General features: G+C 41.5%; 2 protein-coding genes and 1 long non-coding RNA gene across 6 annotated transcripts; all 3 read right to left on the bottom strand.

Moving 5' to 3' along the window:
• Positions 1–36506: 36506 nt before the first annotated feature.
• Atf7ip2 (activating transcription factor 7 interacting protein 2) lies at positions 36507–67338 on the bottom strand. Of its 2 annotated transcripts, none has more exons than XM_048433184.3 (11): positions 67219–67338; positions 59888–60042; positions 56592–56713; positions 53930–54064; positions 51707–51805; positions 49922–50082; positions 43163–43236; positions 41805–41866; positions 41035–41101; positions 38877–38962; positions 36507–37969 (listed from the first exon to the last, which is right to left on the bottom strand). In XM_048433184.3, exons 2-11 carry the CDS (start codon positions 60030–60032, stop codon positions 37559–37561), a joined length of 1362 nt encoding a protein of 453 aa, XP_048289141.1. In that variant the 5' UTR covers positions 60033–60042; positions 67219–67338; the 3' UTR covers positions 36507–37558. The 2 variants fall into 2 exon arrangements, with proteins under 2 accessions (XP_048289141.1, XP_048289140.1); XM_048433183.3 differs by lacking the exon at positions 67219–67338 and adding an exon at positions 66996–67055.
• LOC148121053 (uncharacterized) lies at positions 66369–66959 on the bottom strand. Its single transcript, XR_015738692.1, has 2 exons — positions 66708–66959; positions 66369–66615 (listed from the first exon to the last, which is right to left on the bottom strand). It is a non-coding gene; the product is annotated as an uncharacterized LOC148121053 (long non-coding RNA).
• Positions 67339–74791: 7453 nt separating the features above from the next.
• LOC125399819 (large ribosomal subunit protein eL39-like) lies at positions 74792–94008 on the bottom strand. 3 transcript variants are annotated; one of them, XM_085694577.1, is made up of 3 exons: positions 93942–94008; positions 79602–79650; positions 74792–75167 (listed from the first exon to the last, which is right to left on the bottom strand). In XM_085694577.1, exon 3 carries the CDS (start codon positions 75136–75138, stop codon positions 74983–74985), a length of 156 nt encoding a protein of 51 aa, XP_085550703.1. In that variant the 5' UTR covers positions 75139–75167; positions 79602–79650; positions 93942–94008; the 3' UTR covers positions 74792–74982. The 3 variants fall into 3 exon arrangements, with proteins under 3 accessions (XP_085550703.1, XP_048289388.1, XP_087766947.1); XM_048433431.2 differs by lacking the exon at positions 93942–94008 and adding an exon at positions 79915–80033; XM_087910821.1 differs by lacking the exon at positions 93942–94008 and adding an exon at positions 79800–79889.
• Between the last annotated feature and the right edge of the window lie 24023 nt (positions 94009–118031).

The raw sequence follows: 118031 nt of genomic DNA, 5'->3' as shown, positions 1-118031 counted from the left end.
TTGGAGCACTCTCTGGTGGTGGATGATGGAGCACTCTCTGGTGGTGGATGATGGAGCACTCTCTGGTGGTGGATGATGGAGCACTCTCTGGTGGTGGATGATGGAGCACTCTCTGGTGGTGGATGATGGAGCACTCTTTGGATGATGGGGAACTCACTCTCTGGTGGTGGATGATGGAGCACTCTTTGGATGATGGGGAACTCACTCTCTGGTGGTGGATGATGGAGCACTCTTTGGATGATGGGGAACTCACTCTCTGGTGGTGGATGATGGAGCACTCTTTGGATGATGGGGAACTCACTCTCTGGTGGTGGATGATGGAGCACTCTTTGGATGATGGGGAACTCACTCTCTGGTGGTATGGATGATGGAGCACTCTCTGGAAGTGGATATGGATGATGGGGCACTCTCTGAAAATTCTTAAAGATCTCATGAGATCCTTTCTCAAAAACAAAAATTTTAGAGCTCTTGGAGCAAAGAGCCCCATATGTCCTTCCTTTCTTCCAGAAAAGAAATGGGTTCTGGGAATCAAACTTAAATCCTTGTGTTATCAAGGCTAGCAAGTGCTTGGTCTACTGAGATGTAGCAACAGCCCAAGCTGAGGGATATATTTGTTTTTGTTTTGTTTTGTTGAGAAAGGAGAAAGACAATCTGAACACAAAATCTAATACATTTTGGTAGAAGACCCAGCAGTACCCACCACCCTCTCTAGTGGGGCTGGATAGCAACAGCAGCAAAGACCACCCCACCCAAGCCCATCCCACACCCAAACCCCCATCCCACCCCTACCCACCCCTAGACCCCCATCCCCATCCAAAACCCCACCCCTACCCCTACCCACCCCTACACCCTCATCCCCACCCAAAACCCCATCCCCACTCCTATCCACCCCTACACCCTCATCCCCATCCAAAACCCCATCCCCACTCCTATCCACCCCTACACCCTCATCCCCACCCAAAACCCCATCCCACCCCTACCCACCCCTACACCTTCATCCCACACCCAAACCCCCATCCCACCCTACCCACCCCTACACCCCCATCCCCATCCAAAACCCCACTCCTACCCCTACCCACCCCTACACCCCCATCCCCACCCAAACCCCCACTTCCCACCCATATCTGCACCCCTACCCCCACCCAAACCCACACCTGCATCCCCACCCCCACCCAAACCTGCACCCACACCCACCCTACACCTGCACCCCCACTGCCACCCCCACCTGCACCTACACCCACACCCACATCGGGAAAATCTGCTGATGAAGTTGTGGGAGTTACTCCACAGGTAAGTCTGCTACCAACAGAACACAACCTGAACTGATTTCTCTTAATCTCAATGTACTCATTATTAGCCACAGGGTTTGGTTTCTTTTCCTCCCCTTACAGAGTACTGCTGCACTGAGATAGGTTTATAGTTGGCGATTAGATACCAACTTAAAACTACTCTCTGTAGGCTCCACATCCATGTGTCCTGGATTAAGTCACTCTCCAATAAAAAAAAATATTTTGGGGTGTGTGCTTGTGTGCTGTGTGCTGTATGTACTTGTCAGTGTAGGTGGGTATACCTGCAGTACACACACATACACGTGTGTGTGTGTGTGTGTGTGTGTGTGTGTGTGTGTGCGCTATAGGTACTTGTCAGTGTAGGGGGTACACCTGCACACACACGTGTGTGTGATGTATGTACTTGTTAGTGTGGGTGGGCGCGCCTGCACACGTGTGTGTGTGTGTGTGTGTGTGTGTGTGTGTGTGTGTGTGTGCTGTATGTAGGATTGCATCTAACAGGCTTTCTGGAGGCAGCAGTCGTCCACCATCAACAGATGAGTACAACAGGGGAGTTGTGGAGTGGGTGGGTGGACAGATGCTGGCACCAGGGCCCTGCCTCCCGGATAAAAGAGAGGACTGAGTACAGAAGACCTTCCAGCAGGATCTGCAGCTGCCTCCAGACCTGCAGACAGCTTACGCTGGTCTCCACACCTCAGAGAGACCTGGCTGCAGCTGCACCCATGCCTGATTGTAAGTTGATGGTAAGTTGATCCCTCTGCCTCCACATGCCAGTCAGCCTGCCCTCTTGTTTGTGACACTGATATTGGGAGGCAGCGGGCCAGACAGCGCGCAAGGCAGTTGGGCAAGGCAGCGACTCCAGCAGCGCCTTTCCTGGGCAGGTTCCTCCTGCCCCATCTCTGTGCTTAGAACAACTCCAGATTTGTCAGCTGAAAGCAAGTTCTGGGGACACCCTGTCTGGACAGCAGAAGATGCAGATCCTTGGTCCAAATCCCAGGCTTGTTATTATGGGAGCCTTGGGGCTGGTACCCTGGAGTCCGCTGCCTTACCATGACTTCCTAAAGGATGTTGGTAGAGTTAAAGCTCTGCAGATGAGCCAGCTGGCTCAAATTAAGGGAGTAGTTAGGAACCAGGGCACCTGAACTTGCCCCCTTCTCAGTCACATTTCTTCTTTTCCTCTCTGAAGATGACAGATTGTGTCCTGAGGTGATCTGAATAAATATGTGCATGTGTACACATACACACAAACATGTGACATGGAACAGAAGAGGGAGTATGTCAGGGGAGAAGGGGCACAGAGGGGCGGGACAAAAGAGCAATGTGGGGAGGAAGGGGAAATAGAGGGGCGGGACAAGAGAACAATGTGGGGAGGAAGGGGAAATAGAAGGGTGGGACAAAGAGAGTAATGTGGAGAGGAAGGGGACATAGTGGGGTGGGACAAAGAGAACAATGTGGAAAGGAAGGGGAAATAGAGGGTGGGATAAAGAGAGCAATGTGGGGAGGAAGGGGAAATAGAGGGGTGGGACAAAGAGAGGAATGTGGGGAGGAAGGAGAAATAGAGGGGCGGGACAAAGAGAGGAATGTGGGGAGGAAGGGGAAATAGAGGGGTGGGACAAAGAGAGTAATGTGGGGAGGAAGGGGAAATAGCTTTTCTCATTTGCAGAAACCTGACAATGTAAGTGCAGTTCCTGGAACTGCGTGCTGGAAGGAGAGAATTGACTTCTTCAAGTTGTCCTCTGATCTTCTTAGAAACACATGCTATGTGCCCTGGCACGTACACACACACACACACACACACACACATACTTATATGAAGAAGTTCATGGTCAATATTGGTGATGTGTTTAGAAGCCTGGGCTACATTAGACTCTAAGCACACATGCTCATAGAAAAAATAAAGTAAATAAATGTAATATCTTGGTTTAATATCGAAAAGTCAAAAATACTTTTATAAACATTTTTTTCTGTGATATGAGAAACATTCTGTTTGCTTGTTTACTTTTTTTTACATCAAAGGCATTTAGCCCAATGAGGGCTCATATGTCCTGAACCTCTGTTGCAAGGAAGGGTTGCTTGTTCATCCCAACTGCCTGGCTAGCTTAGCCCCAAAATAACCACACAGAAACTGTATTAATTAAAACACTGCTTGGCTCATTAGCTCTAACTTCTTATTGGCTAACTTTTACATCTTAGTTTAACCCATTTCTATTAATCTATGTATCGCCATGTGGCAGTGGCTTACCGGCTAAGTTTCGGCAGCATGTCTTATTCTGGCCGTGTATCCATGGCATCTCTCTGACTCTGCTTTCTTCCTCCCAGAATTCAACTCCATCTTCCCCACCTACCTAAGTTCTGCCCTATCAACAGGCCAGGGCAGTTTCTTTATTCATTAACCAATGAAAGCTGCACATAGACAGAAGGACCTCCCACACCAAACCTCCTTCTCCTTTGTGACAATTAGTCACCAAGTCAGACTGTGATGCTGAGCTCCTACCCATGAATGAGATGACATTACATACACCAGCGGTAAAGACGGAGGCCATTTTTGGCTTGGTGTGCTGCTCCCTAGCCATGTTGGTTGTGGTATGCACCTATTGCTGGATCAAATCACCTTGCCAAATTACTTTCCTTTGTTCATGGGTTCTTTGCACGACACCAAGATTTTCTTTTCCAATGATTTCGAGGCTCTCTGGGATTTCAAATACACTGGGGTTGTTCAGGTCTCCTCTCCTGGAGGAGGCACACCCAGCCCTTGTTGCAGTGATCTTGGGTGAATGACATTCCTTTGGATCAATAAAGATCCCAGGACAGAAGTCACCAAGGCAACCAGGTAACTCTTGTGCAGGAGACCAAGGTAGTGGGCACAAAGAATGGCAAAGTTCTTCTTGGCTGGTCCCTGGAGGCTGAATAAGGAAAGTAAATGAGATGTGTAAACCTACTGAGGAGTCCTGAGCTCTAGCTCTGTTGGTGTGTTGAGTGGTTTCTGATTGAGAAGCACCTAGCACAGACCCCCACCCACCTACCCAATAAGGGAGTGAATAAAGCATTTGGAATCAGAATAAGAGAAACTTGTATGGCAAGAGAGTGACTCTGTTTGGTTATCAGAGTGTGAACAGTTTCCCTTGCGAGAAGTTGAGCCTCTGCCAGCTTAGTTCTCATGAAGCCAGAATGGAAAGAGGCCTCCCCCAAGCTGGGGGAGCAGGCAACTCCTCTGGCCCAGAGGTCCCCCACCCTGCTCAATGTTCATAGATCCATCTGGTCTCAGCCCATTTTATTCTTTGGTGGAACAAAATGACCAAGATCACTTTCTCCTTCCTCTGTTTCTTTGCTTTGCTTTTTGTTGCCCACTTGGCTAGACCAACATCTCACCTGCTGGCTTCTATATCCGTAGGGACTTCTGCCCTGGTGGGGGATGGACTCACTTTACCAATGAGCTGAGCTCACCATAAGGGAAAAGTAACCAGTCGTTTTGTCATCGTGGCAGAGTGACTTCATCAAGGCTTGGTCACTTGGCCACCATTTTGGTTAGTGATATCATCAAGATGGTGATGATCATGTGACTTAACTGCCATCTTGGCTAATGGACCACATGACATTAACCAAAATGGTGGCATCGATAAAACTTCCTGGGACCACTGAGCTCTTACTGGGCTCACCAAACCCTAGAATTTCCTGCACCACAGGCATATGGTTATATGCCCCAGTCCTCTTCTTTTTCCTTTCTGTGTGGTTTTCACTTTGCTGGATGCCTAATGGGATCATGGGATGGCGGGGGCAGGAGACTCCAAGCTGGCCTGCGTGGTATTTTATATCAGACGATAGCGGCTTCCCAGGTAAGTCTTGGTTTCCCCTTTTTCTTTAGTTTTGGCACATTGTTTCACATGATGTACATCCTGGTGTCTAGAAAGAACTGGAGAGCTTTCCCAGCCCCTGCACAGCCAACACCAGTCAGCTCTCAGTAGATTTAGAGAGTGACTGTGAATTCGCAGAGCCTAGAGAGAACTTGGGAAAGTACAATCCCAACTGCAGCCCAAAAGACAGACAAACCCATAGCCGCCACCAGGGAGCACTATACTGGGCCTTCATGCCTGCTCCTTCTGTTCCACATCTTCAGAGTCTTGATTTTCTCTAACTGGGTTACAGTATTCTTCCTCTTCTCCAGACTCCTTTGCTCCATGTTTGTTACTTTTCTTTCTGCTTCACTAAATCCTGGGTACTCTGGCTTTGGTTTTTAAAAATTATTATTAATGAGGTGTGTGTGTGTGTGTGTGTGTGTGTGTGTGTGTGTGTGTGTGTGTTTGAGTTTACTACACAGGACATAAACAGCTGCATGACCTGGGTATTGGGAACCACAGTGACTCTGAACACTGAATGCTCTCTCTAGCCCTCCCTACCTTGCTTTCATTTTTTACTTTTCAGTTACAGCTTCCTGGGCAGAACAGGCTGACTCCACCCCTTTTTAAACTCCAGAGCTCATCATAGTTTCTTTTTCTTTTTCTTTTCTTTTTTTTTTTTTTTTTGAGCTCTACATTTTTCTCTGCTCCTCTCCCTGCCTCTCCCCTCCTCCCTTCAATCCTCCCCCAAGGTCCCCAGTCTCCCAATTTACTCAGGAGATCTTGTCTTTTTCTACTTCTCATGTAGATTAGATCTATGTAAGTATCTTTTAGTATCTTCATTGTTCTCTAAATTCTCTGGGATTGTGGTTTGTAAGCTGGTTTTCTTTGCTTTATGTTTAAAAACCACCTATGAGTGAGTACATGTGATAATTGTCTTTCTGAGTCTGTCTGGGTTACCTCACTCAAAATAATGTTTTCTAGCTCCATCCATTTTCCGGCAAAATTCAAGCTGTCATTATTTTTTTCTGCTGTGTACATTGTGTAAATGTACCACATTTTCCTTATCCATTCTTCGATTGAGGGGCATTTAGGTTGTTTCCAGGTTCTGGCTATGACAAACAATGCTGCTATGAACATAGTTGAGCACATGTCCTTGTGGCACGATTGAGCCTCCTTTGGATAAATACCCAAAAGTGGTATTATTGAGGAAGGTTGTTTCCTAATTTTCTGAGAAATCACCACACTGACATCCAAAGAGGCTGGACCAGCTTGCATTCTCACCAGTAATGCAGAAGTGTTCTCTTTTTCCCACAACCTCTCCAGAATAAGTTGTCATCAGTGTTTCTGATCTTGGCCATTCTTACAGGTATAAGATGGAATCTCAGAGTTGCATTTCTCTGATGACTAAGGATGTTAAACATTTCCTTAGGTGTCTTTCAGCCATTTTAGATTTCTTTGTTGAGAGCTGTTTAGGTCTGTACTCCATATTTATTGTTGTTGTTGTTGGATTATGTGATTTTTTTGGTGTCCAATTTCTTGAGTTCTTTGTATATTTTGGAGATCAGACCTCTGTCTAATGTGGGGTTGGTAAAGATCTTTTCCCATTCCATAGGCTGTCATTTTGTCTTGTTGACCGTGTCCTTTGCTTTACAGAGAGCTCATCATAGTTTTGCAAGGGCTTCTTTTGTCAGGTTCTGTTGGGTGTTGTAAACATCAATTTGTGATGTCCCACTGTTTCTCTTTATCTGCTGCTTGCAGCTCATTCAAAACGGATTAGTCTGGGTTCTTTAGAGGGACAGAACTGATAAGACTAGAAACTTCCTTTGCTCCCCATTTGCCTACAGAATGCTCATGTTGTCCTGTGACTGCCCCGGAAAGCCCTCCTCACTAGCACAGACAGCAGTCGCTTCCATGGCCTCGGCAGGCTTTCAATCTTCGTCCATGTATGTTGGATCTTCAGTGAATTGGTTTGACTCTTGTGTCATTTGGGCAGAGATTTGATGAGAAGTGACCTGAGGTTAAAACCCAGCAGCCCTGAGGACTTGTTTCTGGGTTAGAGGCTCCAGGGACGCTACAGCAAGGTCATTCCAGGCAAGATTCAGAATTCAAAGGACAAAAGCAGAGGAGATCTGCATGGCGGCCTGGGAAAAGAATAATGCTGGATAGAGGCGTCAGCTGAGAGCCCTCTAGCTCCGTTAGCATAATGGAACTGTTTAGCTGCACTCTGGTGGCCAATTAGTAACGCAAGAGTTCGGAGGCAGAAAAGAGAAAGATGCTGCTGCCCCCTGGTGGTCGTTTGCCAGAATTATTTTCTTAGAACAAAATTTTTAAATCTACTCTGTACACAGATAAATATTAAACAAGGGGTGTGGCTCAAGGGTTAGAGCAAGAAGCCATGGGTTCAATCACAGCAGCCCACAAAAATGGTGCAGTGGTGTCTGCATAACAGGAACACGGGGGGTTGGAGACTGGGCTGTGTGCATGAGAGCCGTAGATAAGCCCATCCATACTTCAGGTGAGTTTTGTGCCTCTGATCTTGACCTGGGAGATGCATATTTTCTAATTTCAGTTAAAATCTCAAGTAGAAATGGTAGGGTACGGCACTCCCGCAATCCCAGTACAGAGGAGGTGGAGACATCTGGGCCAGTTTGGTTATCCACCCTTTCATACCCTTAGCCTCCTGGCTGCAGCACTTTGTACCTCTCTCCCCTCTCCATTCTCCTCCCCCAACTCCTCACATGGCCCAGCTCAGTCTGGTCATGTCCACTCTGGACTCTCCCACGAGTCCCTGCCTCTGTCTATGCTCTCCCTTTTGTCTATAACAAACTTTCTCCTCCACCAAACATAGGAACAGTCATGTTTGATCCTCATTGTCCCTTATGGCTACACTGTTCTCTGTCTCTTAGTTGCCTAACCCTCCCTATGGTAGAGTTCATTCCATGACCTTTCCTCCTCTTAGAGATTTTCTTCCATATATATATATATATATATATATATATATATATATATATATATAGAGAGAGAGAGAGAGAGAGAGAGAGAGAGAGAGAGAGAGAGATATCTCCAGCAACATAATTTTGATTATGTTTATTGATTCTTTGGGAATTTCACATCATGCACCCCAATTCCACTCACCTCCCAGTCCCTCCAAAACCACCCCTCACCCCTTCAGCATGCTCCCCCAAATTAACTAAAAACAAAACCAGACAATTGCTGTGGACCATCCTCAGCAGGGAAGTGGGTCTTGAATCTGGGATGTCTGGAAGGCGAAATGAGTACAGGAACATGGGGTTCTGATGCAGGCTGACAGGCTCTCAGCTGCAGGGCAGGTTCTGCTGCTGCTGCTGCTGCTGCTGCTGCTGCTGCTGCTGCTGCTGCTGCTGCTGCTGCTGCTTCTGCCCTGAGCTTCAAACCTCAGTCTTTTATTCTAACATTTACACAAGGAAAATGATTCTGTTTTCTTGCCACAGGTTAATCATTACCTGGGTAAAGCAGTTCACAAGAAGTATAAAGATTCTCTGAAATCAGAATATCATCATTCATTATGACATTTCCCAGTTCCCCAACCCTATGCCAGCCACTACACTCTTAATTCTTAGCTGAGTTAATCATAAAACAACTTCTAAGGCTTTCACCTCAGAGGCTAACTACTTACAGTTACAGAAGCACAGTTCAGTGGGTTTTACTCCATTGATAATACCTTTCCCATTGTTACTCCTCACACTTCCAGTTTTGATTTATAAGGCCATAGGCAGTCAGCCCTAAAAAGACCTAAGTTCCTCAGAAATTTTATTCATCATAGCCAAGTTCTTTTCCATTTCAGTATAATTCTTTTGCCAAGTTTTATAATCAGGTTAAAAAAAACAATTTCTGCGTTTTTTTTCAAATTTCCCCAATTCTTTCATCAGTAAGTTTTTTTCCCCATGATCTGCTTTGCAGCTTCAATGCCTGCCCACTTCGTCAGTTCAGGAAGACTCATAGTATCGTACAGCACATCCATATTTCCAGAAACCACTGGTGTGGAAGGAGGAAAAGAACACAAAGAACAATGCTGTGGTAGAAATGCTATAACCAGAATCATCTGTAACATTGCCAAATGTGAGTGCAGACACCATAGAAGCGGTCCGGGGACACATAGGTGTTTTCTCCTTGGCCCTCAAGTAACTCGCTCACTTAGCTCCCACGGGGCTGCCTGGAGGGAATTGCTTCCTGCATCTCAGGAACCACATGCGGAGGGGGGCTATGCTTTGCCGTCTCTGGCAAACAACAACAACAACAACGAAACCCTTGATCCTCATCTTTCCAATATCTCTTCATCCATCCTGGAGGCATGGGGAGTTGCAGTGTGTCACGCAGTATACCGTTTTGTCCAATCAGCCCCACCCTTAAAATGTCCATTGCAATGAGTCTGACTCAAGGTCTCTGCACAGCATCACCACTGGACCCTTACCTAAACTCTTCTTGGATATCCTGCTGTTGCCCGAGTCAAGGAGATTTTGTGATTGTTGTTCCACAGGATCGGTCCCTTCACCCTCTAGCAGGTCATAGATGGGATAGATGTTAGGGGGACTAACCCAAGGCCCAAGATGTGGGTCTAGGTGGTAGCTGAACTGGTCAGTCTGGGCCACTGGGACCACCCTTCTCAGGTAAGGAGCAGAGTTGGCTCTCCTAGGCCCAGGCCATCTGGGCCAATTCTCCCATGTCTTGGTGAGGGGTGGGGCTATCTCTTTTGGAGTGCAGGGATGAAGCCAGATCTCCCATGGGGGGGGCAGAGACAGCTCTCTTGTTTTAGTGTCCATTGAGGGGTAGGGCCAGCTATCACCGGGGCCAGTGACAGGTGGGGCCAGCTCAGCATGACCCTTGGAATTTCAACACACATGGTTCCTATGAAGCCCCGTGGCAACAAGGGCCATGGACATTATCACAGACTCCATGGCCTTTGGTACCATGAACCACAGACATCAACACAGAGCCAGGCTGTGGTAGGACCACAGGCCCAGACACAGTCCTCTGTAGCAGCCTGGGCTTTGATGTCACCATGGCAACTTGTGTTAGTGCAAGCCACTCAGATCTGTATGAACCCAGCTTCAGCATGACCCTCAGATCCCTTCCTGGCCTCAGGTGACAGCCCAGATCTTGGGTATTTTCAAGACCTTTGATGGTGTCAGGAGCCATGGATATCAACCCAGATCCATGCAGTAGAGCTATGGATTCAGACATGGTCCTTTGCCACAGCTGGGGCTCTGAGGTCACAGGCCATCCAGATGAGCAGGGCCTTGGCAGCAGTGTGCCCTCAGACACCAACATGGACTCAAGTGTCTGACAAGAACCCCAGTCATCCTCATTGCCTTCAGTGATTACTGAAGTCATGGATATCAACAGACCCTGGCTGTTACAGGGCCATGGACCTAGACATAGCCTCTGACGGCAGCTCAGACTGGGATGTCATCATGTCCCCCAGTGGCACCACAGCCCTGAAACACCAAAATGGCCACAGGTGGCAACCCAGACCCTGGGCATCCCCTTGGCCTTGGTGGTAACGTGGGTCATGGAAGTCAATATGGACCTCCACTGCAATAAGACCATGGACCCAGACATGGCCCTAGGTGGCAGCCCAGGCTTGGACATCATCCTGGTCCTGGGTGGCAAGCAAGTTGCCAGCATCAGTCCACCGTCCTCATGTCTTCAGAACTCATTGGTTAAAAAAAGATGACAGGCCAGTAACCAGGCTGGAAGTTAGGTGGGAAAGCCAAACTGAGAGTGATGGAAAGAAGGAGGGCAGAGTCAGAGAGGGTAACCAGCCAGACACAAGAGTCAGACACACAACATTGGGGTAGCACATAAATTACTAAAAATGGACTAAATTGTATGAGTTAGTTAATAACAAGCCTGAGCTATTGGCCAAACATTTATTATTAATTATATTAATATTGTTAATAATTAATTAAGCCTCTGTGTGTTTATTTGGAAGCTGCTGGTGTTTATTTGGAAACTCTGCCAACACTTGGGAGGCAGAAGAAGGAAGATTCTGTGAGTTTGAGGCCAGCCTATTGTATAGAGAGAGGTCCAGGACAGCCAGAGCTACAAAGAGAAATCCTGTCTTGAAAAACCAAAAAAAAAAAAAGAACTTTCTATTATTCCTTTATTTAAGGAAACCTGTTTATAATTACTGCTGTCAGTAATCAACTACCTGTGTCTCATGGTAAATGATTAGAAAAAGTTTAAAGCTTATGTAAGTGTTTTAGCTGTAGTATGAACAATAAAAACCCACAGGCAGATATTGGGGTTCAACCTGAAGATCAGAAAAAGCAAAGCAGCCAAGTCACCTCTACCTCAAACTGAAATGGCAATCCTGTCTCCATGAATCTTCAGAATGAGACTGAGCCTGAGACCTGTTTTCTCCCATCGTATATTCCTCTCTAGTGCTGGGATTAAAGGCATACCCTACTAGCACCTGGCTTCCATAGCTAACTAGTGTAGCTACAGGGATTAAAGGTGTGTGCCAACATTGCCTGGCCTATAAGGCTGACCAGTATGACTGTTTTACTCTCTGATCTTCAGGCAAGCTTTATTTACTAAAATACAAATGAAATATCACTACACTTCCCCTTTTTGTCTAAAAAATAAAAAGGGCTATAACTAATATAAGAAAAACTGTATGCAATTTATATATATAAATATAGTATAGTGACTATATACAATATATAAGGCAATAAATACATCAACGATATCTAGTCCATTTGCATTTGACAAATTCAGAGAAAATACTCCATATCTATCCTATCTTGGTGAGTCCAAAGTCTTGTACATAATTTATTTTCTATTATAACTTGCTTTCTGTATCAGGTAAACAAGAAAAACTATAACTATCTAGTCTTCAACTCCCTCAGAGACCCAAGAAGGAAATAATGTTAACCGACTAAGCAGGAAGTGCAAGCAAGTGCCTTCCAAAAAATGTGAGAAACAGCAGTCTGCCTGAACAGTCACACAAAGTTCCTTTACGAGGTCAGGGCATCCATCTCTGGCCTACAGGCCTAGCATATCTGACAGACTTTTCTGTGAAGCAGGATATTCTGAAGGGCTGTTCCTCCATGTCTTGACAATGTTTGGCAGTCACTCTCTTTTTTAGTCCTGCTTGTCTAATTAGGACGTCATACTGTCAGTAGTTGAGGCAAAGGAATTTTCTTGCCTGGTGGCTTACTTTTGCCACAAAGAAAGTAAACTCTATGTGGAGTTTCTTCAATGCCCATTATCGTCTATGAAGTGCTGCCTGGAGCAGACATGTCTCATTGTCATAAAAAAGAGGAAAAAAAGAACCTATGTTATTAAAGCTACAGAGAAATCTTGTCTTGAAAAACCAAAAAAAAAAAAACCTTAAATGCCATATACTGTAGAGCTCTGAAGTGTTTGAAGATCTACCTAAAGTATAGGTAAAAAATAGATCTTTGTTTGACTTTGTTTGACTTTGAAAACATACCTAATATAACTACAAGTTTAATTGTAATAGGTGACTAATTACTAACCAGCATTTTCTTATTATCCTAAACAGTTGGTAATAGTAACTTTCAAGGGCTAAAAATTTGTTCATTGTTAAATGAACTGTATAGGAACAATACCTTGAACAAGGTTAGAAATGTATGTATAATATGTTTTAACAAAATTAAACTCAAATTTGTATCAATATACAAAATTTGTATACAATATACAAAAGTCCAATCCAATGTAAAACATTTAAAACTAGCAGTTTCTTTTTAAAAGTAGACACAGTTGGTATGAGAGAATTGTCTGTATTCTGTCAATCATGTTTTAAATAAACACTGATTGGCCAGGCAGGAAGTATAGGCAGGAAAACCAGACAGAAAGTAGAAATGATGCAATGAGAACAGGAAAATTCTGGGAAGGAGGAAGTTGATTCCTCCCAGTCCAGCCCAGACCACCGAGGAAGCAGGATGTGACCTGCCAGCTAAGAAAGGTACCAAGCCATATGGCTAAAATAGATAAGAACAATGGGTTAATATAAGCTACAATAACTAATAAGTAGCCTGAGAAAATGGACCAATCAGCATTATAACTTTTAGAGATCTCTGTGTGATTTTCTTTGGGGCTTGCCAGCTGACAGAAACCCTAACAAGCAGGCCCTGTTCATGTTACACACAATAATCTACCTTTTTATTTTATCATATCTACATCCTCCCTTATCTCTTTCCAGAGTAGATTCAATATTCTACCCTTTTATCCTCTCATATTTATATCCCTTTTTTTCTTTTCAAAACAAGAACTCTGAATCTAATTTCCTTTGTTCAACTTTCCTCCTGACTGTAACTAAAAACAACTTGTAACCAATCCCCAGAAACAATGACAATATCTGTAACCTATCAAATGACCCACCCTACCTCTTGGGAATGTGGGTGTTGTATTCTTAAATTTATTTCCTGCTGTCTGGGGGCAACAGTATCTTTAGGGGATATTGAAAAGAAAAACTTGGGTTAATTGTCAAGTTCTGAAAGAGGTAGTTGTATCATTTGTTGTCCAGTCTCTGTGTAATGGGAAAGTGCAGGGCTCATCTCAAGTCCTGTTAGGCTGGATCATCTTAGCTGGCCACCTCAAAATTGTTCTGAGAAGTTTGTAGTCCAAAACTGATCTTTAGGTGGTTTTTCAGTTTAGTAGTGTTATTATGGTCCTGAACATGTATCAATGGTGTGGTGTACATATTTTAGTTTTCCAAATTCTACAAAATGGAATCTATCTGCCAGATTTCATTCCATTGAGTACCCTTTGGTACTCAATATCCTGCAGGTAGTGATATTTGGTTATATACAGAACAAGTAGGATTCCTTATACTTTCCTTGGCTTGCTGTCATGTGACAGAAAAGTCTTTTTTTTTAAACCTTTGCTATTGACATTCTTTTATGAAATTCTAAGTCCTCAAGCACATTGTTAATCAATAATTGATTGATTTCTGCATTACCTTGTGCTAGAAGATCTGACAGACCTTTAAGGGATCAGATACATATTATGTATATGGGATAATGCTTATTCCAGATTATATTTTATAACTGAATAAATAATGAAGTCAATTCTATATCATCTGGTATAAATTCAGCAGTTTCAATATGCAAAACAATTCCCTGCATATTGCACAGTGGTACGTATGTTGAGAGAGTCTTTGAAATTCCTAGTATTATAAGAATAGCATACAATTCTGACATTTAGAATTATAAGGACTTTGATCCACTATACTTAAATTTTCTCATTTGTAACCTGCTTTTTCTGCTTTATTTGCATCAATATAGAATGTAGCAGCTCCAGTTATTGGTGTTTCCCATACAATGTGAAGAATAATTCAGTTAGTTCTCTTTATAAGTTGAATTCTCTTGCTTTTTGGATAGTGCCTTCTGTAATTTCTCTTCAGCTAAAGTCAATTTTCTCTTGGCTTTAGCTGATAATTCTCTGGGGCTATTTAAGTCATTGTCACTATCTAAGATTTGTTCAAATTAATCAGGTCATCAGGACCAATCCCAATAGGGGGCCATATATGGAAATGTCTCCTAGCAATCTTTGGAAGTCATTAAGAATCTTCAAATAATCTCTCCTAATTTGTACCTTTTGGGGTCTAATTATTTGTAAACCTATTTTATGGCCTAAATAATTAATAGAATCTCTTCTTAGTATTTTTTCAGTAGCAATTTGTAATCCTCAACAAGTCAAAATTTTCTTTATGTCTTCATTTTTTCTAAAGTATCTACATTTGAATCAGATAGCAAAATGTCATCCATGTAATGGTAAACTATAGATTCAGGAAATTGCTTATGTAACATTTCCAATGGTTGACTTACAAAATATTGGCACAGGGTAGAGCTATTTAACATTTCCTGTAGGAGAATCTTTCACTGATATCTTTTAGTAGACTGAGTAGACACTGTGAAGGAAAAATTTTCTCTCTTTTTCTTGTAAAGGTATAGTGAAAAAATGGTCTTTTAAATCAATAACTATAAAGACCATTCTTTAGGCAATAGAGAAGGCAAAGAAATACCAGACTGTAGAGAGCCCATTGACTAAATCACCTTATTAACAGCTCTTAGGTCTGTTACCACTCTCCATTTTCCAGATTTTTTTTTAACAACAAATACAGGAGGATTCCAAGGGCTGGTTGATGCTTTAATATGCTGACCATCTAGTTGCTCCTGTACCTGCTGTTCTAAAGCCTGCAGTTTTTCAATTGTTAAAGGCCATTGCTTAACCCATACAGGTTTTTCAGCCAACCATTTTAAATATAGGGCTGTTGGTGCCTTTGAAAGATCAGCAGCTGTTGTGCCCTGTTCTTGTGCAATCTGAATGATCAGTGACTGTACTTTATAATACCTTCTAATAGTTTTCTCAGAAACATATGTTAGTTCATATTTTGTTTCTAAGATTTGGGGGAATGTTAATCTGAGTATTCCATTGCTGTAACAAATCAAATTCCCACAAATTCATTGCTATGTTAGCCACATATGGCTTTAATTTTCCTCTTTATCCTTCTGGCCCTATACATTTGACGCATTTTGCACTCTGCTTTACGTGAGATAAAATTCCAATCCCTAAAAGACGAACATTTACCACCTGGAAAGGCCAATTTGGACTTCAGAATTCTGTTGCAATTATTGTTACATTCACACCTATGTCTACAAGACCTTCAATGACAACATCATTTATTCTTATTTTTAATTTTGGTCTTTGTTCATTTATAGAAGTTTGCCAAAATACTTGCTTTATGGTTTCTCCTAAATTTTTCTGTTTTCTATAGTTGTTCTATTATTCAGAGCAGTGTGGTTTCTTACAATAGGCATTAGGTTCTTTAATTGTTCTGAGAAGGAGTTTCCTCTATAATGGCAGGAAACAACTGAACCAGACTTGGCATAAGAGCCTGAGAGACTCCTCACAGAGTTTCACAATGGTAAAGGATTACCATGAATATTCAACATTGACCTACATTCAATAGTCTGATGCCTGGCTTTGCCACAACTTCCGCATAATCCAGAAAGAAGCAATGTTCTGAATGGATTATTCTTAGAAAAAACATTGTTTCTAAGAATGCCCTGTTTACAATACCTTTTGAGGTGACCTTGTTTGCCACAATTATAACATTTGACATTTTGATTTTTCCTCAAACCTCTGGAAATCACCTCTCCTATCCATTTATCATCATGGTTATGAAATTCAATATTAAATTGTATCTCCGATCCATTCCTGCAAAGGTGCTGACCCTGCCTTTAATGGTCTAATTATCCTTATGAATAGAGAATTGGCATTTTCAAAAGCCAGGAATTGAATTATTGTTTGTCTAGCTTCTAAATTTGGGATCATTGTATTTACTGCTGACGTCAATCATTTTAAGAAATCCATAAAGGCTTCCTTTGGGTCCTGTATAACTTTAGTAAATGACTGAATTTTCTTTCCTATTTCTCCAATTCTGTCCCAAACATTCAAAGATATTACGTGGCATAAATTCAGGATGTGGTCATCCTATACAGCCTGTATTTCTACAGTAGCACATTCTCCTCTAAGAATTTGATCTTAGGAGATTTCCCTACTCCATTGTACAACAATCTTAGCCTCTTCTCTGAATCAAGTACTTCATTGTAATTGTGGACCGGGCCCTAAAACACCTTTGACCAAATCTATCTAGTTGCTAGGGATAATTCTATTACAAACAGACCATGAGTTTAACATTTGCTTCACAAAAGGTGAATACATGCCATATGAGACTATTGCTTCCTTAAATCTCCTTAAATCTAACTGAACAGGAGTCCAGTTAAGTATAACAGAGCCCACACCATTTGGAAATTCTTGTAAGGAAACTAGACATATTAAAGTTGGTTGTCTGAAAACTTTAGGCTGTTCCTCTCTATTCTTATAATGCAATTCTGAAATTGGTTCTTCATTAAATTCTTCTGTCTGGATTTGAATATCTCTGTGATCTGTTTTATTAGGTTTTTCTGAAGCCTGTATTTTTTCTTGAGATAGGGTTTCTCTGTAGCTTTGGAGCCTGTCCTAGAACTAGTTCTTGTAGACCAGGCTGCCCTTGAACTCACAGAGATCCACCTGCCTCTGCCTCCTGAGTGCTAGGATTAAAGGCATGTACAACCACCAACCAGCTCCTAAGGCCTGTATTTTAGTACTCAGATTAACCAACTATTTTAATGATAAGACAAAAATATAATGCTGATGTTTACAATCGACATTACATAAATACCATCTAAATTAGATATCATCTCATTTAATCGTCCCATTTTCAAACTGTCTAGCATATTATTATACACAGACTCAAATCCCTCCACTGTAATGATATTTCTCATTTTTTAATATGTGTGTGTGTGAACCTCTTTTTAAACTAATTCCTCCCTTTAAGAATTCCCAATTGTCTTATCAAATCTACTGACGACGTTGTTGATGAAGATGTGAGGCCTGTTGCTGCTGTATAGAACAGTAAAGCCTGACAGGATTTCAAGGTAGCTATCTAGTTTGGCAGCAACCCAAAAAAAGGAGCTCAGGGAGAGCCTGCAACCCAGAGTAGAAAGAAATAGAGATAGATAGATAGATAGATAGATAGATAGATAGATAGATAGATAGATAGACAGACAGACAGATAGAGGCTGTCTGGGAAAAGCATGTGTGTTCTGGGCTGCCTAAAGGCTACAACAGAAAAACCCCAAACTCACACATAGGCTTGGGAAAAAAAAGAAAACAAAGTCTAGCTGGGAGAGGTCTGAGCACCATGTGTAGCTCTGGCCTATGCTGGTAAGTTTTTCATGAGTTCATACCCCAAATGTTGGGAGCCAAATGCTGCACAAATAATGAAAACCCACAGACAGATGTTGGGGTTCAACTTGAAGATCAGAAAAGCAAAGTAGTCACTGGCTCTTACCTCTACTGCAGACTGAAATGGCGTTATGAGTCCTTGGAATGAGACTTTGTCTGAGAGCTGTCTCCTCTCATCTTATATTCCTCTCTAGTGCTGGGATTAAAAGCGTGCACTGCCCACTTTCTATAGTGAACTAGTGTGGCTACTGGAATTAAAGGTGTGTGCCAACATTGCCTGGTCTGTAAGGCTGACCAGTGGGGCTGTCATACTCAGGCAAGCTTTATTTATTAAAATAAAAATGAAGTATCACTACCCTAAGAAATCTAAATGTAAGTTATAAAGGTCTAAGGATGTGAAAGCTTAAGTTGTAAGGGTTTAAGAACGTGTTTTAAGGTGGATAAATGTAATTTATAAAAAAAAAAAAAGAAAAGATGCTTCAGATTTCTGTCACTATGCTATTGTTATATGAAAACTCCATACGTTCAGGCTTTACCAATCAACAGAGTTCTGATAAGCTATTAATCTATCTCTGGAAAGTACTGACTTCTATTATCATAGCCACAATCTCAAGATTTTAAATTTCCTTTGGTTGTCTTCTAAGCACAGACTGAAAAAGTGCTTCTCGTTGTGCTAAAAAAATCTCTGTCCAGTCTACATCCAGCCCTCTGAAAAGAGTTTTCATGCTTTTAAGCCCAAACCATTTTTGGTTCCCCAAGCTTCTATGATTCCAAGGCATGAGTTTACTGCCTTTTCTACAGTGTGGATTTCAGTACAGATTACAAACAGTGGGAACACTAACACAGCTAAAACTGTCATCTCTTTTTGTAAACTTAAAAATTTCTTGTAAGCTTCAGGGAATTGACTTGAATGCAGGTAACTAGTCAAATAGACTCCCGATAAGTACTGTCCATCAATAGCCTGTTTCCCCAACCTGCCTATTCCTGAGGGTGCACTCTCTCTTCCTCTCCCCTGGTCTTGGGATTCTCCTCCCACAACTGCCAGGACCATAAGCCTGGAAGTTTCAAATGTATATGTAAGAAAAAAAAATGCCACTAAACTTCTTAACTTCATCTTCTATCCCTAATATATACCTGTTTCAGCACATTTCCAATCAACTAAAGACTGAAATTTGCTCCAACTGCTACCTGCACTCCAGAAGATCCTGCAGAGCCTGGACAGTGAGTGAGACAGCCTGGTCTTCCCAGATTAAGCAACCATTCCAACCTTCTTGGGTCTCCAACAACAATACCCCAATGACAGCAGGAAGAAGTCATAGAAGATTACATCATCCCTTATGTATTATCAACAAAATGATTGGGATGTTAAGTTTCAAACCCAGGACTACTACAGCAGAAAGTATTACACAGAAGTCAAGCCACCAGAGGTGCCTATCTCATGGAGATAGATCTTAGAAAGGCGATGAGGAATACTGTCAGCAAAGATGCACATTTGATGGACCTTATTTAGCAGGGTGAAAAGAAATATTGCCTTTTGAATGTGTTAACTGTCCTCATTTCATTTTTGTGTGTGTGTGAAGACCTCGCACATTACCCTCACATTACAGCACTAATTGTTAATTTTTTACTGGGCACAATTTTCCCTAAGCATTGGTGTTGTGATGTGGCGGGCTGGGGCCCAGTTCCCAGCTAGCTTTACCCAAAATAATTACACGGAAAGTGTATTCATTTAAACACTGCTTGGCCCATTAGTTCTAGCCTCTTATTGGCTAACTCTCACATCTTGACTAATCCATTTCTAATAATCTGTATGCCACCACGAGGTCAAGGCTTACCAGCATGTCTAGCCAGTGTCCATCTCGGGAAGGGGAATCATGGCATCTGCCTGCCTCTGCTTTTTTTCTCCCAGCATTCTGTTCAGTCTACTCCAACCATGTTCTGACCTATCAGGCCAAGAAATTTCTTTATTAATTAACCAATGAAAGCAACACATGGAATGAAGACCCACCTACATCATTTCCCCTTTTTCTGTTTAAACAAAAAAGAAAGGCTTTCACTTTAACATAGTAAAATTACATAAAACAGTTATCAACCAAGAATTACAGTTACAGTATTTATATCTACTTTATCTTTTATCATAACTAAGGAAAACAATAACTAACCATTCTTCAACTCCATCAAAGACTCCAGAAGGATATAACATTACCTAAGTAAACAAGAAATAAGCAACTTCCAAACTCTAGAAATGACAGAGACATCTTGCTGCCTGGACAGTCACCCAAAGTTCTTTTGTACTGTTGAGGCACCCATCTTTGGCCTACAGGTCCATAGTATCCAGCAGACATTTCCATGAAGCAGGAAATTTCAAAGGCAGTTCAATCACTATCTGCTGTGTCCTGCAGAATGTCTCACAGACTCTTTCATGAATCAGGAACCCTGAAAGATCATCTCACCTTTAGACAAGTTCAGCAGTTCCCTCTCTGCGGGTTCTTTGTGTCCAGTCTATGCATCAGTCCAGGCAAGAGCAGTTTCTTGCCCAAATGGCTATCAAACTCCATAAGGAGCCTCTTTGATGCCCATCTTCCTCTTGAAGTAGATTGGTGCTGCCAGGAGCAGATGTGTCTCATTGTCATGAAAAATCCTAAGTTATTAAAACATTTAAAATGCCATATTCTGTAGTCTTTGGAAGATATGAAGAATGCCTATCTAACTGAAATATATCTCTATATATCTAGAAAATCTAACTAACATGACTACAAGCTTGACTATTATTGATGATTATCTATTAACCTATATTTTTAATTATACATTACATTTTTAAATGAGCTACACAATCACAATACCTTAAGATCAGAAACATATATACATATAACAAAATTGACCTTAAATTTATATCAATAGAGTAAAATTTATACCAATGTAAATTATTCATATCTATATTATATTCCCCCTTAAATGTAAAAGAACATTTACAAATAATATCTAGGAATATGGACATAGTTATTTCTCTCCAAACTTCTTCCTGCTGTATAGGGATGCTGTTAATCAGGTCTTTTATGGTATATCCTGTGTACCAGGTTCATATCAGTCGGCAGTTAAGTAATTTTTTGAGGGTGTTCACAGCAACCTTTCAGGAGGGTGTGGTCTATCATACCATATTGGGATAGAAGCAATCCACAGGGTCTCATCCTCTGTGAAAAACAAAAGAAGAACCTCCTTTCCAAAGCATCATGTCCTTAGACCTAAATTCTGTAGTCATAATACTTTTATAATAATACACATGGTGGTTTAGCCTAGCAACCCAAACAATGAAATGTCTCTCTGTACTTAGCTCCTTCACAGTCAAAAAATTTAAAGAAAACACAGTAATACACAGAATCCAGGCTTTCTGAATTTTTCAATTTTGTGTGACTTATTTTTATTTCTTTTAATCTATAACTATCTGTACTCTGTCTCTTTAAAGACTTAACCCTTTTTTTTAACATTAACTTTGTTTGTGCCTCTTTATACTCTTTTCTTTCTCTCTCCCAAGCCTATGTTTATCTAACAGTATGACCCATTTAGAGGTCTTTTATGTCTGAATCTGCCCTATTGTGAATCTGTACTTTTTTACCATCCAGGAGTATTTTTGCTTTGCAGTTTTAAATCACTAAACTAAGCACTTAAGAATCTAAGCTGTGACATTCCTAGGTCAAAAACAGGTACTGCGGACTTGCCCCGCCCAGTCCAACATGACAGAGTCGTTTGTGACTGAATCAGTTGTGTCTCTGAGTCGCAGAGTCGCGGCTGTTCTGGATGTTGGCTCCACCTCTCTCCAATTTCAAAATGGAGAATGTACCATTTTCTGCTAGCTTTGGGGCCACCAGGTAGGAGCCACACTCAGCAGTTTAACTCTGAGACTGAGCATGTGGCACAGAAACTCTTTTCATCCAAGTTACAGCCAAATCTGACATGCAGAGCACTGCGCAGCCTGGAAACATCTCTCTGTATGGCAAAAGAAATCTGCCATGCTCTCCCACTTGCCCAAGCCTGATCCCGCCATCTGCCCAGGTGCAGGTGGGGAGCGCCGAGTCATTGGCATGGTCTCAGAGTACTTTCTTCCTGATCCCAAGCATGAACAGAAACATCCGGTCCCACAAAAGCCATTGAAATACTTTATAGCTGGAGTTTGCGCTAGTGGCACAGCCCAGGAAGCTGCATTTTTAAAACTGCGCAGCTTTTTTCCTGTTGAGGCTGCTGAGTCAGGAAAATTTCTCTGCAGCACACCCTAGCAAACAGCAAAAAGCTGTGTTAAACTCTCTCTCTCTCTCTCTCTCTCTCTCTCTCTCTCTCCTTTTTAAGCCCTCTCGGGTTTTTAAGTGGACTTTGCCCCACGTTGGGCGCCACAGACCACCAAGAAGCAAGATGTAACTTGCCCAGCTGTGAAAGGTACTGAGCCATGTGGCTAACATAGATAAAAATAATGGGCTAACATAAGTTATAAGAGCTAATAAGTAGCCTGAGCTAATGGGCCAATCAGTTTTATAACTTATGAAGATCTCTGTGATTTTCTTTGGGGCTTCCCGGCTATGGGGTACCGGGCAGGACAGAAACCCCAACAAGCAGGCCCCTCATGTTACACATTGGTATATTGGATGACTTTTCCCAGCAATGTGTGATTCTAGCGAGAAACTAATCACAGTCAATATCCTTACCCTCTCAACCAGGTCTTTATATAAACTTAGAAGCCTGCCCCCTGCAATTATCCACTTTGGCAGACAGTTGGTCAGTATTAGTTTCCAGGCAAAAAAAAAAAACAACAAAAAACTCTACTGAGACATTCACAGATATCCACAAACAAGAATTATGGCATGTCTGAAGTTGTTGAGCCATAGCTCTTGGAGAGATAGAGAACAAAAGTGTCCTGAAATCAGCGTGCCAAGAAGATAGGGAAGTGTTGTTCCAAGCTAACCTCACATTAACCTTAAAGCAAATTCTTAACTCTGTGTATTTATTTTTACCTTGGTCTATTGAAGCAAGAAATTTACTGCTTGTATTTTACCCTGAGAGATAGCATAGGGTGTGATCCTTAAAACCAAAAGGTTCCTTCCAGTCAGCTAACAGTTGGTGAAAGTGCTAACATGAACCAAATGCCACATGCTTCCCATTTGTTTACATGTTGCCTAGTTATCCAAACACTCTGTCTGATGGAAAAAAGCGGCATGCTGAGAAAAGGATGATTCTTGTCTTGCTCCTGATTTTTACTATTATAACTTTTAGCTTGCTTATCCAGTCGTTTAGAAAAATAGCAAAGCACACAAAGTCCCCTCTTAGATTTCAATAATGATTTAATCTCTCTCTCTCTCTCTCTCTCTCTCTCTCTCTCTCTCTCTCTCTCCCCCCTTTCACTTTAAGTTCTTGATTTTACCACTCCCACTTTGAGCCATAAAGAAAGGCTAACAGCTACCACTTTGTGTGAAACTTTTTTGACCCTGAACAATTTTAGCCTTGCACCTGGCTAGAGCCAGAGAATTGCTGATGCTAAATGCACATAAGATAGAAACCTTTGCAGTGAAGAATAATAAAGAAACTGATGTAGAAAAGTACCTAATGAACAGTTCATTTCCCCCACAGATATTTTTCAGTTAGTTCCCTTGCTGGCATGTCATTTTAGCTGGATCCTGAAGCAGTCTAAGGGACTAGTACCAGGACTCCAACATAGGACAAATAGCCCAGGTACCTATTTAATATATCAAAGTGGACCTAGCCACCAGGTTCTCCCACAATTCCAGTGTTGGAGGGCCTGCTTGTTTGTCCCGGCAGCCCGGCTAGCTTAGCCCCGAAACAACCACACAAAAACTGTATTAATTAAATCACTAAAACTAGAGCCCATTAGCTCTAGTTTCTTATTGGCTAATTCTTACATCTTAATATAACCCATTTCTATTGACCTGTGGCAGTGGCTTACCAGGTAAAATTCCCAGCATCTGTCTCTGATGGATCCATGGCGTCTCTCTGCCTCTGCTTTCTTCCTTCCAGAATTCAGTTGTCTTCTCCTCCTACCTAAGTTCTGCCCTATCAAGCCAAAGCAGTTTCTTTATTCATTAACCAATCCAAGCAACACACAGAGGGGACTCCCACATCACCACAGTTCCTTCCTGTTACAGGGTATGGCTGGGATACCCCATCTTCTACCCTGAACTCTCCAGCCAGGGGTTGATCTGCCCTTACCCCAAAGGCTCTTCCCTACTTAATTCATTTTGATTACCTGCCTCTTTTGTACCTCTGGCTGCTGCACCTGGTTCCCCTCTCTCTTCCCCTCTCCTCACAAGGTGCAGGGACATGACAACTCTGGACTCCCCCAGATGTCCCTGCCTCTACCTATGTTCTCACTTTTATCAACAATAAACTTTTTCCTCCACCATATCTAGGAACAGTTATGTCCTTTCCTTCTTTTTTCCATTCAGGAAGCAATGTAGATAAAAGACTCTAATGACCCCTAGTTTTCTTCTAGGGACTGACACAAGCTTTAGGTTTAAATGGGACTGGGGTATAGGGTAAGAGGTGTGCATAATTCAGTAGTCCAGGTCTTCAGCTTCAGCTCTCAGCCTGCAAGGTAGTCTGAAGAAGCCCTTATTGCTTGAGAGGATAAGGTTGCTGGGAGTAGGGGATGTTATTCCTGCTCCAGTGTGCTGTTTCCTCCTCATCAATAAGTGCCTGGTCTACAGGGCGGACCATTCTGTGATGGTTTGTACTTCCCAGAATCCAAGATGACTAGGCTTAGAACAATGACCTACCTTTATGCTTTCAAGAGAGATGGGTAGACTCGAAATGAAGGAGTGAAGGCAGGCCTTTGTCCTGCATTTACTTACCCTGCATTTAGTTCAACCAAATTGAAGAGTCTATGCTTTTTAGCAAAACACCTTCAAAGTGCCTGTTTCAATTCTCTCCTTGTATTTGAAAACATCTCAATCTTGAGGGAAATTGGGTGTTGGCTCATCTGGTTTTGTAGACTATCTGACCTAATGATAAACTAGTACACAAGAAGGCACAGGCAGTAATGACAGAAGCATGTAAGTAGAAAGTCAGCTGTTTAAGCCTGAAAGCAGAAGTTAACACTCTAGAGCAGAATATAATAAGACAAGGTCAGACAGCATGCAATTAAAGAAATTCCACAGGAGCCATCTTTTCCTTCAGAGAGCACTGAGTTCCAGCAAGAGGAACAGGGTATCAGGTACACATAAGAACCTCTTCTTCTCTTGGCTTTAGTTACTTTTAGAAATTTAACACAAGTGACTTCATGTTCTGTTGCTGCCTTTGAGACAAGGTCTCACAGCATGGCCTAGGCTGTTCTCAAATTCACGATTCTCCAGTTTTGACCTCCCATATATTGAGGTCACAAGTGTGTATCACCACGCCCAGTATGGTTTCACCTTGATTCTGACTACTACTTTCCCTCTGACTGAACACCCCTGATTAACTATCTAGTAGTTAGGTCCAGACTGTCTCTTATCACCAAGAAGGCTATTCTGGCTAGTCTTTTCTGAACTCACTTTGTAGAATATGTGGGGAGGGGAGCAAAGTGGGAGAAGTAGCAGATGCCAAGGAGTCATTCCTGATCATCCTTCTTTGGGAAGGGCAAAACTCAAGTATCTAAATGATATAAAAGGAATGGCCCTTAGGCCTGGCTTCCCTGGGGTCCAATCCCAAGTTTCATTTTGTTTGTTCTGTAGGTGATATTTAGAATCTTTAGAATACTATTCATATGCTGGGCAGTGGTGGCACATGCCTTTAAGATCAGCACTCAGGAGGCAGGCAGATCTCAGTGAGTTCGAGGCCAGCTTGGTCTACAAAGCGAGTTCCAAGATAGTCAGGACTGCTACACAGAAAAACCCTGTCTTGAAAAACCAAAAATTAAATAAATAAACAAAATAAAAAAAATACTGTTCACAGGGTTTGGGAAATGGTTCAGAGCTCAGTGATTTTTCTGCTCTTGCAGAGAACCTGAGTTCAGTTCCCAGCACATACATGGTGGCTAAAAGCCATCTGTGTCTCAAATTCCAGGAGATATGTTACCCTTCTGGTCTCCCCAAATAACACTCATACATGTGCAAAACATTCATACATATAAAATACAAAATTTTAAATTCTATTCAGATTATATCTGTTAGGAGGTACACTGTGAGAACAGATATTTAAAGAGCTAGTTGGAAAAACAGTCTTTAAAGCCAAATTTTCATGAATTTAATTGTAAAAAATAAATCAAAACTACAGATGACAAAGACTTAAGATGCCCATGGAAAGTTAGTCTTTCAGAAATCTTAGCAGTCGAAAAACTGCTATTTCCATTACATTCAGCACTTGAAGAAAATAATTACAGCATTATGTTACAACTACCAAGTTGTTCCCATTTTCTTTCCAGGTATACATTCACATTCTTGTTTCAGGTTAAAGGATGACATAATCTGTCAATAACACTTTAAATCTCCATTTAATTTTGTTTTCTAAGAATAAGCAAAAATGTGATCACTTTGCACATATCCAACTCATTCATAGGCCTTTAACTCAACTTTGTATAATATTTAGGTTTAGACATACAACTGGTCTTTCAAAGGCTTTGACATGGACATACAGAGTTATGCAACCCTGGTCAAGGTATAGTCTGGTTCTGACTCTGCAAGGTAGGCATGAAATCTTTACTGTTGTCATTGCTTGAGGAACTCAGTTTAGTTCTTGAAAGATCTCACTTCCTCCTCTTTTAGGGAATGATCTGTACCTGAAGGTTTTCCTTTTCCTGGAATTCAAAGCAACTACAGGCTTAGAACAATGACTTTTCTCTATACCGTCACTCAATATGTAGGAGACAGATGTATAAAATGAAGGCGGAGATGCCATGCTTTTATCCTGTGTTTAGTCACCCCAAATGGTCCTCAATGAGAAGTCAATACTTCTCAGCAAAAACAGCTTCTAAGTTCTAAATCTACAGACCATACAGTAAGAGAGGATAAACTTCCTCTACTCTTAGGTCTTCTGATTGGAGCCTATTAGCACAAGGTAACCTGTAGCTGAAGTTATAGCCTCAATCACTAAAGTTCTCTCTCTCTCTCTCTCTCTCTCTCTCTCTCTCTCTCTCTCTCTCTCACACACACACACACACACACACACACACACACACACGGAAATAAATGTGGTGGTTTGAATGAGCATACCCTTCATAGGCTCATAAATGTGAATGCTTAGTCGTCAGAAGTGGAACTGTTTGAGAATGGTTAGGAGGTGTGGCTATGTTGGAATAGGTGTAGTCTTGCTGGAGGAAATCACTGGGGGTGGGTGGGCTTTGAGGATTCAAAAGCCCATTCCAGGGCTGGAGAGATGGCTCAGTGGTTAAGAGCACTGGCTGTTCTTCCAGAGGTTGTGAGTTCAATTCTCAGCAACCACATGGTGGCTCAAAACCATCCGTAATGAGATCTGGTGCCCTTTTCTGGCATGTGGGCATACATGGAGGCAGAATGTTGTATATATAATAAATAAATAAATCTTTAAAAACAAAACAAAACAAAAAGCCCATGTCAGACCCAGTTTTTTTTCTCTCTCCCTCGCCCTCCGCCTCCCCACCTCTGCCTTCTGCTTGTGGTCAGGATGTAAGGCTCTTTTACTACTATAGGGCCATGCCTATTTTCTTCCTATCATGATAATCATGGACGAATCCTCTGAAACTCTAAGCAAGACCCCAATTTAATGATATTCTTTAATAAGAATTGTCTTGGTCATGGTGTCTCTTCAGAGCAGTAACTAAGACAGTCATAATTAGCCTTTTCTTATTTTTTAGAACACTATAGGTACAAAACTACTGATAAATCATATATCTGGGGTAGAGAAATTGCAGTTAAGGCACAGTAAGAGTCTTTTCTTGTTTGGAAGTACGACAGAGAGAAAAGTCTTAGACTGTTGGAAATAATATTATGAATAAAATGTCACAATTTTATAAAAAAGTAATTTTGTGGTTGATGGAGGATGAGGAGTCACCTAGGATTTAAAAGAAATAAGGTTGGCATGTGGAAGGAGTAAGGGTTGTGGAAGGAGTAAGGGTTAGAGTAGGCTGGTCTTGAATTTCTGAGCCTCCCACTTCCACCACCAGTGTGCTGGGATTACACACTTATGTAGTGCTGGTGATCAAACCCTGGACCTAGTGCATGCTAGGCAAGCACTGTACCCAGTGAGCTGCAGCCCTAAGCCTGAAATCATTTAAAGGGAGTGATGGATATCATAATATTGAACTTTGGCTGGTCTTGATTATTCAAGCTCAGAAGTTGCAAGAGTGAAAAAGAAAATTTATTTGGGTCTTGGAAATTGCAAACAGACTGACCAAGTGCTCAACAACGAGCTGGGTTGTATGGCACTTTTAAAGAAAAGAAAGAGAAGACAGAGGCGACTCCACAAGTTACAAGAAAAGGAAGGTGATGGGCACAATAAAGTTACCTTGAAACTTGGCTAGACTTGATGAATTGCTAGGATTCTAGGTGCCAAATGTGTTCTCAGCAGTTATAGTTCTAATAAAATGGCTTCACGAACAGTACACCATTTCATAGTGAGATAAAAAGTTGTCTTCAACAGTTGCAGCTACATCCTTCAAACTTGTTAAGTTTGTGGCCTTTGCAAACTCTCTAGGCCTGCCAAACTTCACAGCCTCACAACTTAAAAACTCACATTCCCATACCCTGGCTCAACAATTTATATGATTAGGCTGTGGCTTAAGCTGTGTGTAATTCCTGAACCTTGATGCTTCCTGGTCCTACTCTGAAATGTTCATTAAATGTTGTCTTTCAGCATAACTTTCTTCTGGTGTGGGAAGTCCTATATATGTGATGCTTTTTATCTGTTAATGAAGAAAGCTGCTTTGTCCTACAGCAGGGCAGAATAGGTGAGAATTCCAAGTAGATAGAGGAGGAAAAAAGACAGAGTTAGAGAGACACCATGTAGCTGCTTAAGGAAAAAGATGCGAGCTGCCAGCCAGAAACTTGCAGGTATACCATGAGCCTTGTGGTAAAATATGAAATAATAGAAATGGGTTCATTTAAGATATAAGAGTTAATAAGAAGGCCAAGCTAGTTGACTGAGCAGTGTTGTAATTAATACAGTTTCTGTGTGATTATTTTGGATCTGGGCAGGAATGAACGAGCAACCTCCATCTACAAATTGGTGCCAATATGGGCAACTACATCAGCATAAAACCTGAGAGCTTAGGAAGTAATTCTAGACACAAAAGAACAGAGTTAAGCACAACTTCTTGGCATTTTTTTTTCCAGATGGGCTCTGTTTACTGGTGGCAAACCACAGCCCCTTTAAGAGAGGTCTTCCTGACTCAGCACTGGCAGCAAATTAAGTGTGTGGCTTCTTTAGGGAGGGTTTGCTGGTTTGTGCTGGTTGCAGGAACAGCTCTGACTCTTTTAGGAGACCAAGCACTTAAATGGGGTCTGTGAGCAGTGTGTTACAAATTGTTTAATGGTGACACAGACCCACTGTAACCCTGGAGCTGGGGCCATGTGCATGGCTCTCAGAGGCAGTGAACATGCCAATGCCATATTGGACTGGGTGGAGTCAAAAGGCAAAGCAGCCTTAGCCCTAGCCATGCCGCTTAGCATTTTAAGAAGTGGTCCTAATCAGAAAAGAATTACAGATAAAAAATAAAGACAGATTCAGATGAAAAAGAGCTCTAAATGGGTTACAGTGTTGGATAAATGTATGTAGGCTTGGGAGAGAGAAGAAAAAGAATATAGACAGTTATAAAAGAAGTAAATGTTTTTTAAAAAAGTAAAACAAAGTCTTTAAAGAGACAGAGTACAGATATTCAGAGACTAAAGGAGTAAAGAAAAATAAGCCACTTAAAAGATGGAATATATACAGAGTCTGGATTATGTATACTATTGTGTTTTCTTTGAATTTTCTGCCTGTGAATGAGCTAAGTACACAGAGACAATTCATTGTACAGGCTAATAAGCTAAACCAATATATATATATATGTGCATGTATGTACGTATATGTATGTATATGTACATATATACATATGTATATATACATATATATGTATATATATAAAAGGTATCTTGACTTCAAAATTTGGGTCCAAGGATATGTTGCTTTGGAAAAGAGGTTCTGCTTTTGTTTCCACAGAAGATGAGAACCTGTGGATCCTTCCAGGCTAATGTGGTTTGATGAACCCCCTAAAAGATCTCAACAAACCCCCAAATTACTTTGCCCAACAAAAAGCAGGAAGCAGTTTGGAAAGAACTATGTCCAAATTCCCAAATATTGTTTATAATTTTTTGTTTATATTTAAAAGGGGATATGTTATAGAGATAAATACTTTGTATTGGTATGGATCTTGGTCTATTGATACAATTTTGTTATATATATATAGCTTATATTATATATGTATAATATATATATTATATACATATATATATATATATTTCTGTTCTTGGTTAAGGTATTGTGTTTGTGTAGCTAATTTAAAAATGTAATGTATAATTAAGAAAAACAGGTTAATAAATAGTCATTTATATTAGTCAAGCTTCTAATCATGTTAGTTTTCTAGATATAGAGAGATATATTTCAGATGGATAGGTATTCTTCATACCTTTCAAAGACTTACAGAATATGGCATTTAAAATGTTTATGAACTTAGGACTTTTCATGACAATGAGACACATCTACTACTGGCAGCATCAATTACTTCAAGAGGAAGATGGGCATTGAAGAGGCTCTTTATGGAGTTGGTTAGTCATTTGGGCAAGAAACTGCTCTTTCCTGGACTGCTTGATGTTATGCTATATGAACTAGACATGCAGGACTCATAGAAAAATGACTGCTGAAGTTCCATAAAGAAGGTGAGACAGTTCTTCAGAGTTCCTGCTTCACGAAAGAGTCACCCAAACATTCTGCAGGACTCAGAAAAAAGTTACTGACAAACTGCCAATATAGGCAGAACTGTCTGAAATTTCCTGCTTCATGGAAAGGTCTGCCAGATGCTATGGGCCTGTAGGCTGAAGGATGCCCCAACAGTACATAAGAACTTGGAGCTGACTGTCCAGGCAGTGAGATATCTCTGTCAATACTAGAGTTTTGGAAGCTTCTTACAATGTACTTCCTGTTAACTTATGTAATAGTATATCCTTCTGGGGTCTTTGATGGAGTTGAAGAAAGATAGTTATAATTAAAATGTGAGATTATATATAAAACTTTAGACTCACAAAGATAGGATAGATGATAGAGTATTTCCCTTAATTTGCCAAATGTAAATGGAATAAATATTAACTCTATTCTTGCTTGATAACTGTTTTGTTGCATGTGATTGTGCTATGTTAAAACCAAACCTTCCTTTTCATTTGGACAAAAACAGGGAAATGGTGAGGGAACTCCTTCTGTATATGTGTTTCTTTTATTGGTTAATGAATAAAGATACTTTGGCCCATGGCAGGGCAGAATAGAGTAAGGTGGGAATTCCAAGGAGATAGAGGAGGAAAGGTGGCAGACTCGGGAGAGACGCCATGTAGCTGCCAAAAGAGAAAGATGCAAGTTGTCAGGCAGAACCTTACTGGTAGGCCATAATCCTCATGGTATCATATAAAATAACATAAATGGGTTAATTTAAGATGTAAGAGTTAGTTAATAAGAAGGCTGAGCTAATTGGCCAAGCGGTATTGTAATTAATAGTTTCTATGTGATTATTTCGGGTCTGGGAGGCTAGGAACAAAGGAGCAGCCTCCATATACATATTTCTAGACTCAACTTTACTCCCAGTAATTCAATTCTCCCTCTAAAAAGTGAAAGCCTGGCGACCAGAGCTCAGTCCTGGAGTCCACACAGGAAAGAAACTGACTCATGAGAGTTGGCCTCTGACCTTCAATGCCTAAAGGCCTGGCATGCATGCCCCCACAGTAATAAATAAGAATTTTTTAAAAATAGAAGATGATCCTCAGCTTTGTTCCAGGCTCTTCCTGTTACAGAAAGTCCTTTTTTTGTACTGTCAGACAAGCAGAATTCCAGTTAAAGGAAGAGAAGGAGAAAAATAAGCAATCAAACATATAAAAAAGAATAATGACCAGAGAAAAATATTCAATAATATGTTAAAGTGAAGTTTCTACATGTCAGTAGTCACCTGTAAGTGGAGACTGCTTGTTCGTTTCCCAGCTGCCCAGACCCAAATAATAGCACAGAAACTATATTAATTAAAACACTCTTAGATGCTACAGAGACTTCAGAACACTCAGCTTCTTCTGAGCAGGTGCTCTGGAACTTTGAAAGATCTGAACTGAGAGAATTTGGAGGTCTGATATAGTACTCCCATTATTGTTGAGGAAACACATCTAGAAAGGCAAAGTCATTCATTCTACGGTGTATGTTAAATAAAAGCCAAGGGCCAAAAATACAGATCAGTGTTAGAGTATTTGCCTCAAACATACAAGGCTCTATAGGTTAAATTACCAATACTGCTAAATACAATCAACCAACTGATCAATCAATTCTCCAATTACTAGGAAACCCAAAGTTAAACCTCTTCCAATACCTATGATACCTCTTTTTTTTTTTCAATAGAACAACATTAAGATTAGTCTCAGGATTTGGGTGTACTGACAGATGCCTTTAATCCCAGTACTTTGAAGGCAGAGGTAGGCGGATCTTTGAGTTCAAGGCCAGTCAGTTATACAGTGAGAGCCTATTTGGAGAAAAATTAATTAATCAACCAGTCAACCATTCTATGGAGTAAATACTAAAAGTTTCAATCAAACATGTGGATCTCATGGAAGCAGAGAGAAGAGTGGTCACTAGAGGTGAGGAAAAACAGGGAGAGAAGTATTAGGAGGTTTGAAAATAGACAGGAACAACGTGTTCCAGTGTTTTATAGTACAATAGGGTGACTGTGGCTTGTTACAATTTATTGCATTTTTTTAAATGAATGTTTAAGTGGTGTAGAGGTCCTTCTGTCTATATGTTGCTTGTATTGGTTAATGAATAAAGAAACTGGCTTGGCCTGATAGGGCAGAACTTAGTTAGGCGGGGAAAACTAAACTGAATGCTGGGAGAAAGAAGGCAGAGTCAGGGAGAAGCCATGTAGCCTTGCTAGAGATAGATGCTGGAAGTCTACCTGGTAAGCCACAGCCACATGGCAATACACAAATTAATAGAAATGGATTAAATTAATATGTAAGAGCTAGCTGATAAGAAGTTAGATCTAATAGGCCAAGCAGTGACTTAATTAATAGTTTCTGTGTGGTATTTCAGGAGCCTGGGCAGCTAGGAAACAAATCAGTGGCTTCCTACAACATTTAAGAAAATGGAGATGCCAACTAACTACCCTGACTTTCTGATGAACACTACATAAATATATCAAATTATCACATTGTCCTCCATAAAGATATGTAATTACATGTCAATAAAAATCATGAGGTGATACAAGAGTTCATCAGAATTAAAATCTTGCCTCACCTCAGCAATGAGACCAGCTTTAGGGGCAGCACTGGCCACACTTTGCTGGAGGTGTGGTATTCTATAGGAATAAATGAAATAAACTGCTAATAGCAGTGCCATCACCACAGATTGAGTGTAGAGTGGGGATGTTCAAAGACTACCAGTGCTTTGTCTGCAGTTCATGTATTGATTTTTAAAAAGCATTTCCTAGTCAGATGGCCATATCTTGTGGCCTCCTTGTCCCAGTAAACTAGTAACAGGAAATAAGGCATTTCTCACCCTTAGTCTCTCTATACGCCACCTTTCTGGCTAACCATTACTACTAGTAAGGGTTTACTTACTATCACTCTCCTCTAAGCCACTCTTGAAGTCTCCTGGAAAGGCCCTAGCCTTAAGGGCCCAGGGGAGTCAGCCATAGGACTTTATGGTGTACCTTTCACAGGAAACTTCTTCCTCCTGGTGGCTGGTTTGGTTCCTATCCGCTGCAGTCTGGATTTGGAATGGCCCCCAAAGGCCCCTGTGTTGAAGGCTTGGTCTTCAGCTGATGGCACTATTGGGAGATGGTGAAATCCTGATAAGGTAGGGCCTGCTAGAAAGAAGGGAAACCATTGAGGCATGCTCTTGAAGGGAATACTCGAACTCTGGCCTCCTCTTTCATCACATACTCTTACCATGGTAACAGGTCAAAACAGCAACAGGACAATGGACTACACATTAAAACATCCAAAAAATCAATCTTTTTAAGTTGATCTAAGGTCATAGCAACTGAAAGTATCCAGATGTTCCTTTAACGGGAAGCTTGTTTATGTGGGCAGACACCCTTGTGGCTCTGTACCACAATCAGTTTCTTACCAAGAGAGCCATGATCTAATTAGAAGAGTGAGGTTCAATTGTGGCCCAGAGGAGACAGCACAACAAAGCGCACAAAACAGAAACTTTATTATTCAGAAGTATGAGAGAAGTCAAGACTGATGGGAAGTCCAGAGAGCAGGGTGTTCAGTCAGGGTAGAGAGAACAGGAAGGAACTGAGGAACTAAAGCCCTTACTGGCGTTCAGGTTACCTCAAGGTTTCTGCTAAGTGGATTTCAAGTTCTAAAGGTCACACTCTGAGACTGTGACTGCTGTGAGCACCTACAAGGTACATGCAGGGTATAGGGCCAACTGAGGCCTACCTTGTCATCCCATGTGAAGGGAAGTCACAGAAGGAAGTCATGTAGCACAGACAACTAACTAGATAAACTATACTGAGACACTAGAAGTAGGTAGAAAACAGTAATTGCATCAAGGATGACCAACTACAGTCTGCTTCTGGTATAAGAAATTACAAACTACCTTTAAATGGATGCTAGGACAACATAAGTTAGAACTTACTATAGCAAGGCTTTATCAGTCTAGGTCCCAAGTTCCATTTGGGAAATGGCAAGAAAAGACAAAAGGGAAGAAAGCTGGGCCAAAAAATAGCACCAATGCCTTTGTTTTGCAGAAGTAAAGCAGGCACAGAAAGATGAAACAAGTTGTCCAACCCCCAGTTAAGTGTCTTAACTGGCTTCCAGTGTTATTTAATACATTTCCAGGCTGGGTAACCCACCATCCCAGTCACCTCCCCCACAGTTGTGTCATCTCATTCAGCAGGGCTGAACCAATGCTATAGAACAAGAAAAAAATAGGTTGAAACTCAAGTCTATGTAACCCTGTAACACATAACCCTCCAGTGTCAGTCTCCTAAATGCTAAGATTACAGTAATGAACTATCAGGCACTACAAGAACAAGGTATTTTGTTCAGAGCAAGTGGAGGCTACGCTAGCCTCGCCATGACTGTTGGGTTACCTAGTCTATATAAGCCAATTTAGTAAGTTCAATAAATCCCCTTTGCCACCCAAATACCATCAGTTCTGTTCTAGAGCACTGTTTCTTGACTTTCCAAATGCTCCAACCCTTTAAATACAGTTCATGTTGTGGTGACCTCCAACCATAAACCTTTTTTTGCTATTTGATAACTGTAACTTTTTGCTACTGTTATGAATTACAATGTAAATGTCTGTTTAGGCAACCCCTTGTGAAGAGTCACAACTCACAGACTGAGAACTATTCTAGAGAACCTGGAATATACCAGACTTTAACTCAGCTGTAACGTGGGACTCTACAGCAGCAAAGATGATGTAAAATTTGTTCAATCCATCTATGCAGGACAGTATGGTAAAGACACTGTGAACCCAGGAACCAGGATGTTGGCTTTGAGTGCTGGAATACTTTCCTTATTTATAAAAAGGTATGTGGTACACTATAATTTTTATAAATCATCAGAAGTCTTAAGCTATATAGGATGCTGCATATACATTTCACCCTGCTGCCTACTGTCCAGGCCTGGGGATTCTGAGGCACCAGCACTAGTTGAATGACCCAACATGCTCAGTTTTGGCACGTTGGCAAGTTTGGCTGCTGTTTACTGGCAGCAGAAGCACTTTCCTCTGAACTACAAGTACAACTTTTATAAGGTATTAGTTCTCCATGCTGTATGACAGGAATTTCCTATCCTGAAGGTGGCATTATTCTGGCGCCACTGAGACAATTGGGAATTCCATTCCAGTTCCTTCAAAGGACAAGAAACAGAAATGCTGTTTTAGCTACTGCCTCTAAAAAGTCAGATAAAAATCTTTCACTGAGTGTCATTTGGCATTGTCAGCTTTCCATATATTCTGTTGGTCATGGGCACATTGTTATCTGAAGCCTGGCACAGAGTCTCAGGAGATTCCAGCTTGTGCCATTTGCTACAAAATGTCTAAAGCAGGCAGGTAGGTCATGGCATCTGCAAGTAGTTTCCAAATCTGATTTTTTTTTCCTTAGTTCTTTGAGACAGGGACTTGAAATGTACCATTGGTTTTCCTGGAACTTGCTATGTAGACCAGGGTAGCTCAAACTCATAAAGATCCGACTGGCTCTGCCTCCTGAGTTTTGGAAATGAAGGCTACCATGTTGGACCCAAACCTGATTCTGTCACTCAGTCTTGCTATACAGACCAGGTTGCCCTTGAATTCAATCCTCCTGCATCAGCCTCCCAGATGGGTTTGTGTGTTATAACACACCTGGCTCACTCATGTTTCATGTAGACAAAAACAAAACAAACAAAAAACCTGACAGAATAACAACTTTATTTATGAAGATGTAGAGGCACTCCAAACCCCAGGGAATTGTTTCCTGTTCATACCTCGAACTTCCACTGTGGAGCAGAAAAGAGTGTCACACTCTTAAACCATGCTGCAAGCTTTTTTTTTCTATGACATCCCATTTACTATCTAGTTTGTCTCTCTTGTGTTGTAACTCAGGAATCTCAAATCTCTCTTTACACACCATTTCTTGGGCTATTTATACCCCACTTCAGTGCTTCTTTGGCGAGAGATACGAACAAGACCCTTCTACTAGAGCCTTGGCAAAGGAAGGCGTTTAGAGAAATTAGGAATCAGCAAATTAAAGCCGCCAACCTAAGGGATTAACTCCATGGTTGAAACAGCAAGCTGAATTTCTTTTATACGTACCATGTATTTTCATGTACAATTTAAAAAAAAAAAACAAAAATCAGCCTGATACATAGCTCTGGTGGGACTGAAACTTTCTATGTAGGACCAAGCTGGCTTTAACTAAGAGATCTACCTACCTTTGATTCCCAAGTGCTGGGATTAGAGGCATATCCCAGAATGCCTGATCTAACAAATTGTAGTGCTTAGGCAAAACCACCAAATCTCAAATGATTGCTAGCCAAACAAAGACAAAGGGCACACATCAATAGTCTGTTTAAAACTGAAAACAACAGGAAGGAATTCCTATGTACTAGATCATGACAGGGATACACCCCAGGATTACAGTTAATTGTCAAGAATGGGGAAAGTGGCTGCTTGTACATGAGAGCTTCTGACACAGCAGCAACTCCATAGTCCCCAGAGTAACATACAGTGGCAACATGGGTCCATGATAGGGTATGTGTGAGAAAGCACAGATTACAAAGCACATACAGAATGCAAATTAGAAATACACCAAATTCCAAGATACACTACATGTAAGACTGTTCCCATACAAAGGGTTCACAAGTGGAACTGTACAATGTTACAATGTGCAGTGTTAAGAGAAACACTGTAAACAAAGCATTCATATGAAAAGATGACATGTAAACATATAATTACTGAGGACTTTTAGGTAAGGTTTTCAGAAAACCCAGGAATAGACTTTATATTACAAAATGGTCCATATCGCCCAAAAATGTCTTTTGATTGAAGAGTAAAATAGTATCTGCTGGAAGCTAAAAACTGAGATACAGTGCAGGCCATCGGGAGCGGTAAAGCTTGAATTTCTGCAATTTTCCTCCAAGTCAAATGATTGGAGTTCTCGTAGCACAGGAAGAGGTGGTAGCTCTCCACAGGAGCGCACTTGGGGTTGACCTTGGAGATGTTCCATGCCAGGGCAATGCCTGGGGGCCTCAACACCCGCTTCACTCTCAGCTCAGGCTTTTGGGGAGGAAGAGTGTCTTGGATTTTGTCTGCCATCTCAGAGAGTGGTGGTGACGGCTCTGGAAGAGGTGGCAGGTGTTCAAATGAATCAAAACCCTACAAATACATTTGCAAGAAAGTTCATGGAGATCATTTGGTGAGTACAGACAAAAGCGGTAAAACTCAGGTGTACAAATCTACTTTCCATTCTTCAATCCTTCATCAAAGCAATGAAAGGTTATATCAAAAAAATGAAGCTGGATTAATGTATTGTGTGTATGTGCTGCTACATCTGTCCATGTATACACACATGTGGGGAGGTCAGAGGACAACCTCCTATGCTATATTTCATTAGGCTAGTCAGTCGGGACAGCAAACTTCAGGAATCCACTTGTTTCTGCCTTCCCAGCTCTGGGATTGATTACACATGCCACCTAGTGTGGCTTATTTAATTTTTCAGCATTGGTTATAGGACCAAACTCAGGTCTTGATGTTTGCAGTGTACTTTAATGACTGAGTCATCTCCTGGCCTCTAGATCCAATCTTTTCAAAACAGAAGGTTCTTTTGGAGCTGAGATTTGTTCTAATGATGCTAGGAACAGGACCCAGCATTTTGCACATACCCGGTAAATGCTTTACCTCTGAGCCACATCCCAAGCTGTCAGTAGAATAATTTCTACACTGTAAAATATTACTAATCCATAACAAAGGAGGTATCAGGCCTTCAGGAGAACAAACCATATAATTTTAACATTGTTTCCAAACACCATAGTAATTTCTCCCAACAACCTCATCAACAATGGTCATTATTCCTAAAATAAATGAAAAACTATGTTATCATTTCAATAGCTTTTGAAAATTGCTAACTGAACTCTTATTATTTTGTAGGGGGTTCAAAAGAGCACTCTATGAGAAGCCATCAAGGTGTTCCTAAGCTGAAATGTGGCTCAGATGCTTCCAGAGTAAAACAGATAAACCCACTCTGCTGGATGAACATCCTTTACACAGCATTTCTGATTAGTACCTCATCTCCATTTTCTGCCACTGGGATTATTTCGTTTGATCTTAAAACAGCTTTCGAAGATGACTTCAGGGTGAATGCTGGGCTTTCTGTGAACAAGACAGTATAATTTAGAGCTGGGAGTGTTTCTCAGTGATAAAGCACTTGCCTACCATAAGTAAGAAGGCCCCACACTACAAGAAAATGAAAGTAAGTAAGTAAGTAAAATTTACCTGGAACAAATTCCATGGTGTTTAAGCAGTTTTACACCTTGGGTATTACAAGTACGATATTCATATAAATATACAGTTGAGAGAATACATAGAATTTTCATTAAGGTGACAAAAATTTCCTCTAAAAGTAAATCCTTTATTATGCACTAGAAATTTGGTATTTACACATGGGAGAGGGATTCAGGAGATAAGAGGTAGACTTTCCTGTTAGATCAGGACATCTAAAAACACCAAGCTACTTATAAACACACATGGATATGTAACATATACAAGCTGAGGAATTTCAACAAAAGTCTCACAAGTACTCTCTCCTGAGGTACATATTCACATGGAGGAAATTAGACAAGATTATGGGAAAGAGAAGAGGAGAGGAAGGAAAGACATGGTAAGAGAAGAAAGAGATGGGGAGGATGGAGAAACTATGGTGGGACGGAGGGAAAGGTGTACAAAGTGACTTGACTAGCATGCATGTCCAAGGGATCAATATCTAGCACTGCAGAAGGATCTGCTTTCTCTAGAAGCTCACATCTACTGGATCAGGCAAACATAGGGTTATTTAGTGTCATACACTGGTTGCATATATAGACATTGTTTCTTGATTGTTATGGTATATAGATAAGTCTTCATGCTTTGGATTCAATTTTGTTTGTTGTGGAGTCTCTTGTATGAGTATCTTGAAGATTGCATTTTATTGCCACAACTAAGTGTTCCTGAAATATTACCATATCCATCCTTACTGTACCACAATCTGGTTAACATTTTCTAATATGGAACCACTTTTCTTTCAGTTGTTATCTAATTTCCTTCAATGAACTTCCTATAGGGCTAGGGAGATGATGCTGTGGCTAGCATGTTTGGATCCATAGCACCTACATGAAAACTGGGCACAAGTACCAGTAATCCGAGCACTGGTGATATGGAGATAGGTGAATTTACAGGGTTTGCTGGACAGTCAGTCTAAGTGACACTGCCTAAAAACTACTAACATAAACTTTTGGCCTCCATAATATTCACAGGTGTACATGTATACACACATACACATACAATTTCCTTTATTTCCGAAAGTGATCTGCTGGCAACAAATTTTGCTTATCTAAAAAACTTAATTTTAATTTTGCTTCTGTTTTTGAGACAGGGTTTCACGTGCCCAGACTGGCCTTAACTCCCAATCCTCCCTCCTGTCTCCAACTGTGAAGCGCTGGAATCACTGGTGTTCACCATTACTGTTTAATTTTTGAAAGATGTATTTACTATACTTGTTATCAAGAAAATGATTATGTGTTAATAAAGTATTCTTAGTTTTGATTCTTTTTGAAGATGACTGAATTTCTTGGCTGTGTGGATTACACTTCTCAGTATTAAGAATGAGACTGTATGACTAACTTCCAGTACTAGAAAATTAAATATCTTTTGGTTCAAATGGAAGAAACAGTATTCTTCATTTTCATATCATGTACGAGTAACATTCCTCTATTCCTGATTCTAGGTACTTCCTCTCAGGCACTATTGTTATGGTTAAGAAAAATGTGTGCTACAGGGAGATGAGAGACTCAAAGTAGTCTCAGAAATCCAAATGTCCTTCAAAAATGTGAGTAGATAAAGAGATTAAGATACATCCATACCTGGGATATTATTTGACCACAAAAAGGAATACATTAATGGTACAAAAAACATAAATAACCTGCTAAAGAACCATATTGAAAGAATCCAATTTCAGAAGGATAATTATTGCAAAATCACACTGAAATTACCTAATCAAAGAAAAGAAAGAAAATTAATGGTTGCCAGGGCTTGGGGACTGTGTGCCTTTAAAAAGTGTGTCTTTAAAAGAGTAGTACAAGGCAGCCTTGCAATGACTATTCTGTAATTTACTATTCTGTAAATTCTAGTACAGTCACACAAACCCATATACGATTTCTTAGAAAGGAAGATGTAAATGTAACCTTTACCTATGCTGTTGCTGGACAGGCCATCTCTTGTCAAGTCAATAACAAAATCAGGTTTCTTCTCTTTAGCCTGAAAAGTTTTGTTAAAAAAATTGTTTAATAGCAGAATTTTTTTTAAAAAGTATAAAAATACATTTTTATTTTTCAGTGCTGAGGATTGAACCTTGGCCTGGTACACATTGATGCTCAAAAGTATGTCACCCATGAGCTAGTCCAAATCCCATCTAATAGGTAGAAGCTGGCAACTCAACACTCTCTAAATAACTTAATGGTTTAAATAAGCCCTACTAGATGAGGCATTGATAAGATACTGCAATGTCTGAAAATATGGTTAAAAATCTCAACAAGCCAGGCAGTGGTGGTGTATAACTCTAATTCTAGCACTCGGGAAAAAGAGGCACAAAGATCTCTGTGAGTTCAAGGTCAGCCTGGTCTACAGAGTGAGTTCCAGGACAGTTAGAATGGTTACACAGAAAGACCCTGTCTCAAAAAAACCAAAGAATTTCAATGAATTGATAGGTGTGCGTCATTCTGAAATAAATGTAGCTGCTTTTTTTTTTTTTCAGTGTGCAACTTGGACTAGAACCTGGACATGGAAACTACTCCTGTTTTTGTTTGTCACCCCCCTCCCAATGAAGGGGGGCAGTGAAGGGACACTGGAGACATTGCATGCACCTAGTCAAAGAGAGGATGACAAAACTCCTTCCTCACAACATGCTGTGACACTGGAGTTCTGATAGCACAAATATTCAGAGACAACAATTGTTACCTACCCCAACTTCAATTATGGTATTAGATGAGTTGCTGAATTTCTTTGATCTGTTTTTTCCAAATTCTGGAAGAAATGGGAAAAAAAAAAAAACCAAGAATACATCCAGTTAAATTTATTAAACATTTAAACATGTTCTTTACAATACAAGATACTGAAAGACAAATGATAGGGATACTAATATACTATAAAATAAAAACAAATTTATATATCCCTAAAACTGATAAGCTAGTTAAAATTTTGATTTGGGATTAAAACACACTTTCTTTCAGCAGCATACAGCTATACCAGTAGCTCCTGTTTTTCAAAATCTGAAAGTATTTTAGCATCCACAATTGTGATATTTTGTTATTCACGGTATCTTTAAGAGTGCCTGAGGAGCATCTTCCTGGAATGTAGAGTCTGCACTTCTTTGGAACTCTTTAATTACCAATTGTTGAGATAAATAATTTCATATGCAGGGTGGGAGCGAATGAAAAGCCTTCAGATATTAAAATATAAACATTTCAATACAGCAAAACATGACACAAACAAAGGTAATTCTGAGTAAGAAATTGTGTGCAAGTAATATGCCATTTTTAAGTTAGAAAAAAGTTTTCTATAAAACCAGGTGTGGTGGTACATGCTTGTAATCCCAGCACCTGGAAAGTGAAGGCAGAACGATTAGGAATTCAAGGTCTTCCTTACCTACACAGAGTGTTCATATCCTGTAAATGAGATTTAACAAACAAAAGAACAGATATATTTTTAAGCTGAGCTCTATGAAAACAATCTATCTCATCTAAAAAGATTTTTTTAAATAAAGCATTAGACTTAAATTCTAAAACTGAAAGTAACTTAAAAAATTTTAAAAACAGTTAATCAAGAAGAAACTTCAAATCTAAAATAGGCTATTAACTAACAGATAGAGACAAATTACCACTACCACTAAGGAAAGACCAGGGCAAACAAAATGGATATACATGATTTAAATTGTAAATCATTAGAGCAATACAGAAAAGCAAAAGGCTTAAGCTGATAGATTCAAAGATTAAAAGAAATGTCAATTTTATTAATGAATCATCATTAATTTTAATTAGGTATCAACAGTTTATAACCCTAGTTATAAACTAGAAGATTAAGTAGACAATTTTACATCTTATTTAAAGATAATGGGGCTGGAGAGATGACTCAGGGCTTAAGTACTTGCTGCTCTTCCAGACAAGGTCAGTTCCCAGCACCACATCAGGCGGCTCACAACTGCTTCAACTCCAGCTCCAGGGGGATCAAGTGTCCTCTCTACCTCTCAGAGCATCTACAAATGAGGTATACACTCACACAAACACATATATACAGAAATGAAAATAAAAACCTTTTAGATACCTGTTGAAACTGATGTAATTGGAGTTGTCAAATTGGGTTTTTCCACAGAAATTAACATAACATCATCAGCGTTACTAAAATGTTAAAAAAAAAAAAAGAAAGCAGAAAAACTGCAGTTAACTATCAGAATTCCTCTAACTTATTATTTAAGAATGGCATTCATCAGTGGACAGCTTGTGAGAATCAGTTCTCTCTACCATGGGGATCTGGGGCACAACTGAGGCTGGGAAACAAGCACTTTCATTGCTGAGCTGTCAGGCCAGTCCTCATAACACGCTGTACCTCAACAACTGTGGGAAAAGAGGAGATAAAGCCAAATAGTTAACAAAGCCCAAGTACTAGCAGTTCATTTATATGATTCACAAGCTCAACGAGGGCAGGGTAAACTTGATAGCCTGAATTCAAATTCTTCAACCCAAATGGTGGAAAGAGAGAACTCCTATGTGCTGTATGCTGACCTCCTCAAGTGGCACAGTACACACCAACACCCACAAAATACATTCTTTTTAAAGTACAGGGAGGGGCTGAAGAGATGGTTCAGCATTAAGAGTACTGGCTGTTGTTCCAAAGGACCTGAGCTTGATTCCCAGCACCCACATGGCAGCTGGCACCTGTCTGTAACTTTGGCTTCATGGCTTCTGACATCCTCACAGACACATACATATAGGCAAATACCAATGGATATAAAATAAAAATAAATTATATAAAAAAGTACGGGGAAATCCAGTAATAGATAAGTAAAACTTAGTAAGGAAATAGTCACAATAGTTACAGTGTAATATACAACTATACCAAACACATAGGCATATGAAATATACAAATATCACATACAGTCCTGTTCATAAAATCTTATAAATGGAAAAAAAAATTATTAAGACCCATAAGAACACTGATTCTTAAAAGATACATGACCCTGAGGCTGGGCATGATCCCAGTGAGGCCAGACTGGAAGAAACACAAATTATTAAAAAACATAGCTGTCACTACTTTACCACTAATTCTAAGCCCAAAGGCCATGTTTTGCTGCCATTTCAACCCTCCTCATACTTTAATAACCTAGGCCTTTTAATTAGGATTTTGTTTAAAAAATATACAAACTGTATTAATTCAAATCCAAGATTAGTTTTCCATAATTCAAAACTATATCATCTTATGAAATATCTTACATTTTTAGTATCTGTATTCAGGATTCACTTATTTAAATTTTATTTACCAGGGTCAGGCGTGGTGGCTTATGCCTTCTTTTATCTCAGCACTCAGGAGGCAGAGGCAAGCAGATCTGAGTTTGAGGCCAGCCTGGTCTACAGAGTGAGCTCCAGGACAGCCAGGTCTACACAGAGAAACACTTGTCTCAACCCCCCCCCCCAAAAGGGGCTAAAGTTTACCTTTTGAAAATTATTGTTTTATTATTATTATTACTTAGCAAGGATCTTATGTAGTTCGGACTAGTCTTATGTAGCTAAGTATGACCTTGAAACCCCGAGAGTACAGGCAAACACCATTTTGATCCCTGCAGTTAATCCAACCAACATTTTTTTTAAATAGAAATCTTTTTTTCTCCATAAATTACCCTGGCATTTTTCTTCCAAAAAGAGGATTCTACAGGTACATGTTAGCTTGTACAGTGACCTATATGCCTCTCCTTACAACCACTGCCCTAATCACTGCAGCACTAGCAGGTTCTGAATATAGGAAGTGAGTCTACCAACCTTGTTTCTGTACTGTAATATCATTATTCAGTTTTTTATTTTCACAAGTTTTAATCAGTCTGCTACTTTCCACAAAGTATATGCCATAGTCTTCTTAAGATTACATTAAACCTCTAACAATCAATATATAACAACATCTTAACAATGATCAGCTTTCTAAGTCATGAATGTAATACCATTTATTTAGGTCTCCCATAATTTGGAATTACTTTGTGGTCTAATTAAGGTTTATGAATATTTGGGTTTACCCCTTATGTGCACTGACAGTACTTAAATAGTGTTGTTTCAAATTGTAATGGGTTTTTTTCAGACAGACATTGTGGTACTTACCTTTAATCCTGGCACTCAGAAAGCAGAGGCAGCCTGGTCTACATAACAAGTTCTAGCTCAACCAGGGCTATACAGTGAGACTTGTCTAAAAGTTTTTCTATGTGCATTATATATAAAACCAAAAATATATTTACCCATGCTTGTCTAATACTGGAAGTCTGTATTAAGAGGTGTAGCCTTATTGGAGGAAGTGTGTTACTATGGAGATTGGCTTTGAGGTCTCATATAGCCTCAAACCACGCCCAATTTCTCAGACAACTTCTTGTCAAGATGTAGGACTCTCAGGTAGTTTTCCAGCACTATGTCTGCATACATGCCATCATGTTGCACCATGATGATAATGGACTAAACCTCTGAAAACGTAAGCCCGCCCAATTAAATGTTTTTCCTTTATAAGAGTTGTCACGGTCATGATGTCTTCATCATAGCAATAGAAACCATAACATATACACACCCATACACACACACACAAAGACGTAATAAAATAGTGACATGTAACCTTTATGAAACAGTACTACTGATTGCTACCAATAGCAGAATTTTGTGCATGGGCCATAGCTGAACAGGGTATCCTGATGGGTTTTCATAGTAGTGTGACTGTGTTGAATGTTTTCTATCTATATTTTACCGCAGAGAAAAAAAATGTGTATAAAATTAATAATTTCTCCAGGAAATTATATGGAAGCTAAGAACATCAATTCTAGAGATTAAATGTCTGGATCTCAATCTTAACTTGCCATTTACTAGTATATTTGGTTTACTTGTCTGTAAAATAGGTACAAATTTTAGAGATTAAATAAGAGCTGGAGATGTAGGTAGGTGGTAGAGTCTAACACCAGCAAGATGGAAGGAAGAAAAGGGATGGAATATTGAGTTTAAAGCAGTGTTTTTATGCTTTATAATTTTTTTAAGTTTTTTTTAAGTGTTTGTGTTTTGCCTTGCATGTATGTATATTTCTATATGTGCCTGGTGCCTGTGAATGACAGAAAGGGGTGTTGAGTGCCTATAATTAGAGTTACAGATGCTGGTAAGATGTCATGAGTGTTGTGGAATATTTTTTAACTATGCAAAGATGTATTGCATTTGTTTATGTTGAGAAATACTTGTTTAACTATGTAAAGATTGCTGCACTTGTTTAATTATATAAAGATGTGTTGCTGTTTTACCTTGCCTGCCTAAGGCACCTGATGGGTCTAATAAAAAGCAGTCAATAGTGAGAAAGGAGGTAGAGGCAGAACTTCCAGGCATAGAGTAAGGAGGAGGAGCTCAGGCTCAAGGCAGAGAGAAAAGGAGAGGACAAGGAGACTCTAGGGGTCAGACAGACAGACCTGGAAGAAGCAGGAGAATCAAAGAAAGGTCAAAAGTCCTGAGGCAAAACCTAGATGAATAGAAGCAGGTTCAATCCAGTTAAAAGAGCAGTGGGAGGAGCCTAAGCTAAGGCTGAACATTCATAAAGACACCGGTACAAAGAAAAATCTTAACTACACATGTGCACGTTGAAAACTGAATCCAGGTTTCTCTGAAAAAATAGCAAATGCTATTATCTGTTGAGCCACCTCTCTAGCCCTAAGCTTTATTATTATTATGTGAGTGTATGTGTATGCTTGTGAATACCATGGTGTGCATATAGGTCAGAGGGCCAACTCTGTGGGATGTTTCCTTCCACCTTTATGTGGGCTCCAAAAATCAAACTCAGATCATCAGGCTTTAGGACAAGCATGTTTTTACCATTTTGTTTTGTTTGAGAGATCTTTGTAGCCCTGGCTGGGAGTAAAAGGCAAGTGCTACCACGCCTGGCCCTCCAATCCTGTAAATTTTCACAGAAATGTCTACACATGCATTGCAAGATTTACTTCTTTGAGTAACAATAGGATGAGTAGTGTGGCCTGTTCTGGGTTGTTTTAGATCTTTACGCTTAATTTTCATCCTGGACATTTCTTATAAACCAAATTTCTTGGGTTCTCCCCATTCCCTCTGTTTTTGTTTTTTCACACAGGGTTTTTCTGTGTATCCCTGGTTGTCCTGGAACTCACTCTGTAGACCAAGGTTGGCCTCAAACTCACAGAGATTTGCCTGCCTCTGCTAGGATTAAGGTGTGTGCCACCACCACCCAACCCGAATTTCTTAAAGGCATACACACTTTGACCTATAGATAAGCTTTCTCTGTGAGTGTCTTCAACTCAGTTTATTATTGCATTTCCCAGTTTCTTCACATTCTAAACATAAAATGCTTAAAATAAATCTAACCATAAGAGGCATGAGAAAATAATAACAGAACTAATTTCTCCAATTCTGGGTCATCAGAAACAAAAATAATTAGAAACCCTCAGGCTTCTTCTAGTGGCAGTATAATACTATGGAGCACATATTTATTTCCTTTTGTGTATCTTTAAAAGATCATCTCTAAAATATTTTAAGAAATAAATTGTATTTATACAAAATAAATATAAATTGATATATATAGAATAGCTTACAGTGGGGCCCTCATTCAAATGATTTTTTAAAATGCTATATTTAAAAACAATTCAACTAAGAAAATTAACAAAAATATTTTTGATGATATAAAATGTTGCTAAGCTAATGAAAAAATGACGCACCAAGGCACTGAGAAGAGGATGCAGGGATAAGGCTCTGCTGTCCCCACAAGGCATTTGTCTTTGCCATGTAGAAATGCTAAGAAACAAGCAGAAGGTGCTTAGAAATCACAATGGACTGACAAGGAGACCAAAATCACAATAAAACATTTTAAAGGGGGCTATAGGATACACTTGAGAGCTTATGTGAAACTTAGAGGTGTGTCACAAGAATAGGGGAAATAGATGATTAGAGTGTCTTATAAGGATTTAATTCTGCTCAGTTCCTGAAGCTCGAGTGTTATATTCCTCATCTAATTCAACTAAGGTTATATAACAATTTATCGAAGACCACAATGACCTTTAAACAAAACAACACATATCCTTGGTTTCTTTGGTTGCAGAAGTAAAGAGTATTATGGTTGAGGGATCCTGGCTCGGGCTATCTCTTGAGGAATTTTACTAGAGCTGTACTGACTCAAGGATTTGACCAACACTACTAAGACACAATCAACTTTTACAGATTTTCCTATTTGATCTACTAGAATTTTGTTTAGGATAATGGATCAATTTTGTGGGTAATTCTTCATCTATACAGTACTTTAACATTGATTTTAGCATCAAAGTTCATTTCTCATACAATGAATTTAACAAGTGTCTTTCTTTTCATATTCTTTGGCAGAAGTTTATTCAGTGTTTGTTATTATCACTCCCGTAAGTATTTTATAAAACTCACCTTCTAAGGTGAGGTCTAGTGGCACATGCCTTTTTAATTCTAGTACTCCAGAGGCAAGAGGGGTTCTTGAGTTTGAAGCTGTCCCAATTTACACAGCAAGTTTCAGCTAGCCAGCCTATAGAGAGCTGTCTCAAAAAACAAACTTAGGTACCTTCAATCTCAGCACTTGGGAGGTGGGGTGGGAGAGGGGGTGGCAGCCTGGTCTACAGTGAGTTCCAAGACAATTGAAGATACAAAGAAACTGTCTTGAAAAAACAGAATCAAAAAACAAAATCAACAAAACCACAAAGAAACACAAAGTCATCATGACCAAGTTGCATGTTTGTTACACTATCTGTACACTTTGGAAAGGATGCTTAACTGCCAAAAATACCTACATAAACTACAGATTATTTCAGTATACAACATAAAATGAGTGCCTGCACTTGACAGTATCCACTGCTGAGCAGACACAGCTGCCTGTGAAGTGACAGCACAGCAGAGCTTCTGCCTCTTCACGTGCACCAGCAGCACCTGCTTTCCTCTTCTGTCACTTCAGGGGTTTCAGAATGTTGTGCTGTCAATAAGTGGTGGCAGCAGACTCACTGAGTGATGACTCTTGCCTTCAACTAAATGCGTGCTTCACAGATTCTCCACTGAACACTAAAATGCAGGCCTCTACACATGAGTAAAAATAATAAATATGCATCTTAAAAACAGGGGCTGGAGAGATGACTCAGAGGTTCCGAACACTTGGTTACTAACACTCATGTTGGATAGCTCACAACTACTTGAACTCGAGCTCCAAGGAAAGAGATCTGACATTCTCTGCTTAACTGCATTTTTGGGCAAGTAATTCCACACAGACAACACAAACATACACATAAAATTAAAAATAAAAATGAATGAAAATGCAGAGCTAAGTAGTATGGGTTACTGGGGCAACTGCTAAAGAGTCAAAACTGTATGTTAAGTCCCAAATACCCAGTCCAGCCAGGATAACATAGACCCAGTCTCAAAGATATGAAAACAAAAAGATTTTATCAGTATGTCCCACTACACCCCTTGGAACAGCACTGATCTAAGCCAAGCGTGCTTCTTTGCTTCTAAAACCCTCAGGCTACAGACCAGTGCTTTATGAAATTAGACAACTAAGTTCACCCCAGTTGGCTGGTATCAGGATAATACTTTCAGAATGGAGAGCACCAAAAGTGATTGCTAATCAGTCCAACGGAAGTGGGAAGCAGTAAAACAAAACCCATCACCTGACAGTTCAAAACTGAATTGCTCTTCAACAACAGAAGCTCAGGGAACCAAATGAATTCCTTCACACCGTTGATGTGAATATGAATTTTTGAGCTATGTTTATGCTTAATATAACTAGAATCATATTTAGATAAATAAGTTTATGCATTTTTATAGAAATGCCTACCTTTCAGAAACAAACTGGACACAAGCTGAAGACAAATTAACCCTTCTAGTTGCTTTTTCTGAAGAGTTACAAGGATCAGGGTTCATATAAGGTGTTCTTTTAGTTAGGCTTTTAGCTGACCCATGGGTCAAGCTCCAGTTCATGGTCTCTGAATCTGTAATCTGTTAAATGCACAAGGAAAAAGTAGGTGAGTAGAAGGTAAAATTTCACACGGAAGAGTCTTGTAAATGTAAGTTAAAATATTAAGCCAGAGGCACACACCTTTAAGCTTAGCACTTGGGAGGCAGAGGCAGGCAGATCTTTGTGGGTTCAAGCCCAGCCTGGTCTACAGAGAAGTTACAGTACAGTCAAGACTACAGAGAAACCCTGTCTTGAAAAAGCAAAAAAGTTCTATACTTCAGATGGCTGATGACCATAAAGGTGATTTCTCTGCCAAAATGTGTCAAGAAAATTAACAATGACATTATAAATCTAGACTTTGAAAACAGGGCAAACAAATACTGAGATACTTAGACAACTAGTAGTCTAAGTTTAATATTTTAGAGTGATTTTTACTTCCAGTTGTTAATTTATTTAAATCTTGGAGTAAAAGGATTGACTCCACTACTCAGTTGAGAATGAACATGGACTTTTGTTAAGGGGCGGCGTGAAAAATAAGGTAGACCCCTAAGGCAGAACTCTGAAGGTCTATTATACTAAGTAAACTGATTTTATATGTGAACACGTTCATGCACCACTGGGAAGAAAAGCTGAACAGCGTCCTTTCACTTCCAGGACATGGTAACATGGATTAACTTCCTCCCTCTCCTCCACTCTTAACTATATTACATCTGTGTAAATAACTGAATGGTAATCACAAAGCAACTGAAAATTTAATAAAGGGAGAGAGACTGGCTAGAGACCTCATGACCACAGTAAGTATACTGTATACACCATGCTAGATTATAAGGACACCAGACATCTCTACAGCCCTCATTTCAAAAGCGTAGTAGTGATTGGTCATGGTGACTCAATCCCAATACCAGAAAAATCAAAGGTTCCATTTCATAAACCACAGTAGCAGCTGGATGAACAGTGGGGCAGACGAAGTCTAAGTGGCTGCAGCAACAATAGCAAGCAGAGCCTAACTATGGACCAATACCCAGAGCTCCATTCCAAAAATGCAGTCAGTCAAATCTACTTCAAAGGCAAAATTGCCCTCTTCCCACATGTAAGTCAGCAGCAGGACACAGACTAGCAACAGCACTCACTCAGCTCTACACCAGACACAGCAGGCCCAATCCACTCTGCGACCAACAGCAGTCTTCAGTACCAGCAAGGACCAACAGGTAACCATGGGGAGCCCAAAGAACGAAGTCAAGCAAAAGAGCACACAAAAGCCATGAAAGTAAACTGCTATGGAAACTACAGCTCTGAGGCGGCAAGGATGTACATACAAAGCCTAAGCAAAGGGAGTCATGTGACAAACCCCACGACCTTTGGTCCTTCCAAAGACCAGCAAAGGTAGTAGGTGCACGTATCCTTATACCCAGAGCTCTATTTCTGACCACAAACCTAATTTTAGAGTTGTATTCTGGACATGCTGAGAATTTCCCAGATCATCAAATACCGGCTTCTTTTCGTTACAGTCCCTCCTTCAGTATCACTTCTGTATTTTTCACATTTAACTTTAAAAACAAGAAACCAACATTGTTATCTAAGCTTTCTGTCCTCATTTGGAAGTATATGCACATCTTATGATCCAATAAGTCATGCAGATTAAAACCTCTGTGTATTTATACGAACCTTACAGACTGTATTATTGGGTAATGTGTTTGGTTCCAAACAATTTTCTTGAGATGATAATACTTTTTTAATACGTCTTTGAAGTCTTCTGATTTTCACCTAGAAGAAAACTTAGGCATCACACCACAGTTCTAAACAGTACAAAAGAAAAATGGAAACTATTTGACAAGTAGTCTTGTGAAATGTAGGCACCTACTCTAATAAATGAAAGTTCTTCTTTTCCTTCATTTCTTTTTCATCATGATTCCAGGCCCAATGACTCCCAGCAGAGAATGCTTCTATTCTTTCATTCCCTTAGCTTGCACCTTTACTTTATAAATTTACTTATTTATTAATAAATATGGTCTGACATATTTCAGGCTGGCTTTGAACTCCCTATGTAGTTAAGGTTGTCCTTGAATTTCCAGTTTTTCCTGCCTCTATCTCTGGGTAATGGAGTTGTACATTAGCATACCATTTTTATGCATGCTACATAAAGATGGAATGAAACACAGGACTTACTGCTAGCTAGGCCAACACTCCAATTTAGCTCCATCACCAGCCCCAGTAATATAATAAACTCTTACATAGTCAACATTTGCTATCCATGGAGGAATGATTCCAGGTCTTACAGATATGAAAACCTGCACCTGTTAAAAACCATACATATCCTCTTGTTCACTTTAAAATCTTTAGATTACTTATAAGGTCTAATACAATGGGAATGCTATTACATAGTTACTACAAGGTACTTTTCAGGGAATAATGACTAGGCAAAAAGATGGTACGGATTCATTTGAAACACTTTCAACACTTTCTTCCTGAATATTTTCGATCTGTCTGTGATGACACACGCCTTTAATTTCAGCAAGGAGGCAGTGGCAGACAGGCCTCTGGGATTGTGAGGCTATCCTAATCTATACAGTGAATTCCAGGACAGTTGGGTAGTTGAGGCTATGTAAATCAATGATGAAACAACAAAAGAAAAATCAGTCTGCAGTTAGTTAAGTATAGACACAAAACTCAAATGTGGAAAACTGATAAATGAGGGGGTTAGCTATTTAAGATATTTAAGAATGGAAGAGACTTGTTTGGATGGTTCATGGTTCCAATTCCAAAATTAAGAGGACTTTAAAGGAGGAGGGTATAGAATTCAAGGCCAACCTGGACTACATATAACCACATCCGACCTCAAAAAGAAAAAAAAGCATGAAACAGAAAAAAACAGTAAACTTAATTTGTCTGCAATAAAACTGATGCTGAAGAAGGAAGGAAGGAAGGAAGGAAGGAAGGAAGGAAGGGAGGAAGGAAGGAAGGAAAGAAGGAAGGAAGGAAAAGAAAGGAAGGAAGAACAAACAGGAGGAGGAAGAAGAAAATGGTGTGGGAAGTCCTATTTATGTTTTACTTTGGTTAATGAATACAGAAACTGCTTTGGCCTGTGATAGGGTAGAATAGAGTCAGGCAGGGAAAACTAAAATGAATGCTGGGAGAAAGAAGGCAGAGTCAGAGAGTCAGATAGATGCCATGGAGCCACCAGGGGAAGATGCTAGAACATTGCCGGTAGGCCATGAGCCTCATGGTAAAATATAAAATAATAGAAATGGGTTAATTCTAGATGTAAGAGCTAGCCAGAAATACGCTTAAGCTATGGGTCAAACAGTATAGCAAATAATATGGTTTCTGAGTAATTACTTCAATTCTGGGCAGCCAGGAATGGATAGGCAGCCTCCTACCACAGAAGAAAAAAAGACAGTAACCCTAGAAAACTAAAAGAACAAGAACAAAACAAAAAACAAAAAAAGCAGTGAGCTTGAAAAATCTTAAAACAGATTATGTAAACTCTAATAAAGCACATATTAGAAAGGAAAAAAATGTCTACATACCATGGATAACCATAAACAGACACAGATGCCAACTAGGACTAAGACTTATTTCTCAAGTCTGAAGTTAAACTAGTAGGTCTCCTTTTATTGCAGTGGTTCTCAAGCTAGGGGTCATAACTCAGATAGCCTACACATCAGATATTTACATTGCAATTCATAACAGTAGCAAATTACAGTTACAAGGTATGAACAAAAGTAATTTTATGGTTGGAGGTCACCACACCATGAGGAACATTAAAGGGCCGCAGCACTGGGAAGGTTAAGAATCACTGTATTATTACCTCCCTTTCCGAACATAAAGGACACGACATGACCACATACCACACTTAATAAAAGGAAGAAAATAAAATCAGAAACTTACAAAGAGCTCACCAGCTATTGCTTCATGCTTATTCTTGCACTGGGTCTTCCCAATGCGTTCATTAAGTTCATTCAGTTTTTTATCAAATAGGTTACAATTTATCATGTAGATTTCCTGTCGAATCCAATGTTTAACCTAGAATTTAAATGAAGGCATGCTTTAAATTTCAAAACAATTTTACCTCCTATTTTTTTATTCTTATGTGTATTGTTTTGCCTGCATGTATGGATGTGCACCATGCAGAGGCCAGAAGAGGGCATCAGAACTCCTGGAAATAGAGTTACATATAGTTATGAGCTGGCATGTGGGCTCTGGGACTTGAATCAGGGTCCATTAGAAGAACAGGCATTGTTCAACCTCTGAGCCATCTCTCCAGTCCACTCTTAACTTTGAGACAAGATTTTTCACTAGTCGTCTCAGCTAGTCTGTAGCAGACAAGACTATCCTCAACTTCAAAAAGATCTGCATGCTTTGTATCCCAGGTACTGGGATAAAGGTGTAGACCACCACACCCAGCTTATTTTCTACAGCTTAAAAATTACTTTATTTTTTTCTTTTTTCTTTTGTTGTTGTTGTTGTTTTTGAGACAGGGTTTCTGTGTGTTAACTTGGTTTCCTGGAACTCACTCTGTAGACCAGGCTGGCCCCAACTCACAGGGATCCACAGGGATCTGCCTGCCTCTGTTTCCCAGGAGCTGGAATTAAAGGCATTTGCTACCACCACCCAGCCTTCTTGATGTTTTATAATGACAAAACTGCTACAGACTACTACACCAGTAAGTCTTATAAAAACCTGAATATTAATTTTTCCACAGCACATCTAATAATTAAGTACACAAATAGACATGTTAGAAATGAAGTTCATCCTCAAACGTTGATATCAATACATATAGTTCCAACTCACTGCTGTATCCACAATGTACATTAACTACAGTGTATAACAATTGAATAACATAATAACCATGATGAACTGCAATCAGACCCATCAAAACAGAACCTGAACACAGCTACTCCACTAGAACTGAACATTATATTTCTTCCCTTTTTGGTTTGTCTCTTTGAAACAGAGTTTCTATATAGTCCTGCATGGTTGTCCTGGAACTCACTCTAGAAACCAGACTGGCCTTGACCTCAGAGTCACCTACTGCATCTGCCTCCTGAGTGCTGGGATTAAAGGCATGCACCAACATACCTAGCCTGGAAGATTATGTTTCAATTCCTAGTTAATCAGACAGATGGACCACAAAGAAACACATAATTGGGCAAAAATAAAAACACTAAGGATATTTAACAGCATTAAAAAGCAGTATGCCTAGGTTAGTCTGGAAGAGGAGATATGTAACTTGAAAGTATCAAGATTCCAAAATGGGGGCTGGAGAGATGGCTCAGTGGTTAAGAGCATTGCCTGCTCTTCCAAAGGTCCTGAGTTCAATTCCCAGCAACTACATGGTGGCTCACAACCATCTGTAATGAGGTCTGGTGCCCTTTTCTGGCCTGCAGATATACACACAGACAGAATATTGTATACATAGTACATAAATAAATATTAAAAAAAAAATTTAAAAAAAAAGATTCCAAAATGGACCACAAGGTTGCTTGAGTCTATAAAATCGTGAGTAACTGTGATGTGGTCAATAAACAGCTATTGCTGCTGACCAAAAAACCCATGACCAATACAAATGTTGGACTGTCAAGTAAAGCTCAAGGTCATCCCATGTTTGACTTACACATTTGGCAGCCTATTAATTAAAAAGTCTCTCTCTTTCTACAAGACTTTTACAGATATGCAGTTCTGTAGATTACTTGGTCTAGAATCAATCCAGAAAACAGAAATATAGGTAATATAGACAATTTAACTCTTAATGTTTTTGTTTGAATTATGACCTGACTAGTTTATGTCAACTTGACACAAACTAGTTAGAATCATCTGAGGAGGAAACCTCAATTGAGAAAATGTTTCCAAAAGATGGAGCTGTAGATAAGCAAACCTGTTGGGGATTTTCTTAATTGGTGATCCATGGGAGAGAGAGCAGCCCATTATGGGTTGGGCCACTCCTGGGCCAGTGGTGGGTTCTCTAAGAAAGCAGGCTGCTGGTTAGTACGTGTGGTGCACACCTTTAATTCCAACACTGAGGAGGCAAAGGCAAGTGGATTTCTGAGAGTTGGAGGTCAGCCTGGTCAATAGAGTGAGTTCCAGGACAGTCAGGAATATGCAGAGAAACTCTGTCTGGAAAAAAAGAAGGCTAAGCAAGCCATGTGAAGCAAGCAAGTACAGAGCATCACTCCATGGTTTCCATCAGCTCCTGCCTCCAGGTTTCTGCCTTGACTACTTTCCTGGAATTTGAACTATGAATCAAAGGATAAGCAAAATAAACCCTTTCTTTCCAAGGTGCTTTTGGTCATGGTGTTTCATCACAATAATCTTAACTAAGACATATTGTAAAGGGGTGTGTGTGTTGGTTGAGGTTATGTTCGAGGGAGGGAAGAGGTAGTATCAGATCCCTGAACTGGAGTTATAGATTATGAGCCACCAGAAATGGGTACTGGGAATTGAACTCAACTTTGCAAGTGCTCTTAACTTCTGCTGTCTCTCCTGCCCTTGCAACATTTTTTACAATCAGAAGTTTAAGTTTCTAAAGCAAATATTTAAAACCCAACATTACCTGTTCTAGTAGTGCTGTATGCCTTTCCAGAGCTACACAACCATTTTCATTAATTTGCTCTGAAGTTTTCATGAGTTTAACATTTTCTTTGTTTTCTGAAAACATCTTCTTTTGATTATGGCCTTTGGGAGATAGAAACATTACAGGTAAAACTATTCCTTCTTAAGAAGGAAATAAAAACTCTAATTAGAAAAACTAAAATATGACAACAGTCGTACTTAAAAATTTTTTAATTAGTAATATTTTTAGCTAGGTATGGTGGTTAATGCCTTTAATCCTAGAACTCAGGAGGTAAAGACAGATCTCTGTAGGTTCATAGCCAGATTCTATCTTAAAATACATATATTTAAAGTAAATGTAACTACATAAAAACACTTCCCTAAAATATTCTTTGAAAAAGAAATTTTGGATAGTATTCTGGTCTCAGATATAAACCCTTTTCAATCTTGTTTCACAAGGATAACCACTGGGCAAGGAGGCACATATTTCAAATTACAGCATTTGGGAAGTGGTAAGAGAATCAAGAATTCAAAATCCAGATTGGGCTATGTAGTGAGACCCTGTCACACCAAAACAAAAATATTAAAAACAAACAAAACCTTTCAAATACATAAACAAAACACAAAACAAAACCCTAAATAAACTGTATACGCCACTCTATATAGTCACTAAAAGAACCCATTACTTTGATGAAGTTATTCAGCAATTTAAATTATATTTATGATTATTGAGTCTGAACATAAACAAAAGATTCTATGTACTGTGTTCATGTGTACGTGTGTGTGTGTGTGTGTGTGTGTCTGTGAATGCCATGACAGAGTGTGGAAGTCAGAGGACTTGTTTGTGAAGTCATTTCTCTCCTTCCACATTTATGTGGGTCCCAGGCAACCAGGCTTTTAAGAGAGCACCTTTATCTGCTGATCCATCTTGCTGGCCCTAATCAGCATTTCAGTTAACCAACATAAAAATCCTACTTCAAATGGTATGTTATATAATTATTTTATAACTCCAGCACTTCTTTTTAATTAGTTGTTTTCTCTCCAGGTAGCTCTCTATAGTTAGGCATATACATAGACACAAGCATATGAATTAACTACATCAAGCATCTCTTATTTGGCATATGATCTAAAAATCACTTCTATGGAAATAGATTCACCAATAACTTAATGTACCTGTTCTCTAGGGGGACTTTCAAAGCTCCACCTTCCATGGAGCTATTGCAGTTAATGTTTGGAGAAGGAGAGGGAGACGTTTAATTTACTGGTACACCCACTAGCAAGATATACATGTTACTTTAAGAAACACTAATTAAACTCACTGGGTGACAACAAGCAAACACACAGAAGAGGGATTACTTGGTTTCAACCCTTTCCCTCTTGTTGGGCTGGGAATCATCAGAGGATAAGAGATGGTAATGGGGTAGAGGGCAAATATGTTCAAAGTACTTCATGCATGTATAAAAATGTCAAAATGAAATCCATTATGTATAATTAATGTTAATAAAAATCTACAATCTAACAAAAAAATTTAAAATAATGAGATACAGCTAAAATGAGCCATCTTCCATAAATTTGAGATTTTCTGAACTTTCATGGGAAAGTGATTAATCCTCTTTTTTGAGTAACATTTCATTTTCCTTTTGATATTGTAGACATCATTAAATTAAACCAAGTTTGACCTAAGGCTCCCTGCATACTTCCTTTGTAGTTGGGCTTCAACTTTTTTTTTTTTTCAACTTTCTTTCTGTATGTGGTAAACTACAATTTTAACTTGATGTGTAAAACAGACTGCAGTTTACCTTTTTTTGGCATGTATGTTTAAGTATCGTCAGTGTTACGTATGTGCCTGATGCCCTGGGATTGGATCTTCGAGAACTGGAGTTAATGGTTGTGAGCCAGTATGTGGATGCTAGGAATCAAATTGAGGTTCTCCAAAAAAAGCAACCAGTGCTCTTAATCACTAAGCCATTTCTCCAGCCTCTGTAACATACTTTTAGGGAAACAAACTTCCAAAACTCAAAGATGTCTAAATGATCAAATAAAACAGACGCACACTAACTAACCAATCAGGTTGCCTCTTTTCTGTATCTAACTCCTTTTCTTTAGCTATACTTTTAGGCTGCCCACGTGATAGGAAGGTTTGTTGTTTAGATACAGGGTCTCACGCCTAGAGTGGTCTCAAATTTGCTTTGTAGGTGAAGATGACCTTGAACTTCTGATCTTTCTGTCTCTACTTGTTCAGTGCTCTGGATTACAGGCATGCATGAACCACAATGTAGTTTTATGTGCTAGGGACTAAGCCCAGAGCTCCGTGCACACTAGGCAGTCACTCTACCAATTGAGCTACACATACTTCCAGCCTCAGAAAAGAGCTCGTATGAACAATATTTGGTCCTGCCCGTTGACCAGTTCTAGCACTGCAAATAAAACCAAGTGATTAATCATAATTTTTCCCTTTAACAATGTATCTTTCCCTCTCAGAATGAAGAACAACTTACAAACAAAACAGTTTGAAAACATAGGCATCATTTACTTTTTGTCCTATCTATATGTACTCCACTTTGTTGTATGTTTGAGACTTTAAAAGACCCGTTAGAAAAGTGACTATTTGAATTTCTCCAAAAGACAAAGAGGCATACACTTACTGTTACTACCATCAAGGCCAAGTAACGACTGCCACTTGAGTATGCCCCTCACAATTTAAACGGCCAGAGTGACAGGTCCTACTGCATTCTTCGGTTTTCAAGATGGCATCAGCACAATTACTAGAGCAGACCGAATTCACCTAGTTAGGTGCTTAGATACAGGAGTGTGAACTTAAATATCTAATTTTGATCTTTAGCCTATAAAGTAAAATTTGATTCTAAACTGAAAGCTATCTTATTGATTCCCTTGCCATCCAAAGTGTTCTGGGTTACGGCACTTACAGAGAGCCATCAACTTTTTAGTATAAAGTCATTGTAATTCTCTTTATGTTCAGAAAATGATCTTGACACATTAAACTCCTATTTAAAATGAGTTTCAGAAGTGTTCTGCAACTCTGTTGCCTCTTGTGTGAAACATTTGCTGGAGGAATCAATCAGTAGATGTCTTGGCTTTGTGTAAAAACACACAACCTGTTCATCAGTGGTTCTTGATCTTATTTCTGAAACAATTTCTTCTATTGCATTAAATTCTAGAAGAATGCTATACTTTTCTGTGAAAATACTGAATTATCCTGAGGGGCAAATGAAGAATCAGCATTTCCAGAATGTGGACACTTGCTAGCTATAAGTTCAGGACATAGACTCTGATTACCATTTGGAATATTTGTTCCAACTGTTGATTTTGAAGCTTCAACATTCTTTGACATGTTCAGGATCTCCAACTGCTTCCGGCAACTTGCAGGCATTGTTTTTTTGGCCTTTAAAACCTTCTGTTTTTTTCTTTCTGGACTTTCCATATTTTGTACCCTAAAATTTAAGATATATTTAACATGATACTTTGCCTCAAAGAAACAGATTTAAATGCATTTTCCAAGTTAAATAGTTTTCCTATTAAAATAACACTCAGAATATCTCTCCATATTAATTATTTCTATTTGGAAGTTATATTCTAAACAGAAATAATTATAGCCAAGATTTTAAACAGGTCATACTATAATGAAGACAGTGATATCAACAGGCCAGGCTCAAAACCAGAAAGAGTTTCACATACGATCAGCTGACTTGTCTCGAAAGTATTATCAGAACAAAGGAGAATAAGACTGGTATTATTAATATAATAATATTTCAGGTATTTTAGATAGGTACATAGAGAAAAACATACTCTAATCTTTACCTCATACCTTATCTTAAAAACAATTCTAAAATAATAGGTAATAGAAACAATAGCAAAGTAACACTTTATAAACATGAATGGTGAGAGTTTTTGGAAGAAAACTAGACCACATCTCTTTAAAGTGGGCAAGTCTTGTTTCTGTAGAAAACTCTAAGACATAAATGAATATAATAAAAATGTGTCCATATATTCACTAAAAATCAAGTATATGGAGAAAGTTGATACAGAGAAAAGCAGGAAAACAGTGTACATGTCCAATTTAGTTCCCCAGTGGGGAAGAAGCCTCAGGCACAGAACAAGCTGACATGGTGACACCAGACTGGCAGTCATAGCTACAGGAGAAAACTACAGGCTAGACTGGCTGAGAGAGTCAGAATCCTCCTGTCTCTCTTCTCCATTCTGGGATTACAAGCATGCACCACCACTCTCATCATTTTAACAAGGGTCTAGGGGTTGAACTCAGTTCCTGGGAAAAGACAGCAACTGAGCCATTCCTCCTGCCTTGTACTGTTTTCTGATACTATTAAACATGCTCTTTTCTTAAATTTTTTTTTGACTTTTCATTTAAAGTCCTCATGTTCCATGATGAATGGGGTTATATCCTGATAAACCCAAGTTGAAATACACTTAACACCCCAAATAAATTTACTTTTAAAGCTGCCAATTTTTTGTTGTTGTTGTTTCATTTCTTGACTTTTTCAGACAGGGACTGTCTGTCAAACTGGCCTTGAACTCACTATGGAGCTAATTCCTGAACTTCCTGCCTCTATCTCCTCAATTCTGAGACTCCAGATATTTATTAGACATTCAGTTTCAAGAGGTGCCAGGAATCAAACCCAGGGTTTCCAATGTGTTACCATGCTAGATGAAAGTTGAAAGACTTAAGTCCAACAAACCCAGTGTAAATTTAAAAAAAATATTTGAGTTCAATCAAATGAACTACAGATTGAAAGACATTTTCATATGCTAATCTTGTATCTTTTAACTTTGATGATCTTGACTTGATCTTCAATCATTTTTATGGATTTCTTACAATTTTGTATTTACTTATTTGAAAAGACTATTTTTTTCCATTCTTTCTAAGCTCTATACTTTTAGTTTACTTTCACATCTAACTATCCACACAAGACCCATTGGTACAATAATGACTCAGAGGCATCTCATTGTGTTCCTGATGTAGAAAGAAAAACTTTTAGCTCATCATAAAGTATGATGTTATCACAGATGTTTAACAGATTAAATAAGACTCAAGTATTTCTTTTAACTCATGAAGTGGTGTTGCAGGCTGATGATAAAATGCAGCTTGCAGAGTGCTTGCCTATTCTGTACACAGCCTCAACTTTAACCCCCAGCACTGCATAAAATCCAAGCATGGTGACACAGGCCTGTAATTCCAACATTTAGAAACTAAGGAAGGAATAATGATCAGAACTCTGTTATCCTTAGCTACGTAACCAGTTTGAGATCAACAAGGGCTCCATTGCCCCGGTGGGCTGGAGAGATGGCTCAGAAGTCCTGAGTTCAATTCCTAGCAACCACATGGTAGCTCATATCCATCTATACTCGGATCCAATGCCCTCTTCTGGCATGTAGACTTAAATGCAAACAGAGAACTCATTTTAAAAAAATAAGAAAAAAAAAGCAACAAAAACAGCTTTGAGTGGTGTTTTGAACAAGATGGCCCAAATGCTCATCTGTTTGAATACTTGGTCCCCAGTTGGTAGAAATGTTTGGGATATATAACCTTATTGGAGGAGACATGTTACTGGAGATGAGCTTTGAGGTTTCAAAAGTCCAAGATATTCCCAGGTAGCCCTCTCTGCCTCTTCTAGTGCAATACCTGCCTGCAGGCTCCCATGCTTCCCCACCATGATGGTCATAGACTCTAAACCTCTGAAACCGTAAGCCCCAAATAAACACTTTATTTTGTAAAGTGCCTTGGTTATTGTTCCTTACCATAGCAACTGAAAAGTAACTACGAAAAGTTGGAGTGGGGTATTGATGACATAGACCTGATCATGCTGCTCTTTGGAGGACTTTGGACCAAGAATGTAGATGAATGCTGTAAGTGGGGCTTAACAGACTATCCTAGTAGGATCTTGGAAGACAGTAGTGCTGAGACCAATGTGGGCTACTGGAGGTTCAGATGATGAGGTTTCAGAGCATATTCCATGACAGCTTAACAATAACTGTTGAGTGGCTATTAGTAATCAACCTTATACAGGTTTACAATGAAAAAGTACAAAGATATATATGATATATATATATCACATATATATATATATATATATATATATATATATATATATATAAAATGAATTAAAAAAAGAGTATCAGGAAATTCAATTTTGGAGCCAAGGCTTGATTTAAAGATATAAGGTCTGCTGTGAAATGTAATAAAGGGAGTATGCTCTCTACAGTATAAGACCCTATCCATACAATCTTGCAACTTGTAAAAGGAAAAGGCCTTTAGCTTTTTTTCTGCTCAGGGTTTTCCTACAACTGTTTAGTGGAACTCAGAATCATCCTGCCTCCGCCTCCTTATATACTAGGATTATGATCTTACCCCACTACACAGCATTTATGTTCAATTTGTGCAAGATACTACCAATAAAAGCTTTCTGATACATCATCATGTAGTGCTGTATGTTTCCTCCCACACAGAAACACTCCATTCTGCAGGAAAGCTCCATAAGTAGTAAACAACTGTTTAAGAAGTAAACAACTCAAAATAGCTTCAGAAACTCCCAGAAAACTATCTAGATTGCTGGGATCCTCCCTGCCAAGATAATAAAACCAGGGAGTTCCTCTGGAACAAGCTAAACAAAGCTGCAAAGAAGACTCTAAGACCAGACCAGCTTCCTGGAATAAACAAAAACCAGGTGAGCTGCCTAGAAGAGGTGTACACCAACTGTGGCACCTGGAAAAGCCACTCTTAAACATGTTAAGCTGCCTGCAGTGTACATAGTGAGTTCCAGGTTCCCATGCTGGTGTAGACTTTGGTGATGCAGCTGTCATTGAATCATTTCTATTATATGTAACCCATCACCCATATTCCTGTAAGTAACACCATTAAATCTCATTGGTTCACCAAACTGGACTTTGGTGGTATTCATAGTTTGATCTGTCATGAGTTCCCTATCTGGGTTGACTGGACATATATATTGTCTGTGCAGGAAAGGTTTCTGTTGGAACCTCTGGCTCACTTATACATGGTCTGAGAAGCCCCATCTCTCTCTCTTCAAATATCACCCTCTCAGAGAATCTCCAACCAAGGCACCAAAAAGCCCAGTTCCACATTCTTGGAGGCTGCAGTAGCTCCTCCCACGAAGTTGGCAGCCCAAGTCTCCACCCAAAGTGTTCAGGTTTTGACCACACTTGGAAAAACCTATTAATTTTGTTCTTACATTATGTGGTAAATGTACACCCATTAGCCAGGACTCCAAAGAGAGAGCCTGCCTTTTAAAGAAGAAAATTTTTTCTAATGAGGTCGTCAAACATGCCCTAGTGTGTGTGTGGGGGGGGGGCAGTGGTCAAAGGACAACTTGTGGGAGTTGGTCCTTTCCTTCAACCATGTAGATCCAGGGGATACAATTGAGGAGTCAAGGCTGGACAACAAGTACCCATGGTGCTATCTTGCCAGCCTTGTGTTTTTACCTTTGTATGAGTGTATATGTTTGTTCAAATTTTGGAGGTTAACTGAGCATCTTCCTGTGTCACTCTCCACAAATATTAAGGCAAAGTTTCTCAATGAATTAGGAGCTCACCAATTTGGCTAATCTTATTTGCCAGCTTGCTCCCAGAAGCCCATCTGAGCTTCCCAAGTGCTGGGATTATAGGAACATCCCCATTCTGGGACTGACATTTACTGGAGCTCTGACTTCAGTTCTTCATGCTTGTAAGTGCTTTACCCACTGAGCCACCTTTTCATCCTCTAAAGCTGTATGCATAAATGTATGTATGTATTGGTTTCTCAAGGCAGGGTTTTTGTATCTAGTCCTACCTGTTCTGACACTCACTCTGTAGATCAAATAAGCCTGGAACTCCAAGATCTACCTGCCTCTATCTCTGGTGCTAGGATTAAAGTCATGTGTCATTACCACCACCCAGCTATTTTATTTATTTACAACCCTGGTTGGCTAGGAACTCACCCTGTAAATCAGGATGGTTTTGAATTCAGAGGTCTGACTCTCTCTATCTCCCAGGTACTATCTTTTAAGATGAACGTCACTACATCTGGCCAGTAAATCTGTCATTTATTTATTCAGATTTTGAGATAGGGTTTCTCTGTGTATAGCTCTGGCTGTCCTGGAACTCACTCTATAGACCAGGATGGCCCTTCTCTCACAGAGAACCACTTTCCTCTGCCTCGGATTTGCAATTCTAAGCAAATTTCATTCACATTTCTTGAGCTACAATTTCAGCTTTACCTATTTAATTTCTCATACAATTGGCCCTTTGTATACCTGTAGGTTTCCCCTCCACATCTTTCCCAGTAAAGAGTTTGGGGTATGTATAAAACCACTGCTGACTTGCAATTCCCAACACTCAGGAAAGAGGCAGGATAACAGAATACTTCTGAGTATCACAGAGAGGCTCATTAGTTTTGTTTTGTTTTTATATCTTGCATTTTTATGAGATAAGATTTCATGCATGCGAGACTACCACAGAACTTGTGGCAGTTCTGGTACAACCACCTAAGTCCTGGTATTAGAGGCATGAGTCACCACTCATGGGACAATCACATTATTTAGAGGTTTTTTTTGTTTGTTTGTTTTTGAAACAACGTCTTACTATGTATCCCTGATTGGCCTGGAACTTGATAAGTAGAACAGGCCTGCTTGGAACTCATGAGATAAATCTGCCTCTGCCTCCCCCAAGTGCTAGAATGAAAAGTATGCAACACCACACAGGGTCCACAATTAAAACAAATTTTTCTTTCCTACCTCTGGAAATAGAGTACTATAACAGTCCTTAACAATTTACCATGGCTATCTCAAGCTTTTTCACAACAGCACTGAGAACAGCAGTGCCTCAGAGGTACACTAATGGAAATTACACTTAGTAGAAGTGTGAGGGCTCTATCCAGCTGGCGGCTAGATTTAGAGCCCTAAGCCACACTCACACTTGTAACTGCTCACATTCAAAATTTAAAACTGTATCTGATTATCTTCTCTCTTTTTTATATACTGGGCATTGAATCCATTGTCTCATTTATGCTAGCACTAAGCTACATCCTCGGCTCCTTTTCTAGTCTGAGAAAAGGTCTCACTATGATGCCCAAGCTGTCCTTGAACCAACTCTGTAGTTCTCAGGCAGGCCTTTAAATTGTGATCCTACTAGGTCACCCTCAGCACTGCTCTTAATGCTGTAAAACCCATTGTTTTCTCTTTACACAATGTTCAAATGCAGAATGATTTACCTATACTTAAATATAAAAAAGAATTATCCAAGTCTATTGCTATGTATGTTATAGTATGGGTCCGGACTTAATTCTCAGAGAATAACATAGCTCAGTAGGTAAAAAACTTGCCATGAAAGCCAATCCATAGAACCCAGTCTATGGATATACATTCCCACACAAATACAATAATAATTTTATTATTATGAATATATCAGAGAACTATCGTATAAACGCAAACAGATCAAGAGACTGTTATGTTTCATAACAAAATATAAAATATTCAGTAAGGAAATATAGTAGAATTCAATACTGACATTAAGTACAGGGTCACGCAAAGCCAAAAATAATTCAAGAGGTAGCTAAATTGCATTAGCTGCTACATATTTTTTTTAAATGCACTGCTTACGTATTTCTGCTGTGGAAGAAGTTAATCTTAGGATGTAGCTGATCTATATCTATACTGTTATGGAGACTAATTTGATTAAGATTAGATTCAACCTTTCTAAAAAAGTTGAGGGATAAGCAAGATAATTTAAAAGGCAACGTTCACAAGACTTAAATTCAGTTATTTAATGAATCCTTCATTTCGTCCCTTTTCATATTTTATTTATTCATTTATTAAGACGGGGTCTCACTGGCTGGCCTTGAAACTCACGAGAGTCATCCTGCCTCTGGTTCCCAAGTACTAGGATCTAAAACAGGTCCCACACTAGACAGAGGTCAGGTTTCTTAAGAATTTTAAACAGAGAGAGGCCATTGTTGTTTCCTTTGCTGAGGCACATTCTGTAACTTGTTTGCCAAACTGGAAAAAGATGAGGGAGAATAAGCGATTGTTAATTTTTTTCTTTTTCAGGCACCAAAAAAACAAAAACAAAAAAAAAAATCAACCTCTACCTGACTGGAGTTCAGGTGACGCTGAACGTCGCAGCGGAGTCGTGGCGAAAGTGATCTGGGCTAAACTGGTTTCAGGTCTAGAAGACCAACCCTGGATTCCTGAGCGACGCGTCCTTGACCTTAAGGCTAGAAATAGCCCTGCCTGAGGTGAACAAAGACCTCCACGCCGCGACCCACTCGGGGGCGGTGTCCTCCCGCAGGTACCCCACACACCCGAAACAGCTAGCTCCCGGCGTCCGCCCAGCACCAACGCTGCAGACGTTGGCAGCGACTGTACCCACAGCTCACCTGCCGGACGCGAGGCGTGCAGGCTTCCGGCACAGGCCGTCCCGCCTGGCCGCGGCGACCCTTCCCCACCCGCCACCACCGCCGGCTCCTCCGCCGGGGCCGACACGTTCGCTCAGGGTAGGGTCCGGCCCGGGCTGCACGCGCCGCCATGAAGCCGGCCGCTCCTCCAACCGCCGCCTGCCCGCCCACGGCCCGCACAGAGCCACCTCCGCCCGCGACCTACCTAGCGGGGCGCCGCTCGCGGCCGCCCTCACAAAGCAGCTGACCAGCACCTCAGTCGAAATGACCCGCGGACACACTGCAGCCAGACTAAATCTCCCTCCCTCCGCCCCGGGCCGCCCGCCAGCCAATGGGAGCGCGAAGGGCAGAGCGCGCAGCCAATTAGGGCGACGGTGGGCGGGGAACACAGAGGCTCAGGGAAAAGTAAACTGACTGAGGGCGCTCCCGGGGGCTCCCTGAGGAGCCGTGAGGCGGCGGACGAGCTGGCTAGCCAGCCTACTGGCTTGGGCGGGCGTGAGGACTGGCAAGATTTGGATGGTGTTTAGGGAACTATTACTAATAACACTTTGTTCGCAAAAACAAACCCCGGAGAAAAAGGATTATAGATTCCAATTGTGAAAAATCTGCTGGGTTAGAACCCGGAATGGCGTTCGGTCAGTGACCTTTATCGGAGTCCTGTGGAGCCTCTGAAGAGAAGGGACTGAGCAACCATGAAAAATAGTATTTCTCATCTCTATCACCAGATGTGCTCTGGACACGTAAGGTCTCTTGGCCAATAGGGGCTTTTTGCAAAATATCCTTGAGCCGCTAAGATGCGTTGCTGAGGTGGAGAAGGACCATCTCGCCGCCATTCCTCCTCCACAGGCTACCCACAGCCTGGCAGTATGGAAAAGTCTGTTGTTTGCACTCTACAGCTGGTGATCCACTCCCTTAATACCACCAAGCCTGAGGCAGGGGCTGGTCGATTTGTGCGAGGGCGAGGATAAAGGCAAACCTGAATGAATTCTAGGCCCAATCTCCAAATAAATAAATACCGCATTACAGTAGTATGTCTCCTCATTACTGAATTTTCAGATGTAAGCCCCTTAAAGTTTGCCACCTCGAATGGTCCTATGGGCCGAAGAGATAACTCAGAGGTTTAGAGCACGTGCCCTCATGAAAAGAATTCAGATCCAGCACCCCAGAACAGGCTCACAACTGTCTATAATTCTAATTACAAGGGATTCAACAGCCTCTGGCTTCTGAGGTCATTTGCCTGCATGTGATGCACATTCATGGAGCGACACTCACATATTTAAATACATATATTTAAAAAAATATGACCCTGCTATAAAGGACTTAGGGACCATTGTGTGTACTGCAACAAGCCAGGTTTGGCCACTCATCCTCAATGAGCCAAATACTTTAGAAAAACAGAAAAATATGTATTCAATATGGCCACATTGGGAGGAGGGACAGATTCTAAGACTTCCCCAAGCCTGTCTTTAGGGTATAATGAGGATGTGGCTGTTAGCTTAGTTTGATCTGTGAGATAAGCAAGAAATTGACTGTCTTGTAAAAAAAAAAAAAACAAACAAACAATATATAAGAAAGCCAGAGGGGGATTGGAGAGATGACTCAGGAGTTAAGAGCTCTTCCAGAGGTCCTGAGTTCAATTCCCAGCAACCACATGGTGGCTCATAACCATCTGTAATGAGATCTGGTGCCCTCTTCTGGAGTGCAGGCATACATGCAGACAGAACAGTATATGTATAATAAACAACCAAACAAACAAATCTTAAGAAAGAGAAAGGAAGGAAGGAAGGAAGGAAGGAAGGAAGGAAGGAAGGAAGGAAGGAAGGAAGGAAGGCAGGCAGGCAGGCAGGCAGGAAGGAAGAAAAGCCAGAGGATGATCTCCTGTCAGGATGAGAGAGGAAACCCCAAGTTGGGAGTCTGCCCAGGGCATGCTGGGTCCTTGTATTTTTCTTATCACCTCCCCTAGATGTGTGTTGCTGAGCAGGCCTTTTTCTTCTCACTGCCTTTTCCCCTGAGAAAGATCTTAGGAAGCGTGTTCCAGGCCATCTTGGAAATTCACCACCTTTATTACTTAGTCATGGCCCATCACCCGATCTGCCTGCCTATCAGGGAGTCTGCCTAACTCCTAGTCTCTCCATAGAGTTAAATAGAAACATTCTGGCCACGTTGTGGTCCTGCCCATGGTAGTCTCAACTCCAGTGACTGCTGGAAGAGCATTTGGCAACTGTGTTTCCTCAGGAGACAAGCTCCTTTTCTGGATGCCCCAGAGCCTCAGTTGTTTCTATCCCAGCACATTCCTGAGGTTCTGATTTCTTGGGTTCCATAGTTTCATGTGGTGAGAGAGTCAAAGACTGTAGCTTCAGAGTCTCTGCAGACAGGCTGGCCACAGTCCTAGCGCCCTCATCTTTTACTTAGGCTCTCTATATTCTCCCAAATATCTGCCATGCTAGGTGGAGTCACATTTGGTGAAGCCTGGTGCTTGTCCTCTTGGGGAAGGGACATGCCCTTGTGGCCTGTTGCCATGTTGTTGTATAAGAGTTACCTCAGATATTGAAAGATTCTGTCCTGTAGAGAAGCTCCTTAAGCAGGAAGGTAAACAAATCAGAATAGTTCAGGAAGTCCCTGAAACAGATCAGATTTACCAGAATAAGCAATAAAAGCTTCTTAGAGTCCCTTAGAGACTCACTGAACATAACTGCAAAGACTCAAAAGACCAAGCTGCAGCTCAGCTATTACAAATATAAGTATTACCAACACCCTCTTACAGCCATGCCTACTTCCATTATCCCCTACAGAGTACCTGTTTCCGTTATCCCATACATAACTGATGCTCAGTAAAGTTCTATTGCCCTTCTGAAGGACCTTAGTTGCTTACCAACACCCATGTACAGCTCTACAGACTGTAATTAATTCAGCATTAAGTGATACAACAGAAATAATATGTGGTGGTTTAAGAGTGTCCTCATATAGTTGAATGATTTAGTCACCAGGGAGTGGAACATTTTGATAGGTTTAGAAGGAGTAAGAGGTATGGCCTTACTGAAGGAAGTGTGTCACTGGAGGTGGGCTTTGATATTCCAAAAGCCTATGGCAGACCCAGGTCTTGTCTGCCTGTGGATCAGGATATAAAACTCTCAGCTACTGCTCCATGCCTGTCCTCTTCCCACCATGATGATCATGGACTCACACCCTGAAACTGTAAGCAAGTCCCTAATTAAATGCTTCCTTTTGTAAGAGCTGCCTTGGTCATGTTGTCTTTTTTACAGCAACCGAACAATAAATAACACAATGTATGATTATTATTATTATATTAAATTATAATTTTATGTTCCAGCAATAACTTATGTTACCAGCTTACAATGGATTGTATGAATAATACATTAAACGATAGGATAGAAATAAAGTATGCCTTATGGTTAATTTTATGCTAACAAGATTACAGTGTCCAGATACTACTATGGAAGAACTATATAGACTTACAACCTATGGTCATCATCTCTTCTGATGTCAAAAAGGTGTCCATCAATAATGTGGGTGACCCTCAACCAATCAACTCAAGGCCTTCAGGACAGAAACAGTTTTCCCAGAGGAGTGCAATATGGGATTCCCCTTTGTCTTATTACCATTGGTTATAAAAGAAGCTGTTTTGGCCAATACTTAGTAGAGTAAAGCCAGCCAGAAAATCTAAACAGAGATATGGAGAGAGAGTAGGTAGAGTCAAAGAGATGCCATGTAGCTGCTGAAGGAGAAAGACGCCAGCCAGAACCTTACCCGTAGGCCACAGCCTCATGGTGATTCACATATTAATAGAAATGGGTTAATTTAAGGTGTACGAGTTAGCTAGAAATATACATAAGCTATTGGCCAAACAGTATTGTAATTAATATAGTTTCTCTGTGATTATTCGTGGCCAGGTGGCCAGGAAACGAACGAGCAGTCGCCTCTCACAGGAGTGGGACTTCTGCTTCTATATTTTGCTGAGTTTCCAAGTTGCTAGGCTGCTGTACAAAGTTCACAAGACCACAGCATCCATTTTTGGTTTTGTATTTTTAGTCTTTTTTTTTTAAGTCAGGGTCTCATTGTGTAGCTCAAACTGTCTTGGAACTCATTGTGTAGCCCAGGCTAGCCACAAATTCATAGAGATCCATCCATCTCTGCCTCCCAAGTGCTGGGTTAAAGGTGTGTGCCAGCCACTATACCTAGCTCACAGCATCCATTTGTTTGAATCTGTAAATTGCTCTCAACATTTCAAATTTGACAGCCCCCATAACCACATGATTTATTTCTAAATCTCCTCATATATGAATATATAATACATAGTACATTTAATCGTGTATATACATATATATGTCCTGTGGGTTCTGTTTTTGTGGGGAACTTTTATTTTTGTGAGGTAATGGAAAGAGGTGAGTACATGTGTCACATGATACCTGCTCTGGAGTCAGAGAATAGTTTTGTAGAGTGAGTTTTAGGGCTTCAATTCCGGTCTGCAGGCTTTTGAAATACGTGCCTTTCTTTACTCACTGAGCCTTCTCACTAGCACTCTTTGGGGTGTATTGACTGATAGAATTCTAAGCAGCTAAGTAAAGCTAACTGTCTTTTATAAAAGGGATAGACTGATCTGAACACTTGCCCTAGATAAAGCAGGTATATCCAGAAATGCAAGCCATTTATTTAATATCTTGCCATTACAGTGAAATGGTTAATGCTTTTTACTATTCCATATACTGTCCTCAAGGTCTGAAACGACTGTAGTCATGCAGAAAAGCCTGTGTGGTGTGGGGCCAGTTCACAAGGCCAAACTCCTTCTCAAGACACAGTTAACAGTTGACCGGGAAGAGCGACTCATGAGGCCCCTCCCCTTCCTGAAGATATGGCAGTTAATTAACTGTTGGTGGGGGCAGGGAGAGCTTACAAGGCCCCCACTGTAAGGATCTTGACAGTTGACAGTTGCTGGGAAAGGTGGTTTGGTTTTGTTTTCTTTAGTGGTGTAGATGCCCCAAAGTCACATGTGCTTCTGTAAGTAATTCCAACTAAAAGGATATTTGTTTTTGTTGCTGGTGCCCTATGTAGAGTGAGAAGGCTTTGGTTTATATCTCGTTGGGAAAAGTTCATATTATCAGATAATAACTGGGTATCAGGATTGCTTGTTATGAAATTCTTGATAGGCAGTAGTTACAACAAAGGACCGTACTTAGGAAATATTGTAATGAGGGGATATCTCCTTTGTTTGCTGTGAATGTTTTATTACCAATGATTAATAAAGAAGCTGCTTTGGCCTGTGGCAGGACAGAAGATAGCTGGGCAGGAAAACTAAACTGAGTGCAGGGAGAAAGAAAGCAGAGTAAGACAGAAGCCATGAAGCTGCCCAAGAAGCACAAGCCTCGTGGTAAAATATAAAATAGAAATGGGTGAATTTAAGATGTAAGAATTAGTAAGAAGCCCGAGCAAATAATCCAAAGAATATGTAATTTATATTAAGCCTCAGAGTGATTTTATAAGCGACTTTGGAACAGGCAGGTGGAGAAAACTGGGTACAGGGAGACCAGCCAGATGGAGAATATTTGTAGCTATAGTATTGACAGGAAGGTGTAAAAGATTGGTATGGGCTTCCATATTGTAAAATACAGTCCGCAGATGACCATCTATTTTGATAAATAAAACTTGTATTATAACAGAACATGCTTGTTTGTAATTGTGAGGTTGATGGAGGCAACTTGGAAATAGAAGAAAACCATCTCCAGAAGCAGAATCATCCCTTCAATCAGAACAACTTTTGAGTTGCAGTCATTCGATAGAGAGGTAGTACATGCATGGCATAGGGTTCTTGCGGTTATACAGTGTAGGGAAAAAGGGCCAGCCAAAGGAACACACTCTGACCAGAGCTAAAGAAACATTCTTTAGCCCTGTAACAAGAGCCAGTGAAAGAAAAACATCCTGTCCCTGAAACTGGAGCCAAAAGACTAAAAAGGACCAGTAAAAGAATCACACTTCAGCCCTGAAACCAGAGCCAAACCTGCACTTGACCAACTGAGCACAAAACCAATCCCTGAGCAGGAAAACCAACCAATCCCTGAGCAGAAAATCTAGCCAATCCGAGTTTTCCCAAGATCAAGGGATTGAAATCTGACCAATTCCCATTCTGGAAATTTTCACCCTATTAAATTCCACCCCCTAAGAAGCCCTATATAAGCCCTATGCCTGTTCAGTTTGCTGCTGCCTTTATCCACCCCGGCAGAGGCAATCACTGGACTCTCCTGGATTCTTCTCTCCCAATAAATTTCTTGAATGAGGTTTGACTGAGACCTTTTGCTGGGGCAGAGGAGCCTGGGCTGAGCATGACGGGGAGAGTGGAGCAGGAGTCTAACATGTTCACTAGGGAAAGTTTCCAAAGAGTTGTTACACTGGGGGACCTGACTGGGGGAGAGAGGAGCCCTCCCCTGCCAGGACAGAGTTGTTACATTGGGGAAACCTTGCCCAGGAGCAGGACTGTAAGCTGCTACACTTAAGAGAGACTTTGTGGTATTCATTTTCTCCCAGTTGCCAGAATAGTTTTCCATCCAACTTGTAACACTTAGAATAGTGCAGGGGTTAGTCAACTATAGTTATGGTGTCTTGTCAAAACATTTTTTAAAAAACAAAAATTATCTTGTGTAAACTGGTCACTGGTCACATAGACCAGTCATAAATTTCTATACAATGTCTCTGACCTAAAGGTTTTGAGACCAGCCTGATGGCCTAACTGCTATCTTTCTACTTCTGTAAACAATGCTTGCTTGCGGCAGATGTCCACAGTTGTCTATGTCATACAACTGAGGTTTTGCCTTTAAAAGCTCAAATTGGGAGGTCAAGACTCGATATCATTTGACTTATTCAGATCTCTCAGTGGTCTCCTAAAAGGACAAAAAAGGAGAACCTGTGGGGAAGGGTGAGGGCCAAAGGTCAGTTCCCTGCAGTCTAGAAGTGACAATAACCAGGTTTGCTGTGTGGCTCCCACGTCAGAAGCACCCACAGGTGTCAGTCAACCATTGTGTCCAGATTCTCAGTCCAGAGACATTTAGGTCATTAACCCTTAAATACACACACAGTCTGCACCTGTATAACGGAGGCAATGCATAGGCACCAGAAAGCCTTCTAGGAGACAGTAGGCCAAACGCTGCAAATCATGGCGGGCCAGTGCTTCCACTAGCAACCACCTGGGAAAAACTGCAAAAATCACTGAGGCATCGAAGAGCACTAGAGACAGTGGAAAACACTCACAGAGCAGGGAAACTCAGAAATGTGTTAACAGATTTAAGTCCAGTTTCAGAGACAGCCTCATTTTCAATTGTAGCCCTGGCTGGCCCAGAACTGGCTTTGTAGGCCAGGCTAGCCTTGAACTCATTGAGATCGCCTACCTCTGCCTCCTGTGTGCTGGGAATAAAAATGTGACAACAGCCACTTATTATCATTTGTTAAATGAGACATATATTAAGGATCAGAGAGCAATTATTGTTGAAAAACATCTGATTTCAACACTCGTGTGAAATGACTGACAAAATGAGTCTCGATAAAAAGTTTCTTTCTACAGCTTCTGTCACTTAGTCTTGCTGGCGTCCTCCGAGCATTCAGAAGGCTGAGGAAGGAGGATGATGAGTTTGAAGAGTCTGGACAGGTCTCAAAACTCAACTTCCCAAACAAGAGCTAGAGATGTAGTTCAATGATAGAATATTTCTGTTATGCAAAAAATCCTGGTTTGACCCCCAGAACCACCGAACAAAGTTGTAACACACAAGCAAATATTTTCCTTCCAAACAAAAAGTTTCACATATTTATTACTGAACTATTGAATGAACCTTACCAGAGCACAAAAACAAAGAAAAAAACTCACATCTCCAATAAACACACTCAGATATCCAGACAATGGTAAGGTTTTAAACTTGATGCAGTAAGTTAACAGTGACTTTCAAACAGCATCAATACGCATGGTTCCTTATAGACCCAGTTTGGTTCGTCTCCAGTGTCTCCTCTTGGAGTTGTACATGATTTTATTGCCAGTTCTCATCTGAATCCATTGTGGAATGGGACGATTTTGCTTTTGTTTCTTAGCCAGGACTCGCTTGATCCTGAATGTCTTGTGAGAAGCCATGGTGAAGAAAAAAGTCAGACAGGCACACACTGTGTGAGAGAGAAAGGCAAAAACTTGTAGTCAGTAACAAAAATGGATGATGGTACCTGGGCATGGTGGCACATGCCTTTAATCCCAGCACTCGGGAGGCAGAGGCAGGATCTCTGAGTTTGAGGCCAGCCTGGTCTACAAGGCAGGTTCCAGGACAACCAGGGTTATTACACAGAGAAACCCTGTTTTGAAACAAAACAAAAAATGATGAAAGTGGCATTCAAGAAGAAAAGCATGTGAAACAATCACAACAGTTGATCTAGAAACTGGTTAAGAACCAAAAAATTCCACCATGAATTCAACCAATAATTGAACATACAGTTCTCAAAGTCAACCTGAACTAATGTGACCCTGTCTAAAAAAACAAAACCAAAAAAAAAACCCCACCAGAAAAACAAAAACAGAGAGTGTGGTGAAGGGAAAGCAGCTGCTCAATTAGTTGATTCATTCCATCAGAGAATTTAATAATTGGGAAAAGGTTTCACTAAGTAATTTCCTTCCTGGATCAAACAGTTGGCAGAAACATATTGTGTTAAGACTGACCTAAGTAACAATCTCATGCCTCATGGGTTAAAGATTTGTAACCAACCACATTTTTATGACATTTTAAATTCTTCCTCAAACAGCAGTGTCTTGCATATGTGGGTATAAATGTTTGCTGGAAATTTAAATTCTTTTGCTAAAATTATTAACTATCTTTCTTTTCTTAATTTCTTACACCAAAAATAGTTTTAAAAATATTTAGCTAGATCAAAAACAAACAAAAAACAAAATAAAAAAACAAACCCTAATTTTGATAATGCAATCATTTAATTTTATTTGAATACTTCCAGTCTGCTACAAAATGCAAAGATGAGCCAGACATGGTAGTGCATACTGTCAATCCCAGTATTGAGGAGGTAGTCATGGCAACAGTTCAATTTCTACCGAGTTCAAGTCCAGCCTGGTCTACACAGCAAGCTCTCAGTCATCTAGTCAGTGAGGGCTACAAAGTTAGACCCTGTCTTGGAAAAGAGAACGTGAGAAAGAGAACCTTTCTTTTGTTATCAAAAGAAAAAAAGTATTTTAATAATGTAAAGGACAGTTTAAAAATAAAGACAGAGAGCTGGAGATGAGAGTATGTTCTTCCCGAGGACCCCAGTTCAGTTCCTAGCACGTGTGTCAGTTCACAGCAGCTGACACACATCTATAACATCAGTTTCAAGGGATCGATGTCCTCTTCTAACCTATGTGGGGACCAGGCACACACAGTTCACATACATACATACAAGCACTCATATACACAAAAATAAACCTAAAAATAAAAGTTAAAGGAGACAGAACAGCTGAAATTCTCCATCACAAAGGTCTGTTCACAAATAACTTTTGCCATACATTGAACTCATGATCTATTTTATCTTTGAAAACTTGAATGCATTTCCCAGCTTTTACCACTGGGGGGGAAATGACTTATATACTGACCATAGACCCCCCTAATGTGCCCTCTGAAGTGGTTAGACTAAGAATGTTCCCCTCCCCCCACAGGCTCATCTAACTGAATGCTTAGTCACCAGGGAGTGGCACTATTTTGAAAAAGATTAGGAAGTGTGTGACCTTGTTGGAGGAAGTGTATCGCTGGGGGTGGTCTGAGCTTTCCAAAGCCTAGTCTTTCCCCTCCCCCTCTTTTACCCCCATCTCCCACCCAACCACCTGTGGATCAGGTTATAGTGCTCAACTGCTTCTCCAGCACCTGCCTGCAAGCTGCCACGCTCCCTGCCATGATGGTAATGCATTAAGCCTCTAAACTGTGAGCAAACCACCAATTAAATGCTTTCTTTTGTAACAGCTGCCTCTGTCACAGTGTTTCCTGAGAGCAACAGAATAGTGACTGAGACACCATCTAAATATTATTTCCTATGCTGATTTGGTGTCTAAGGTCTGTAATCCCAGCACATGGAAGGTAGAGTCAGGAAGATCGAGAGCTCCAGGTCAGGCTCAACTACATGAGACTTGAGTGGGGGGAAAAAACCAAAAGGGTTAAGTAGAATTAAGAGCTTGGTATACAGGGCCTATATGTAATCACAGCCCTTGGGAGGTAGAAGTATATAAGAGACTCTTACTATACAGCACTGGCTAGCCTGGAACTTGCTAAGTATGCAGACCAGGCTGGCACTGAACTCAGAAAGATCTGCCCGCTCTCTGCCTTCTGACTGATAGGCGGGATTAAAAGCACATGCCACTATGCCTGGCTCAAGGGTATATTTTGAAACAAACATAAATTTAGTCATTGTATCACTCTTATTGTTTAGGATTGCTTGTGAGAGGGTCTCATAAAGCTGGTATGACCTCAAATTCTCTAAGCAGGTAAAGGTAGCCTCTAACTCGGGATCTTCTTGCCTCCCCATGGAAGGCAGTTTATATGCTGTCTGTTATTCCAGTTCATGTAAAACAGTGACTTTCAGCTTGTTCCTTGCCTTGAGATTCCATCTGAGTGCAGTCTTAGAGGCATCTCCTTTGGACACAAAGATACCACCTACCAAGAAGCTCAAACTGATAAAACTATTCAAAGGGAAACAAAGCACATTGGAACCATATAAGCACGAGGGCATAATAAAACCTTCTCAAAACCAAAACAAACCCCAAACATACTGGACACATGAGATCAACAAAAGCTTTCTATTGGACCCCATTAAGACTCAACACTGCCATGGTGCCAGTACCAGTGACATGTCATCGGACCACCAAGCACGTAGGACTGACAGGAATTCCATCTTGTCCTCCATCTCACCTTAAAGGTGCTATGCCTCTGTTGGTTAGCTCAGCTCACCCTGAAGCTCAGCTCTGTAAGCCTCTAGCAGCTCTTCAAATGTCTTCCTTAACATTTTATCTGACCAATGGGAATGACCGTATCAGCCACTTGACCGATCTTACTATGTATCAAAACTATGAAGAGTTGTCATCTCTGACTTGTATCTTGTTTCTTCTACTGTGGGATCAGTAAGAGTGTCCATCTTCCTGTATCACATCTTTCAAAGATGAGGCTGCCAACTAGTTAGGTATTAACAAACTTTGGAGAACACTGGAGTCAGGGGCCCCAGGAGCCACAAAATAAACCTCGTGTAAAGCAAAGGCTTGAAACTGCAGTACTCTTAATGAATGGCCCCAGGGACAGAACCCGAGTCACACCTCTGGCCCTATGGGAAGATATGATATCCTTAACTGTTCAGAAACTTGTAACTGAAAGACCCCCGATATTGGAAGACTCTTACTCAAGCCTCGGGATAACGCAACCCCCCCCAGTAACTCACGAGAGACCGTCCTTGCTGCAATCACACAAGGTTTAATGACAAGACGACAAGACAGGAACCAGTGCACTGGGGCTGAGACTCATTAACCCATGCAGGGGAAGAGTTCGACCCTGAGTGACCAAGAGTAGTAGTTTTTAATATTTTTGATTTTTTTGATTTTTGAGACAGGGTTTCTCTGTAGTTTTTGGTGCCTGTCCTGGAACTAGCTCTTGTAGACCAGGCTGGCCTCGAACTCACAGAGATCCGCCTGCCTCTGCCTCCCAAGTGCTGGGATTAAAGGCGTGCGCCACCACCGCCCGGCCTAAGAGTAGTAGTTTTTATAGGAAGAAACCAAGAAGCCCAGTAATCCGAAAGGGGGGCAGAGAGGGTGTCACAGAAAATTCCGAAAATTCCAGTGATGATTACAAGGGGGCAACTCCCTGCCTCTCAAGATCATTCTCAAGGTCATAATCAGCTAATTCCTATTCTAAAAATACCAATGATAATCACTAGGGGGTGATAATTACTGGGGGAATCTGCCTGTTTCTCAAGATTACTCTCAAGATTACAATCTACCTTTATCTTCAGCTAGTTCCTGAAACCCTGAAATTGGCTAATCCTAGATTTCTGATTCTTCTCTTCCTGCTAGATTTTTGGCTCTATTTTCCTGCTAGGGGGATCTGGTTTTATTCAGGTCTTTCAGTAACTAGATTTCCAAACACTATAACTATCAAAGAAGAGACTTTCTAATAAAGAACAAGGGGCTATCAACTGTTTCCATCTGTAAAACCAATCCAAAAGAGGCTGCAGAGCTGTGGATGTAGCTGAGGTGGATAGAATATGGCACACAGGCTGCCCAAGGTCCAAGCCCAGATTTGTGTAAACCAGCCGTGGTAGGATTCGTTAATTCTAGCGTTGCAGAAGTGGAGGCAAATGATCTTTCTCCTCTACACAGTGAACGTAGAGGGGGATCAAGAGCAGGAATTGGTACGGTCTAAAAGGGAAATAAGGGAGGCCAGAAAGGGAAGGGACTACAAGCTGAACTTAGGAAATAAAAGTACAACCATGTTAATCAAACCTACTTATTTTGCAGATTGAGTTACAATAACTAAAAGGAACTTGTAGGGTTCTTAAAACAATTAATTAAAAAATACTGTTTCCTCTTACCTCTGCTGAGTGTACACAACAAGCTGAGCGCCCGACTCTGCTGGGTTTCCTAGAAAAAGAAGGAGGTATGATAAAAGAGTTTTCCTAGGAGTAGGGAGGCACAGGATACACATGGGTCACACATGGGCGGCAGTGGCGCAGGTGTGGCCCAGGCCGAGACCTGCAACACCACACAACCAAGGAGTCCAACCCATCCACCTGCGAGCGCTAGCCAAAGGGAGCCCCGGACCACACAATGGGAGCCCTGGACCACACAATGGGTGCCCCGGACCACACAATGGGAGCCCCGGACCGCACAACGGGAGCCCCTGACCTCACAACTGGAGCCCTGGACCGCACACCAGAAGCGGTGCCTAAAAGCCTCTGGCAGTTAGGATAATGGCGGCCACCGGAAATCCGTCAGGTCTCGTGGCTAAAAAGGGGCGTTGACTGTTGTAAGTACGCAGGCGCACAGTGCGCGAAGCCTGCAGCATCGGCTTCAGGCCGAGGAGAACCGTGGGCTGGGACTGGCTGAGTCTTGGTGTCAATCGGGTGGATGCTCAGCAGAATGCCATTGCCTGCTAGTCTGTCCAGGATGGCAGTTGGACTCTTAATGCCGCAGGAGCTCGGAATCCGGAAACTACACATACCGTTGTGCAGGAGGGAAGTGTTACAGGAATACCACTCTCCACCCCTAAGGCTCAAAATTGTTACTAGTTGTGGATCATCGACAGATAAACGGGTTGCAGACATGAAAAGAGTTAGGAAATAGCATGTCATATGCCGTGGTGACTCTTGTTCATAATCCTAACACTTGAGAGGTAGGGGATACATTAAAAGAAGTTCAAGCTCATTCATGGCCACATAGCAAGTTCCAGACCAGCTTGGGACATGTGAGAGACCTTGTTTCAAAAAAGTAAAATCGCTGGGCAGTGGTGGTGCACGCCTTTAATTCCAACACTCAGGAGGCAGAGACAGGTGAATCCAGCCTAGGCTACAGAGTGAGCTCAAGGGCAGGCTCCAAAGCTATAGAGAAACCCTGTCTCAAACAAACAAAAAGTAAAATCACACATCAAAGACATTAGTTACTTATGCCTAGCAACTCATAAGAGTGAAGGCTGTTGAAGAATCTGGCCAAGGCTTCTGACCTCAAGCTCATATTTATACAGTACCCACATAAAAGGTTTTGTTGATGTTGGAGTTGTGTTCTTATTTTTTTCCACATTGTCATAGCTCATAAAAGTTAAAGAGTTGTGGTCATGGTGTCTCTTCACAGCTATAAAACCCTAAGTAAGACACCATCCCAGTGGTCAACTATCTTGGGCAAGGGCAACTAATTCTTGATTAACCCAGCCTGTACTAATCCCCAGGCTGTTGTGACCTGTACTCCTCTACTGCTACTTACCCCCTTAAACTGACAAGGCTTCTCCCACTGCCTGCTCTTCTCTGCCACCTGAGAGACAGCCCAGCAGTCGTTTTACTGTGCCTTCAATTTGAAATGGAAAGGCTGATCTGTCTTTAACTGAGCTGTTGGTTATTGCCAAGCTATGAATGCCACTATTGCACATTTAGAGAAGTCTTGCCATGTTGGGCATTGTTGTGCTTCATAGGCATCACAGCTAGGTAGGTGTAGAAATTTCTTCCCCCTCTTGGCAGCTTACATAGCACTAGTACTATGAAAGGTGATCCTTAGGGAGGAGGTTTTCAGGTCAGATACAGTCACCTGAATCCGGTGTCTGAAGTGTATGGTTGTAATGGTCTGCTCTGTCCCTTTAAGAGACAAACCACGCCCACTCCCAGCCTCCCCAGGCAAGCTGATCTTCAGCTTCCAGCTTGAGTCCCCTCTCTTTTCCATCTCTCCCCCAAGAGGCAGCTTCTGCCTCTCTCCACTCTCCCTACTTCTCCCCTTCCCTCTTGTTTCTCTCTCTGCTCTTCCCCCTTCTTTCCTTACTCACCCTCCCCTTCCCTTCTATAACCCACTAAATAAATACCCAACCTCACTCTGCATGGTGTGCCTATCAGGCTGTCTCTTACTCGCCAGGGCTGTGGCTCCTTGTGAGACTGGCTGCCCACTGCAGCCACTCGGGGAATGGCGCCACTTTATTTTTACCACAACACTTTAACCAGAAATGAGGTGATCAATCAAATCAAATCTTATGGTGACAGAGAGGAAATTCCATTCTTTACCCCAGTTCTTTCTCTATGCAAACCTAAAGCTCAAGAAAGTCACACTTAAAATCATAGCACTTGGGAGGCAGAGACAGGAGGACCAGGGAAGTTCAAAACCAATCTGGTCTACATAATGATTTTTAGGGTAGCCAGGGCAATATAGCCAGATTCTGTCTCAAAAATCAACCCCCTCCATAAAAGGTTTATGTACTGACACAGTAGGTCAGATCAAATGGGAAAAGCATAACAACAGGTTTATTTGATCAAACAGCTCCAAGGCAGGATCTCCAGTCTTAGAGATCGGTGCCTGAGAAACTGCTCCCACAGAGGAAAGCAGGGAGACTTTATAGGTTATTGGCAAAGGGTGATCACATGTCTTCCACAAACTGGGTTTGTGCTCAAGTATGGTCAAAAGCTGAACACTTTAGGTGGGGACTTGGGCAACTGGCAACTTTAGAGTTGCCAAAATGTGGAACTCTTTTCCTTTGTTCGGTGTCTTTCCTTTGTTCGGTGCCTTTCCTTTGTTCGGTGCCTTTCCTTTGTTCGGTGATTCTCTGAGTGGGCAGGGTTTGGAGAGAGACCAGAATGGGGTTTTCTGGATCCTGTAGGGGTGATCTGGGGGTTCCACAGACAGACACACAAGGACTTCTCTGAGGGCCAAATCTCAATTCTGCATTTTATTATTCTTTCTGGTCCTTTGTCCTATTCTATAATTTTTCTGTTCTGTTCTTCTATCCTGATGTTTTCTTCCTTCTTGTCTTTATTTTTTCCTTTGCAGCTTATATACCACAGCAAAATCTCTCAAGCAAATATAAAAATTGCAATGTTGTTACATTCTATTTTTCAGCTGAATGATTCCAATGAAAACAAGTAAAAACCTGCATATTTTTCATATCCTTTACATGATTAACACTTCACATATTACAGTCAAAAACCAAACTATCTCTAAGAACACCCATACATTCAAGACCAAACAATTTGTTATAGATTAACAAAGACTAAGCAAGCAAGATATTTTTCTCAATATACCAGGTTTTTTTACTGGCAGGCTGCAATTTGCTGTTATAAAGGAAAGATCAATCCTTTCATTATCTCAAAAGGTAATCTTAAAAAAATCACAAATCTAAACTTTTACATATGAAAACCAGTATTTCTACTCTAAGTCCTCAGGGTGCATACCCACTCTAATGGATTAAGTAAAATGCTGCAAATCCCCAAGTGGCTGCAGCGGGAAGCGGGTCCCAAGACACCGCCTCAGGTAGGCAGCAGGTCTCTGAAGTAGAGGCAGGCAGTGGGCAGTGGGTCCCGAGAGCAGCCAGTCCCAGGCAGGGACAGCACAGTTCCTCAAGTGGCCGCAGCAGGCCATGAGCCCCAGGCAGGGAGTCCCAGGCAGGGAGCCGTATGGTCGGTGAGAGACCTCTATGAGGCAGCCAGTCCCAAAAGGAACAACAGACAGATGGGCATGCCATGAGCCCACACAGCAGGTCTCTGAAGGTGGCTGGCTTGGGGCAGGGAGCCACGTGGTGGGCAAGAGACAGATGGATAGGCACACCATGCAGAGTGAGGTTGGATATTTATTTAGTAGGTTATGGAAGGGAAGGGAAGAAGGGGAGAAGAAGAAGAAGAAGAAGAAGAAGAAGAAGAAGAGGAGGAGGAGGAGGAGGAGGAGGAGGAGGAGGAGGAGGAGGAGGAGGAGGAGGAGGAGGAAGAGGAGGAGGAGGAGGAGAGAGCCAGTAGGGAAGAAGTGGGGAGGAGAAGGGAGAGACAGAAATGTCTTCAAGAGAGATGGAAAAGAAGAGACTCAGGCAGGAAGCTGAAGATCAGCTTGTGGTGGACTGGGGAAGGAGTGGGCATGGCTTGTCTCTTAAAGGGACAGAGCAGATCATTACACCCACGCATTAGTAGTTTTTTTTTATTTATTAAATCGTATCAGGAAGCTGAGGACAGAAATGGGAACAAGGAATCAATCACCACCTTTGATCACCTACCTATCCTAGCAAGAAAGGCACATCAGTCAGCAAGAGTCAGGCAGCCATTGTTTATGTTCCCTGACCTCAACGAGTTCCTCTCTCAGCTATTAAAAGTGTGCCTTTCTAAACTTTAAATTTGTTATGCCCAGATCACAGGAAACCAACTAGGTCCAGGAGACTGAGTCCTGTATGTAAAAGCAAGGAGTCTTTATTCAAGCTCAAGCTTGGACTCTCCATCTGTCTGACACAGCGGTTGAGAGTACAGAGTGCCAAGCCCAGATGGGGTTGGATTTTTTTCTTATCATAGTAGAGGTTGGGGTAAGGTGATTTCCAGGACTCAGGCCCCTGATTGGCAGACATTTATCTAGGGGTCTTGGCAAAAGGAGAATAGGCAGTCCTGGGCTCAGGGACATATAGTGGTCTTATCTAACCTTATCTAATGGTTGGAATATCAGGTACTTCCCTTTAGATGCTGGCCCTCCCTGGGTGGTGTCAGCTTATGGCTTTTCCTGGAACCTGGTGCTGCCTGCCACAGCAGCTGTGCAGCCTGGCCCCCCACCCACCCAAATTGTTCCGTAAGATTTCTACCTCAAAGTCATTGACAGAAACATCTTAACATAACTTTACTAACAATCTACATTTCGAAATTCTTTCCAATGGTGGTGGTTGAATCACTAATATATTCCAATAGCAGTGCTTGGAAAAAGTCAATCACTATTATGGTAAGTACCAGTAGCATGGCCCAGCGAGGGACTAGAAACCCCGAGAGTTTTCGTACAACTCATAGATTATGAGGGACATGGTGACCATGAAGGCAACAACCAGAGCTATGCTCAATAACAGCATGAAGTCCTTAGGACACATAGTCCTCCAGGTTCTGCCTCTCCAAGGCTCACTCAGGTGTGACTTTCCTGATTGCCCAGTCATGTCCTATGAGTTCCATAGCTCATAGGAACTATGTTGGTCCACTGGCATGGCTCCTGACAGTGTACCATTATGCCCGGCTCATTCATTTTGTTGTTGTTGTTCATTGTTATCTATGCATCTATCTATCTATCTATCTATCTATCTATCTATCTATCTTTCCCTCCATGATCTATCTATCTTCTATCTATCTATCTATCTATCTATCTATTATCTATCTATCTATCTATCTATCTATCTATTATCTATCTATCTATCTATCTATCTATCTATCTATTTTATGAATATGAGTTTTTTCTCTGCATGTGTGCACACCAGAACAGGGCATCAGATACCATGAGGGTATAGTTACAGACAGTTGTGAGCCACCGTGTGGACACAGGAAATTGAACTCAGAACTTCTGGAAAAACAGCCAGTGTTCTTAATTGCTGAACTATCTCTTGAGGAACTTTTTTTTTGTTTTTGTTTTTTGTAAGGCAAAATAAAATGGAAAGTAACACATAATTCAGCTAAGCTATGAGCCAGGAGCCCAAATTACCCTTTTGTATGCATACATTTGATAAGATCTGTTGAGTTTAGCTGTAGGGTATGGCAGCCTGACTAACAGGATGTCCACTCCCACTGGTACTAGTCTGGACATACTAGGAGTAAAGGGCAATAAATTAGTGAATGGACAGATACAGAAGATTATTGCAAATTCATCCAGTCATATAATAGATATAAACAAGCTGACGATTGCAAGGAGAATGGGCTTGAAGACCTATGGAATCCAGGCTCACAGAAAAGGTCTTTCTGAGAAAGTATAAGAGATTCCCTTCCACTGAAAGAGGAGCAGAAGTCAGCCATGCATGATCTGGAGGATGAGCAGGGAGAGGAAAGAGTCATGCAAATAGATAGTTTCCCAGTGATGAGACACTGGTTCAGGAGAGACCTGCCCATAAAGGAGAGGTTGCATAGTCAAGGATCAAGCAGTGTGACAGCCTTGGTAGGGTCTTCTGGTTAGGAGTGTGATGTATATATGCCTTGTCTTATTAAAGATAGTGCTGATACTGGGCTAGGGGAATGACTCAGAGAGTTCAGTACTTGCTGCACAGCAGGAAGACCAGAGTTTGAATCTCCAGGATCCACATCAAAGGTGGGCACTGGGCACACACCTGTAAACCCAGGGCTAGGGAGTTGGACACAGGAAGATCCAGTTGCTCACTGGTCAGCCAGCCAGCCTTGAAGAATAGCTCCAGGTTCAGTGAGAGATCTTTTCTCCAAAACTAAAGTAAAGAGCAATAGAGAAAAATACCTGACCTCAATCTCAACCAGATGTTGACCTCTGGCTGCCATAGATTCATGTACAGGTGAAAACACTCTCTATGTAGGGGTCTCTGCAAACACCACAACCAGCAGAGTAATGATCCATATGAGGTGAGAAGGAAATTTGGTTCAACAGAACTCAGAACCTGGTTTTGGTTCAAATTTCTTGAACCTCTCAGAACCCAGTTTTGGTTCAAACTTCTTAAACCTGACCCTAGGCAGTGTATTTTAAGCACATTTAAGCAGACCACAATTTTTGGGGAAAAAAAGGGTTCCTGATGATAATTGTTGTGGTGCGAATGGGAATTGCTCCCATAGGAATGTCTGTCATTAAGAAGTGATACTACTTGCCAGGGATTAGAAGATGTGACCTTACTGGACTAGGTGTTGAAGAAAGTATGTCACTGGGGTGGGCTGTGAAATAATCCTTTCATACACTGTAAAGATTTGTAATTAGAATTGGTTTAATAAAATGCCAGTAGCTGGGCAGGAAGTATGGGTGGGGTAGCCAAACTAAGGCTGATGGGAAGGAGAAGGGTGGAGTCAAGAGACACCAACCAGCTGCCAAGCAAGCAGGATGTGTAAAAAATGAGGTAACAAGTCATGAGACACATGACAAAGCATAAATAGAAATGTGAGTTAATTTAAATGTAAGTGTTAGCTAGTAATGAGACTGAGCTATTGCTTGAGCATTTGTAATTAATATTGACTGGCCTTTGGGTGATTATTTGGGAACTGGTGGATGGGAGAGAAACATTTGATTACAGGGGTGGGCTTTGAGGCTTTAGAAGCTCAAAGCAGGCCCAGTGTCTTAGTCTCTAACTGCTGCCTGACGATCTGGATATAGAACTCTCAGCTGCCTCTCCAGTACCATGTCTGCCTGCATGCTGCCATGCTTCCCACCATGGTGATAATGGACTAAACCTCTGAATATAAGACAACCCCAATTAAATACTTTTGTTTATAAGACTTGCCACAGTCATAGTGTCTCTTTGCAGCAATAGAACATTGACTAAGACAATAATTAACTCTATCCCATGTGTACAACAAAACTTAAGACATGTTTATACTGAAACTCTTTACAAAGTGCACATGACTTCTTCAACAAAATGGGCTCTGTTGACTGAGAAACAATACTCAAGGTAAGGGTCTAGGGAGAGTGACTGAGATACACATAAGAGTCTGGTTAGGAAGGACTTGTCCCTACAGATAGCATGGAGGTCACCAGAGCTATTGTAAAGTACATCTTTCATAGAGATGGGCTCTATGGACTGAGAATGCTTCTTAGGGAGGAAGGGTCTGGGACAGACATAATTGTCTGGGGATTCTGCTATGACCTAGCCCTACTGGAAGCACAAGTCACCAGACTATTAATTACATTAACTCCCAACCTTCTGTGTAGGAAACAGGTATCTATCACTTGGGTTGAAAAAGACAATGCTGCATGTTTAAATTCCTGGTTTTCCTAGTACTTGTCTGTGAGCACAAGGACTGCATGTTCGCTCCCCCCCCCCCCCCCCCCGTATGTGCATGTTCGGTGTCTCCTTTTTAATGACAGAGTCTCATTAATCCCATGGAAGTCTAGAATTTATCATTTAGCCAAGGATGACCTTGAAATTCTGGTCCTCCTGCCTCCACACCCTGAATGCTAGGATTATGTGTGTGCCACTACACCTGGTATCTGTTCCCTTTATTGACTTTGTACATTGTAACCATTTTTCAAAATGACAGGTGCCAATATCTGAAGAATTCAGGGTCCTGGGACAGTCACTTGTCCTTGTGAATGAAGCCTGAGTTGGTTTCCAATTGCAGCGCTTCTGAATCCTGTGTCCTCTCTTTTATATAAAGTGACCAACCACATACTTGGTGGATAATATTCTAAGCTTTATAGTTTGTCTCATTTTCTTTGGAATATGTCAGCATCAGGTCTTATAGCAGAATGTCCATTTGAAAAAAAAAAGGACTTTTGTTGAAGGAAACTGGCTCTTCTTCAGAGTGACAGCTTAAAGAGGGGATGTGGGAGTCTGTGTCCTGATGGCAAAAATACTGAAACCAGGCCTTTCCACCAATCCCTTGCTGAGACTGCGGGTAGCTTTCTGAGCACTGTCTTAACTGTCTTGCCTGGATTCAGACTCACTCTGCACTCTTTCCAGCACAAAATCTTCTCATGCTCGTAAGAAGTGAGGTCATGGGTGGTCGCATCACACACCGACTAGCCTGAGAACGGAAAAGGGCATAATTTTCTGTTCCTGAGTTAAAAGATGCTGAGACCAGGAATGCTTCCAGTATCCTTATGTTAAATAACACAGGGACCAGGAACCAAACACTTGGGTTCTTGTTCCAGGAAATGTTTGTTCCTAGAAGGTGTAACTGAGAGCCAGTTCAGGCAGGTAACAACTAAGAGTTCCTTCCAGAGCCAGGTGTAGGGATTGGGGCTCAGCAGGTAAAGTACCCTCGGCATAAACATGAGGACCTGAGCTCAGATCCTTGGAAAAGGAGTGGCAGCAGAGGCAGGAGGATCTCAGGGAATCACTGACCAGCTGGTCTAACTTAATCAGGATGAGCTCAAGGTTCAGTGAGAGACCCTGCCTCAGTAAATAAGGAAGAAAAGGACAAAGGGGAGACACCTGACCTCCATCTCTTCCCTACACACACACACACACACACACACACACACACACACACACACACACACACACGTACACATGTGTGAAAGAGCCTGACTTGGTGGTGTAAGCCTGTAACCATAGGTTAAAGGAAGCTGATGAAGGAGGCTTTATGAATGCAATGTGGGCCTTATCCAAAGAAGGTTTTGTTTTTCTCTAAGAATTTTAAAGCAGTTCACTTGCCCAAAGCTACTATGTCATAAACTGCCCAAACTATAAATACTCACTGCTATTGAAGACAGTCAGAGTGTGCCTCTCCCAAATACCTTAGGTTATTTCAAGCAGAAAGCAATTGAGAATAATTCCTTGCAGAGTGAGTTCTCTTCCCTCAACTTCTTTGTCTGAAAGCAAACTATAAATTTCCCTTTGAGAAAGGTGTCCTTCCCCCAACCCCACTCCAAGAATAGACTGTTTTCATGGAAGACGAGAACCAAGATCCAAGATAAATTTGCACAAGTGGGTCTTACCCAACCTTTTACTAGTTCACTGTTTGTTTTTAGTCTCATCCTGCAGTGTCTTGTCTCTTGAATCATACACTTATGATTCTGTAGAAAATCCAGGTCTCTCAGCCTCACTACTGATTCTTAGAGTTTTCACCTCCTTCTTGGAATGAGCATGTACATATCAGTAAAAATTATGTACCTTGTTTTCTTGTTTGGGATTTTCTTTGCTTCCTTTATGTTACTGAAGATCAAAGCCAGGGTGTCTTTTTTCCTCCTGTTTATTCTTTTGTGAGTTTAGTCTACAGGCTCCATTTACTAACTGTAATAGGATAAAGAAAATATGTTTTTCCTTGTTAGTTTCTCCCCATCTTGAGATATTATCAAGACTAGATTTGGTACACTCCTCTACTGGGCTGTATCTAATAAATTCAGCTCTGCCTGGTCAGCAGATTTTCCTGGAGATCATTAGGAAGTTGACAACTCAGTCTATGTATGTGAATGTACGGTGAACACAAGACTCCACATACGCCTTCACTCCCATCCGCACCCCAACAAGCTAGAGTCATCTGTGCTGCTGTACACATGCAATCCTAGTACTCCTGGGAGGCTGAGGCAGAAGATTCTGAGTTGGAGATCAGTCTAAGATACATCATGAGGCTTGCATAAACCTTGTCTTTTATATAGAGAGAGACATAGACAAACACACAGAGAGAAAGAGACAGAGAGAGTGTAATGATTGTTCTGTCTCTTTAAGAGACAAGCCCTGCCCACTCCCTCCCCCATCTGTTGAAGCAGGCTGATCTTCAGCTTCTGACCTGAGTTTGCTCTCCTTTTTCCTCTTTCCTCTCAGAGAGGCAGCTTCTGCCTCTCTCCCCACTTCTTCCCTCTCTCCCCACTTCTCCCCTTCCCCTGCTTCTTTCTTTCTCTTCTCTCCCCCTCTCTTTCTCTCTCTCTGCTCTTCTCCCCTTCTCCCTTCCCCCTCCATAACCCCCTGAATAAATATCCAACCTCACTCTGCATGTCATGCCTATCCATGTCTCTGTATCTTGCCAGCCTGCCATGTGTCTCCCTGCCTGGGACCAGCCACTGCTCAGGGACAGGCAGCCAATCTCTGCCTGAAATTGGCTGCTCTCAGGGCCTGCTACCACTACTTTGGGACCTATAGCATTTCTGCTGTCTACTGCTGCCAGGGATCCTGTAGCATTTTTAATTTTTTTCCATTACATTTGGTGCTGTGACTCGGATAGGCTCGCCTGCCCCAAACCTCTCTCCAGGGTTGGGATCCTGAACCAGGTATTTATTTTCCACAACCACATGTTCCATATGCCTGAGCGAGATTTCTACAATGTGATTTATACTCATACGACCGGCTTTGATTGGTGAGTCTCCCCCCCATTCTGCTAAGGTTGCTTCCCTCAGCTTAAATTGTGTTTGGAATGGCCCAGGGCCAATCCACTTGTAACTGAGGGTCCAGGGTCCCTCAGATCCTTCTTTCTCTCTCTTTTTTCCCATTTCTTTTATTTTCTTTTATCCCTTTGCCGTAAAAGGCTGCTCGGAGTGGCCTCTGGCCTCTCTGGCTTCTGAGTCACCCCAAATGGATCCAACTAGGCCATAGCACCCCACCCAGGATCAGGGGATGCCAAGCCCACAGGTCCTGCGGTGTTTGCTCCCATCTGCATCCTGTCTATAGGGGGAGACATCCTTGTTATAGGCCTAGTGGTATTACCATTTCACCGGTTTTCACAATGTCAGCTGCAGGTAGCAAGTCATCCATGTCCGTCCCCTCTGAGAGGGAAGCCTTCCAGAGGTCCCCACACCCCAGACCTTAGTGCCCTGCTTCTTCAGCTCTCACCCGCCAGCTCCACTTTCATGGAAGTTTTCTTTTTTTTTTTTTTTATCACTGCAGTTTATTTCTCATGGAAGTTTTCTAACTACTGTCAGCACACAGGCAAATGGAAGGAGTTTTCTCAAACTGTCCTTGCCACTACTGCCAACAAGATTAGTCGGATCCACCAGGCAGCTTTTTTCAATTCCAGCCTTTTGCTCCCTGCTGTGGTTTGTGGCATGGTGGCTCAGCCACAGGGCAGATCACTCCTCTAGGTCTCTCTTATTAAGCTTAAAATCCCTGCAGCTCAAAAATTTTGACTTTTCCATACAGCATGTGACTGCTGCCAGTTTGACTGAGGTCATGTGACCTTACCACTATCTTAGCTGAAGTCAAGTGACTTCACCACCATCTTAACTGAGTGGCTCTTCCATACAACATGTGGCTGCTGCCATTTTGACTGAGGTCAAGTGACTTCACTGCCATCTTAATTGAGTGGCTTTTCCATACAACATGTGGCTGCTGCCATTTTGACTGGAGTCAGATGACTTCACCGCCATCTTAATTGAATGGCTTTTTTCATGCAGCATGTGACTGCTGCCATTTTGACTGAGGTCATGTGACCTTACCACCATCTTAACTGAGGTCAAGTGACCTTACTACTGTCTTAACTGAGTGGCTTTTCCATACAACATGTGACTGCTACCATTTTGACTGGGGTCAGGTGACTTCACTGCCATCTTGACTGAGAGCCAGGTCAGGTGACCAAGTTCTGCCATCTTTACTGAAGTATGCCCTGCCTAGTCCCCCGGTTTAATTATGTTTTTTTTCACTAAATTCCTCTTGTTGACTCTGTTGCATGTGTTTTGCACAGTGGCATGCCTTTGGTAGGGCCCACCAAGAGCATCCACTTTGCCCAATTCCTGTTTACTCTCTCAGTGTGTGTGATCATACATGTAACTTAAATGCACGTATGCTTAATGTTATAATTGTTCATTGCATATCATTTCAGACTACAAAAATACTTTATATTTAATCCAACTTAATATATTTAAAATATATTAAGCTGTTCTCAACTATTGTCAGTTTTGCTGTTAACCTTCTATTGCAAGCAGTTTTTTCTTCTTTCTGTCTTTTTATAAGTATAAATCTTACCTGTTAAGGCCAGTACAGTCAAGCTAAGACCCAGCTCTCCAGGCAGATTCTATACTATAGTTACACCTGATACACAGCACTCAACTGCTCAGAGATCTGGGAAATATGGCATTTAAATATTTAATTATTAAAAAATTTCATAACAAAAAGAGACATGTTGGCTCCTAGCAGCAGCACTCTACTTCCTCCAAAGAAGACAGAAGACAAATGGGCACAAAATAACGTCCACCCACAATTCACTTCAACTGCCTTTCATCTAAACAAAAGATCTCCAGACGTGGACAAAATTGCTGGAATTGACAGCCTAGCTGCTCAGGTCAAAGTAGGCTTATCTTCCTATAGATTTCTTAGCCCACAGGATCTTTTGGAGCCTGGTAGGCCCTGCCCTAAACAGCAAAAGGCAAATATGACCTTTAGCTACCCTGGAGGACCCTGAGGAAGGGCTCTAGATGCCAACCAAGTAAGTTCTCTGCCGTTTTTTAATCAGTTTTTCAAGTAAAATTTTATCCTTTTCAAAGATCTCTGATGCAGTTTGACAGCTGAGAGGTTTTGTCAGTTTAAAAGGACAACCTCACCAAACAAATTTCAGTAAGATAGAAATACAAGACCTGCAAGTTATAAAGGTGTGAGGACAAATTTTCAAGTTATCAAATTTCTCTCGCATGCTGCCTTCCATAGTCTTAAAAATACTTTTTATTGTACAAAAATATGTCACAGTCATTATACAATGTATGTGTCTAAAACTTCTGTTTTCACAAACCCAAAGAATTCTTGTGAGTTCCACGAGCTGAATTGAAGGATCCACCTTAAACAGGTCAGATATACCCCCCTCCTTAATTCCCTGGTCCTAAAAATTTTTTCCTAAACTTAACTTTGTCCTCTGTTCTGCCAATACCTTAAACAGGTGCAAGAGACACCAGACATTTTCATACCACAAACACCAGACAGGAGCAAAGAGACCAGCTATGCCAGGATGTGGCCAGCGCCCAGCCTTCTCAGGTTTCCTCCAAAGACAATACCCACAAATAAGCAGAAAGCAGTCTTGAGAATCTGCCACCCCAATTCCTTTAACCTGTGGTGCTTAACCTCCCGCCTTTTTATTATAAAAAAGAGATGGGATTGTAATGGTCTGTCCTGTACCTTTAAGAGACAAGCCCTGCCCACTCCCTCCCCCATCCACTGAGGCAGCTCTCAGGACCCCCTGCCCTCTGCCTGCCCCCACTAACTCGGGGACCTGTGGTTTGGTCTCATGACTTGCTGTCCACTGCAACTACTCGGGCACCTGCAGTATTTTACTTTTACCATTACAGCCCTGAGCTTTATTTATTTATTAATTGTGTGTGTGTGTGTGTGTGTGTGTGTGTGTGTGTGTGTATGTGTGTGTGTGATGAACAAGAATCACATCCTGGTTGACACATTTCAGTTAGCAAGAAGCAAAACTACAGAAGTCAAAAAGCAAGGTTAGTTAGTATGTTTAGGGACTTTTCTGGATCCAGAAACAATGGATGAGGCCTTTGTTCCCCTTTTGGCAGGTGTTGGGGCCTACATACTAGGTTTTAAGGTCAGAGTGGTGCCACAAACAGGTCGTAGTTCTGCCAAGGTATGGAAGCCTGCCATCACAACTTCTTATACTCTATTAGCCAATTAAAAGAGCAAACTTAAAAATGAAAAGCAGAAAAAGGAGATTATTCAGTATGCCCACATTGGGAAGAGGGACAAAGAGATCCAGTGACAGCCCAAGTTCATCTTGAGGATCTTTAAATGACATTAAAGTTAAAATAGAGGACAAAGGATATGCATACCTAAGCCCAAGTAGTCAGGGTGTGACTGACCCACCTTGTCTGGGCTTCAGGCTCATCTTAGAAGCTGACCTGACAAGCTAGAACTAGCTTGCGTACAATACCTTAAATTCCTCCTGGGCTGGGCCTTCGTGGGCCTTTTCATTCTCCCGGGATGAAATTCCTGGAGAAGCCATTTCTTTGGTGGATGAAATTCCTGGAGAAGCCCCCATTTCTTTGGTGGTCTATTATTTTGACAAATTAGGAGTTGGACAGACTTCCTGGTAGAAAGACAGATTGGGAGAGAGTGTTGGGGGCTGTGGACCCAGACCCTGAATTTCCTGTAAACAACCTGTTATGCTTGCAGCTGCTCTGAGCAAAACAACTTGTTTTTCCTGTGTTTGTAGCTACTCTCAGCATGAGACCCTCAGGAGTTCCTGGTGGCAGGGGAATGGTTTCTCGTGGGTTTGCCTGGGGTGTGGCTATCAGTTAAGGATCCATACATAAATGGCTCTGGTACACAATCAAGGGGGCATTCTTATTTCAAGGATGACCTGTGTCTCTGTCTGTGTGTCTTTGTGTGTTTAAATCCCCAGTCCCTTGCCCAGCTTGGGAATGGTCCTGTAGTGCAGGCTTGGCACTACGAGTGTAGTACCGAAAGACCTGGATAAATCCAGATCCCCTGTAGCAGGAAAAAATAGAGCCAAAAATCTAAGCAGGGAGAGAAGAATCGATTAGTTGGTTCACTGACTCTGTTTCACGAACTAGCTGAAGATAAAGTTAGATTGTAATCTTGAGAATAATCTCGAGAAACAGATTATTTGCCCCCTTGTGATCATCACTGGTATTTTCAGAATCTTCTATGACGCCCTCCCTATCCCTTTCGGATTACTGGGTTGTGGTTTCTTCCCTTAAAAACCCCTTCTCCCAGTTACTCAGGGTCGAACTCCTCCCCTGCGTGGGTTATGAGTCTCGGCCCCAGTGCACTTGCTCCTGTCAATAAACTTCATGTGATTACAGCAAGTATGGTCTCTCGTGAGTTACTGGAGATTGGGGACCCTGAGACTTGAGTGAGAGTCTCCCCACACCGGGGTCTTTCAGTACCATAGTATGGACTGTACAAGAGAGGCCAAGGCTGATTAATAAATAGTAAAAGTGGTGAAATTACAAGATATTTGGTTCCTTCTTCATCTTCCTAGGCTTTGCTGGCTTTTTTCTCCTGCTGATAGATCCCCAATTGATGAACTGGACCAGTGTATCCAGGGTTGCCTCAGGACACACAGCAGCTCTGGATAATCAGTCATCCTGTCTTTTTTGAAACATTTTTCCCCACAAACTGACCAACCCTAAGTTATGAAGTACAATTCTTCAGAATCTTGAACCCCATTTCCTGAGAAGAAACTGGAGTTTTCAGCTTCAGAGTTCCCTTTCAGTGTTGTATCTTTTTCCTCTGTGCGTCTGCTACCTTCATGTGTTTCTTCACCCCCATTGATGCCTTTCTTCAATTCCTGACGGTCTGCTCCTGCTTACTGTGTGCAGGATTTCTCCACTGCTTCCCAGAGTGCTCAAGATTTTTCCTACTGTTTAATTCTTTTACTGGCAGGAAAAAGAAACACAGTCAAGAATAGTAGACGGTAATAGTTTTGATAGATTAATACACACAAGTATCTCTTAAGAATACCTTTATTTCTGTTGGGCCTGGATCAGGATCAGTTCTCTGATTCCGTAGTTCAATGCTATGTCTGGCTACAGGATACACTGTTTTCAACAACATTTCAATGAATAGATAAATACTTAATGTAACAGACCCTTAAAGAAAATACAATAGCTCTTGTTCAAGAGGAAGTTTCATCCAAGCCCCTGGCATCCATATACCCAAAGAATCCAGAATGTTCGGGTGGAAACTCCAGTCCAAACCCCCTCTCCCATTTCTCTCCAAACCTTGCTGCATCTCAGAAAGCCTGCCAAGTGATGACCTCTCCCGTAGAGATGCTCAAAACCACTCCCACAGGATATTTAAACTGCCTTTCAGAAATCAGACATGTGGTTTTCCAGTCCTCTTTTCCAGTCTCCTCTCTGGGGGTGGGAGTGGTGGTGGAAAATCATCCAGGAGCATTGTATCAATTAAACCTGGGATTTTTCTACTTTGGTTTGATTTGGTCTCATTTGGATCATTGCATGGGTGGAGAGGCTTATCGGGGGGGTGCGGAAACTTTTCATCTCTGGTCATGACTCCCCAGATTGTGCCCTATGGACAACAAAGAATGAAGCCTGTGCACAAGAAAGAGTGTTATGGATTTGCTGCGGGTCCTGGCAGCTTGCTGCGGGGTCGAGACCGTACGGCAGGTCCACACACCAAGGTGGCTGGTCCCCAGTCATGTGGCGGCTGGCTGGTCCCTGGTGTGGGCATGTGGCGGGTGGGAGGCACAGATGCTGCGAGTCTCTGGGACTGCTGGGGACCCGAAAGCAGCCAGTCCCAGAGACCACGCAGCAGGGAAGGTGGCTGTTCCCCGGCGGCGACAAACGGATAGGCGGTGGGAAAGAGAGACAGACTGGCACATCATGTAGAGTAAAGCTGAACATTTATTAGAGCAGTTATAGAGGGGAAGGAAAAAGGGGAGTAGGGGGAGAGAGACAGAGAGAGAGAGAGAAGAGAAGAGGAGAGGGGCAGGGGAGAAGAGGAGAGAGAGAAAGAGAGAAGGGGGAAGCGGAAAAGTGGGGAGAGAGGCAGAAGCTGCCTCTTCGAGAGAAGGATGGAGAGTGAGCTCAGGCCGGAAGCTGAAGATCAGCCTGCCTCAGCGGATGGGGGATGGAGTGGGCGTGGCTTGTCTCTTAAAGAGACAACAATCATTACAGAGGAAATGTCATTTTTTTTCCTGGGAAGATGCAATACCCATGTCTACTCACTCCAGATAGGTGACCCATGACAGACTGATAGATTAACAGCAAGAATTCCATTCTGTTCTAGTTTGTTAGGCTCTGAGCTGTTAGTTACCCACAATGTCCCGAGGCTAGACTACACCCTATAATCCCCAAACACAGGTGTCAATCCTCTTTTTAGAATGGCATCAAACCACAAACATTCAATCCTCTTCTGAGTGATCAGCCCAGAGCCAAGTCTGGGTCGCCAAACCAGATGACTCCCAGATAGGCTGAAAGTATACCACTATGGAAAATCCTCAACCACTGTTCCCCGTATTACATCATGATTGGATGGGACTCAGAACTTTTTTTTTTGTTGTTCTTCCCTTTAAAACTTGCTGCTGACCTGCGGCCTCAGTGATACGAGTCTAAATAAAATTTTGGCTTACTTGAATCCAGTGTTTTGTGATGAATTATTCCCGGATTCTTGGACCCTAGCAAGGCTAGTACAGATATCACCAAAGCCCAACTTGGTGAAGCAGTGACTTTTACTGGGGCTAGGAAATTGAGTGAAGGGTTACTTGCAGAGGAGCAGAATTGACTCAAAGACAGCGGCATCACCAAGATCCAATGGTGACTGCTGAAAAAAGCTGGGAAATCTGGAACACACTTCACAGCCTGCAGACAGCTCAACAGACTGAAGAGTCCTTTCCAGGTGACTCTGGTCTAAACCTCTTCCAGGCAGTTCTGTTTCTTCCAGGTTGGTCTCCAAGTCTGTTGTTTGGCTTGCTTTGAGGGGAACTCTCAACTTTTATGTATACTATGGTTGGACAGGGTCTAGTGAATCTGGTCAGTTTCAGGGACTTCTTGAAGCTATTTTTGAGTTGTTTACCTTCCTTTGAATGGAGCTTTCCTTCAGGAGGAATGCTTCAAACTCAAGGAAACTGCTACACAATGCTCTACCAGTATATTTGCTGAAAAGTGTAAGATAAATTCCTGCTGGTCGAGGAGCTGGAGGGGGTGGAAGAGATGACTCAGCAGTTAAGAACACTGGCTACTCTTCAATAGCAACTGAGTTCAATCCCTGGTATCCTCATGGCAGCTCATAACCATCTGTAACTCTAGTTCCAGAGATCAAATGCCCTCACACTGACACACATGCAGGCAAAACACACCATACAAAGTAGTTTTGTGCATACAAAGTAGGAAGAAAGAAAGAGAAAGAGAGAGAGAGAGAGAGTAAGGAAGGAAGGAAGGAAGGAAGAAAAGAGAAGAACTTTGGAGACAGGCGATCCTCCCGAGGTGAGCCTTGCAAAGAACAGGGGTTGTGAATGAAAAGGCCTGAAAAGAAGCTGTGTCTGCAGACACTGATGGACTGATCAGAATTCCAGCACCGTGGAGAGATTGGGATGTTGCAAGCCCAGGGCTAGTTACCTTACCTCTGGCTACTTCTAGCCCTCCAGAGAAGCCATTTCATGCCTATCTCAGTGTTGGAACTAGCATCTTGTCACTTATAGGTAGAAACTTTTTGGAATCTATTAGTTTAGCAGACTACTAACTTCCACCAATCCAAAAGCTACAAATGATATCAGACAGCATCTTGGGCCTATAGAAAAGCTTCCCCCATCTCATTCTACCTGCCTCTCTGGTTTATCCCTCAATGTATTTTAAACTTGTCTTGATTCATAGTTCTCTTCTGTATACTATAAAAAAAATTTATAAAACTGTCTATGTTGGTACATGGAATTAGGGGTAAACTAAATCTGTGATCTTGGGCCTTGGTTACTCAAAATGACTCCAGAATAAACTTTATTTTGTTCACTTTAAAACAAGAGCTGTGGTTTTTTTTTTCATTATCAGTGACAAAAGGTGACTTGTCTTTTCCCAGGACACAGCAGGATTGATGAAGCTAACACAAAGGTTGTGAAATGAAACACCCCCGATATTGGAAGTCTCTCACTCAAGCCTCGGGATAACGCGACCCCCCCCCCCCCAGTAATTCACGAGAGACCGTCCTTGCTGCAATCACACGAGGTTTAATGACAAGACGACAAGACAGGAACCAGTGCACTGGGGCCGAGACTCATAACCCACGCAGGGGAAGAGTTCGACCTCAAGTGACCGTGAGAAGTAGTTTTTATAGGAAGAAACCACACAGCGCAGTAATCCAAAAGGGGGCAGGGAGGGTGTCATAGAAAATTCCGAAAATTCCAGTGATGACTACAAGGGGGCAACTCCTTGCCTCTCAAGATCATTCTCAAGGTCATAATCAGCTAGTTCCTATTTCAAAAATGCCAATGATAATTACTAGGGGGAAACTCCCTGTTTCTCAAGATTACTCTCAAGATTACAATCTACCTTTATCTTCAGCTAGTTCCTGAAACCCTGAAACTGGCTAATCCTAGATTTCTGATTTTTCTCTTCCTGCTAGATTTTTGGCTCTATTTTTCCTGTTAGGGGGATCTGGATTTATCCAGGTCTTTCAGAAGCAGAGGGGCTTGGATCCATGAGATAAACTACAATTGGTATGAATTTGTCCAGACTGTCAGACCCTGCAGAGGCCAATTCCTAACTGCCTAAGTCCCCAGTGTCTTTAGCCTCTAAAGGATCAAGGCCATAGACATTAAAGGAAGAGTGAGAGATTGCCATAAATTGGATTGAGGAAATTGGGAAGGCATAACTAAAGCCAGCAGGTGAAGCATGTCCAGTGTTATAATCTGCTGGCCTGGTCTGTCACCTGGGTACACTGTCCCTTTAAGCGACAAGCCCTGCCCTCTCCCAGCCTCTTCCATCCTTTACTCTGGTCTCTCCCGAAGAGGTAATATCTGCTTTCTCTCTCTCTCCCTCTCTCTCTGTACCTCTCTCTTCTTCCCTCTTCTCCCCTTCCTTTCCTTTCCCTTCTATAACCCACTAAATACCCACTTTCTCTGTATGGTGTCCATCCATCTCTCACCCACCGTGGCTCCTTGTGGGACCAGCTGCCTTGTGGCTGACCACAGAGGTTTCTCATTCCCAACCGACCACCCGCCTAGGACCCACAGAGGTGGCGGGATCGTCTGCTCCTAGTGGCCTGCTGCTGCCCCTTGGGAAACGGTGCCATTTTGTTGAAATCATAACATTCGTCACCCTACTACACATGAGACTGAGGCAGAAGGATTGCTAGAAGCTAAAACCAGCCTGAGCTAAAGGCAACACAGGATCCAGAGCTACATAGTGAAAAGCAGGGTCCTAGTTCGGTTTTGAAAAGCAAAGATGTCCTGAGGAAGTCTTGGTTGCTTAACAATTACTTTGAACGAAAGGCATCTGATTGAGTTCCTGGATTTCTTCCCTGCTAAAAGGAGAGTAAGAAAATGTCTGAACCCCTGACCTGGTGTTAGGGTAGTAGGCGGGTGTTAACTCACTTGGGGGCCCTGACCTGGTGTTAGAGTAGTAGGCAGCTGTTAGTTCACTTGGGGCTGCCAAAGATGGATCTTCCTCCACAATCAGCTTCAGATCCCAGCCTCCCCTCCACCTGAAGACACAGTAATTATTAAAAGGGAAAGGAAGCAGCACAACTGCCCACCTTTGAATTTGAAAACCCAGGTAAAAGAAGGAAGAAAGCATACATGCTCCATCTTTAAGATTTAAAATACAGGGGCCTGGAGAGACCACATTATAATTATAAAGACCTAAGAACAGTTCCCAAGACCCAAGGAATAACATTTGTGTGCACAAAGAAATTATAAAAACAAAGCCAAAAATTTGAAAGAGAGAGGTAGTCAGACATGCCAGGGCTTTGTTGGAGCCCATTGAGGGAGAGCTATTTCCTCTTGGTAAAACAAAGTTATTAATTTCTTTCTTTTAAAAATATCCTTTAATTCCCTTTAACCTCTTCTCACTTGATTGATGTTCAAAAGAATGAGACCAGAGTTGCAGCTCTTACTGTGGGTGGAGAGATGGTACCCTGGAGATTATAAAGATATGCCCCGAAGATTATAAACTCACAAAATCTTGCTGTTGTTGATCTAAATTGGCCTGCCCCTGCCCATCACCTGAACATGAAGACGCTCTTCAGAATACTGTCACCTAGATTAGAGAGAGGCGTGGCTGTCGAGAGCACTTCCTGCTCTTGCAGAGGCCTGCAACTCTCGTCCCAGAGCCCACATCAGTCTCCTGTGACTCCAGCTCTTGTGGATTCCTCCGGTTCCCGCACACACGTGCGTGTATCTCCTCCATATACCTCCTCCTCCATACACACAGTCATTGTTCTGTTACTGTGAAGAGACACTGGGACCAAAGCAACTATCATAAGAGAAAGCATTTAATTGAGCCTAGCTTACAGTTTCAAAGGGTTAGACCATGATCATGGCAGCACACAAGCAGGCATCGAAGCAATTACTGATCTCTCTCTAAGCAGAGGTGAAAGAACAGGCCTGGCATGAGCTTTTGAAATCTCAAAAACCAGGTCTTGTGACACACTTCCTTCAACAAGGGATTCCTTCAAATCCTATCAATGTTCTACCTTCTGGTGACTAAGTATTCAAAAAAAAATGAACCTATGAGGACCATTGTAATGGAAAAGTAAAATGCTGCAGGTCCCTGAGGTGGCTGCAGCGGGCACATAGCCATTAGACCAGGCTGCAGGTCCCTGAGTGGTGGCAGGCAGCAGGCAGCGGATTCCAAGACCATGGCAGGCCACGAGGGCCAGCAAGTCCCAGGCAGGGAGCCGCATGGTGGGTGAGAGACCTCAACGGGGCAGCCAGTCCCATGAGGAGGGAAAGATGGATGGGCATACCATGAGACCATACCACAGGTCTCCAAAGAGGGCTGGTCCTGGGCAGGAAGTCACAAGGCAGGAAAGAGACAAAAGACATGGGACATGGATAGGCACACCACGCCGAGTGAGGTTGGATATTTATTTAGTGAGTTATAGAGGAGAGAAGGGGAGAAGGAGAGAGAGAGAGAGAGAGAGAGAGAGAGAGAGAGGTGGGGGGAAGGGAGAACTGGGGAGAAGGGAGAGACAGAAGCTGCCTTTTTGAGAGGGAGATGGAAAAGGAAGGACTCAGGCTGGAAGCTGAAGATCCGCTTGCCTTGGTGGACAGGGGAGGGAGTGGGCTTGGCTTGTATCTTAAAGGGACAGAGCAGACCATTACCACCATTCTTATTCAAATCACCACAACACTTAATTAAAAAGAAAAATTACATCTTTGAAAAATTACCTGTGACCTGGATTAGCAAGATAGCTCTATAGCAGGAAAAGGCTTTCTTATGGGAAATGTCACACATACTCTGTGACCTGCTGACCTCTATGCTTTCCATCAGAGACGACATTGCATTCTAGACCTTTCAGCTATAGAGCCCACCCTCATGGCCACATGTACTTTGTAAAGGAGCATCCACGTAGTCACCTGGAAACCTTTCTCTAAATGGTACTGTGTTTTAAATCTGCTGACAGTGAAGCTCTTGGCATTAGACTCCTGAAGCCTGATCCAAGTTAACGAAGTCAATCAGAACCACGATTCCACTCTCTTCTCTTCACGCAGTCTGACACCTGCAGGAACCACCTCAATTTGAGAGGGGGGAATCACAATTAAGAAAATGCTTCCATTAGATTGCTGTATGCAAGTAAATTTTCTTAATTATTGATTGATGGGAGAGGGCCCAGTCCCTTGTGGGTGTTGAATCCATGGGCTGGTCGTCCTGGGTTTTATAAGAAAGCAGGCTGAACAAGCCATGAAGAACAAGCCAGTAAGTCATGTCCCACAAAGGCTTCTGCACCAGCTCCTGCCTTCAGGTTTCTGCCCTGTTTGCTTTCCTGTGTTGGTGTGGACTGCAGTGGTGACCATTGCTGCTTGACAAAGTTCCAGCACTTCGTCTTTGTGGATCAGGATTCTCCAGCACCCTTTCACTTTCATTTCCTGTTGTGATCTGGCTGCCCTCACTCCCCCCTCGACCGACAGCTAAACTCCCTTGTATTCTGTAATCAACAAGGATGTGTGTGTTCTTTCTGGCCGGTGGCTTTCTGCAGAAGCGCTCACAGTACAGGATGCCCTGATCTTAACTTCTGGTTGCTCAGCACTTCTCGGGCCAGCTGCCTGAAGGTATAAAAGGCTCTAGCCTGGGGAACAATAAAGGTTGTTGTTCTTCTTAATGCACTGAAGCCTCCGCGTCTCAATCCCAGCTCCCCCACTAGTCTCAGCATCCAGGCTGCGCTGGTGTGGCAATTTTCAGTTATTCTCACTATATGTTAGTTATTCTCGCTATAATGTCTCTTAGGGAAATTTTGTGCGGGCTTTGGTGAAGGATAAAAATGCATAAAATGGCAGCCTCTGTGGGAATTGCTACCCCGAGTTATATTTCCCTGCCCCCATTTGAGGTGCTTATCTGCAAAGAACCTTAACTTCCCTCTGCTCCTGGAGTTGGATGAGGAAGTTTGAGTGCACGTGATTATTCCTTGATCCCTGCTGGGGTCAGGTGACAGTCCCTACTGGGGACAGGTGAAGGTGGAGTGCATGTGATCAGTCCTTGACCTCTACTGGGGTCAGGTAAGAGTTCCTCCTTGGGTCAGGTGACAGTCCCTTCGCAGCCCCTTCCCCATTTGGTGCCATGGTATAAAAGCTAGCCCCAGCAGAACAATAAACGAGCTGCTGTTTCACCTCAACCTCGTGCTCTGTGGATTTCATTCAACCTGGACACCCTCCGCCGAGACTCGTGGTTCCAGACCGTGCTGGCGCGGTAAGCCTCTTTAAACAACATAATTGCTTGGAAAAAAAATCCCTGCCGCCCTGGAACCACATAGCTTGATGACACACCAGAATTCCATTGTCCCTCCTGGTTACACCAACAACAGGAAAGTTAGAGATTCGCTAACTGGGCACATCTGATCCCAAGAATGAAAAGCATACAATCCAGATCCAGAGCCTGAGGCCATTAAGGGTAAGATTCAGTTAATAAGTATAGAGAGATCAGAATGATACAGGACCTTCCCTTTTGGGAGCATATGAGGGGAACAGCCCATATAGTGAGACCAAGACACAAAAGGATGCAATTAGAAACAGCTCAGTGCTGATTATACTACCTGGAGCAAATATAGATCATGTCCCTTGAAGAATGAAAATTGCTCTTAAATTATAGTGAAATGTCTGGTTCCCAGAGGAAGTCCTTCTCCAAAGTTCAGGCATTTGGATAAGGGCCTCCATTCCCTCAGGGGTTTGAAGAAAGTTCCTGCTTGCTAAAGGGAGTCACTATCCTTATCTCTGGCAGGAGGAACTTGTAGAGTTCAGTAATGGCTGCTTGCTGAACTTGTTGCTTTTGTCTCAGGAAAAATGTTGTACTGGAGTTAACAGCTGCTTTCATCACTGAATCATTGAGCCTCCATTCAGTCTTGCCTGGGGCTAAGCTATTGTAAACTATAGAGTGTTAAAGGTATAGACTTTCCAACAAAGTGGCAGCAATATCTTTTAATCCTTCTCCTTCCTTTTGCCAACTCCACACCTCCTCCTTGGGACCAGAACTCTGCTGGACTTCCTTAGATGATGAACAGTGGTGTGAAAGTGTAAGTCAAATCAACCCTTTCTTCCTTAACTTGCTTTTGGCCATGGTGTTTCATTGCAGCAACAGAAACTCAAACTAAGAAACAGACTAAGACTAAAGATGGCAAACTAGCAGAGAATAAAGCATTTTTAAGTAACCAAAACCCCTAAATAATGACAAACATCCATTCCCCATCAAATGTCCCCAAACCACCCATCCTTTTCTTGGGATTGTGGATGTTGTGTTCTATAGACTGCTTCATGATGCTGGGAGTGATGACATTTGGGAAGAATCCTGGGAAAATTAGGACAATGGTTAGGTCCTGACTAGAATAGTTGGTGAGGATGAACCTCTCAGCCAGCAGCCTTGAAGGTGTTCTGGATGCTGAACTCTGAGGACACTACAGCAGAGGCATCTGAGAGGCAGGATCACCTGGGCCACCCATTTTCATTTAGTGTCTGCTCCTCTTGCTTTGAAAACCCACAAACTTTTAAAGGTAACATACACATCTGCACTAACACGAGTATGGAATGTATGGTGTATATAAGTCAGTTAAAGATGATTTTTTTTGTTCTATGTTTGATCCAGTAAAAGACACCAGTCAACTTTGTAAGTCTGTTTGGACTGCGTAACCAAACTATAATGTAAACTGTAGCTACCAAATTTCTTCCCTTCTCTCCTGGCGATTCGCAGGGCCGTGTGACCTCCGGCTTCCTGGAGTCTCTGCACTAGCTCTGGCTTGAGGGGATAACTTAGCAAGAACCTGGTTCTCTTTGTTATGGTAATTCCACTTGTATTCAAGGTCTTAGCAGTGGGCCCATGCCTGCCTCCCCTAGCTGACCCTGCCCGAGGGGCCAGGAAGGCTTTAATCTTCCTCCTGCTCCTGGTTGGGAGGAGGCTTTGCATTTTCGGTCTTTCTAGCCCACTGGTATAAATATCTGACTTGAGTTTAATAAAGTTGCCATTTACTCTTGTAGATGAGCCAGGTCTCTTTGTGTGTGTGTCTTCTTTTCCAACCCTCAGGACAACCTTCCCTTCTCGTGGGCCCGAGTTCAGGAAGCGCGCAGCCTGGGTCGGGCGTGGGTATCCATTGGGAAACGCAGACTCCAACAGTAAACCTCTATCCATGCCATGTGAAAGGATGGTATGTAATACGTCACGAGGACTCTGTAGCCAACAAGATCTATCATGCTTCATCTTGTTTCCATGCAGAGAGATCCACTTGATGTCACCTGTCTTGTAGTCTTTCTTGGTTTTCTTCCCTGTGTCTGTAGTCAAGATATCCAGGAGGTCTGCCTTGGTCAAATCTGATCTCTATGAACCTGGAAGGAGTCCACAACCTTTCATCTCCTGTGGAAACAAAAGAATAACCTCTTCCTCGATGTAATATATGTTTTACTTTCATTTTGAAATTAAGACATTTAAAATATATATATATATATTAAAATATATATATATATAGGTTGGTTTAATTTAGCAGTTTTTAAAATCCAGTGTCTTTCAGTGGCTATAGTTTATCTATTAGCAATCAAAAATTTTCAAGTCAATGCAACACTAGACAGAGTCCAGACTTTCTGTGTATTTACCATGTCTACATGGCTTATTCTTTTATTATTTACAAGTTACTTACTGTTTTCTATGGCTGTCTATACTCATTTTCTTTTCTCTATTAAACCTATGCACACTTTTAAACACTAGAACCTGTTTAGAGGGTTTTTTTCCTTCTGAACCTGCTTTATTTCATGATCTTTAAGCTTTTCTGTCTGCATGAGCAAAATCTTAAACCACCTTGCAACTTAGTTCATGACACCTGCAACTCAAACCTGCAGGCAATGGCCTAGAGATGTATCTCTTTACCATGGCCCACAGGAGAGAACGTGGTACTAGGAAGCCACATTTGGCTCTATTTTTGTATGTTTGAAAACTTTTTTAAAGCTTTCTCAGGTCTTATGTGGAAATGCATGCTGCCACGCTGGGTTCCATTTGTAGTGTTTGTCTAGTTATTCTTTATCAACAAAAACTTGGGAGTCAGATATGAGGCTAAGAACCTGAATGATCAGAGAAGCAGTGGAAAAGTGACCAGTAACCTCCTCTCTCTTGCTCCCTATTCCAAAGGGTTCGATACTCTAAGACTTACCCTACTTCTAGTGTATCTCTATCCTCAGTCCTCCAAAACCTCTATGGTTAATTTTTGTCATCTAATATTTAGCTCCACCCTCTGATTCAAAGCAAGTTTTATTGGCAATCCTGGGAGCATCAGAATGGGATCAAAATATCACACAAATTCTACCTGCATGCCTTCAAGGTTGACTTTCCTAGCTAGATCCTCCACATGAGGTTCAGGTGCAGCTGGTGTATACTGGTGAACCAAATATGCAATGTTGCAGCATGAATTCTTTCACATGTTTATAAATCTGCATGTCATCTGGCCCCACCACGTGCATGTCCAGGCTAACAGTGGATGTTCCTGGAGAAACACAAGCCTAGCATGCTCATCACTGAGGAATATAGAAGGACAGAAAGGAGAGGCTGGCTCTGAGCAAGTCTGAATAATAGGTTTTCTGATGCCTGGTAAGTTTCTTCACTGACATAGTAAGCCAAACTGAAAAAGTATAACAGCAGGTATACTGAGCAAAACAACTCCTGGACAGGTTCTTTGGTCCCAGAGTTCAAGGCCAGAGAGGTCACATGCTCGAACTAAAGCAGGGAGATTTTATAGGTTGTAGGCAAGGGGTGATGATGTGTTAGCCATAGACTGGGTTTGTGACCTCGTATGGTCAAAAGCTAAGTGTTTACGGGGTGACTTGGGTGGCTGGCGGCATCAGAGGAGGAAGTTGCAGTAGCTGCCAAGAATTCAGAACTCGGCTTTTTGGCTCCTTTCCTGTGGAGACTCTGAGTGGGCAGGGTTTGGAGAGAGAGAGAGACAGAGACAGAAACAGAGATAGAGAGAGGCAGAGAGACAGAGAGAGACAGAGTCAGAGAAAAAGGAATGAGAATTTCTGGACCATGCAGGGAAGAACTGGAGGCTGACTTGCTGGCATAGTCCCAGTTAGCCAGATGAAACCCAAGGAACCAAGAGTCCATTCTCGAGCTAACTGCTGGTTCTGGAGAGTGCAGTCGGTGAGGCTGAGATAAACAGAGCCTTACAGGTTTGGAAACAGGGCATAAAGTTATGACCATATAGCATGTATCATTGCTGGAACTAGCAAGGAGGCTGTACTGTTTAAAGCCTGTTAGAGCTGGGGATGTACCTCAGTGATAGAGCACTTGCCTAGTGTAGAGGGCTCAAGGTCCTTATTCTCACAGACAGACACCAGGAACACTCAGGGTTATCTCCTGGATGAAGGAGATGTCTGTGTGGTTTCTGCCCAGGCATCTGGGACTGGATGCCGTTAACAGCCAGGTCATCTATGCTATCTGAGGGCCATCCCACAGACGGTTATGTTTACCCCAGACCCTTCCTTCCCAGACCTTTGCCCTGACCATTGTTTCTTAGGCAATAGAACTCTCTAGTTCTATTGTCTGTCACATAAACTCTGTAGCTTGGTGACCTCTATGCTGACTGCTGACCGCAACCACACGAGATCCTCCTGTAGGCTCTTAAGCTGTAGAACCCTTTCTTAGGGCGTAATGATATCCTGCGAAGTTTTGGAGATGTCGTTACTCCTGGAGCTTGATTGTGATTATTGTCTCCAAGAAACCTTTTTCCAAAGTTGTACTGTACTTAAAAAGATCTAAAATAAACTACTTGAGGTCAGACTCTGGAAGTTTGAACCAACACTGGCTAAGTCATGCAGAACTGGATTTCCTTCTTGCACATGTAGTGTTACAGTGCTGGCCACGACATTTGCAGGGACCCCCAGGCTACCGCACCTGGACTCTAGGCTTCCATATCCAGCACTGTAGAAAAAAAACAAAAACAAGCCTTTGTGTTTTCAGGCAAGGTCTCCCTTGAATTCCCCTATTCTCCTTCCTCCGCTGGAGCCCTGAACAATTTATCTACCTTACGCATAAGTCTGGTTCACCTGGCAGCAGAGACCATGTGACAGACGTATGATGTTGCCCAGTGACTCTTAATGTCATTCACATTTTTAAAAGTTTTTTTCTTTTAAAAATATTTATTTTTATTGTATATAATTATATATGTGTGTCTATATATGGGCTTGTGCCTGTGAAGGAAGATTCCAGCAGAATCTGAAGACACCAGATGTCCTGGGCTTGGATTTACAGGCAGGTGTGAATCCCCAGTGGGGACTGAATACCTTTCCTTGGTAAGAGCCACAATTGCTCTTAACCACGGAGCCATCCCTCTAGCTTGCAGTGAGGGGCTGCAAGCAGGCCTGCTTTTCATCCTGCCCGGCTCCCGCACAGCTAGCTTAGCCCCAGAAATAATAACACACAAGTTATATTCATTTAAACACTGCCTGGCCCATTATCTCTAGAGAGTTAGTTACTGACTAACTCTCATATCTTGATATTAACCCATTTCTAATAATCTTGTGGTCGCACCACGAGGTAGTGGCTTACCGGAAAAGATTCAGCATGTCTGACCTGGTGGCTGGCTCCATGGCATCTGGCTCATTGCCCTTTTCCCAGCATTCTATTCTGTTTACTCCGCCTACCTAATTTTCTGTCCTATCAAAGGGGCCAAGGCAGTCTCTTTATTGACCAATGAAAATAACACAATAGACAGATGACCCTCCTCCATCACTAGCTCCCCAGTGTCCTAGTTTTAATGTGTGTTTATTTGGATTTTTTTAAGAGACTGTCTAGTTGTTTTCTAGGCTAGTCTAGAGTTCAGGGCGCAGGTCATCCTCCCAACTTACTCTTCCAGTAGTTGGACTACAAGGCGACACCACCATGCCCATCTTCAATCTTTTCTTTTCAGATGGGGCTGAAATATAGAGTTTTTGTTCATTTTGCTTTTAGACAGAGTCTCACTGTATAACCCTTGCTAACCTGGATCTGGCTTGGTAGACCACACTGAACACAGAGATTATCTGCCTCTGAAATGCATTTTCTTTTATTTGGTTTTTGGTTTGTTGTTGTTAAGACAGTTTCACACAGCCCAGACCAGTCACAAACTCACTATGTGGCCAAGAATGACTCTAAACTTTGACCTCCTGGCTGTACCCTCTAAATGCTGGATGACACTTTTCTGTTGTGTAGTGTTGTTGGTACTTCTGCTTTGTGCTAGGCATCAAACCCAAGGGTTAGGACCTGATCTTAAGTTATTTAAGACAACTGTAGACAGATGGAAGACAGAAAGAAAAAGATGCTTGGTCTGAGCTGAGGCAGGACCATGTTTATTCCCAGTGAGGGGGCAATTTTGTTACCCACATGTGTGGATGACTAGGATGCCTACAGAAGAAGATGGGATAGGGCCCCTTATGTGGGGGTACATAGTCCTTCCCTTCTGAAACTGCTTGGTCTGGCTGCAAGGAAAACTGAGAAGTGTGGTCTTCTAGCAGGAAAGTTAAATGTTTTGTATGTTTATCACAAACTATGACAAGCAAGCACCAAATCCCATTTTTAAGATGATAGAGTTTATGTAGCCCTGGCTGGTCTGGAACTCACTATGTAGGTCAGGCCGTCCTCGAACTCACAGAGAGCTGCCTGCCTCAGCCTCCCAAATGCTGAGATTAAAGGGATGTGCCACCAAATTCAGCCCTTCTCGTTCCTTTAGTTTTTGATTTGATTTATTAAAATAATTAGAATAAAATGATTTTGAAGTTGTAGCGTAACAAGTAACTGGTAAAATAAGAGAGAGACATCTCATTTCCCTTCCGCCTAGCTGCTGCTAACATTTATATCACTGACAATGCAGAAATAGACATGGAGGTGGACATTTGGTTATGAGAGGAAATGTATTCCACAGAAACTGTCTGTGACCTTCATTGGAAGCCATGCAGAAGTGGGAGGCAGATTCTGCTCACAAGGTTTAATGCAGTCACGTATGTTTGTGCTGCCAAGACCCTGGAAACAGAATTCTGTGAAAGAGAATCCTAAGTTGGGGTACATAGACTGATCCCCACAAGGTTCTGGTAATCACACCTTTCAACTAAAAATATTAGGAAAGTGGGGGCCAGGGAGATGGCACTGAGGTTAAGATGGCTGTTGATGTGGGAGTCCCCTCTGTATGCCATGAATAGTAAAGAACCTGCTATGGTCTATAGCAGGACAGAATAGAGCCAGGTGGGGAAAACTAGATGGAATTCAGGCAGAAAGAAGGCAGAGGCAGGGAGATGCCACAGAGCTGTTAAAGGAGAAAGGCACAGGAACATTACTGGTGGACCACAGCCTCGTGGTGATACACAGGTTAATAAAACTGGGTTAATTTAAGATGTAAGAGCTAGCTAGGAATACACCCAAGCTATTGCCCAGACAGTGTTGTTTGTAATTAATAGTTTCTGTGTGATTATTTGGGTCTGGGCGGCTAGGGAACAAATGGGCAGTCACAGCTTGCAGACGGCTCTTCCAGAGGTCCTGAGTTCAATTCCCAGCACCTACATAGTGAATCACAGTAAAATCCCATAGTAAGAGCTGATGTTGTGTTCTCACATAAAGTTGTACATGCAGATAGAGCATTCATATACTTAAAATAAATATTTAAAAAATATTAGGAAAGGAAGACTACCTCTGTCATGTGCAACCCCCTGCCCCACCCCTTCCCTGTTCAAGGCACCATTACTAGCTCAGCTCTGTTCTACTTGACATCATTACCAGTCCCACTCAGTATTTCCTTGACTGAGTTGCTAACTTTGCGTGTAACTGTTTTTTTGTGTATAGTTGGTCAGTGTCATGGGTTGCAGATTGTTGACCCCAGAAATAGATTCAGTAGATACTTGAATCTGATTACGTATGTTCCTCTTACACACACAAACTTAAATAAAAGCTATCTAGTATTTAGGGGCTGAGAGATGACTCAACCATTAAGAGATGACTCTTGCAGAGGACCCAGGTTTGGTTCCCAGCACTTACATGGCTGCTAACCACCATCTACAACTCCAGTTCTAGGGGAACCCGATTCACCTTTTTCATCTGCTAGGGCACTACATGCATGTAGTGCACAGACATACACGCAGGTAAATTACTCATACACAAGGAATATAAACAAACAAAATCTTGGGTTGGGTAGGGTAGCAATATCTTTAATCCCAGAACTCTGGAAGCAGAGACTAAAGGGGTTCTATCAGGTCTGAGCCCAGCAGACATGTCTCTGTCAGGCCTTGCCCTTCCCCTTTCCCTCTGCCTTACGAAACCCCACAAGATTACATTCTTCTTGTTCTCATTCCCGTTCTTGTTCTAGTTCTCCTTCTCCTTCTTCTTCCTCTTCTTAATTTTTAAATTTTTTGATACTGGGTTTTTCTGCCTAAAAGCTCTAGTTATCCTGAAATTCACTTTGTAAACCAGCCTGGCCTCCAACACACAGAGCTCTCTGCCTGCCTTTGAGTGCTGGGATTAAAGTTATGTGCCACCACACCAGGCTAGATTGCACTCACCAGGGTCTGTTCCCTTATTTGGCTCCTTCTTCCTCCTGAGGCTGATTATTGAGGTCCAGCTACTGAAGTACTGAAGTCAAGCAACGAGAATCCATATGCAACAGCAAAGAGCCTTTATTCAAACTCAAGCTTGGGCTCTCCATTTGTCCAGTGCAGTGGTTGAGAGCAGAAAGTACACATCCCTGGCAGGGTAGAGTCGTCATCGCCCCTGCCCCATAGTAGAGTGAGGGGATTAATTTTCAGGGTTCAAGATCCTGATTGGCTGACATTTATCTGGGAGTGTCTTGGTGAAAAGGGAATAGGTGTGTGCTGGGCTCAAGGACATCTGGTGATCTTATCTACTTGTATCTAATGGTTGGGATGTTTGGATATTTTTTCTTTTTTCTTTTTTTCTTTTGAGACAGGGTTTCTCTGTAGTTTTGGTGCCTGTCCTGGAACTTGCACTTGTAGACCAGGCTGGCCTCGAACTCATGGAGATCCGCCTGCCTCTGCCTCCTGAGTGCTGGGATTAAAGGCGTGTGCCACCAACGCCAGGCTGGTTGGGATGTTTGGAATGTTAAGTACTTTCCCTTAGAGGTTGGCCCTCCCAGTTTATGGCTTTTACTGGAACTCAGTGCTGCCTGTCAGTAAACAGAAACTCAGGTCTACACATTGATCCCTATTGAGCCTCTCATGACTGGGCCCTACAGAGACCTCAGTGACCAAAATGGTCCAATTGCCCATGGAGCTTCATTGCAAATCAGCAGTCTTGAGGTGCTGCAGCCAGTGCAGCCTGGATAGCCCAGACTGGGGGGAGTGCTGGGATTGAGACACAGAGGCTTCTTTTCGGGTGGAAGAACAACCACCTTTAGTTTGCCCAGCAACCTTTTATACCTCTACTCTTTCTGTGGAGACCCACGGGCCAGAAAGAACACAAACATCCTTGTCAATTACAGACCACAAGGAAGTTCCCCTGCTAGTCAGGGGGAGTGAGGGCAGCTGGATCACAACATTGAGGGAGACAACTGGTGCTGGTGCAGCAATCTATTTTTCTTTTGGAAACAGGATCTTTTTTATTTTTTATTTTTTGCACTCCCACCAGCAATGAAGGAGTGTTCTAAGCCTACATCCTAACCAGCATAAGCTGTCATCAGTGTTTCTGATCTTGGCCATTCTGGCAGGTGTAAGATGAAATCTCAGAGGTTTTTTTTTTTTTGTTGTTGTTGTTGTTTAATTATTTTTATTGAGCAATATATTTTTCTCTGTTTCCCACCCTTCCTCCCTTCAATCCTTCTGTACTCTTCCATGATCCCCACTCTCCAAATTTAATCAGGAGATCTTGTCTTTTTCTACTTCTCATACAGATTATATCCATGTATATCCCTCTTAGGGTCCTCTTTGCTGTCTAGGTTCTCTGGGATTGTGAATTGTTTTTACTTTGCTTTATGTCTAAAAGACACTTATGAGTGAGAACATATGATATTTGTCTTTCTCGGTCGGTATTACCTCACTCAATATGATGTTCATCTGTTTGCCCTCAAATTTTAAGATGTCATTATTTTTTTTCACTGTGTAGTACTCCATTGTGTAAATGGACCACATCTTCCTTATCCAGTCTTCAGTTGAGGGGCTTTTAGTTGTTTCCAGGTTCTGGCTATGACAAATATTGCTGCTATGAACATAGTTGAGTGTTGACTGAGGTTTCTGTCCCACCAGGTTCCCGCCGTGGTTAAGTCCCAAAGAAATCACACAGAGGTCTACTTTAATTATAAACTGATTGGCCCATTAGCTCAGACTTCCTATTAACTCTTATAACTTATATTAGCCCATAATTCTTGTCTGTGTTAGCCATGTGGCTTGGTACATTTTTTGGTAAGGCAGTCACATCTTGCTTCCTCTGTATGTGTCTGGATGACAACTGTAAACTGAAACTTCCCTCTTCCCAGAATTCTATTTGCCCCGCCTCTACTTCCTGCCTGGTTACCCTGCCTATACTTTTTGCCTGGCTACTGGCCAATCAGCGTTTATTTAAAATACAAGTGACAGGGTACAGATCATTATTCCACACACCTCTCCCTTTTTTAAAAAAACAAGAACTCTGAATCGAATCTCCCTTGTTTAGCTTTTTTACCATTATCGATAACAACTTGCAACCAACATTTTAAACAAACGCAAATATCTATAATCCATTTTTGGGGAATGTGGGCATAGTTTCCCAGGTTACTGCCTGCTGATTGGTGGTGCTGATAATCTTATGGGGACCTAAACAAAATTGAAGATTATGATTAACTCTTGACTGGAGAATTCTGTGAGGCCAGATTCATCAAACTTGAATCTTTCTGGATGTAGAACTCAGACATCTGGGCCATCCACTCCTATCCGAGATTTTTTTTTTAGGTAGTCTTCCTTGATCAAACCTGATTTTTTTAAACTCAGATCGAATTCACAGCCTCTCATTTCCTGTGGAAACAAAAGCAAAACCTCTTCTCCAAAGTAACATACCTTTTGACTTAAATTTTGAAGTCAAGACAATTTCAAAATATATATGTTAGATTAATCCAGCAGCATTTATAATCAAATGTCTTTTAGCAGCTGTTGCTCCTTTCCCAGCCATCAAATAATTTAAAGACAACACAATAACATATAGTATCTGGATTCTCTGTGTATTTTTTATTTTTACGTGGCTTTATTTTAAACTCTATTTCTTTTATTTTCAATTTTTGGCTTTTTGAGAATGCATTTTTCTGTGTATCTTTGGCTGTCCTAGAACTCACTCTGTAGACCAGGCTGTACTTAAACTCAGAGATCTGCCTGCCTCTGCCTCCCAAGTGCTGGGATTAAAGGTGTGTGCCACCATACCTTGAACTCACAGAGATCTGCCTGCCTCCGTCTTGTTTCTAATTTCAATGGTAGCGTTTTGAGTTTCTGTCTGTTTAATTTGATGTTGTCTGTTGGCTTGCTATATATTGCTATTATTATGCTTAGGTATGTTCCTTGTATCCCTGTTCTCTCCAAGACATTTTATCATGAAGGAATATTGTATTTTGTTGCAGGCTTTTTTAGCATGAGATGATCATGTGGATTTTTGTTTGTTTGTTTGTTTATATGGTGGATTACATTGATAGATTTTCTTATGTTGAACCATTCCTGCATCTCTGAGATGAAACTGACTTGATTATGGTGGATGGTTTTTCTGATGTGTTCTTGGATTCAGTTTTTCCATATTTTATTACATATTTTTGCCTCAATGATCATGAATGAGATTGATCTGTAATTCTCTTTCTTAGTAACATCTTTTTGTGATTTGGGTATTAGGTAACTGTAGTCTCATAAAAAGAGTTTGGAAATGTTCCTTCTATTTCTATTGTGTGGAACAATTCGAGGAGTATTGGCATTAGTTCTTCTTTGAAAATCTTTTAAAATTCTGTGCTGAAACCATCTGGTCTTGGGCTTTTTGGGGGGGGGTGTTGGGAGAGTTTTGATGACTGTTTTTATTTCCTTAGCAGTTATAGGACTATTCAATTTGCGTATCTCATCTGGATTTAATTTTGGTAAGTGATATTTTTCCAGAAAATTGTCCATTTTGTTTATGTTTTCCAATTTTATGGAGTACAGTTTTTTTTGACGTATGACTTGATGATTCTCTGGATTTTCTCTATGTCTGTTGTTATGTTTCCCTTTTCATTTTTGATTTTGTTAATTTGGATATTCTCTTTCTGCTTTTTGGTTAGTTTGGATAAAGATTTATCTATTGTTGATTTTCTTGAAGAATCATCTCTCTGACTCATTGGCTTTTTTTTATTTTGTTGATTTTTAGCTCTAAATTTGATTATTTCCTGCCATCTAGTCCTCCTAGGTGAGTTTACTTCTTTTTGTTGTAGAGTTTTCTGGTATTCTGTTAATTCACTAGTGTGGGATTTTCCCAGCTTTTTTATGTAGGCGCTTAGTGCTATGAACTTCCTTCTTAACACTGCTTTCATTGTGTCTCATAAATTTGAGTATGGTGTGTAGTCATTTTCATTGAATTTTAGGAAGACTTTAATTTCATCTTTTATTTCTTCCTTGACCCATTGTTGATTCAAGTGAGCATTTTTTTTTATTTCCATGTGTTTGTGGGTGTTCTTAATTAGTGTTGCTGTTGAATTCTAATTTTAAACTATGGTGATCTGATAAAATACATGGAGTTATTTCATTTTTTTGTACTGCTGAGGTTTGCTTTGTAACCTAGTATGTGGTCAGTTTTTGAGAAGGTTCCATGAGGTGCTGAGAAGAAGGTTTATTCTTTTATGTTTGGATAGGATGTTCTATAGATGTCTGTTAAGTCCATATGAGTCATAACATCTGTTAATTCCCTTATTCCTCTGTTAAGTTTCTGTCTGACAGACCTGCCCAGTTGTGAGAGTGGGATATTGAAGTCTCCCACTATTAGTGTGTGGGGTTTAATGTATGATTTAAAATTTAGAAATGTTTCTTTTACATGTGATGGTGCCCTTGTACTTGGGGCATAGATGTTCAGAATTGAGATTTCCTCTTGATGGATTTTTCCTGTGACTAATATTAAATGTTCTTCCTTGTCTCTTTTGATTGATTTTAGTTTGAAGTCTATTTTGTTAGATATTAGGATGGCTACACCAGCTTGTTTCTTATGTCCATTTGATTGGAACTTTTTTTCCCCCAATTTTTTACTCTGAGACGATGTCTTTCTTTGAGGTTGAGGTGTATTTCTTGTATGCAGCAGAGGATGGATTCTGTTTTCATATCCAATCTGTTAGCCTGTTTCTTTTTATAGGTGAGTGTCCCGCGCTACCTTCTCGCCAGCAAGAACGACGCGGGGCACTTAGGATACTTTTGCAGTAAAGCTTTAATGCGTCTTGAGAGGGAGAGCATCAGCTTCCAAAGCGGAGACCCCGAATGAGGGGAACCCAGCCCTTATAAAGGAAACAGTCCTCGCTTCTGACGTGTCACTCTTGGATTGGTCCACTGCCCATTATCCCAGATGATGCCTCGGGAGTAGGCAGGGACGCAGCGGTAGAGAGTTACCAAGCACGTGCGCTGGGATTAAAGGCGTGTGCTACATCATCTTGAACTCATAGAGATCTGCCTGTCTCTGCCTCCCAGGCATTGGGACCAAAGGCGTATACTACCACGCCTTGAGGTCACAGAGGTCAATCTGCCTCTGCCGCCCAGGCATCAGGACTAAAGGCGTGTACCGCCACACCTTGGGGTCACAGAGGTCAATCTCTACCTTTGTTCCTAAAAGCAATGGAAAATATGGTCCGGCCCTCCACAGGTGAGTTAAGTCCATTATATTAAGGGATATTAATGACCAGTGATTGCTAGTTCTCACTGTTGGTGATGTTATTGTGTATGTTTTTCTCTTTTTTGGGATATGCTGCTGTGAGATCATCTATTGTGTGTTTTTGTGGATGTAGTTAACTTCCTTGGGCTGGAGTTTTCCTTCTAGTACTTTGTGTACGGCCATGTTTGTGGCTAGGTACTGGTTAAATCTGTTTTGTCATGGAATATTTTGTTTTGTCCACCTATGAGGATTAAAAGTTTTGCTAGGTAAAGTAGTCTGGGTTGGCATCTGTGGTTTCTTAATGTGTGCATAACACTTGACCAGGACCTTCTGGCTTTCATTGTTTCCATTTGAGAAGTCAGGTATAATTCTAATAGGTCTGCCTTTATATGTTACTTAGCCTTTTTTTCTTTGCAGCTTTTAATATTGTTTCTTTACTCTGTATGTTTAGTGTTTTGATTATTATATGGCCAGAACACTTTTTTTGGTACAGTCTATTTGGTGTTCTGTAAGCTTCTTGTATCTTCATATTTATATCTTTCTTTAGGATGGAAAATTTTCTTCTATGATTTTGTTAACTATATTTTCTATGTTTTTGATTTGGACTTCTCCTTCTTCTATCCTTATTTTTCTTAGGTTTGGTCTTTTTTTGGTGTCCCATATTTCCTCGACATTTTGTGTTAAGCTTTTGTTAGATTTAATGTTTTCTTTGACTGATGAGTCCATTTCCTCTACTTCAGTGCTTGAGATTTTCTCTTCCATCTCCTGTATTCTGTTGTTTATGCTTGCATTTGTGGTTCCTGGTCATTTCCTCATATTTTCCATAAGTCTCTCGGTTTGTGTTTTCTTTATTGTCCCTATTTCAGTTTTCAAGTCTTGAATCATTTCTTTCAACTGTTTGATTGCTTTTTCTTGGTTTTCTTTAAGGGATTTGTTGATTTCTTCCAATTTTTTTTTGTTTGTCTTTTCCTCCATTTCTTTGAGAGTCTTTCATTTCCTCTTTAAGGGCCTCAAACATTCTCCTAAAGTTATTTTTTAGGCCATTTTCTTCTGCTTCGTCT

Source organism: Myodes glareolus, chromosome 9 (genome assembly GCF_982192425.1).
Source record: "Myodes glareolus chromosome 9, mMyoGla1.1, whole genome shotgun sequence".
Taxonomy (NCBI): domain Eukaryota; kingdom Metazoa; phylum Chordata; class Mammalia; order Rodentia; family Cricetidae; genus Myodes; species Myodes glareolus.
The sequence above is the reverse complement of the archived record's forward strand: the minus strand, read 5'-3'. Positions and strand labels throughout refer to the sequence as shown.

Coding starts and splice junctions, on each gene's coding strand:
- Atf7ip2 (XM_048433184.3), bottom strand. CDS start 60,032: ATGGAAAGTCCAGAAAGAAAAAAACAGAAGGTTTTAAAGGCCAAAAAA. Junction 56,714..59,887: donor TGGAACAAATATTCCAAATG/GTAATCAGAGTC, acceptor TATCTCCCAAAG/GCCATAATCAAAAGAAGATG. Junction 37,970..38,876: donor TGGCAGAAAATGGAGATGAG/GTACTAATCAGA, acceptor ATGTATTTGTAG/GGTTTTGATTCATTTGAACA.
- LOC125399819 (XM_085694577.1), bottom strand. CDS start 75,138: ATGGCTTCTCACAAGACATTCAGGATCAAGCGAGTCCTGGCTAAGAAA.